We start from the raw sequence: 144,179 nt of genomic DNA, 5'->3' as shown, positions 1-144,179 counted from the left end.
AAATATCGTGATAATATCGTTTCGTGAGGTCCCTCGCAATTCCCAGCCCTAATATTAGCCTACTACTCTCTAGGACAAATGGAAAAATCCCACACCAGTGACCAGTCCACATTAGCCCAAACTAAACTGCTAGCCAGGCCAAGTGTTACTAGCCTATATGGGTATTTCTATAAATTAGGGTACCAGTGAGGACTTCCTATGCAGGACAACTTGCTACAGCTGTTGATAAATCATTGATAATAATCTGCCAAAAAAAAGCTACAGTGCCTTCGGAAAGTATTCAGACCCCTTGACTTTTTCCACATCGTTACGTTACAACCTTATTCTAAAATTGATTTTTTTTTTCATGTAAAAAATCCCAGCAATCTACACACAATACCCCATAATGAAAAGCAAAAAACAGGCTTTTAGAAATGTTTGCTAATTTAATAAACAGAAATACCTTATTTACATAAGTATTCAGACACTTCACTATGAGACTCGAAATTGAGCTCAGGTGCATCCTGTTTCCATTGATCATCCTTGAGATGTTTCTACAACTTGATTGGCGTCCACCTGTGGTAAATTCAATTGATTGGACATGATTTGGAAAGGCACACGCCTGTCTAGATAACATCCCACAGTTGACAGTGCATGTCAGAGCAAAAACCAAGCCATGAGGTCGAAGGAGCTCCGAGACAGGATTGTGTCGAAGCACAGATCTGGGGAAGGGTACCAAAACACTTCCGCAGCATTAAAGGTCCCCAAGAACACAGTGGCCTCCATCACTCTTAAATGGAAAAAGTTGGAACCACCAAGACTCTTCCTAGAGCTGGCCGCCCGGCCAAACTGAGCAATCGGGGGAGAAGGGCCTTGGTCAGGGAGGTGACCAAGAACCCGATTGTCACTCTGACAGAGCTCTAGAGTTCCTCTGAGGAGATGGGAGAACCTTCCAGAAGGACAACCATTGATGCATCACTCCTCCAATCAGGCCTTTATGGTAGAGTTGCCAGATGGAAGCCACTCCTCAGTAAAAGGAACATTACAGCCCGCTTGGAGTGTGCCAAAATGAACCTAAAGGACTCTCAGACCATGAGAAACAAGATTCTCTGGTCTAATGAAACCAAGATTGAACTATTTGGCCTGAATGTCAAGCGTCACATCTGGAGGACACCTGTCACCATCTCTACAGTGAAGCATGGTTGTGGCAGCATCATGCTGTGTTTTTTGTTGCCTGCAATCCATCTTGCCTGTAATCCATGGCTTCTGGTTGGGGTATGTACGTACAGTCACTGTGGGGACGACGTCATCGATGCACTTATTTATGAAGCCAGTGACTGATGTGGGGTTCCTCAATGGAATCGGAAGAATCCCAGAACATAGTCCAGTCTGTGCTAGTAAAACAGTCCTGTAGCTTAGCATCTGCATCATCTGACCACTTCCTTATTGAGTGAGTCACTAGTACTTCCTGCTCTAGTTTTTGCTTGTAAGCAGGAATCAGGAGGATAGAGTTATGGTCAGATTTGCCAAATGGAGGGCAAGGGAGAGCTTTGTACAGTGGTTCCTCCTTTAAAAGTTGCGAGCTTACGCCGTGGAACTTAGAGGTAATTTGTGGTTTAGTACGATACCCTGCATCACCACTTCATTGCTCCAGACCAGCGCAAGACTTCAGTATTACTTACTAAAACTGTTGTTACACTAAGGTTTTTATTATTTTATTAGGATTATATTGCTCTTACTGTAGTACTGTAGGCCACTCCCGACCGGTCACATTGTACAGCGCCTGAGTGGCGCAACGGTCTAAGAACAGTGCAAGCTGTGTAGCTACAGATGCTGGTTCAATACCGTGCCGCCCTCGACTGGGAGACCCATGAGATGATTGTAGGTTTTTGTTTTTTCTCCCTCTAAAAACAGAAATAAATCATTCTTAATAACAAACTAGCTTTATTTACAAATGTCTCACCCCATGTTCAAGAATGGCCTTTTTCCTCGCTCATTTTACTTTATTTGAAAACAAAATCTCCAAAATATTGTTATTTTTTAAACAAAGCGATTATTATTATTAATTTAGAATTATATGAAAGCCTGTTGGATATTCTCACAGATATATTATTAACCCTGTAATTAGCAGGACAATATATATTGGTCATGGCTCCCGAGTGGCGCACAATGGGACTGCCTTGCAGTTCTCCAGCTGTATCCACTGAAAGTGCGCGAGGTTCAAGGCATGAGGGCAGGGGGCACGGGATGGGCCGCAGAGCCGCGCACAGAAGACCGACCTAGCCAATGGGGAAGGGAGGAGGAGGAAGGAGGAGGGGGTGGACCCCAACCCCGCCACACTGGCAACAATTTAAGGGGCATTGCACTAATAAATGGCACTGACTAGGGAAACGTTCCCGCTGTTCTGTTCTTAGTGCCAGTCGGCAGTCAAACTAAAACAATGTAACCAAATAATGTCATCTTTATGCTTTCATTAATAAAATAATGATAAAAATACTCTTTCAAAATGCCGATGCTTATTTAGTTATGGATCCATAACAAATTACTATGGGAATAAATATCACTGAATTACAGAAATATCCTCCAATCCTCTATATTGGCAGAGAGTCACGTCATATTTTTCGATATACTGTAGGCCTACCATAGGCGACATGAGTCTCACTAGTGTTGAGTAATGTGCTGTTAAAAGTGGTGTAGGTCTTATTTATTTAAAGAGCATATTGAAGTTAGAAGCAATAAGATTTGAATCAATAGCCTACCACTATTTTAGGACTTTTTTGCGCTGCTCTGAGACAAGCATGGGGACTGGTCTTGATAAATCAATAAGATTTTATTTTCACTGAATCTCCATTTGGGTATTAGTTAGACTAGAATTAGAAAACTATGGTGTAGAAATGTTATGCTCTTAGTGTAAACTTTTATTTAACTAGGCAAGTCAGTTAAAAACAAATTATTACTTACATGGACAGCCTACTCCTTTCCTCCCCGTCAGAGAATTTAACCCCGGTCTCCCGTGTGCCGCAGGACACTGAATTCTTTAGCTAAATAGCCCAGTACTGTACTCCCGACCATCACGTTGTACAGCGCCATATTTTCCGTTCCATCCTAACGGAAACCCAGAGGGAATTTTGTTTTCCTTGGAATAGAAACACCATAATATTAATCAAATTAATTAAGCAAGTACCAGTTCATGGACACACCTACTCATTCCAGGGTTTTTCTTTATTTTTACTATTTTCTACATTGTAGAATAATAGTGAAGACATTACAACTATGAAATAACACATATGGAATCAGTTAACCTCTCTTGGGTAGGGGGCAGTATTTTCACCTCCGGATGAAAAGCGTGCCCAAAGTAAACGGCCTGTTACTCAGGCCCAGAAGCTAGGATATGCATATAATTGGTAGATGTGGATAGAAAACACTCTAAAGTTTCCAAAACTGTTAGAATAATGTCTGTGAGTATAACAGAACTGATATGGCAGGCAAAAACCAGAGAAAGATCCATCCAGGAAGTGGAATTATTTTCATGTGGCTGTTTTTCAACTCAATGCCTATAGAGAATCCAATGGGTTAGGAATCAGATTGCAGTTCCTAAGGCTTCCACTAGCTGTCAACAGTCTTTAGACATGGTTTCAGGCTTTTATTTTGAAAAAAAAACAACGAGTTAAAAGCCATTTTGGTCAGAGGAAGTATGCAGACCTGATTTGGGCGCGCTCCCGTCAGCACGCCGTTTGTTATTTTTCCTTTCTATTGAAAACGGTATTGTCCGGTTTAAATATTGATTATAAAGACAATAAACAACCTGAGGATTAATTATAAACATCATTTGACATGTTTCGACAAACTTTACCAGTACTTTTAGTATGTATTCGTCTGCCTGTTGTGACCGCCTTGGAGCCATTGGATTACTGAACAAAACACGCAGACAAAAGTGTGAGTGTGAGTTTTTGGGACATCAAGAGGGACTTTATCAAACAAAACGAACATTTACTGTGTAACTGGGAGTCTTGTGAGTGCAACCATATGAAGATCATCAAAGGTAAGTGATTCATTTTATCGTTATTTCTGACTTTAGTGACTCCTCTACTTGGCTGGTAAATGTTTGTATGCTTTTTTACATGGGGCGTTGTCCTCAGATAATCGCATGGTATGCTTTCGCCGTAAAGCCTTTTTGAAATCTGACACAGCGGCTGGATTAACAAGAAGTTCATCTTTAAGCCGATGTATAACACTTGTATATTTTATGAATGCCTATTATGTGTATTTCTGTATTTTGCTCTGCAATTTCACCGGATGTTGGCCAGGTGGGACGCGTCCGGAATTTTCCTAATGACAGTCAAGTAACGAACAACTGTTGTGATGTTGCATCGCATGTGCTAAAGAGCTTGAAAAAAGGTGTTCACGAGGAATGTCCAGAAGGTTTGTGTCTCATTCGTTACGCCAGTGAAGACAGTTGTGTATGGATCCACATTGGATCTAATATCTTTAGCGAATTGATGTTGATTATCTGTTGTCTGCTTGACTTACAGCAGGGTCTCATTAGATTTAACAGAGAAAGCATCAAGGTAATGTGTTCATATGTTTTTGTGCGTCGGATTGGACACCAAGTCTACTGTGCGCAATTGTGTAGGATAGACCCAATTGTGTAGAAAAGTCCATGTAACTATTGTAGCCAATTTATTGATAAGTTCTCCTGCTCCCTTATAATTATCTGTGATTTCATTTTTTATCAGTTTTTGTGAGAAATGTGGCTACTTTTGTTTGTTTCCCGCTGCTTCAATTGAAAGGTGTTGTGGTAAAACCACGTGCGGTTATTTTGAGGACAACATCTAATGTTGGCTTCAACTTGGATGTCCATACAAACTCTTCCATTAAAAAAGATAACTGGTTTTTGGTCACTTTCTAATTATAAAAACAGTGATCGCGAGATTCAAATGGTGAGATTAATGATACAACTATTCATGGTTTTATTGTGTGCCTGCGTCGGCCACATAGGCTACAGATAAATGGCCATGAATGCATCAAATCTAATTAGTCAGGCAATGTCCACATTATTGTCACATATTTTTTAATGTAATCATTTGAATTTCAGTGGTAATGGCCTACTTGTTTGACACTTTTTGCATGCTTTTTGCAGGGAGGGGTGGGGTTCTATATTAGACCCTATATGTACAAATATATCAATACACAATTGTACTACACATTGAGGTCCTTGAAAATTACAATTAAGTGCTTGAAAAAGACCCTGAAAGTCCTTGAATTTGACATTCCAATGTCTGTATAAATCCTGCTAAAAGGATGTATAGTCCTAGACCTACGTTGTTGTATAGGTGGAGTTATGGGTACATTTTCATATGGAACTGCATGAAAATCTTCTTTATTTTTGTTTCAAACCACATTTACTCCATTATTTATAGACAGACCCATATACAGTAACACCATTTGTACCCTTTGTGTTACTCTACTATGCGCACAGTAAGCCTGCCTTTGAGAGCTCTCATGTTATGAGATTGTGTGATACTAGTGACACTAAGGTTATTTTTGCATGTTTGATCAGATAACTTATCTTACAGGAGCATGGAGCTAAGTTGTTTCGACTAACTAAATGATAAAAGACCAGACAAATGGTAAATAACATTTTGCCCCACTTGTAAAACTGGAACTAAAACTTAATTAGTTCCCACTGTTCCTAGGCCGTCATTGAAAATTACTGACTTGCCTAGTTAAATAAAGGTACAAATTTWAAAAAWTTAAAAATGAAGAAGGGTAGTAAGGGTAAAAATGTAACTTCCAAAAATGACACCCTATCAAAAAACATGAGCAAGCTGACATAATGTTTACTCAGTACTACAGGTACAAAGTCCGCCTATGAGCCTATCAAAGTGTCAAGGCCTGTCACTGCACTACAGTTTGGTTAAAACGAAGGTAGGCCTACATTTTGGTTTTCGTTAAGGCTGTGACTTGTGAGCTACCAGTGTGTTACCATATCATACCTGTAAACCACAGGTGTATTATCAATGCAAATTAAGAAATAAAGTCCAGACAGACACTCAGAGTGCATTAACCCCATTTACCAGAGAAGACAAAAGCAGCATGGTTTAGATGTTCCAATCAAGCCATTCTCCCGGGAGCTGTTGAAGGGCCGACTAGACTGGGGCTGCATGCCTGCCCTGTGCATGTGACTCCTGACCCCAGAGTGGAAGCAGAGCAGAGCAGGGTTAGACGGGTCCTAATCGCACTGCCTGACTCAGTCACTAATATTCACTAATAGCCTAATTAGCAGCCAGCACCATAATCCTAATCCCAGATGACAAGTTTCCCAGAATAGAGGCTTCACCAGCGACGGAGGAGAGAGATGGGAAGTCAGCGGTGCTGCTGAGTGCTAGTTTGTCACCAGAATCCCTATTACACTTTAACAGACAGAGATCCATGACACCAATAAGGTCTTAAATCAGGGTTCCACAACTGGTTTTATTTGGCCCATAAGACCGTAAAAAACACCAAAAAATCCATTTTAATTTAAGAAATTTGTTCCCAAGTATTCCCACGCATAATAGAGAGACAAGACTTGATCATGTACAAATGTAAGCAAGGTTTGAAATGATTATGTTTTAGTCAAACATATCTGTTTGGGCTTCTTGCGTTGAATTTGCAGTCTACAAATTATTTGTAATTATGTTCCGGCCCCCGACCATCCGCTCAAGAAAAAGAAAAAAAAGTCCCAAAGCTGAATCTAGTTGATGATCCCTGTCATAAATTATCCCACTATCAAGTCTCTGTTCTCTACTAAATCAAAGTCCACGTTCTGCAGTCAAACTTTAATACAACATCTCATCAGGGGAGTCAATGCAGAGTCATACCAGTGCACAGCAAACTCTGACCTCAACACATACAGGCTAGAAGTGTTTAAACCACCTGCTGACTGGTGATGTCACCATGGTACAGCTATAGCAGATTAAGTTTTGGTGTAATTATTCTGGGTTGCTTGCAGAGGTGTGGTGTGGTGGGCAGTCCCAAAAACAGCATGTGAGAACACGAGAGGAGAGGCTTCCTGTTCCGTTGGGTGCCTTCATACAGACGACAGGAAGTGGTTCAGTGTCAGGCACGGCACACTCAGAGCTCTCAGGAAGATTACATTGGTTAATAAAAAATAAGTTGTGATTGGTTTTGATAAAACAATGTTAAAATAACTGTATTAAAAATTCTTTACACTAAACTTTAAAACGACTTTGTTGGCCCCATGTCAGAGACATTGTGGGGTTTAAAGTGTTAGTGTATAAGCTAACATGAACTTCATGAGTTTCAATCTCCCTTAGTCCCAGTTTGAGCTGTTAGGTTACATGATTTCAAGCAGCGTGAGTAGCTGTCAGCAGGAGAGCTAGTCTAGCTTCTCCCACACTCCATCTCAAACACTTCAACGAGCCGCAGCTTACAGCCAGCCGTCATCTGATGACAGCACACGTGCGAGCCAAAAAGCACTCACGATATCTTAATCTACAGCACCAAAATCGCTCTGCTCCTAATGCTCCCTCTTCCTACTACACCGCTCTTACCCCTCCTTCCATCCATTTCTCCTCTTACTGTATGGTCTCCTCATCACTCCACTCATATCATCCTCCTCTCTCTGTTCTCTGCTCCTCCCTCATCTTCTCTTTGAAATCAAATTGTATTAGTCACATGCGCCGAATACAACAGGTGTAGACCTTACAGTGAAATGCTTACTTACGAGCCCCTAACCAACAAGTTAAAAAAAAATACAGATAAGAATAAATAAAAGTAACAAGTAATTAAAGAGCAGCAGTAAAATAACAATAGCGAGACTGTACCAGTAACCCCCTGTATATAGAGTCAATGTGCGGGGGCACCGGTTAGTCGAGGTAATATGTACATGAAGGTAAGGTTATTAAAGTGACTATGCATAGATGACAACAACAGAGCGTACCAGCAGTGTAAAAGAGGGAGAGAAGCAATGCAAATAGTCTGGGTAGCCATTTGATTAGATGTTCAGGGGTCTTATGGCTTGGGGGTAGAATCTGTTTAGAAGCTTCTTGGACCTAGACTTGGTGCTCTGGTACTGCTTGCCGTGTGGTAGCAGAGAGAACAGTCTATGACTAGGGTGGCTGGAGTCTTTGACAATTTTAGGGCCTTCATCTGACACCACCTGGTATAGAGGTCCTGGATGGCAGGAAGCTTGGCCCCAGTGATGTACTGGGCCATACGCACTACCCTCTGTAGTGCCTTGCGTTTGGAGGCCGAGCAGTTGCCATACCAGGCAGGGATGCAACCAGTCAGGATGCTCTCGATGGTGCAGCTGTAGAACCTTTTGAGGATCTGAGGACCCATGCCAAATCTTGTCAGTCTCCTGAGGGGGAATAGGTTTTGTCGTGGTCCCGGATCCAGTTGCAGAGGGAAGTGTTTAGTCCCAGGGTCCTTGGCTTATTGATGAGCTTCGAGGGCACAATGGTGTTGAACGCTGAGCTGTAGTCAATGAATAGCATTCTCACGTAGGTGTTCCTTTTGTCCAGGTGGGAAAGGGCAGTGTGGAGTGCAATAGAGATAGCATCATCTGTGGATCTGTTGGAGCGGTATGCAAATTGGAGTGGATCTAGGGTTTCTGGGATAATGGTGCTGATGTGAGCCATGACCAGCCTTTCAAAGCACTTCATGGCTACAGACGTGAGTGCCATGGGTCGGTAGTCATTTAGGCAGGTTACCTTAGTGTTCTTGGCCACAGGTACTATGGTGGTATGCTTAAAACATGTTGGTATTCAGTGAAGACACTTACCAGTTGGTCAGCGCACGCTCGCAGTACACGTCCTGGTAATCTGMCCCTGCGACCTTGTGAATGTTGACCTGTTTAAAGTTATATAAACATCGGCTGCGGAAAGCATGATCACACAGTCTTCCGGAACAGCTGGTGCTCTKYTGCATGTTACAGTGTTATTTGCCTCGAAGTGAGCATAAAAGTAGTTTAGCTTGTCTGGTAGGCTCGTGTCATTGGGCAGCTCTCGGCTGTGCTTCCCTTTGTAGTCTATAATGGTTTGCAAGCCCTGCCATATCTGATGAGCGTCAGAGCTGGTGTAGTACGATTCGATGCTTTGCCTATTTGATGGTTCGTCGGAGGGCATAGCGGAATTTCTTATAAGCTTCCAGGTTTGAGTCCCGCTCCTTGAAAGCGGCAGGTCTAGCCTTTAGCTCAGTGTGGATGTTGCCTGTAATCCATGGCTTCTGATTGGAGTATGTACGTACGGTCACTGTGGGGACGATGTCGTCGATGCACTTATTGATAAAGCCAATGACTGATCTGGTGTACTCAACGCCATTGGAGGAATCCTGGAACATATTCCAGTCTGTGCTATAAAAACAGTCCTCTAGCTTAGCATCTGCTTCATCTGACCACTTTTTTATTGATCTAGTCACTGGTGCTTCCTGCTTTAATTTTAGCTTGTAAGCAGGAATCAGGAGGATAGAATTATGGTCAGATTTGCCAAATGGAGGGTGAGGGAGAGCTTTGTGTGCGTCTCTGTGTGTTGAGTAAAGGTGGTCCAGAGATTTTTTCCTCTGGTTTCACGTTTAACATGCTGATAGAAATTTGGTAAAAACGGATTTCAGTTTCCCTGCATTAAAGTCCCGGCTACTAGGAGCGCTGCCTCTGGGTGAGCGTTTTCTTGTTTGTTTATGGCAGAATACAGCTCATTCAATGCGGTCTTAGTGCCAGCTTCTGACTGTGGTGGTATGTAAACCGCTACGAAAAATACAGATGAAAAAACTCTAGGTAGATAGTGTGGTCTACAGCTTATCATGATATACTCTACCTCAGGCGAGCAATAGCTCGAGACTTACTTAGATATCGTGCACCAGCTGATATTTACAAAAATAAATAGTCTGCCGCCCCTTGTCTTACCAGACACCACTGTTCTATCCTGCCGGTGCAGCGTACAACCAGCCAGCTGTATGTTGAGTGTCGTTGTTCAGCCACGACTCCGTGTAGCATAAGATATTACAGTTTTGAATGTCCCGTTGTTAGTTTAATCTTCTGTGTAAGTCATCTATTTTATTGTCCAAAGATTGCACGTTTGCTAGCAGAATAGAAGGAAGTGGGGGTTTATTCGATCGCCAACGAATTCTCAGAAAGTAGCCCGCCCTCTGGCCCCTTTTTCTCTGCCTCCTCTTCCCGCAAATCACGGGGATCTGTGCCTGTTCCCAAGAAAGCAGTACATCGTTCACGTCGGGCTCGTCAGACTCATTAAAGGAAAAAAAGGATTCTGTCAGTCCGTGGTGAGTAATCACAGTCCTGATGTCCAGAATTTTTTTTAAATAAATGAACAAAAAACAATCGGTTGGGGGCACGTAAAACGTCTGCCTTCTTCTCCGCCGCCATTTTGTTGCTCCCTAAGCTCCACGACTCCTCCTCTCTTACCGTTTGGCCTCCTCCAGGTGACAGAGGTACTCGTAGGCAATGTTCTGTCGTCTCCTCTCATCCATCTCCTCCGCCGAGAGCCTCTCATCGTCCTGAATGGCTGCAGATGGAAACAAAAACACAGTTACAGCCTGATGCACAAACCCCAGTAATGAGAGGGTGGGAATCATCTGCTGTAATCATCTTGGACTGGATATAGTTCTCACTCTGTGTTCTTATGAATTAAGAGATTCATAAGAAAACAGAAAACCATTATCAACATGATAGGATCTTTTTGGCATACATTCTTAAAAATCACAACGAATCAGAAACCTGCCTAGTAGGATACTTGGGACATTATTACCTTACTTTAAAGAGAGCGTGGGGACATTGCTTACATTTGCTATGACAAGTTCATTGGGTTGGGTTGTGCCGTGGCGGAGATCTTTGTGGCTATACTCGGCCTTGTCTCAGGATGGTTGGTGGTTGGTGATATCCCTCWAGTGGTGCGAGGGCTGTGCTTTGGCAAAGTGGGTGGGGTTATATCCTTCCTGTTTGGCCCTGTCCGGGGGTATCATCGGATGGGGCCACAGTGTCTCCTGACCCCTCCTGTCTCAGCCTCCAGTATTTATGCTGCAGTAGTTTGTGTCGGGGGGCTAGGGTCAGTTTGTTATATCTGGAGTACTTCTCCTGTCTTATCCGGTGTCCTGTGTGAATTTAAGTATGCTCTCTCTAATTCTCTCTTCTTTCTCTCGGAAGACCTGAGCCCTAGGACCATGCCTCAGGACTACCTGGCATGATGACTCCTTGCTGTCCCAGTCCACCTGGCCGTGCTGCTGCTCCAGTTTCAACTGTTCTGCCTGCGGCTATGGAACCCTGACCTGTTCACCGGACGTGCTACCTGTCCCAGACCTGCTGTTTTCAACTCTCTAGTGACAAGCAAGAGAGTAGAGATACTTTTAATGATCGGCTATGAAAAGCCAACTGACATTTACTCCTGAGGTGCTGACTTGTTGCACCCTCGACAACTACTGTGATTATTATTATTTGACCATGCTGGTCATTTATGAACATTTGAACATCTTGGCCATGTTCTGTTATAATCTCCACCCGGCACAGCCAGAAGAGGACTGGCCACCCCTCATAGCCTGGTTCCTCTCTGGGTTTCTTCCTAGGTTTTGGCCTTTCTGGGGAGTTTTTCCTAGCCACCGTGCTTCTACACCTGCATTGCTTGCTGTTTGGGGTTTTAGGCTGGGTTTCTGTACAGCACTTTGAGATATCAGCTGATGTAAGAAGGGCTATATAAATACATTTGATTTGAATTTGATTTGATTGTCCACCCTCCCTTACAAAAGCCTGGAAGGAGTGAGAGAGCCAAGCTTTCTGGTAGGTGGCTTCAGACTAACATCACATCTCGCGCGCACGACTGACTAGATCAGTCAAACAATGTTTTTATTTGATACATTTTTCTCCATATTATGTCCATCTCCGATAAGCTACCCAGGGAAGGGCTAAGAATAGCTCATATTAATATTTGTAGCCTTAGCAAGTTATTGATTTCATGAACCATTTCTTACATCGGATAACATTCATATACTGGCCATCTCTGAAACTCACTTAGATAATTCCTTTGATGTCACAGCAGTAGCAATACAAGGATATAACATCTACAGAAAAGACAGGAATGCCCATGAGGGAGGTGTTGCTGTACAGTATATGTTCAGAGCCATATTCCTATAAAGCTTAAAGGATTATGTTGTTGTGTCAAATGTTGTTGAAGTGTTGTGTTTGCAAGTTCACCTGCCTCATCTAAAGTCACTAATTTTAGTGTGCTGCTATAGGCCACCAAGTGGTAACAGTCAGTATTTGGATAATGTCTGCAATGCTTAATAGTGTGTGTGATGTTAACAGAGATCTATTTTCTGGGTGACCTGGACTGGTTAGCAACTAGCTTTCCTCTCAAGAGGAATCTTCTTACTGTGACTAATGCCTGCAATATAACCCAGGTTATCACTCAACCAATTAGAGTGTATACCAATAGTGTTGGATCTGTGACATCCACTTGTATTGATGATATCTTATTTTCTCCAAAGTGATATCAGTTCCCATTGTAGTGACCATAACATTGTGGCAATAACAAGGAAAGCCAACGTGCCAAAAGGTTGTGTTATCTTTTGTTGAAGATGTAAAAAATGTATGTTGGTCTGATGTGTATGAGGAAGTGAATCCAGATGCAGCACTGGAAGTATTTGTAAAATTATTAATTTCATGCATTGACAAGCATGCACCTGTTAAGAAATTAACTGTGAGAACAGTTAGAGCCCCCTGGATTGATTATGAATTAAAACATTTTATGGTTCAAAGAAATTATGCAACAAAAAGAAAAAAGGCAAACAAGTCAGGCTGCTCAGCTGATTGGTTGACATATTGTAAATTGAGAAATTTTGTGACTAAACTTAACAAAAATAAGAAATTATATTACCAAACCAAGATAACTGATATAAAACACAATGGAACAAGACTTGAGTACTTTAAATGATATCATGGATAGAAAACTCATTCATCTCCATCGCTCATTGTAGTTGATAGGTCATTTATAACAAAACCTTTCAATAATGCCAATTATTTCAATTATTATTTCACTAGAAAAGTGGAAAAACTTAGAAGTTAAATTACATTATTGAACAGTGAATCATCATATTTTTGCATAAAATATCTAATAATGAAAAAGAAGGATTGTGGTTTGGAATTGTCAAGTTCGTGTGGGAGAATGTGAAAACACTATTGTTATCCAGCAATAATGATAAGCCACCCGATATAGACAACCTTGATGTGAAACCATTGAGAATGGTAGCAGACTGAATTGCCATCCCTATTTGCTAAAGCTTAAACCAAAGCCTAAAGGAGTGTGTCCACAGGCGTGGAAGGAAGCTAAAGTCATTCCACTGCCGAGAAATAGTACAGCACCCTTTACTGGCTCTAACAGCCGCCCAATCAGTTGGCTGCCTGGTCTTAGTAAACTGATGGAGAAAATTGTGTTTGACCAAATACAACGCTAATTTCCAGAAAACAAGTTAAGTACGAACTTGCATATAGATAAGGGCACTCAACTTGTACTGCACTGACTCAGATGCCTGATGATTGGTTAAAGGAAATGTAAAATAAGATGATAGTTGGAGCTGTATTGTTAGATTTCAGTGCAGCCTTTGATGTTATTAATTATAAATTGTTATTGAAAGAATCTCACTTGCTTTGGCATTACATCACCTACATCTCATGGTTGGAGGGTGACTTATCCAATAGAACCCAGAGAAAGTTCATCAATGGAAGCTTCTCTAACATCAGATATGTACAGTGCGGTGTCCCTTAGGGTAGTTGCCTTGGGCCATTAATCTTCTCTATTTTTACAAATGATTTGCCACTGGTCTTACACGGAGCTAGAATGACTATGTATGAGGATGATTCCACACACTACATGTCAGCAACATAAGAAGTTACAGTCAGCATCAGAATGGGTGATGAATAATAGACAGGTCTTAAATACACTAAAAGCATTGTATTTGGTTCAAAACATTCTAAGACCGAAATCTCAACTGGAGTTGTGTATAAAGGGTGTGACCATTGAGCAAGTTGAGGAAGCTAAACTCCTAGGTCAATTATCATGATCAAGTCATATTGACAAAGTTGTTGTGAAGATGAGGAGTATGATGTTCGGTATAAATTATATTATGCTTTTGACACAAAAATAAAGTGTACTAGTTGTTCAGGCTCTGGTCTTGTCCTATCTTGATTACTGTCTGGTAATATGGTCAAGTGCAGCAAAGATAACCTAGCAAAGCTGCAGCTGGCTCAAAACAGAGCAGTACACCTTGCCCTTTACTCCACATACAGAACTAACATTAACATGCACGCCAGTTCTTCTCTTGTAGTTTTTATGAGAAATATTGCTGTAATGAAAATTCCAGATTGTCTACATAATCAAATAACATACAGCTCAGACACCCATACTGTACATACTAGAGGTCGACCGATTAATCGGAATGGCCGATTCATCGGGGCCGATTTCAAGTTTTCATAACAATCGGGAATCGGTATTTTTGGGCGCCGATTTGCCGATTATTATTATTTAATTTGTACATTTTTTTACACCTTTATTTAATTTTTATTTAACTAGGCAAGTCAGTTAAGAACACATTCTTATTTTCAATGACGGCCTAGGAACGGGGCAGAACGACAGATTTTTAACCTTGTCAGCTCGGGGGATCCAATCTTGCAACTTTACAGTTAACTAGTCCAATGCTCTAACACCTGATTACATTGCACTCCACGAGGAGCCTACCTGTTAGCGAATGCAGTAAGCTAAGGTAAGTTGCTAGCTAGCATTAAACTTATCTTATAAAAAACAATCAATGACTGTCATTGCTCCAATGTATACCTAACCATAAACATCAATGCATTTCTTAAAATCAATACACAAGTATATATTTTTAAACCTGCATATTTAGCTAAAAGAAATCCAGGTTAGCAGGCAATATTAACCAGGTGAAATTGTGTCATTTCTCTTGCGTTCATTGCACGCAGAGTCAGGGTATATGCAACAGTTTGGGCCGCCTGGCTCTTTGCGAACTAATTTGCCAGATTTCTACGTAATTATGACAACATTGAAGGTTGTGCAATGTAACAGGAATATTTAGACTCATGGATGCCACCCATTAGATAAAATACGGAACGGAATAAACGTTTTGTTTTCGAGGTGATAGTTTCTGGATTAGTCAAAGGTAAATGGTTTAGAGAGAAATAGTCGACGAGTTATAATTCCTGTAATAACTTGCAGCTGAATTTGAAAGGGGTTCCTTTGTTATTTTACCGTTCATGTCTTCCATAGAGAATGTCTTGATCTACTTCAAATAAGGTCTGTGTTTCGTGGAGGCTTAAAACTTTTTAAGGCTAGGGGGCGATATTTTCGCTTTTGGCTAAAAAGGCATACCCCTTTGAAACTGCCTATTTCTCAGCCCCCGAAACTAGAATATGCATATAATAGTCAGATTAGGATAGAAAACACTCTGAAGTTTCCAAAACTGTAAATTTTTTGTCTGTGAGTTAAACAGAACTGATATTGCAGGCTAAAACCTGAGGAAAATTGATTATAAAAAAACGTTTGACATGTTTCTGTGGACATTATGGATATAATTTGGAATTTTTGTCGGCGTTGTCGCAACCGCTCTTTCCAGTGGATTCCTGGGCATAACGCATCAAACTAATGAAGGTTTTTGGATATAAAAAATATCTTTATGGAACAAAAGGAACATTTGCTGTCTAACTGGGAGTCTCGTAAGTGAAAACATCCGAAGATCATCAAAGGTAAACGATTAATTTGATTGCTTTTCTGATTTCCGTGACCAAGTTACCTGATGCTAGGTGTACTTATTGTTTTGTCGAGCGATCGATAAACTTACACAAACGCTTGTATTGCTTTCGCTGTAAAGCATAATTTCAAAATCTGAGACGACAGATGGAGTAACAAAAGGCTAAGCTGTGTTTTGCAATATTGCACTTGTGATTTCATGAAATTATATTTTATTATATACCTGTGGCGCTAGGCTATGCTAGTCAGCGTTTCTGATGACAATTATCCCGGATCCGGGATGGGTGGTTCAGAAAGGTTAAACCGCCTCGACGTTTTGATACCCGTGTAAATCTCACTAGGATAAGGTAACGTTTGTCAACATATTTTCATAAATCCACTCTACAATTTTTTTTATCGTCAGCCAATATTGATCAGAGTTACCTTGTCCTATGGATATCTACACAGTTATAAAATTGGCAGGGTGATGTAAGCCTACACGAAACACAGACCTTATTTTAAGTGAATCTAAAAATATCCTATGGAATAAATGAAGGAACCGCTTTTCAGATTTTGCTTGAAGGTGTCATGGGAGTTATGACTGCACTTTGGTTGTCAATTCTTACCATGCCCATTATTAAAATAGAATTTCCTGCATATAGAAATTAAAGTTGTTTTTTTTACATTCATCACAGGTAACTTAAACTCTATTTTTATTCAAACAGTTGAGAGTATTTGTCTCCTAAGCAGACTCTTCAGTATCATTGTCACTTCAGAGCGGTGTGCGTGTGTGTGTATTTATGTATTATATTAAGTTAAATAAAAGTGTTCATTGTTCATTCAGTATTGTTGCAATTGTCATTATTACAAAAATGTGTGTGTGTGTATGATATATATACACTGCTCAAAAAAAATAAAGGGAACACTAAAATAACACATCCTAAATCTGAATGAATGAAATATTCTTATTAAATACATTTTTCTTTACATTTACATTTAAGTCATTTAGCAGACGCTCTTATAGTTGAATGTGCTGACAACAAAATCACACAAAAATTATCAATGGAAATCAAATTTATCAACCCATGGAGGTCTGGATTTGGAGTCACACTCAAAATTAAAGTGAGACTGCACTACCTGAGCCACTTGTGTGGGTGTAGACTCCGTCTCATGCTACACTAGAGTGAAAGCACCGCCAGCATTCAAAAGTGACCAAAACATCAGCCAGGAAGCATAGGAACTGAGAAGTGGTCTGTGGTCACCACCTGCAGAACCACTCCTTATTGGGGGTCTTGCTAATTGCCTATAATTTCCACCTGTTTGTCTATTCCATTTGCACAACAGCATGTGAAATTTATTGTCAATCAGTGTTGCTTCCTAAGTGGACAGTTTGATTTCACAGAAGTGTGATTGACTTGGAGTTACATTGTGTTGTTTAAGTGTTCCCTTTATTTTTTTGAGCAGTGTATATTTAAAAAATAATAATAATAAATTAAAATAAATCGGCCGATTAATCGGTATCGGCTTTTTTTGTCCTCCAATAATCGGTATCGGCATTGAAAAATCATAATCGGTCGACCTCTAGTACATACCCCACAAGACATACCACCAGGGGTCTCTTCAGACCCCCATACTGTACATACCCCACAAGACATACCACCAGGGGTCTCTTCAGACACCCATACTGTACATACCCCACAAGTCATGCCACCAAAACGAATTCACGCCAGCGGACAGTATTATACAGAACCATGATCGCATGGAACTCCCTTCCATATCCAATTACTCAAGCAACCAGCAAAATTACCTTACATTTTCAAAAACAACATCTCATGGCACAATAGGGACTGTGAAATGACACAAAACACACACACACTAATCACACACATTTTTGTTGTTGTATTGTTTGTATATTGTTGTATTTTAAATTTGTGTATCTGTTCTTGTCTATGAGTGGTTTGTTACTTGTTGTGTTTTATGTTTTTGTGTGGACCCCAGGAAGAATAACTGCTGCTTCAGCAAAAGCGGATCCGAAAAAACCAAAATACACAGATATTCCAAAGAGAGGTCTGCACTATGCAGCACTTGACTCTCTCCTCCTACTACCTCAGTATTCAGACAGCGGTTACAGTAAATCACATGGTCGAATCTCTCAGAGGCTGCGTTTAGAAAAATAGCCCAATTCTGATTTTTTATCCCCCACTAATTGGTCTTTTGACCAATCATGTCAGATCTTTTCACATCAGATATTTTTCAGAGCTGATCTGATTGGTCAATAGACCAATTAGTGAAAAAAACATCAGAATTTTGGGCTGTCTAAACGCAGCCTCAGAACTGCATGTGAACAGATGACTTAGCAGGCAGCCTATGGCAATTATTTTATATCAACTTTCTTTCATTGTCCAGTAGCCAAAGGCACAATCCTAGTCATAATATATTATTAGTAACCCATGCTAGTTGTTGCATATTAGATCTCCCCTCTTTCTAAATTTCTAACAGATATCGTCATCTCTCACATGAAACCGTTCGCATGTGTGGTGCCCTTTTGACAACAGTGTTTTTCTGATATAAATTGCATTATTTAACGAACATTTACGTGTAGCCTACTGCGTTGTGTGCATTGCTGCGCTTATAAATGTGAAGAAATAATAGTTTAGCTAAATTTTAGGCTAAACGTTCTGATCTGTTGCATCAGACTCATTGCTTTTTAAAGTTTTTTATGTAGCCTAGGCCTACTGGTTGTATGAATTTGGGATCTTTCGTCCCACAACTGTCCCAGAGTCTGTTTGGGCTATTTCTTTCTCGACAAGCTGACCAATAGAATAGGTAAACGTTTGTACTATGGGGTATAGTAGATTGACATAGGCTAGTGATTTTTCTGTTTGTTACTCGTCTTGTTGGTTAGTAAATGTGGACAGTTATTCTAACATCTTCAAAGTGTACTCAGAATTCATTAAGAAGAACCGCACATCGTTGCATCCTGGACTTGCATGTTCTATTAATATGAATTACCATAATGTAAATGTGATTTCTGTCATTCTGAGCACTGTGAGTGGACACCCTAATCAGGTTACGTACCCAATACAGATGGGTCCGGTAAATGTATCAAATGTCTGGTAAATAAAAATGCTGCCAGTCAAATGTCCGGCYCCACATTTCCAGAAACCCTGCTACAGTATGCATGTAGTGGGCGAGTATGTAATTGATGGACCATTATTACTGGGAAGGGCTGAACTAGTTAAGTCTGCAGACTGATTAGACGCCTATGTTACTGGCATGACTTACCAAAAATACCTTTGTTGCCCTCAAGACCCAGAGTGGAGAAGTCTAGCAGGCACATGCAGGCTTGGAGGCAAGCCTAATCTGACTGATAGGCTGCATCTCTCCAAACACCATTTATTCAGAATAACTGAGTATGCTGCTGACACACTGTCATACCTGCCCCTGTGCTCTTGAAATTGCAGCACAATCCAACCCACTATGCAGTATTTACACCCTGATGAACAAGTTAGTTAGGCCTAGAAATCTCACTAACGAATCCCAGCAGATAATTCCTGCACCATTGTTGGGCCTTATCAGCCCGCTACTGTAGAACTAATCTGACATCTATCCCTGTAGCTCCTGTGACCCACTCTCACTGACATCTATCCCTGAAGCTCCTGTGACCCACTCTCACTGACATCTATCCCTGAAGCTCCTGTGACCCACTCTCACTGACATCTATCCCTGAAGCTCCTGTGACCNTCACTGACATCTATCCCTGAAGCTCCTGTGACCTACTCTCACTGACATCTATCCCTGTAGCTCCTGTGACCCACTCTCACTGACATCTATCCCTGTAGCTCCTGTGCCCCACTCTCACTGACATCTATCCCTGTAGCTCCTGTGACCCACTCTCACTGAGGCAGCAGACAAAGCCAGCTTACCCGACCAACAAGACTCGCCTCACCAGTCTTAATTTAGCCTTTAATTAACCAGGTGAACATTCTCTTTTACAATAACGATTAATGACCTTAAGTCTCACTGAGGGGCAGATTGTGATGCAAGGGTCTGCTAAAAACAAAAGTTAATTGGAGCCATGGAACTTCAACTTCTAGTTGAAGGGTCAATTTATAAGGGTCTGTTGGCCCTGYAATGAAAATATGAGAGGGGGAAGGGGGCACAGGAGAGGGTTTAGGCACAGGAAAGCACACACACACACACAGCAGGGGTCCATCTCTGAGCTGTGTGGGCCCAGGGGGAGATCTATGGTCAGAGCATCCGTCAGCCTGAATCCGCTGAGCCAGCTGTGTTATTGGAGAGGACCAGAGTGTGAGTAAACACTCACCCCAGAGGCGTGGGATCCCCAGCACAGCCATTACACACGCCACACTCAAACTTCCTGGAAGACCTGCCTGCACTCAGTATGCTGGGCTATATTTAATCTGTCACTGCCTTCATCTGTCAGAACATCACTGGACATGATTTACAGACTTGATGACTCATTCCTTTTTTCAGGTAATGTTTTTCTATCCTGTTGGAGCAACAAGTTACACAAGGGGCTCTTAAATGCATGTGGCTATCAAATCCTTGAGTTGGGGGAAAGGGATATGGCCTTAGTCCCCCCATACTATGCTGAGGGCCCATGTGCATAGTAGTACAAATATGTCAGAAGGGGTTCCAGATGTAGCATAGATATACACCACAGAGCAAAGTGGTACTGTTTAAGTCCAGTCAGAGGGCCACAGCCCTGCGATGAATCCCAATCCAGACCCTCGCCCCTACCAACTCGTGCCGAGGGCCCTCCACTGTCACGTGTTGCTGATGAAACTCAGACTTTGAGGGGAATAACGAGAGAATCAATAAACCCATCAACTTCGGGCTTGAATGATGCAATTCATGTTCCACATATAAATAAAATGAGAAATTAAATTGAACAAATTCCCCATGTCATTTTACAAGACATAAACCTTGGTAACAGTTAAACATTTAATTTGGGAGGTATTTCGTTTGTTTTATGTGTCAAGCCTCAAAATCAGACAAACAAACACACGTGTCTCATTCTTTTGTATGAAATTGAACAAACTCGAAACATATCGCAGTGCGTTGTCGGGAGGAGCTATCGGAGGTTATTAGCCACTACATCTTCAATCATTTTCTCTCCCTTAGCTTTGGAACACTCGTTCATATGGCAGAGGCACGCGTGAACAAAGGACCAAGGGGAAGGGACCGGTTTGGGATTCCGCACTGCTAGTGTTAGTTACTCTCTGCKCCTTAATTGATCAATTACAGTTATTGATTGGCTAAAGAGTCCATACACCTGCTTACCAAGGTCTTAAATCAGTCTCTGATTAAAAGACCACAACTTAAACCAGCTTACAGCGTGACCTTCCAAGCCCAGAGTTGTGCATCACTAATCAGATTGGTTTAGGCTAGTCTACATAATCAATACATTGACTCTTATGTAGGTTAGCCTAAGCCAATACATTGTATAAGTAACCTACATAAGAGTCAATGAAAATTGGTCAAACGTGTGAACTGATCAATTTAACATTATAATATAATATATATAATCATATAAAATCCCCATATAATCTCATATATATATTTAAATGAGAGTCGATATATAAAAACATGTCAAACTTCTAGGTAGGGGGAAGCCTTGAGGCAAATCGACTAAACAGAAATGCAGAGACAGTGCTTTTTATAGATGGGTTAGCTGACAACGTCATGAAAACGATGCGCACGCTTCAATGGGGCAAAAGTTCTGGTGTTGTTGTGATTGGGGTTGCAAGTAGCCTAGTGGTTAGAGTGTTGGGCCAGTAACTGAAAGGTTGCTGGATCGAATCCCTGAACTGACAAGGTAAAAAATCTGTCATTCTGCCCCTGAAAAAGGCAGCTGGTGTAAGTTGTGATCCCCGGTAGGCCGTCATTATAAATAAGAATTTGTTCTTAAGTTCTTAACTGACTTGCCTCGTTAAATAAAGGTTCAGTAAAAAAAATGAGGAAAAAAAGAGATAGATAGCAACAAACTGCCTCGTTTCATCTAGGTCTTTATACCATGTCTTGTTTTGACTGATGTCCTGTCAATGCTAATATGACAAAAATTCACTAGGTAGCTAACCAACAACTGTAACGACGTATTTGCGACAACAAGTGCTAATTGGGCAAATGTATTTCATGTTTTCAATAAACATTGTAAACTAAATATAGTTTACATGTTGTCAACAATCTAAGCCAACCCAGTCTGTTTTTCCCCATTGTTGCCCACGCATCGGTTTTGTTGCTAAACAACCAACCCATCTACTGGGCTCAAAACCCCAATTGTGTCTGATTAAACTCAGCAAAACCTGTTTTTGTGGACGGTTTCCCCCAAGAGCTCACTTGGGTGCTGAATCCAAAATAAGACTCCTAGATAAAGATCACTCCTACAGATAATTAGTGCCGGAATTATGGTAATGCATTAGTCAGCTTCGACGGACCACCTCTGCCCTTACAATACTAAACTCCTCATTTTGTGTTAATGGATGAGACAGACAGACAGACAGACAGACAAACAAACAGGGCAAACAATACCTTCAACCTTTTCTGTTTGGACCTATGCAGTTAGTCAGTTAATTTTAAACCGGTAAACAACAATGTCAGGCCAACAAACCGGTTGAGACATTTCCACTATGGTTGATAATGCAGCTAGGCTATCATTTTACTGGTTGAAATTGCAGAAGAAAAAAAAAGACTATTGACCTGATTACCTAATTGAATATCTCTCACCATTGCACTTTGCCATTTGTTCTCAGGTCTGACTAAGCATAGGCTAAATCCTGTCAACAACACACAGGCCTAAAGTGATACAGGTAAGCATGTTATTGGCGTTTCAAACCTTTTTTCCAAGATATTTATTGACTTTGTTAAATTCCTGGAATACCCATACAGAAGTCATGCGTGGATTTCTTAACAGTAACAGCAAAAAGTTAATATTCAACCACTGGGAAAATGCCTTCTGTCTGTAGAGACCCTTAACTGTTGACTCTTTTGTGCACTAGGATGAGTCTTTTTACTGTAAAGATATCTACAGTACCAGTCAAAAGTTTGGACAATTACTCATTCAAGGGTTTTTCTTTATTTTTACTATTTTCTACATTGTAGAAAATAGTGAAGACATCAACACCATGAAATGACACATATGGAATCATGTATTAACCAAAAAAGTGTTAAACAAATTTTAGATTCTTCAATGTAGCCACCCGTTGCCTTGATGACAGCTTTGCACACTCTTGGCATTCTCTCAACCAGCTTCACCTGGAATGCTTTTCCAACAGTCTTGAAGGAGTTCCCACATATGCTGAGCACTTGTTGACAAATTTTCCTTCACTCTACAATCCAACTCAGTGGGAACCACACATCCGTTCACCTACTCTGCGTCTCACAAAAACACGGAAGTTAGAAACAAAAATCTCAAATTTGGACTAATTTCCACCGTTCTAATGTCCATTGTTCGTGTTTCTTGGCCCAAGCAAATCTCTTCGTGTCCTTTAGCAGGGATTTCTTTGCAGCAATCTGACCATGAAGGCCTGATTCAGGCAGTCTCCTCTGAACAGCTGATGTTGAGATTTGTCTGTTACTTTAACTCTGTGAAGCATTTATTTGGGCTGTAATTTCTGAGGCTGGTAACGCTAATGAACGTATCCTCTGCAGCAGAGGTAACTCTGGGTCTTCCTTTCCTGTGGCGGTCCTCATGAGAGCCAGTTTCATCATAGCGCTTGATGTTTTTTGTGAGTGCACCTGAAGAAACTTTCAAAGTTCTTGAAATTTTCCAGATTGACTGACCTTCATGACTTAAAGTAATGATGGACTGTTGCTTCTCTTTCCCTATTTGAGCTATTCTTGCCATAATATGGACTTGGTCTTTTACCAAATAGGGCTACCTTCTGGATTGAGAAAACAGAGTTGTTGAAGATGGACTATGTCTGTCTGAGGTGATGTGGGGCACACACAGGCCACTTCAAATTGGTGTCATTTATTCCCTCGCTTTATGGGTGCAAATGGTTAGTAGAACTTTATCTGATGAAGGGTCAGGGTCACTGACAATAGCCTGAGTGAGTACAGACTAGTCAGGGATGGGCAACTCCAGTCCTCTGGGGCCAGAGTGGTGTCATACTTTTCCCCATCCCTAGCAAACAATGTGCCTACAATTTCATGTTTGACAACATTACATCAGAGTTTGATAGCTTTTTCAAAGTTTACACTTGTTTATGCAGAATATAATTCAAGGTGAAAATCTAACTGTTCTGCGGTGCACATGTACAGTAGTCCTATGGTGTGTCTTGCCTAGTTAAATAAAGGTTAAATAGATAAAATGGTAGCTCCAATAAACACCTGTGGCTCATCATCGAACATTCCGCTAAGGCCACATACGCGCGAGATGCGTCCTGCCAAAACAGCGCTTACAAAACCACTTGAAACATGAAAGTTACAATAAAAACGATGTCGATTGAATTTATTTACAAATGGTGGGTTAGGTCACTTTTACTTACTTCCATAACGTGGCCTGTGTGAATGAGCTTTTTCTTCATCGTACATCCTGCCTCTGTTCCCCCGGTTATGAACTTGATGAATGCTGCCCAACCAATGCTAGCTATCAGCAAACCATAAGCCGCGCTTTTGGTTTTAAGATGAGTCAAAAAAATATTCTTAGTTGTGACACTATCGAGATAAGATTAACTTCTAGTTTTCTAAACTTCCTTTTCGTCGAAATGCCTCCTGTCACTTTCTCAGCAGAACTCCAATCGCGTTGTTCACCTTTGCTGGGTCATGTCAGAAAGTGCTTGAGGTTTCCTCTGTCTCAGTGCAAGTGTTCAGTCAGTGCGCTCTGAACTGGGGTAAATTCTTTACTCGGATTCCGTTGCAAAACGTTTGGTCGGTTGCGCAACGTTTTACAACGGCAACCGTTTACCCCAAACGGAAAACGTTTCCCAAAGAAAACGCGTTTATATTGGACAAATGATGGTAGCTCCCTTTTCTTTCGTCCCGTTTGCTTCCATATGGTTCCTAGAGTAAACGGTTTCCGTTGCAAAACATTGTGCAACCGACCAAACATTAAAGTATTGATGGACTGTTGTTTCTCTTTGAGCTATTCTTGCCATAGCTCATAGCTTCAACAGACCAAACGTTGTGCAACATAATCCGACTAATGAATACACCCCTGGGGTGTACTCATTAGCCAAACAGTTGCAAAAGGGAACGTTTTGCAACTAAAACGAGAGTTACAATTGGACAAATTCAGGAAAATCCCTCCCGAATTTTGTTCCGTTTGCTTCTGTTTAAGAAACGTTTTGCAACAGAATAGGCGTAATGAATACGCCCCTGATCTGACGCTCTAATTATCTAGCTGTCCCAAGCACCACCTGGCGACCAATTTATCATGACAGCTGTCCATCTCTTGCTGTCAGAATGAGGGTAACAATATACCCCCAAGACAGCAAATGAAATGGGTGTCAGTGGAATCATTACAATAAAAGGGTATAAAAAGTGTATCTGATTGGTTTATGGAAAAATGCATTGTGAAGATAGTTAGGCTTGTAGACATCAGAAGGTTTCACTTCACACATCAAGGTTGGGTTCAGCCGAAAGCCGGATTACCGGATTACCGAACAGGCACGCTTGGCACGTTTGGGGTTTGCAGCTCCCTGGAGGTCGGAGGCCCTCAGACACCATATTATGATAGCAACATTTTTAGKATTGCAGGAAATTAGCTTTAAAAATGCAAAATGTTCTCTCAGCCTCAGGGCAAAATGTGTAAAATAGCAGGAAATTCGCTTAAAACTGCAACATTTTATCTCAGCCTCATCGCAAAATCAAAATAAAAGCATGAGAGGAGCTATGAAACAGCAACAAAAAAAATGACCTGCCCCATGGCAAAAAGTGTAGAATTGCAGGAAATTAGCTTTAAAACATTTTCTCTTTATGTCATGACGAAATGTGTAGAATTCCATTATAACACTGCAAATGTTTCTCTCTGTACCATGGAAAAATGTGTTGAAATACAGGAAGTTAGCTGCATTTCAACACCTCCGGGGGGTGGGGGTTCCAGGAGGTCGATGCTCCAGGGCCCCAAATGCTGTAGTTAGGGCCTGGGTCAGCAGGTTGAGGGGGTTCTGAGTGATGCATTACTTTTGACCAGGGCCCYTATAGCTCTGGTCAAAAGTAGTACACTATAAGGGCCCATAGGGCTCTGGTTAGAGAAGTGCACAATAAGTGCCCATGGGGCTACGGTCAAAGTAGTGCACTATAAAGGGGGAAGAGGGGGAATTTTGGACACACACATAGTGACCACAAAACACATTTCTTTTGGATTACTCAGCCATGCTTTTTAGTCCCTGATAGCTTAGCTAATGGGTTTCTGAACAGGCCTGAGAAACGCATATACAGTGAATTCGGAAAGTATTCGGAAAGTATACCCTCAACTTTTTTCAAATTTTGTTACATTACAGCCTTATTTTAAAGTCTTTTAAATAGTTTTTCCCCCTCATCAATTCCGCACACAATACCCCATAATGACAAAGCAAAAACAGGTTTTTACATTTTTTTGGCAAATGTATAAAAAAACAAAATTTGATCATATTTACATATGTATTCAGACCCTTTACTCAGTACTTTCTTGAAGCACCTTTGGCAGCGGTTACAGTCTCAAGTCTTCTTGAGTATGACGCTACAAGCTGGGCACACCTGTATTTAGGGAGTTTCTCCCATTATTCACAGCAGATCCTCTCAAGCTCTGTCAGGTTGGATGGGGAGCATCGCTGCACAGCTATTTTCAGGTCTCTCCAGAGATGTTCAATCAGGTTCAAGTTCGGGCTCTGACTGGGACACTCAAGGACATTCAAAAACTTCTTCCGAAACAACTCCTGCGTTTTCTTGGCTGTGTGCTTAGGGTCATTGTCCTGTTGGAAGGTGAACCTTCACCCCAGTCAGAGAACTTCTTCCATCTAAGATTGATGGAAGCCACTGTGTTCTTGGGGACCTTCAATACCTCAGAATTCTTTTAGTACCCTTCCCCAGATCTGTGCCTCGACACAATCCTGTCTTGGAACTCTACGGACAATTCCTTTGACCTCATGGCTTGGTTTTTGCTCTGACATGCACTGTCAACTGTGGGACCTGATATAGACAGGTGTGAGCCTTTCCAAATCATGTCCAATCAATTACATTTACCACAGATGGACCCCAATCGAGTTGTAGAAAAATCTCAAGGATGAACAATGGAAACAGGATGCACCTGAGCTCAAGTTCGAGTCTCATCGCAAAGGGTCTGAATACTTATGTAAATAAGGTATTTCTGTTTTAGTTTTTTATACATTTGTAAAAAATAAGCCAGCAAATGTCCAGCATTGTTACAGCAACTATGGTGGATGACATGTAACCAGACCAGTGTAGTACAGCTCAGCATGGCTTGGCTCAGTTGGGCAGTAGTGCGAAAAGGGTATATGTGCCTGCCTGTAGCAATTTATTTATTATTTTAAGTCAACCAGCAGGGACCAGGAGTAGTCTGTGATATGCTGTGAAACTTCTCTTGTCTCTGCTGTGCTAATGTTGCTATTGCAGGGCAATAAGCAGGCATTCCATTGTAGACATGTTCAAATACTGTGTGTGAGAAGGCATTAACTCCAAATTCCAAGTTAAATTTACATGTACATTTTATCTGTTTGTTTTGTTGGAAGGTTTGTTTTTCTAATTAAAACAGAAAAGCCAGGGGTAAATGTAATTACTATACATGCTTACCCTGCCGGGGCGGCGGGGTAGCCTAGTGGTTAGAGTGTTGGACTAGTAACCGAAAGATTGCAAGTTCAAATCACCGAGCTGACAAGGTACAAATCTGTCGTTCTGCCCCTGAACAGGCAGTTAACCCACTGTTCCTAGGCCATCATTGAAAATAAGAATTTGTTCTTAACTGACTTGCCTAGTTAAATAAAGGTAAAATAAAATAAAAATAAAAATGCCTACTAGCTATGAAAACAAGCCAGTGAATATGGAAATGTATTTATTGTTGCTGTTGTTTGTGTTGTTTAAAACTAATACCGTAAGCCCTCACTTTGGTTCAACTGTATCTTTTCCTACTTTATAGACTGGAATTATAGCAGACTATACTGTTAGGTTCTAATTCTCAGTGTAAAAAACTCAACGGACACTATGAAAGCTTAATCAAGTTAATTCTCCCAGAGGGTCAATACAGCTGCATCAGACAAAACATGTTTCCACCAACCCAAGAATATATACTCCAATTTAGATGCACTCCTCCTTCTCTCCAACCCTTACATYTTTTATGGTTCGACAGGAAGACGAAGTGATGGGGTAATAAACCCTTCCTTCTCCCTTAAGGTGACCTGACTTGACCTCAACCCTCTTGATGTCTCATCCAAAGATCTCTCCCCTTATCAATGCCTGTCACATGTGATCGCTTCCCTGCTCAACTCACATCTGTCATGGTGCCTGGTACCAGACTGTGTCTCTTCTCCTCCCAGAGGATCCCTCCCATAGGATCCCTGATGGCTAACAATAACATATCCTGACATCATGTAAACGTTATACATTACCCTCTCTCCCTCAGTGACATGAATAAGTATATTTCATATTCTCAGAACCCAACCATACTAATTGAAAATGCACCTTTTTTAAAACCAACAACAATTGATATCTGATTTGCAAACATTGAAGGCACAGTAACTCATACGATTACAATTTTTTGAGTTGTGATTGTGAGAGCGCAGAACTAAACAATGCTATTATTATTGAGGTGTAGTGTTTTTGGGCCAATGCTCTCCAGTGTGCATGCACTCTGACATAATATTGTCTCCAAAATTATCTGCAGTAGACCTATCTATATAAGCTGCAATGTAGCTTTATATCCAGAGGAACACATGATTTAATTTGCTAGAGAACATCATTCTTTATTTCATATACTTGATGCTCATAAACAGCACTCTCTGCTATTCCTGCCATTCCCCTTTAATTAAAACAATATTTGCAGGGCATCGTTTGGCAAATATTTCTCTACACAGCTTCATGTTTATAGACCTCTGTACATACAGTCATCCCACGATTGGCATTCCTTTCACAATAATATACACATCTATATTAATCTGAGCACACACCTTGTTCACTTCAACAAAATGGCTAAACAAAAACTAACTGGAGTGATACATTCACTTTTTTCTAAAAAAACAACATTTTATTTACTTCTGGTAGAAGAAGAAAAATAAGGTTTCATACACGCATGCAAGTTTATATACACAGTAGTTGAGGAGACACAGATGTACAACATGGAGTTATTGCTTGAACAAAGCTGGAGACGCATCACTCAATCAAAAAGCATACAGAATGAACTCAGAAGTCCACAAATTACAGCCTTGATTATGTACAATATATACACATACATACACACACCACACGCAAGCAAACACACACTCGCACAATAACCCCCCCCCCCAGAAAACAAAAGAAAGAGATACTTATTTATCTTTTGTAATATATCATAGTCAATGCTGTCACAATTAGGTTAAGAGGTTTAAACATATCCAGTACCATCATATAGCTGCAATCCTTGTTCATAAACAACTGGTACCTTGTTGAATGCATATCACTGCTGAGGTGGTAACAGTAGTCAGTAGCTTTGGTTTGACATCAGCCTAATCAGAATGGCTTTGCCATGTCACTGCTACTACTATAAATACTCAAGTTTTGTTGATTATGTCATCACTTAAAAATCGTGAAGTCGTCAAAAAGTCAGTTGTTGCTCATTTGTAATGCATACCAAGACACAAACAATCAGAAAACAGACTTTACTGTATCCAAGACGATGTAAAGCAAACACAAGTGCACACACCTACATGTACCCATTATTGGAAGCCTGCCCTTTTCTTTAGATATGAGGAGGGGGCAAGCAGACAGCAGTTTTGATACAGTGGACTACTAAAACTACGATATACTCACAGAAACGACACACACAGAAACAGGCGTGCTACACCGGCAGCAAGCCACAGAAAACACTACAGAGCCATGTAGAGATGTAGACCTGTGAATTGGATGTGAAAACACTACAGAGCCATGTAGAGATGTAGACCTGTGAATTGGATGTGAAAACACTATAGAGCTGCAGTATGTAGACCTGGAGATCATACTGTTTACAGTAATAACAACAGATTTCTACAGGATTGCTTGTAAACATCAGATGCATTTGCCAAATTTGGGTGACATTTTAGACAGGGGAACATTAGCACTAATGAAATTCCATTATAAAGTGTAAGATTTGTAACTTAACTTTGTATTGAATCATGTTCATTGTGTACACACAGTTTGTATATATGGCTAAAAGCCTTCCAAAAAATATAAGATTTTGTTACTGATTCTAAAATGTCATCCAAATTGTCAGTATGGTGTTTCATTTTTTTTTTTTATAACAAGCACTGAAATTGTTTACTCAAAAAGTTGTAAAACTTTTAAAAAATTGCTTAAAATATGCGAGCAGTTACACTCACTCTTATGCAAGTAGTTAATAAGTAGCTTATTGCTCTCAGTTTTTCTAAAATGGTAGTTGATCTCCCCAATTCAGTTTAAATGAGATCATCTTCCAACTCCATCTCAAAAGGGGAGGGCATCTTTTTTTAAACAGATGAAACGGATAGGATGGATGTTGTACCTTCACACATATCTGTCACGGTCACACCAATGTAATGATGTACTTGAAAATGCTGACTGTAGTGAGAAGGGACATCACACACCACACACACAGTTCACTTCCTGTTTACCTCCTGTACCCTTCTGTTGTCTATGCGGAGAACYCTCCAGCGAAGGAGAGGCACATTTAAAAAAGGCCCTTCAGTATCTTGAATAGGAAGCAGCATGACATGTCTATATAAATTCAATGCCACAAGCAACGTTAAACAGAAACGCCAAATCAAAAGGCTGAACATAAACAAAGCCCTTTCTGCGAGCCTGAATACAATACAACATATAGGAGGAGAGAACAATATTTTATACAGAAAAAAAAGGGATTCTTACATTTTCCCCAACAAAATTTTTTGAACAGCTGCAGATACATACCTGCAAATAATGTAAATATCTTAAGACATATTGATAGATGTAGTATGTACACTTCAAATAACAACAATTAAAGATATTAAATATGGCCTTTTTATTCTTGGGTAGAGAACTGGTGCAAAGGGCTTGGAGATCTGAGTGTCTATATGTGAATGTGGTAGTCTGGGGCAGAACACTGATAAAAACCTCGTTATGCATCTGTCAGTGTAAACTAATAAACTAACATGTTATTCTAGTTTCTGATGTTATCTGTGAGAAGCTTGGCTTCAAACCAGCTCCTGCGGGTTAAATCCTGTCCATCACCATGACTCTTCATGGTTGACCGTTCAGGGTATGTGCGCATATCCAGCAGACATAACAAGTGCAGGGTACATACAGTAGAAACATCATGTGAAAAGACAGGAGAACACGTCAAGCCTGACAAAGATCCATCTATACTCTTCACGGTAGCCCAGAAATACGCTTGTTCTCTCTCTGGTTCTGCCTCCCTGCCAGTCTGTCTCTCTGTCCAGGCCACCTGTGTTGCAGCTGTTTGATCTCTCCAGTCTTTCTGATAATCTATTCCCCCTTCTCTCCCACAGCAGGCTGGCTGTGCTCATTACAGCTTGTTTTTCCCTCTCTCCTCCATCTGTTTTGGCCTAATAAAAACACATTGATATTTACAGCACTCACTAACCCTGTCCCTGCAATGGCTCCAGACAAACTGTACTCATATAGTACAACGCAACAGGCACTGCTGATATCTACACAACTCTCATAGCACTAACCCAGTACTGATTCCACCAGCCAACTCATAGCCGACAGCCATTGACACTGATATTTCCTCACACATACACCACTGATCTAGACTTCACATCAACCAACTATAGAACAGACTACAGGACCCACAGAGTTTCCTTCACAGCTAATACTATGATGGTATGGATGGACATAATCCACAGGCAATAAGTCATATAGATAGCCAATGAGCCACAAGCTTAACTAAAATATCCACTAACTGTTATGATTATATCATGATAAAATAACATTAAAATATTGATTTAATCTTAGAGGGGTGTTGTGACATTCCCAAGCAATACATTCACTAAGAAATAGGAGTTCTCTCTCGACCCCAGGGATGTATCCAGAAGGTCTGGTACTTGGGTCCTGTACATAAATACATTGATAAAGTAAAAGTATACTGTTTCAAAGAGATATGGGATGGGGGGGTTATGAAATTSAACTCCCTGTGAGACCAAAAGGGGCAATAAAGAAATCAAATATCGGAATCGATAAGGAAACATTTGAACTAAACCCTTTGCACCATTCTGCTCCTTGTTTCCCATGCCGTCCCCAGGTTTGGCTCAGGTCTTCCCCAGGTGAGGTGGTCCTTCCTGGGACTACATGAGGACGTTGGCCCGAGTATCAGGCAGCCGGAGCCCCACCAGACCTCCACACACCAGCACAGATGAGGCCAGGAGGATGGGGATGGCCTTGGTGATGCCAACCAGCGAACCAAAGATCACGTTCCCCAACACGGCAGCTAACTTACACAGAGCATTACAGAACCCAAAACCTGTCCCTCTGAGAGAGAAAGATAGAGAGAGAGACAGAAACAAATTACAAATGCAATTTAGGGATTTAAAGGGTTTTGTAAGTATATTTGTGTGTTTGTGCATGCGTGTTGTATGCACATAGAAATGGAGTATTCCTATTATTCTGCTAACCATACCTCCTGTCTGTAGGGAAGGACTCTGTGGTGACCACGTCCAGTGAGTTCCAGGCTGATATGCTCAGGCCGTTGTAAAGGCACAGCATGAAGATCATCATCGACTCACTGGTGCCGAACCACAGGAAGAAACAACTGATCCCTGACAGAACCATGGAGCCACCTGTCCCACACACACACACACACACACACCACATTATTTTTTATTTGAACACCCTACAGTAATGCTCATAACAAAGGTAGCCCTAAGAACAGACTATGCAGACTGTCCCTGTATATACCTAACATCGATAGGCGTCCAATCTTATCCATGAGCAGTGCAGAAACAATGTTGCCGGGTAGAACAGCTAGAGTTCCCAGGAAGTTGATAAAGTAGACCCAGTAGGCGCTGTAGTCGTCGTCAAACGTCATCTGACAGCCCGTCTTGTTGTGGTGGAACGAGCTGTTGATCACCTCTGTGCCGTCTATCAGTTTTGATTCATCGATGTCTGCCATCAAAAATAGGGAAAGAAGCCTGGCTGACACAGTACAATAGCTGAGAAAGCACAATACCCATTCAGCAAACATTATAACTGTCTCTGTGTAACCATATACTGTGTCTATGAAACCATATACTGTGTCTATGTTGACTATGCAAAATGGAATATAACTCTTTTGATTCAGGAGTGATGGCTTAGAAGAAAAGTGTTTATGTCCGTCTGTCCGTCTGTCTTACCAGTGTTGAAGAAGAATGCCTCGATGAAGGTACAGTTCCGGAAGTAGGATCCCACTGACGTCACGTCGTCAAAGTAGCAGTTACGGAAGGTGGAGTCAATGAAGGTGACGGACTTCAACTTCATATTAAGAAATCTGGACCGATCAACAGAGGAAAGTGTATGTGTGGACATGGTTAGTTACTAATGCCTACATTTTACAGATAAATCCTTGGTGGCTATTCTGTATTCAACTTAATAAAGTTGATCCATCTTATCTAGTTGACAGGGACAGTGCAGACAAATCAACATGTCATATGAATATAAAACTGGCATAATAATGATTCACATTTTTCATCATACTCCATTTTAGTCTATAAAGTGCCCTTTTTATTGAGGATGAAGTTATAACTACTTGACCATGATTCATTAGTGTGGAAGTTTTCTCCTTCCTTCCTACCTGTCGCTGATGAAGACCCCGTTGGTGTGGATCTGGTTCTCCAGGGTGAAGTTGAAGGTGAAGTCCTCGATGCGTTCGTTGCTGTGGGTCTTCACCTTGGAGGCATAGTCGTCTGCCTGAAGATGCTTGATGACATCAGGGAACCACACAGACAGGCCGTAGTACCTGCATCCACACACACAGATACAGTGGCGTCGCAAACACACGCAAAAACACACTTATGTACGTACCACAAGGCATTGGGTGTAGGGAGTCAAATTAGTGGATATCAGTTAACAAATGGGCAGAAAGACAGGTCTTTACAGTATATTAAACCAGAGACTGTCTAAATGTATTGGTACTATAGGGGAAGAATACAAAATTGTGTTGGGTTTTTTCTTTTCCCCAGGCTGCTTGCATTCCCATCCTGTCACACTGAGAGGAGAGCCCAATGATAGTGTATTGATTCAGTAGTTCTCCTGAGAGCAGGGAGCTGCTGCATTAGACAAATGACAGAAATGCAACGTAGCTGCAAGCTCAAGTCTCTGCTATTTCCTGACGAAGGAAATTAGCATATTCTGACTTCTATGTACATCTCTAAATGGAGAAACAAAACTTTCTATCAGGAGAGAGGGTGGGAGAGGCAGTCTATTACATTACAATACAAAGCTTACCCAAATGACAGTGTAAACCACACAATAGCCAGCTTGATAGTGTTTTCTTTCAGAGGGTAGTCAAAACACTTAATAAAGTTAACCAAGATCTGCGTGGAGAAAGAAGAGACACATCAATAATGATTTGTGAGAGTGCAGTGCAGGATATCATGACCATCTAGCGAGCCAACAGGTGGAGAGGCAGAGAAAACCCACCCCACGTAGCTCTGTCTTTGACCTGAAGAGGGCCTTGGAGACTGCGTTCCCCGACTCTGACTTCATCTCCACCAGCTCATCCAGATGCTTGGGGATCTTGATTCTGTTCACCTGGGATGGGAATGATGGGAAATTGAGTTTTCAATAACATAATTCAATCAAAAGTTATGTTAATGCTGTTTCTTTCATGTAGGCTACTGCTGGTGGAGAAATATAACTGAATGTTGTCTGTGTATCATCCCTTCATTGGATATCCCTCTCTGGGTGGTACAAGGAAACACGGACCCTGGAGCCACCTCTGAGAGGAATTGGAATTGACCTGGTTCGCTTACAGTATCCACAACTATTTTGTATTGCAATTTGATTTGCCCATGGAAACATGTAGGCTATGCACATTCCTTAAAGAGATGATACCCAGGTTTTGTAATGCCAGATTGATTGAGCCCTGCAGCAAAAACCTCCATCTGCTTTATTATAGGCTACAGTTGTATCATGGTTTGCTAGAGCTTTATTTTATTTTTTTACCCCCTTTTTCTCACCAATTTCGTGGTATCCAATTGTTAGTTACTGTCTTGTCTCATCGCTACAACTCCCGTACGGGCTCGGGAGAGACGAAGGTCGAGAGACAAAAACACAACCCAACCAAGCCGCACTGCTTCTTAACACAGCACGCATCCAACCCGGGAGCCAGCCGCACCAATGTGTAGGAGGAAACACCTAGCAACCTGGTCAGCGCGCACTGCGCCTGGCCCGCCACAGGAGTCACTAGTGCACGATGAGACAAGGATATCCCTACCGGTCAAACCCTCCCTAACCAAGACGACGCTAGGCCAATTGTGCGTCGCCCCATGGACCTCCCGGTCGCGGCCGGCTGCGACAGAGCCTGGGCTCGAACCCAGAGTCTCTGGTGGCACAGCTGGCGCTGCGATGCAGTGCCTTAGACCACTGCGCCACCCGGGAGGCGCTAGAGCTTTATTTTACTTTAAAGAGGTTTGTATCAGAGGTTTGAAAGGCTTTATTTTGCTTTACAAAGACAGGAAATCTGACTCCAAATTCAAAGCTCTAAATGCGGATCGATTGGGATGCTCTTTCCATCGTGTGTTTGACACAAATCACCTTTCAAAACCTTCTCATATCACAGATATGATCCTCAGCACAGATTTTAACAGGTCACAGTGGTGTGAGGAGCAAACAGGAGCACAGGCTGGAAAAAACTCACAGTGAAGACTTTTTCCGGCTGCCCACGCGCTCGCATGTTGGTGTCATGGATCTGTTTGAGGATCATCCAAGCCTCATCATGCTTCCCCACCTGACAGGAGGGAGAAACCAGAGGGAATTAACGGGATTAATGGAGAAAGAACCGGGAGCGCTCCTCCGTGACAGTCATGCTCACACAGGAGGAGATGGGCTGAGATGACAGGAGTCACGACAATGATGACTCATTTTACTTCAAAGGGTAATTCTCCTACAGTAACAGGCCTACTGTCACTGACCTTTTGCTTTCTTATTTGCCAGCAGACAAACCATGCGAAATGGTGTGGAATGTGTAGCCAAGGCCTCTGCTGCTGAAACATTAGGCTGACTCACTGTTTGCCTCATAGGCCTTTCTGTTAAAGAACAAATTATCTCAAACTTTCACAAACACTCTTAAACATGATAGTAACCTAGGATAATGCACTCTGTTCAATGGTTTTCTGAGGAAATAGATGCTATAGGGCCTTAGGCTAAGGGCCCTGGGCTAATGATAACCAACTATCAGACTTAAATAATGGATTAACTGGGCTATATGCCTATCTGGGAATGGATTGGTCGACAGTTGCCTATTAGTTGCCTAAACTGTTCAGAATGAAACTCTTGAACTGAAAAGCTGAGACCATTCATGCCCACCAGAGGAGGCTGGTGGGAGGAGCTAAAGGATAATTTGCTCATTGTAATGGATGGAATGGAATTAATGGAACGGAGTCAAACATGTGGATTCCATATGTTTGATACTGTTCCATGGATTCCATTCCAGCCATTACGATGAGCACATCCTCCTATAGCTCCTGCCTCCAACCTCCTATGATTCCCCCACTGATGTAGCTTGTGAGGGGCAAACATTCTCCCTAAAACCCCATTTCCCATAATGCTTTACCTTACCTCCAGGTAAAACCTGGGGCTCTCGGGCATAAAGGTGAGAGCCACCACAGCACAGACGCAGGGCAGGGCGCAGACCACCACAAACACTCTCCAACTATGGAACTGGTAGGCCGAACCCATACTGAAACTCCAGCCTGTAACCAATCACACGCAAGAGAACCCATCAGAAACCAATCACACACAAGAGAACACATCAGCATATTTTACCTTCGGATCACATTCTCAAGAGAGAGTGCCTCGATTTTTTTATTCACACAGTATTTAGCTTGTCGTTGGTCTCATAGTTTATAGTAACTCAACATTGTCAGAAGAGTGGGTTTTTTAAGATACTTTTGAGCAACTGATTGTTGCTTCCCTTGGTGATGTGATGTCTGTTCTAGTTGCACAATTCCTATGGTGTTTATTCTGGAAGACCACACACCCAACACGGAAAGGAAAGAAAAGGATATTTTAAACCAGCTGGCAATTATCCTTGCCGGGCTACTCATCCACATCGCTCCAGCCAAACGGCACGCCCCACTAACGTTTCTTCACCACAATGAGTCTGGATTTGCTTCTTCTCCGACGACTTCTCGAATGCGAACCAATCAAACCGTTCTGATTGGTCCCAGAAACCGATGGGTTGGATGAGAGCTGGCCTACATGAATCATGAATCACGCAATTTTGACATAAGCACAAACAACTTCTAGGATGTTGCTGTAGGTTCAGATGGATGGATCGATAGAGCAGCTGAATTAAATTCAGTATGAGTCAGGCAACAATTATCCAGCTATTCAGAATAGCAAGATCACCAGCAATGCTATTGAACTGCATATGGGTCCCTTGGGAAAACTAGTTGAATGATATCAGATGTATTCTTATCAGGTGGAGGGCTCTAGATCTTTCACTCCAACAATGTTTTGAATGGTGTTATGGGAGTCTTGTAATGTGAACATGATTTAACGCTGTTAATAAAAAATGCCATTTAATGAAACCTGGCCCCACCACTGCAGTGTAACGTGTGAGAGGAGAGATGAATGAATCTGTGGAGGCCTGGGAGAGCTTAGAGAGACAGGTTCATTGAATGTGCTGGAAAATAATTGATTGTTAAAGGTTAAAAAGGTGCAATTATTAATTAATTAAGTTAAAAAGGTGCAATATGTAGACATCGCTCCGCCATTTTCTGGTTGCTAAAATTCTAATAGTTCGCCTAATTTCAGTTTATGTGACAAAACAAAGCAAAACAAGTGTAGACAATCAATGTACCATCTAAACCACTGTGAAACATATTTTCAATAGCCCAAAATATTGTATTTTCAGCTGGTGTACAAAAACGAAAGTAAAAGACGCAAAAACTAGAAATATAGAGATAGCGCACATAGAACAGATCTACCACTTCTTTTATACTTGTGTTAAATGAGAATGATCTATAACTCACATTTCTATGTGAATTTGATCAGGTCGCCCAAAGAGTTACATGTTACAGCTTTAAATCATGTTGAACCTGATCTCATCCGACAGGCAGACTGTGTCCCATTAATCATCATAGCAGCAACACACACACACACACACACACACACACACACACACCACACACACACACCCACACACACCACACACACACACACACACACACACACACACACACACACACAATCAATGTCCATTTCTCCCTCTCTAAATGACACTTATCTCAGCACATTGTAAAGTCATTTTCTGGAGCATTCAATTGGAGAGGAACGTGCTGGACTAGTGATGTCTTTGAGTTGAAAACGGCTGCTAAAACCTTCAATTATATCTTTCCTCAATCATTGTAATTAGTACACAGCCCTGTAAACAATCTTAGCCTCAACACTGAACTAGCCATGTTCTAGACACCTACTGATTAAAAGCATTCAAAACAAGTATGTGCACATTTTGCTAAGCTCATGTTCCATTTATGAATCTGTATTCATAAAATTGCACTACAATTTATGGTGTTCTCCCTCAGGCACAGTATAACCCTTCAAACCTTTAAATGTATGTTTTTTTTTTACATTCTGTGAAATGGATCATAAATATCTTAATTGTTGCCCACGTCAATGGGTGTAGGTGACAATTCGAGGGAACATCTAAAAAGTCAAACATCTTTCACAGTAAAAGGATGAATAGAAAACAACGGTACAGGCTATTTTTTGCTGTCCTCATCTCCTTTGTACTGAAAATGTCTGTTCTTCTGTGTGTGGGAGTGTAGCTACATTAGTGTAAGAGGGTAAATGAAGTGTGTGTGTGCTTATGTTACCTATTCGTATTTGGGCAAAAAAGGGAGGGGGGGGTTTGTCATGTTAGTCGTGACCTCCCACGTCTCTCCCTCTGGATTGTGTCTTTTTGCACAAGCTTTGAGGGAATAATACCATTATCCATCAACAGGAGAGGGAGGTGYGGGGGTGGGGGATGTTAATGTGAGGAAATTACTGCTGGGAAATAAACTAAACAGCAGATTGAAACTGGATTTGATACCATCGTTTCTCAACCACTGTGGAAGTCAAGCCAGCTATGTTCAAAGCAGAAAGGTTGTCATAGATGTTGAAAATGCATTCCTTTAAAGAGCAGTGGCTCTAATTCTAGAGTGTTATGAGAATTCTGATATATTTTCAACCACCCAGCACAGTATAGTGGTGGCACATGTAAACTCTACATCCTTTTGTGCATCAAAGTTATCCACACACTGTGTTAGTGTTAATGTATAGGACTGGGGTGTTACTGTGGTTTTGTGCTGAGTAATGATGACACAGTGGAACGATGCCAAGGATTCCCAATAATGCATTACCATGAAGACCATCTTAATTCCTTACATTCAGGGTATTGTGTGTGTGTTCATACGGGTGTTGGTGTAAATGCATGTGTTTTTGCATGGATGGATGCACATGTATGTGTGTGTGTACACATGCCTACTGGTGGTGGTAATGTGTGTGTGTGTGTGTGTGTGGTGTGTGTGTGTGTGTGTGTGTGTGTGGTGTGGTTGTGTGTGTGTGTGTGTGTGTGTGTGTGTGTGTGTGTGTGTGTGTGTGTGTGTGTGTGTGTGTGTGTGTGTGTGTGTAAGATTTGGTGTGCTGCAGTGATTGCCTTTTTTTATGGAGGTGTAGCTGTGCTGTGAAGACCAGAGGGTTAGTGTTTTGCCCATGCCATTGGAAATCTCATTACTGGGATTATGTACATAATTGACTAAGTTTATGGATGACTGAGTCTGGTAGCGCTCTGCATCTCTGAGGCCTGAGAGAGAAGGAGAAAGAGAGAAGAAAAGAGACCTGAGAGTGAAGGAGAGAGAAGAGAGAGACCTCAGAGAGAGACAGAAGGAGAGAGACCTGAGAGAGGAGAGAGAGAGAGAGGAGAGAGAGACCCGAGGTAGAGAGCGAGAGAGTAGTAGAGAAAGAGACCTGGGAGAGAAACCTGAAAGGAGAGAGAGACATAGAAGAGAGAGAAACCTTAGTGAGAGAGGAAGAGAGTGTAGGAGAGGTAGCTGTGGGGTGACCTTGTAGGAGAGAGCTGAGAGAGAGAAGGAGAGAGGCTCATAATGTTGTGGCCTGCCAATAGTCCTTTATCTGACTTTGTTTTCTCTTTGGTCACAACTTAGTGACTCAGGTAAGCTGGAGAATAGTGAAACCATTTTTTTAAAGAACCATTTTAAAGACAATTAAACACTTTTCAGTTCTCAGAGACAGCCTTTCAACATTCTGCTACTTGTCAATGGAAGCCAGACCATTCCACTCATGGCTTGTTCATAGAAAAAAGAACAGCACGAAAACAAATCAATTGACCGCAATCATGTGACAGCACTTGAAGGCACTAGGAACAAGGGAAAGTGTAACAGCTGGAAACAACAGCAGTGTGTAGCCCCCACCCTCTCCAACTTAGGGCACTAGTGAAAAGTAGTGCACTACAGTGAAGAGGGTGTCATTTGGGACACACATGATAACTTCCCACCAGAGCACTAGTAGTGTAAGAAAAGGTAGCAGTATCCTGTAGTATGATGAGATCTCTGCAGGCTGATTCAGGCTTCTGTAGTATCCAGCTGAGCCGTTATCATGGGGCTTTAGGACACATTAGGAGCTGCCGAGTGTTGAAGGCATATGAGAAGTTACCTAAAAGAGATTTAATGGAGTATTAAACACCAATGAGGTGGTAGATGTGTTTCTTTGGCCGCCTCTCCTTCCAGTTCTCTGCTGCCAATGACTGGAACGAACTACAAAAATCTCTGAAACTGGAAACACTTATCTCCCTCACTAGCTTTAAGCACCAGCTGTCAGAGCAGCTCACAGATTACTGCACCTGTACATAGCCCATCTATAATTTAGCCCAAACAACTACCTCTCCCCCTACTGTATTTATTTCTATATTTTTCTCCTTTGCACCCCATTATTTCTATCTCTACTTTGCACATTCTTCCACTGCAAATCTACCATTCCAGTGTTTTACTTGCTATATTGTTTTTACTTTGCCACCATGGCCTTTTTTTTTGCCTTTACCCCCCTTATCTCACCTCATTTGCTCACATCGTATGTAGATTTATTTTTCTACTGTATTATTGACTGTATGTTTGTTTTACTCCATGTGTAACTCTGTGTTGTTGTATGTGTCGAACTGCTTTGCTTTATCTTGGCCAGGTCGCAATTGTAAATGAGAACTTGTTCTCAACTTGCCTACCTGGTTAAATAAAGCTGAAATAAATAAATGTGTGGTAATCCATCATTATGTTTTTCTGTATTAGACAATAGACTACTCCTCAGGATCACTGTTGGCGGGCACTGCGGCAGTTCAGGAAAACATAAAAACCATCGAAAAGTGCTGGAGTATGCAAGGCACGCTCAGAGAGAAAGAGAGGGGGGAGAGAGAGGGATTGGAAAGAGAGGATAGAGAGAGAGAGGACAGAGAGGGAGAGCATTGAGAGAGAGGATAGAGAGGGAGAGCATTGAGAGAGAGGAGAGAGAGAGATAGGATAGACAAAGAGCATAGAGAGAGAGGACAGAGTGTGTCAGGAAGAATGAGAGCAGAGTGGGTCTACTGACATGCCTTCACAGGGATATCTGCAGATCTGATAGCAGAGCTTTCACAGTGAGACTTCCCAGATTGTATGTGTAGCCATCCTCTATAGCCACTGCAAAATAGAGAGAAACAGTGGCTTTTGAAACTGATCCTCCCTGTGTGTGTGTGTGTGTATGTTCATCTGGATGTGACCAGCGCCCTCAGCTTAAATGAACCCCCACAGTGTAAGGTATCATTGCCTTCAATGTCTACAGTGCAGTCAGTGTTTGTACAAGCAGGCGTTTCAGTGACTCAGTGCAGCTGGCTCATATCCTCCATGCTCCCACTTCAGAAGCCCCTCACTGACGTCACTCACGGCTCGGCTAAAGCACACCCCTGACATAAATCATGGCTAGCTGTAGCTTTGTCCCGTTACGTTAGAGCAGGAAGGAAAAGCTAATTATGTTTGATCAAGAAGAACATCCCCAGACAGAGAGAAGGAGAGGGGGGGGGGGAGTAAAAGGTGGGTGGGAGAGATATTGAGAAAATTGAGGAAAGAGAGACACACAAAAAAAGAAAGAAGCAGTGAAAGGGAAAGAAAGGATGAGCAGAGAGAGACAGGCGTAGAGAGAGAGAGACAGGCGTAGAGAGAGAGAGAGACAGGCGTAGAGAGAGAGAGAGAGACAAGCGTAGAGAGAGAGAGACAGTTTGAGGAATAAACAGAGAAAAGGCCATTTTCCTTCGTCTTTATTGATATGTGCAGCTTATTTCCAGCGTAGCAGCGTCGTAAATCACAGCCTTCTATCTCCCACCGGCACACCTTAATTCCTTAAATATCCCTATGTGTTTGTCCATGTGCCTGTGAGTGTGTGTGTGTGTTTGTCTCTGAGCGCGCACGTGTGTATCCCCATGGTTTACAGGCCTACATTAATCACGTAAAATGTCCCTCTCTCAGTCTGCAGCCGCTTAGAGAGATTACATTCCTTCATGTGCCAGCAGGGCAAACTGGCACCTTCACCCACGGTCACAGCGAAACCTTCACCTCCACTGGTTGTACTCTGCCAACCTGGATTTCTGCAGATGAGTTTTAACATTGTGTCTTATTTAAAGATTTTCTTTAACACAAACTAAACCATGTCAAAATAATATACCACATTCAGACGCATTATAACCATCTAATAATTTACTAGGTTTAGTTACAAGCATTTCGCTACACTCACAATAACATTTGCTAACCATGTGTATGTGACCAACAACATTTGATTTGATTTATTGATATAATGGCCCAGGCCATGGCTGAAGCATAAAGACTCACCGTAGTGTGGTATAATGGCCCAGGCCATGGCTGAAGCATAAAGACTCACCGTAGTGTGGTATAATGGCCCAGGCCATGGCTGAAGCATAAAGACTCACCGTAGTGTGGTATAATGGCCCAGGCCATGGCTGAAGCATAAAGACTCACCGTAGTGTGGTATAATGGCCCAGGCCATGGCTGAAGCATAGATCTCTCCAATCATCCAGAACATGCACAGCCAGCTCAGGTGCTCCCCTCTCTTCTCTCTGGACAGCACCTCCGCAAAAAAGGAGAAGACTATAGGCACAACCCCCCCTGTTCTGAAGGAGACACAAGGACAGGACACTGAGTAGGGACACAGATTCTGCAGAGGGCAACATTTAATCAACCCCTAGAAATGATTAAAGATAATTATTCTAACTTAACTATAGTACATATTGCTGCATGCTAAAGATTTTGTGGCGCCTCTATTTTCTTGGAGGAACCTTTTGTATTTTTCAGATGTGACACAGCTTTCAAACTGTGGTTCAGTTTTTACTACTGTAAAAGTAGACAATAGGAACAAACACTGGAATAATGTTCCTCAAAATAAGCCAACTTTGCCAAAAGGGCATTTCCTTGGCTTTCCAGTTAACCATTAGGCTTAGAGCCAGTCCTCCGAGACTCCAACACCTGCTAGCTCCCAGAAGGCAGTTTGGCTGGCAAACCTTTTCGATTACTCTGAGTCTCTCTGGGGAGAGGGGCGGGGAGGCAATTAGTAAATGAGCTCTTGACAGAGACCGTTACACCCCTCCCATGTTTTCTCTGGATAAATCAATGCTCTGTTCTTACATTCCCAGACATGTGAGGCTAGAAACCATGCAGCCAGTGAACAACAGTATGGACATTCAGAAATGGTGCTGTACAGTAAGTAGTAGCCTGATTGGTCATCCTGAACTCTTGCTTATTTTCACCGTGTAGCGAAACAGAATGTAAGCTTGCGACATCAGAATGCTCGTACCAGGCTAGTACAGTAGTTTCCAAATAACATTTCACTTGTCCATCATAAAGCTGCCTTAACTGCCAAGTAGTACTTTTAGACAATAATTTATCACAGAGCCTTTCACTTGAGGCCAACAAGACTGAAACAAAAAGGACAGAATGTTGTCATTTCATGATAAAATGAACAATATTCAGTCCTCCTATGATATAAGGCATGGGTTGGATTTCATAAAAATATATATAATACAAATAAAAACAGGTTTGTTGAGATATTGCTTGTATCATTCTTGTGCATTCTTTGAACTTTTTTTTCAATGAATGTGATGAATGAGGGAAATTATTTCCTGCAAATTGTTTTAAAAGAACATTGTAAAGTATTTTACCAGCAATGTTAAAAGCACTAATCCACTCCAAGTATAAGATGCACAAACCTCTCTGCAAAGACACACCTCAATGAAACAAGGTGTTAATCCCCTGTATTGAATCCATGTTATCACTGATATAGCCTAGTTGGTGTAAACTAAAGGCTTTCATTATGGATGTTAGGAGCACACTGACATACTTACAGACAGGGGGATGTTTGACACATTCATTAGTCACACAATCCTATTTCTAGACAAGAGAGATGAAAACCTCTAGCGATTACATGGATGAAATATCAGAAGGGGAGTGAGAACATGTTGACAGAGGGATTTACAACTATACTGAACAAAAATATAAATGCAACATGCAACAATTTCAAAGATTTTACTGAGTTACAGTTCATATAAGAACATCAGCCAATTGAAATAAGTTAATTAGTCCCTAATCTATGGATTTCACATGATTGGGAATACAAATATGCATCTGTTGGTCACAAACAATTCTTTTTTTTTTWAAGGTAGGGGCGTGGATCAGAAAACCAGTCAGTATCTGGTGACCACCATTTGCTTCATGCAGCGAGACACATCTGTTACATCTGCTCCTGCCACATCCTCTGCTGCTCATCCTGTGTCTCCTTGACCTGCCGCCACTCCCCCAGTGCTCTCTCCCTCTCTCTGTGTGTGTGTGTGTGTGTGTGTGTGTGTGTGTGTGTGTGTGTGTGTGTGTGTGTGTGTGTGTGTGTGTGTGTGTGTGTGTAGGCGGAGACAGGTGTACTGGAGTCAGAGCAGATCCCCACCAGCTGCAACCTGTTCCATAATCAAGACCTCTACAAATACTCAGTCCTGCCACTTCCACACTGCCAGATTGTAATCTCTGCTCAGTCAGTCTACTGTTCTAGCCGTTTGTTACTATTTAGATTCTGTTGTGCCTGTTTTCCTTGCCTGACACGGTTTTCCTCTCCACTACAGTTCTGCCCGCTCTGACTCTGGTTCCGGTCTCCAGTCCCACATCTCCTCATCCTGCTACTCTGCCCTGGATTCCCCACTCTACTGCTTTCTTGGATTCCCCTCCGGACCTGCTTACCCTGTCCCAACCCCTCTCGCTCCAGCCTCAGCCCCCTGCACTCCATCTTCCACCTGTGTTTGAATAAATACCTTAAATACCTACTTCATCCCAGTCTCCTCGTCTGAGTCTGCTCTTGGGTTTCCCTGTTCCACTCCACGTAACAACATCAGGTTGATCAGACTGCTGATTGTGGCCTGTGGAATGCTGTCCCAGTCCTCTTCAAAGGCTGTGCGATGTTGCTGGATATTGGCGGAAACTGGAACACGCTGTCATACATGTTGATCCAGAGCATCCCAAACATGCTCAACAGGTGACATGTCTGGTGAGTGTACAAACCATGGAAGAAGTGGGACATTTTACGCTTCCAGGAATTGTGTACAGATCCTTACGACATGGGGCTGTGCATCATCATGCTGAAACATGAGGTGATGGCGGTGGATGAATGGTACAACAATGTGCCTCAGGATCTCGTCACGGTATCTCTGCATTCAAATTGCCATCGATAAAATGCAATTGTTTTCGTTGTCCGTAGCGTATGCCTGGTCATACCATAACCCCTCCGCCACCATGGGGAACTCTGTTAACAACGCTGACATCAACAAGCCACTCGCCCACATGACACCATACATGTGTTTTGCAGTTGAGGCCGGTTGGACATACTGCCAAATTCTCTAAAAATCGACATTGGTCGAGAAATAAACATTTAATTATCTGACAACAGCTCTGGTGGACATTGTTGCAGTCTGCATGTCAATTGCACGCTCCCTCAAATTGAGACGTCGGTGGCATTGTGTTGTGTGACAACTGCACGTTTTAGAGTGGACTTTTATTGTCGCCGGCACAAGATGCACCTGTGTAATGATCATCCTGTTTAATCAGCTTCTTGATATGCCACACATGTCAGGTGGATGGATTTTCTTGGAAAAGGTGAAATGCTCACTAACAGGGATGTAAATKATTTTGTGCATATGGAACATTTGAGCTCTTTTATTTCAGCTCATGAAACATGGGACCAACACTTTACATGTTGCGTATATTTTTGTTCAGTGTACATCTTCATTAAAGAAACCAAAACAGATGAATTACAACATAAYATGATGAATTAATGATGATCTACTGTGAAAGGCAGTCTATGGGAATTAAGGAGTTAAGAAAGTAGCACTGCAGGACTATTTGATGAAGGAGTTGAAAGGATTCATCAAGGTTGTAGATAGTTTTGTCCCAATTAGGCTGCATAGCTAAGTCAGTTGTCTTGTTCATGTCACAACTCACAATACATGTTTGAATCTCCAGTGTCATTTGGAGTTTGCAGTGTCCTATTGTTTGTTTATTGTGCATTATTATGGGGATTCATTACTCCATTCTTTAAGACATAAGTAGCACATGCCACATTGCTTTCCATTCTTAGCCTGGTCAGTCAGACTCACCCAAAGCCTGCGATCACGCGGCAGAGCAGGAACATGCCGTAGCCCTGAACGAAGGAGGACAGGAAGGCGAAGAAGCCGTTCACACACATGCAGATGAGCAGACACTGTCTGCGGCCCACCTTGTCTGACATGCCCCCCCAGAAAAACGCTCCCAACATCATCCCCAGGTACACAATACTGCCTGCAGAGAGAGAGAGAGGGGGGGGGGGTGACTTTAGATTTTAACCATGTCTATTTGCACAGCACAAAGCAATTATCAAAGCAATTGTCTTTGGACCTTCAAACAAATCAACAAATAATACTCTGTGAATTTTGACTGTGTAGTTAAGAGAGGCTGCGGAAGCTCTTAAAAGCTAATCCTAATGAACTCATATCGTCTAATGGACCCTTATGCAGAACACAAGTTCAAATATATATATCCCCTGCTATTTTAATATGCAATGTCATAATCACTTCTAGTCCCTCTGTACCTGACATCAGATCCCTGCCAGGAGACTTTTGGTACATCTCAAATGGCACCCTATTTTACAGTGCACTACTTTTGACCAAGGTCCATAAGGCTCTAGTCAAAAGTAGTGCAATATATAGGGAATAGGGTGCCATTTGGAACGCAGCCATTGAGATTCATGGCTCGTCAGAGTGGGCTAGCTGCTAAAGTAAAGGGTGTAAAAGTGTCACAGTAAAGTATGGAGCATCATTAAGGCCCATTAGTGTTGATGATCGTTCGTCAATAAGGACGTTTAATCACTAAATCTGTTGAATGACTCAATCTGTGTTGAATAATACATTTCAATTCTCATGAGGGGAGATGTATAAGTGTTGTTTGGTAGAATAACAACTTGGTAAATCCGGCTCTTTCATGTTAACTTTTGACTGTTAAAGCTATATCTCATGCAGGAACAAGTTGATCCGAACAACAAAGTATCTCTCTCGCCTTGATTCCACTTTTCTTCCAGTTTTGTGTTTAATTACTACACATCCCAAGAGTACACTTCATAAATATTTACACTAAGAACTATAGAATTCCTGTTACATGTAAGAATGCTAAGGAATTACATTAAGATTTACTTTCCCTACCGTAAAACGCAACCCATTCCTATTCTCACTGTGATGTGATGAGTAAATACAGAATGGAATAGACCTGAACCCACTCGTGTAACATAAATCAATGGGATAAAGAGTGTGGTCAGTAATATAGGGTGACTTTAAAAAAGAAGCCTCTGCTCCKTTTTAATGTCTGTAATGTGGAGAGGAATCAATGCCCCAGACAAAACAGCATGGGTTTCCCACACTGATGATCATGATCTTGGTGTCTGACTGGAACACTATGATCCATTCTTCTCTATTATTAACACCAAAGTACTGTTACTGAACTCTGCTCTTCACAAGAGAGTACTCTTCTCAAGCCTTCAAAGTACCCACCTTTAATCATATTGTCCTGGTATGGCCACATAGTCCATTTTGTATGGATTTCTAGGATTACATTATTTAAAGGCTCAGTGCAGTCAACATTTTTATTTTTCTGCTTAATATTTCACACACTAAAATGTTGGAATAATACTGAGAAATTGTAAAAATTGCCAGAAATTTCAGCCTGTTTTGGTGGGATGGAGTTTTGGCCTGCCTGGTAAATTAGTTCATACACCAATAAGAGAGTTTCAAACCTCTGCCAATAACAGCTAGTTTTCAGTTTTCCCCTCCCCACTCAGACCACTCCGACAGTCCTAGCAAAATTCTTGCTTGAGAAATTGCTCTTTGCTAAGAAGCTATTTTTGTTTATTTTGTACAATTTTAACTGAAAACAATCACATTAAAGTACTTAATTGTTACAGAGAAATTATTTGATATTGAGGTTTAAAAAAACAGCATCATGGGACCTTTAAAGTGGAACTAACAGCATTTTTACCCAATTAAATGTTATTAAAATCTATTCATATACACCCCCAGGAAGAATTACTTTTATTTTATTTTATTTTTTTACATTTTCTGWCAAGCCAGCACTTAGATATGGCAATTTTAACATTTTCATAAATTCATACAATGTTTGGGAATTACAGTGCATTCGGAAAGTATTTAGACCCCTTTACTTTTTCCACATTTTCTTACCTTGCAGCCTTATTCGAAGGCTCGATTAAAAAAAACAAAAACATAATCAATCTACACACAATACCCCTAAATAACAAAGCAAAAACTGTTTATTAGAAATTTTTGCAAATGTAAAAAAAAACTGAACTACCACATTTACATAAGTATTCAGAACCTTTGCTCAGTACTTTGTTGAAGCACCTTTGGCCTCTGGCTGAGCCACTCAAAGACATTCAGAGACTTGTCCCGAAGACATTCCTACGTTGTCTTGGCTGTGTGCTTAGGATCGTTGTCCTGTTGGAAGGTGAACCTTCGCCCCAGTCTGATGTCCTGAATGCTCTGGAGCAGGTTTTCATCAAGGATCTTGCTGTACTTTGCGCTGTTCATCTTTCCCTCGATCTTGACTATAGTCTCCAGTCCCTGCCGCTGAAAAACATCCCTACAGCATGATGCTGCCACCAGCATGCTTCACCGTAAGGATGGTGCCAGGTTTCTTTCAGATGTGACACTTGGCATTAAGGCAGAAGAGTTCAATCTTGGTTTCATCAGAGTCTTGGTGGTTCCAAACTTCTTCCATTTAAGAATGATGGAGGCCACTGTGTTCTTGGGGACCTTCAATGCTGCAGAAATATTTTGGTACCCTTCCCCAGATCTGTGCCTTGACACAATCCTGTCTCGGCACTCTACGGACAATTTCTTTGACCTCATGGCTTGGTTTTTGCTCTGACATGCACTGTCAACTGTGGGACCTTATATAGACAGGTGTGTGCCTTTCCAAATCATGTCCAATCAATTGAATTTACCACAGTTGGACTCCAATCAAGTTGTAAAAACAGCTCAAGGATGGAAACAGCTCAATGGAAACAGGATGCACCTGAGCTCAATGTTGAGTCTCATAGCAAAGGGTCTGAATAATTATGTAAATAAGGTATTTGTTTTTTTATTTTATATATATTTCAAAACATTTTGAAAAACCTGTTTTCACTTTGTCATTATGGAGTATTGTGTGTAGAGTGATGAGGACATTTTAGTTTATTTAGTCAATTTTAGAATAAGGCTGTAACGTAACAAAATGTGGAAAAGTGAAGGGGTCTGAAAACCTTCCAAATCCACTGTACATATAGTAAGGTATTTGTGAAAACTCTATAGAAAGCGGCCATGTGTTTGGACAATTAATTGACACTGCAGTAAATAAAACCTAATAAAAACGTCAACGCAGACCGGTGTGCCATAGCCAATCAGAGCTACAGTAGGCCTATAAGCAAATAAGGCATTTACCACATGGGCCTGCCATCATTCACTTTGAACTGGACTGTGTGTTTACAGGCAGTAGAAACAGACTTTAGATAATTAGAACGCATTGGTCAAAAGCCACAAAATACACCTGAATGGATTTCTGAAAATATGTAAATATAACAGGATTCCTCTTACATTTGGGAACTTCACAGTCCTATTGATCAAACAACCTTGAAAAGGTAGGCTTTCTCTCCCTCAGTTATGCACATCAACAACATCGAAAACTAATGCTAGCCAGAGAGAGATGAGCTAAAATCTAATGAGGGAACATTAGATAAACCCACTCAAATGTTTTCAGCTAGTTGGAGATTAAAATTGCACTGATAAACGATGGGGGAAAAGTAGCCTGCTCATCCTTCTGCAGCTTGCCTGCCAATGCATGCTTGTCCCAACCCACATTTTGACAACTGAATGGGAATTTCCCTGCTTGCCCGCACATTTGATATATGCCAAAACAAATTTGATTGACAACTAAGGGTGCCTCCAGAGTTGCCTCCAGGGTGCGCTCTGTCGTTCCTAAATTCAGAGCGTTGTCAGATTGTCCGTTAGTAAATTCAGAGCTACTTCCAGACATAAAATGAGAGAACACCTCCCTCTGGCCATTTTACTTGCCCTAGCAGAGCTGGTTAGGCTGTTTACATGGTATCTAGAGCATTAGTGACTAACTGTGCTGCTGATCACAATTTAATAACTTTTTTGGCCAACATTTACTGACACCGGTCATATTCATCGGGTGTTGCACATTCGTAAATTCCTCAGGTATTTTTGGGGCCTCTGGCACGCTAAGACGAGAAATCGGAGTAGATAGCCAGAGTGAATTTATAAACACAACATGGATTAGTCTTTCAAGTTCAGCATAACTAGCTAGCTAGCAAAGCGATTCACATTTCTTGCTAGCTAACCAAATGACACCTGCATCTCTAGCTGTAGCAGCCAGCTAGCTAATGTTAGGCTCCGTGTTTTTACCTTGCTAAATAAATAGTTACATAAATAGATACACTATCCTATTAGCCACGTTATGACTAACTTGTGATCATTGCCCTTGCTAGTTTGATTGCATTGACATTCCCAGCTGTGTCACAGCCGGCCGTGACCGGGAGACCCGTGAGGCGGCGCACAATTGGCACAGTGTTGTCCGGTTTAGTGGAGGGTTTGGCCAGCCGGGATTTCCTTGTCCCATCGCGCTCAAGCGACTCCTTGTGGTGGGCCGGGCGCCTGCAAGCTGACCTCGGTCGCCAGCTAGACGGTGTTTAGCATGCATTTACTTTTACTAGCATTTAAAAGCAGTTGCAGGCCACGGAAGGAGAGTTGTATGGCATTGAAGATCGTTTGGAGGTTTGTTAACACAGTGTCCAAAGAAGGGCCAGATGTATACAGAATAGTGTTGTCTGTGTAGATGTGGATCAGAGAATCACCAGCAGCAAGAGCGACATCATTGATGTATASAGAYAAYAGWSMSGSSSKGAYWWMWYKKCRSTGMSYCKCCCKRAWAYASWSRSKSAGYMSRSSYSAKKASYSSCRCRSKMWTMWSACACTGAACTCTGTCTGAGAAGTAGTTGATGAACCAGGCGAGGCAGTCATTTGAGATACCAAGGCTATTGAGTCTGCCGATAAGAATGTGGTGATTGACAGAGTCAAAAGCCTTGGCCAGGTCGATGAAGACGGCTGCACAGTACTGTATTTTATCGATGGCGGTTCTGATATCGTTTAGGACCTTGAGCGTGGCTGAGGTGCACCCATGACCAGCTCGGAAACCAGATTGCATAGCGGAGAAGGTACGGTGGGATTGGCTTTTGAAGATGCTTATTTAAGATCGTGTGGAAAGCACTTTTAAAGAGCAACCAGGCATCCTCTACTGACAGGATGAGGTCAATATCCTACCAGGATGGTCTTGACCACCGTGCTGCAGCTCAGTTTCAGGGTCTTGGCAATCTTCTTATAGCCCAGGCCATCTTTATGTATAGCAACAATTATTTTTTTCATATCCTCAGAGAGTTCTTTGCCATGAGGTGCCATGTTGAACTTCCAGTGACCAGTCAGTATGAGGGAATGTGAGAGCGATGACACCAAATTTAACACACCTGCTCCCCATTTACACCTGAGACCTTGTAACACTAACGAGTCACATGACACCGGGGAGGGAAAATGGCTAATTGGGCCCAATTTMGACATTTTCACTTAGGGGTGTACTCACTTTTGTTGCCAGCGGTTTTGACATTAATGGCTGTGTGTTGAGTTATTTTGAGGGGACAGCACATTTACACTGTTATACAAGCTGTACATTCACTACTTGACATTGTGGCAAAGTGTAATTTCTTCAGTGTTGTCACATGAAAAGATATACTCAAATATTTACAAAAATGCGAGGGGTGTACTCACTTTTGTGATATACTGTATATACTGAGATCATGTGACACTTAAATAAAGTCCACCTGTGTGCAATCTAACTAATTATGTGATTTCTGAAGGTAATTGGGGTGAATACATATGCATGCATCACTTTTCAGTTTTTTATTTTTTAGAATTTTTTGAAACAAGTTATTCTTTTAATTTCACTTCACCAATTTGGACTATTTTGTGTACGTCCATTACATGAAATCCAATGCATTTAAAAAATGCATTTAAATTGCAGGTTGTAATGCAACATAATAGGAAAAACATGAAGGGGGATGAATACTTTTGCAAGGAACTGTATATGCTATACAGCCACACATAAAAGCTGTATGACTTCGGACAATATATTTATCATCTTTAACTGTCCAGAATCTAGTCTACGCACTATAGGTTCAATCCCCCTGACTGTCCTGAAGCTCTGTTTATGACCAGGCACTTTGCTAGACGCCAGTTTGCTCCTGGACCAACCCAAGCAATTATTACGCTGCAGCAAACTGGGAGTAGTATTTGACAGAGCATCGAAACAAGACTAGTTACACTTTCGAAAAAGTTTTTAAAAACTAGTGCATTTAAAATCATTACATAAGATAAGAATCTTCATTGCATACATACAGTTGAAGTCGGAAGTTTACATACACCTTAGCCAAATACATTTAAACTCAGTTTTTCACAATTCCTGACATTTAATCCAAGTACAAATTCCCTGTTTTAGGTAATTTAGGATCACTACTTTATTTTAAGAATGTGAAATGTCAGAATAATAGTAGAGAGAATGTTTTATTTCAGCTTTTATTTCTTTCATCACATTCCCAGTGGGTCAGAAGTTTACATATACTCAATTAGTATTTGGTAGCATTGCCTTTAAATTGTTTAACTTGGGTCAAACGTTTCGGGTAGCCTTCCACAAGTTTCCTACAATAAGTTGGGTGAATTTTGGCCCATTCCTCCTGACAGAGCTGGTGTAACCGAGTCAGGTTTGTAAGGCCTCCTTGCTCGCACACGCTTTTTCAGTTCTGCCCACAGATTTTCTATAGGATTGAGGTCAGGGCTTTGTGATGGCCACTCCAATACCTTGACTTTGTTGTCCTTAAGCCATTTTGCCACAACTTTGGAAGTACGCTTGGAGTTATTGTCCATTTGGAAGACCCATTTGCGACCAAGTTTTATCTTCCTGACTGATGTCTTGAGATGTTGCTTCAATGTATCCACATAATTTTACTCCCTCACGAAGCCATCTATTTTGTGAAGTGCACCAGTCCCTCCTGCAGCAAAGCACCCCCACAACATGATGCTGCCACCCCCGTGCTTCACGGTTGGGATGGTGTTCTTCGGCTTGCAAGCCTCCCCCTTTTTCCTACAAATATAACAATGGCCATTATGGCCAAACAGTTCTATTTTTGTTTCATCAGACCAAAAAGTACGATCTTTGTCCCCATGTGCAGTTGCAAACCGTAGTCTGGCTTTTTTATGGCGGCTTTGGGGCAGTGGCTTCTTCCTTGCTGAGCAAACTTTCAGGTTATGTCGATATAGGACTTATTTTACTTTGGATATAGATACTTTTGTACCTGTTTCCTCCAGCATCTTCACAAGGTCCTTTGCTGTTGTTCTGGGATTGATTTGTACTTTTCGCACCAAAGGACGTTCATCTCTAGGAGACAGAATGCATCTCCTTCCTGACCGGTATGACGGCTGCGTGGTCCCATGGTGTTTATACTTGCGTACTATTGTTTGTACAGATGAACGTGGTACCTTCAGGCATTTGGAAATTGCTCCCAAGGATGAACCAGACTTGTGGAGGTCAACAATTTTTTTTATTAAGGTCTTGGCTGATTTCTTTTGATTTTCCCATGATGTCAAGCAAAGAAGCACTGAGTTTGAAGGTAGGCCTTGAAATACATCCGCAGGTACACCTCCAATTGACTCAAATGATGTCAATTAGGCCATCAGAAGCTTCTAAAGCCATGACATAATTTTCTGGAATTTTCCAAGCTGTTTAAAGGCACAGTCAACTTAGTGTATGTAAACTTCTGACCCACTGGAATTGTGATACAGTGAATTATACATGAAATAATCTGTCTATAAACAATTGTTGGAAAGATTACTTGTGTCATGCACCAAGTAGATGTCCTCACCGACTTCCCAAAACTATAGTTTGTTAACAAGAAATGTGTGGAGTGGTTGAAAAACAAGTTTTAATGACTCCAACCTAAGTGTATGTAAACTTCCGACTTCAACTGTATTACACATTATTACTAAATATTATACAGTGCTGCTATACTAAATGACATACAGGAATAAATATGACAAAATAGACATTCACCTGTCATGACGTTGCCTGCGTGGGTATAGCAAACCCCATCCCCCTCTCCCTGCCTCCACTCCTTCAACCCATGCTGTGATCACAGAGAGATGTCGTAAATTCCTGAGAATCTCCCCACCACAAACAGTATTAAGACAGGGGGTAAACTTTCAGGACAAAGGAATTCTCTTCCACCTCACAGAACTTGAGGTACGAACATATTTCATATTCCTGCACAAGTAGGAATGATCGGTGTAAGTCCAGCTATGAACCGGTCCATTTGTCCCCATGTGGGAAACTCAGGAGAGACGGGTTGACCACATTACCATACCGCTGTTTATATAAAATAACCTCAGATATGAGGTTAACATCTGTTTGTTGTATAAAATGAATGAGTGAGTATGATACTGTTTGTATAATTGTGTAATATGATTTTGAACTGTTTATTGAAGGAAAATACAATTGTATTTGTATTTGAACTATTTGGTTGTATTTGAACTAAATCCAAGGACCGCCCCTGAGCCAGTTGGGTCAGAGACCATGGCCACCCCTCTCTGCTATCTGAATAAAAGCCAACTCTTAAGAAATTACCCAGACCATGTTTCTCTCAATCACGAGAGGACAAGGTTGTAGACCAGCTTACCTCGATAACGAGAGGCCAAGGTTTGAGACCAGACTGCGGAATCTTTACCATACCACGTGGTTAACTCTTAAGACGAATGAGAACAAGTCTTTGATATTGACTTCTAGTCTGCAGCTAGGAATTCTGTATCATTGAACGCGAAGAAACAACCGCCGAAACAATCATTCTTTAACGAATGTCCCTCAGAACAATCCACAACGAGACAGAACTTCACTCCAACCAAAACAAACTTTCTCCAACGACCAAGGCGACACACACACTGGACGTAACTATATATATATTGATTGCAATTGTTCCCGAATGAGTGAGCGTTCATTTGTAAGGATTGCTGTCAATTGTTATAATTATGGACTCTGTAGTGAATTCTTAGTCGAACGCAACTTTCCCTTTGTCTAACAGCCCCATGCCGGTTTAGCCCACTAGGGCATATTCCTTCCACCATTTCATGTAACTATTTTAAGTTTGTTTGTTTATGCATTTCTGTGAATTAATTAGTTTAGTAATAAATAAATGATTTAAGACAATTGATGTATGGTGACTCATAGTGAAAGTGGGTTCGTGCAGATACGATTTACGATGTGGAATGAGACTGACGTAAGGTAGAGTAAATAAATCTTTAATTAGAGGACATGTGATCAGATGGAAATACGAAAAGGTAGATTGGGAAATTATAACCTTGTAATCTAATAACTTCCCTGGTGCCCTCGAATTCATAGTTAATTAGTTACGTTATTACTCAAGTGATGCGTAATCCCTAATTATAGGAATCTATGATAAAAACTATAAGTCTTCAATTTAACGATACCAAAGACACGACAACCCCTCAATTAAGACCAGCCTAGAGACAGACAGCCCTGTTTGTCAGAGTGGCTCAGTGCTCCCCATTATCTCAGCCACTCCCTGTCCTGTCATGGCTGATTCACTGGTTAGGACGAGAGAGAGAGGCGACATTGGAGAGAGGGGGGGGGGGGGGGTGTTTGAGAAAGAGAGAGAGAAGATGGTGAGGCAGCTCAAAGACTCTTAACTAAAATTACCTGGAATTCCCTCACTATCAAACTCAGCTGATGTATTGATTTAGCTTGGCTTTATTCAAACCTGCAGGCCAACAGACAGGCAGGTCTATTCACATGTTAGCCTCTGTCACAGGCTTACCCTCACCATCCATAGAGAAGCAAAGTGAGGAAAGCTAAGGCTATTCACATGTGAACACAATTTAAATTTATAGGCTGTGGCCCAGAGGCCTGCTGGAGGGAGAGATAGATGACAGCATGTCTACACAGGTCACATCTAGAATGTCTAGGGGAAGGACAGGGTGAGAGAGAGTCTGTTTCTGGAGGGGAAGAGAGTCTGTGAGAGAGGAGAGTAGCGATGATGAGGTGATCTGTGGCCAAGCAGGAGGTGATAGAAGAGAGCAGGGTCTCTGAAACTACTGACTGTCTGGGTGATTGGGTTTCTTCAACAGGGTGCAACAAGGCTGAGTCTTTGACAGCAAAACACACCCACTACTGCAATTATTTGGGACCAGTGTGGAAGTTTGAACTAAAATGGAGCATGCAGATATTAGGAGCAAACTAAAAGAATACACAGTATTTGAATTGGGACTGGTGAACGGCATGGCAACGAAACTGTGGTACAGCGTCATCAAATAAACACCCTGAGTCAGAACTGCACCAAAGCACTAGCATAGATCCCAGATATGTCCAAACACATTTCCAAAACAGGGAATGTTCAGCAAACACTCAGACACACTCTCTAAAGGGAGAGGCGCTGGAGCTGAGCAGTGCGGCAGAACACACACACAAACACACAGTTAAGTATCATCATTCAGCAGCTCTTGAAAACTAGACAATGAAAGATGAGATGATGAAAGAAAAAGAGTAAAGGGGAGATGATAAGGGCAAATAGAAAATGAGAGGGGAATACTGTAAGTAAATAGAAAAGGGTGGAGAAAATTAGGATGGAGTGAGAGGAGAACGAGGCAGAAGATCTGAAAAAAAGGAAAGGAGTGAAGAATAAGAGAGTGAGAGATAGAGAGGAGGGGAGTTCAGAGAAATAGAGTGTGAGAGGAGTTGAAGAAAGGGAGAGGAGAGATGGATGGAGGGGGAGAGGGATGGAGAAAGAGAGGAAGACCCTAGTGACTGGTGTGGTGGTGGTGTTTGTGCTGTCAGATCCTGAGGAACCCCATGAGAGTGGTGAGAGCGCTCAGCTGCATCATGGCCTCTTTTCCGATTTCACGCTTTGATGCTCTTCGCTCTTAGAGGGGCAAACTGTTTCAGCGCCACACAAAATGCTTGCTCTGTTTTATTCATACAGCATATAGAGGACTACAGCATGCATGTCTGGAGCTAACTCTGTCGATGTGAACAACGGTGGGGTGATTCCCTGTATCTTTCACTGTTTCATTCTCTCACTTTACCTCTTCTCTCATCTCTTTTCTCCTCTATTCTGATCTTTCATTTCCTCTCTGCTTTCTTTCCGTCTGTGCTTCTCTCTCCCCGCTCTTGTTTTTCTGCTTGTGTCCTCCTCTCCTCTTTCTTATATCTTTCCTCTTTCCTTTCCTCCCCTCCCATTCTTCCCCTCTCATCTCCTCCCATCTCCTCACCTCTGCTCTCCTTTTCTTCTCCTCCTCTCCTCCCCTTTTTCCTCTCCTCTCCTTTTCCTTCTTTAGCTCATTTACACTGAGCAGCATGTAATCACATTTGTACTACATCATGTCAGGCTTGATGGGTTTCATGCCCCCTCTTTGCCGGAAGGAAACCACCACCCCCGCAGAAAGAAAGATTGGGGCTCTGACTGATTTTGGTTGGTAGCAAAGATTTCAATAAAATCTTTATGAAAGTATACTTATCTTGGTCTAGGAGTGCAAGCAAAATGGGATATCTCATTCAGCTCAGTAATGCGTCTAAGCTTCCTTGCATTAAGGGTAATGAACAGATAGGCATGAAGTATTTTGATTCAATGAGCGCTCGATAAGACAGCACTATTACACTGATATTGCTGGTGGCTGCAGGTTTCTGTGCCAGCCGCCCAACATGCTCACACTCCCATCGCCCCCTCCCCCACACATTCACACATTACACGCCTCTCTTCCCTACCACACTTCTGCGCTAGTTATTCCGTGTCATTGTAATAATTGCTCCGGCACGTGGCACTGCGATCTCACTGCAGTTTAGCCATGCTCAGCTGCCCCTGCCTGGACCATGCAGATACTCACAGCTGCCACCTACTAGCACCATAGGACAGAGAGACAGAGAGAGAGATTAAAAAATATGTTTGATTATCACATACACCAGAAAGGTGCAGTAAAATGTGTTGTTTACTGGGTCAGCCATACTACTATGGTGCCCCTGAACAAATTAGGGTTAAGTGCCTTGCTCAAGCACCATGGACAGATTTTAGGGAGGGGAGGCAGGTAGAAGAGGGGAAGAGGGAGAGAGATGCAAGAGAGAATAGGAGACTAAAAAAAGGGGAGAACGAAGAAAAAGTGGTTGAGAAAGTAAAGAGCGTACAGAAAGAGAAAAGGAGGAACAGCTAAGAGTGGAAAGTCATAAGAATGAGGTGTTAGGAAGATAAGTCTCTCCTTCCTCTTGCCTCCCTCTCTGCTCCCTTTCCTCCCACATCCCCTTCCCTCTCCCTTTCCTCCCACATCCCCCTTCCTCTCCCTTTCCTCCACATCCCCTTCCCTCTCCCTTTCCTCCCACATCCTCCCTTCCCTCTCCCTCTCCTTTCCTCCCACATCCCCCTTCCCTCTCCGCTCCCTTTCCTCCCACATTCCCCTTTCCCTCTCCGCTCCCTTTCCTCCCACATCCCCCTTCCCTCTCCGCTCTCTTTCCTCCCACATTCCCTTCCCTCTCTGCTCCCTCTCCTCCCACATCCCCCTTCCCTCTCTGCTCCCTCTCATCCCACATCCCTCTCCCTCACTCTCTGCTCCCTCACCTCCCCACATTTCCTCCCTTCTCAACCTCTGCTCCCCTCTCCCTTCCCCACATCTCCTCTCTCTCTCCCCCCATCTCCCTCCTCTCCTCAGCTCATCTCCCCCTCCCTCCCTCTCTGCTCCCTCTCCTCTCCTTCTCCTCTGTTACTTACTTTTTCCTCCCGCCATCCCATTTATCCCTCTTCCTTTCTCCTCCCCTATATCATTCTTTCTTCATTTTCTCTTCACTCGATGCCATTCCTGCCACTCCCCTTTATCCTTCTCTTTTTGCTCACTGTTCTCTCTCTCCTTTTCACCTCCCACTCTAGAACCTCTCATTCCTCCCTCATTCACATGCAGCAGTTAAGATTCCCGTGGGATCTTGTTAGGTCCAAATTGAATTCTGTAATATTTGTTGTGCATCCCGTACAGGCCTTTGTGTTTTTCATATTGCTTTATTCAGTTACACTGGGCTCAGTTTGACCACCCTGCGATGCGAAGCCTCAGTCTCTGGGATGTGATTAATGTTTCCCTGAGATCCGTCTGCATGGAAACTAAGTCTCCTCAAGTGTAACGAACTAACCACCAAACCTATGACCCATGTTGTACTGATACAGAATGTACAGATGTGTAATTAAATATGCTTTTGGTGCTTTTGGTGCTTTTGAAATAGAATGATTTGTGGCCTTTGCAAATTATTTAGTGTATTTGAATCTTAGGCACAATTTATGCTTTGCAGAAAAGAGACAAACACCTAGATAAAGTGAGCCAGTAAAAGTGTTGGCCTACCAGTAAGTTGGCAGTTTGAGACTATACTCATAGCATCATTAACAGAGACATATCACCTATGCTTGGACCACTGAGCTCTACTCAACAGCAATTGAGTTACATGTAGTCTACCTTTTTAATGTAGAATAGATACAGTATTGTCATGGCACCTGTATAGCACATACCCTCTTTACCATTTGTTTACTGTAATTAAGTATAATTATCCTGTAAAAGCCCAATTGGATTCCAACAAGGTCAAAGTAATCATGGAGTGTGTCCACACACACACACACCCACCCAAACAAACAAACCCAATCACGTTCAGCCTAAGTCACCTCATCAGGGGAGGAGCCTCGAGGCAATCAGAGAGGAGTGAGAGGAGAAAGAAAAAGCGAGAGAGATGGAAAAAGAGGGGACATGATTAAGCAAATCAAATTGTATTTGTCACATGCTTCGTAAACAACAGGTGTAGAATTACAGTGAAATGCTTCCTTACGTGCCCTTCCCAACAATGCGTGATGAATAAGGGCGTGGAGCAACATAAGTAGCAGTGCTATGGTTCACTGTGCAGGGGAGTTGAGGGCTGACTGATTCCATGTTTTTACAGTATGACACAGAAAGCCCCTGGACACACATGTAATGTCAGACTTGTTAGTGATGGATTACAGACCTGCAACCATTTGCACTATTGTGGCTCCAAGTTAACACATTGGGAAAACTAGTCCCTCAACACGGGAAAAGAAATCAACATACCATGAAGCTTACCGTATGCTTCCCAGCAGTGGTGTAAAGTACTTAAGTAAAAATACTTTAAAGTACTACTTAAGTAGTTTTGGGTAGTATCTGTACTTTACTTTACTATTTATATTTTTGCCAACTTTTACTTTTACTTCACTACATTCCTAAAGAAAAGTATGTAATTTTTACTCCATACATTTTCCCTGACACCCAAAAGTACTCGTTACATTTTGACAGGAAAATTGTCAAATTCACACACTTATCAAGAGAACATCCCTGGCCATCCCTACTGCCTCTGAACTGGCAGACTCACTAAACACAAATGCTTAATTTGTAAATGATGTCTGCTGGAGTGTGCCCCTGGCTATCCGTCAATAAAAAAAWWWAAAAAATAATGCCATCTGGTTTGCTTAATATATGGAATTCTAAATGGTTTATACTTTTACTTTTGATACTTAAGTACATTTGAGCAGTTCCAAGTACATTTAAAACCAAATACTTTTAGACTTTAACTCAAGTAGAATTTTACTGCGTGACTTTCAGTTTTACTTGAGTCATTTTCTAAAGGTATCTTTACTTTTACTCAAGTTTGACAATTGAGGACTTTTTACACCCAGTCGAAACAGTTTGCGCATATATGACAACATTTTGTGACGTTTTTGTTGATTTTGGTCTTTTTTAGGCAAGTCAAAGTTTGGTAGCCGAAGTCTACGCCCTTTCGTCGGTGACTGGTCAACAGAACTACTTCTAGTAGGAGTAGGAACATGAAGGTTTTGTTGTCATTCAACGAGAGACGACTAGTTTTCATTCACKTGTATTTACTTGAGAAATACGGTTTCCATTAGATAGCACATCCAAAAGTCCAAATTGGCTATATCCTAAAAAATGTATGAAAACTAAAATGTGTTATTTGGTCTTAATTTAAGGTTTGAGTTAGACATACGGTTAGCAGTGTGGTTAATTAGGTTAGGTTTAAAATCATATTTTAATGTGGGACATTTTAGAAATAGGCAGGGTTTATGACTCTGTGGCTGTGGTAACTAGTGACGACCAAGAAATACTGCGCCAAACATCTTAGCTCGACTTCGCTAAACCCCGCCCCAGAAATTTGGGAAACCAATCGCAGTGCTCCAATGGATAGCAACTGTCGTCGGATTTTCCAAATCCTAAATTATAGTTTTGTTACATTGTTTGCTAACTCAGCTGGTTAGCTAAATTAGCTCTCTCAGTCTCATTGACCACCAAATGTTGCTAACGCTAGCTAGCTAGCCACTTAATATAACTTGTTTTCTTAAAATGTATATTAGCTAGCTAAGTTATCAATGTCATGAATACAACTCCCATATGCTGTCGATATCAGGATACGATTGGAGAGCACTAGTTAGCTCCAAAATTGGTTAAAGCTTTGACTGCATGCTGACAATGATTTAATAATTTTACCAGGTTCCCGAAAAGCAATTGTAATGACAGTCCACCATAATATACCCAAGAGTTTCCCGATTGGCAAGGGTAGTCTGTTTAATCAAGAGGGACAAGCAACAGTAATATTGCTTATTTTTTCCTCGTTTCCAAGCAAAGGTCTTTAGGGAGTATGAGAGCACAGACGGTCGCTTTGCCTAGCTGAGGTCTGCTAGGAGCAAACCGAACCTATGTATGTGGATGCCTTTACACTGTACTCTAATCGAATCGAATCAAATGTTATTTGTCACATGCACCGAATACAACAGGTCTACCTTATCGTGAAATTCTTTCATACAAGCCCTTAACCAACAATGCAGCTCAAGAAATAGAGTTAAGAAAATATTTACTAAATAAACTAAAGTATATATATATTTTTAACACAATAAAATAACAATAATGAGGCTATATACAGGCAGTACCGGTACCGAGTCAATGTGAGGGGGTACAGGTTAGTCGGTAATTTGTACATGTAGGTAGGGGTAAAGTGACTATGCATAGATAATAAACAGCGAGTAGCAGCAGTGTAAAAACAAAGGGGGAGCTTGGCCTGTACACACTACCCTCTGTAGCGCCTTGTGTTCATATGCCGAGCAGTTGCCATACCAGGCGGTGATGCAACCGGTCAGGATGCTCTCAATGGTGCAGCTGTAGAACTTTTTGAGGATCTGGGGACCCATGCCAAGTCTTTTCAGTCTCCTGAGGGGGAAAAGGTGTTGTCGTGCCCTCTTCATGACTTGCTTGGCGTGTTTGGACAATGATAGTTTGTTGGTGATGTGGACACCAAGGATCTTGAAACTCTCGACGCGTTCCCCTACAGCCCCATCGATGTGAATGGGGGAGTGTTCGGCCCTCCTTTTCCTGTAGTCCACGATCAGCTCCTTTGTCTTGCTCACGTTGAGGGAGAGGTTATGTGACCTCCACCCTATAGGCTCTGACCTCCACCCTATAGGCTGTCTCATCGTTGTCGGTGATCAGGCCTACCACTGTTGTGCTGTCAGCAAACGATTATTTTTTATTAATCCAAAATATACAATATACTTGCAGTGAAAGCGCTCAACAACTACATCATACCAGTCATCCAACAGACTCCCATTCAGAGCGACACACAGAAGTATACAGGGTCAATGCCCTGCTCAAGGGCATGTCGACAGATCTCCCAAAAGGCCAAAAACGGGGACCCGAACCCTCCAAGATCCCCCCACAGTTCCCCAATAGCTGCCCCTTAACCATCCGAGACCCCTCCCCCATTCCCCCCTCCAAGAATAATAAATAAATAAAAATTTTAATGAATTTAATTCCCCACCCCCAAGATCCACCCACCCACCCCAATGCACCAACAACCAAGACAATTTAATAACCTCTTGAAGCTAGGGGGCAGAATTTTTATGTTTGGAAAAATAACGTTCCCAATGTAAGCTGCCTATTTCTCAGGTCCAGATGCTAGAATATGCATATAATTGACAGAGTAGGATAGAAAACACTCTAAAGTTTCCAAAACTGTCAAAATATTGTTTGTGAGTATAACAGAACTGATTTTGCAGGCGAAAACCTGAGGAAATCCAACCCGGAAGTGACTCTTATTTTGAAAAATCACTGTTCCATTGCCTGCCTTTCGTCCATTTAAAGGGATATCAACCAGATTCCTTTTCCTATGGCTTCCTCGGGGTGTGAACAGTCTTTAGACATAGTTTCAAGCTTTTATTCTGAAAAATGTGCGAGATTTATCAAATCGCGTCAGTGGATAGACGGATGTCCATTAGTGCATGCGCGCGACACTGGTCGCTCGACATTTTCTTTCTCTCCTGTATTGAATAGTTTACAGTCCGGTTGAAATATTATCGATTATTTATGTTAAAAACAACCTGATTGATTATTAAAAACGTTTGACATGTTTCTACAAACTTTACAGATACTATTTGGAATTTTCGTCTGTCGTTCATGACTGCTCGAGCCTGTTGATTTCTGAACATAACGCACCAAACAAATGGAGGTTTTTGGATATAAAAATAATATTTATCGAACAAAAGGAACATTTAATGTGTAACTGGGAGTCTCGTGAGTGCAAAAATCTGAAGATCATCAAAGGTAAGCGATTAATTTTATTGCTTTTCTGGCTTTCGTGACCAATCTACATTGCTGCTAGCTGTTCGTAATGTTTTGTCTAGTGATCGATAAACTCACAAACGCTTGGATTGCTTTCGATGTAAAGCATATTTTCAAAATCTGACACGATAGGTGGATTAACAACAAGCTAAGCTGTGTTTTGGTATATTTCACTTGTGATTTCATGAAAATAAATATTTTTAGCAATTTTTATTTTATTTGGCGCCCTGCAATTCAGCGGTTGTTTACGAAAATGATCCCGTTAAAGGGATCCGTGCACCAAGAGGAAAAAGACAAAGGAAAACAGAAACAACAATGCAAAAAAAAACTAAAGATATCAAGGACGACTACAATCATAGCAGCAAGGCCAATTGTATATGTTTGAGTGCATGTCTGGCACTATTTACATGTGTGTGTGTCCGTGTATGTGTGTATTTGAATGAGAGTGTGTGTATATGCATGTGTACTAACGCCTGCACTGCATCAGCCTCAGGCAAACCGGCATTAGCTGTAAAAACACTGCCCCTCAGTGTCATTCAAACTTACTTTTTATTATGTTTTATTTTGACTTTATTTTTTATACTTTTATCTTTGACCATCATTCTATCTCTCGCCCAGCAACTCCACTCCCACTTCTCTCCAATTCCACATTCCAACCCTCAGCTTCCCTCAGCCTATCCCACCTATCTCTGCTGGCCAACCTCTTTGGATTTCTACGCAACATATTTCTTTCAACTATGCTGTGATGTTTAACGTACAATTTCAATCTATCTAATCGAATAGAATCCACAGATTGCGAGTTGATGATAAATACTTTTACTAAGAGTATTAGTATATTAGTAATTGACTGACCCGGTCTCTCCAGATCTCCTAACAGTACTATTTCTAGGGTCAGTTTTAGATCAATGTTATGCATTTTCTGCTATTCCTGAACCTGTTTCTGGTCTCAGGTTCAGGAATGGCTGAAAATGACAAAATAGTACCAAAATAAATGGTCTATTGATTCTGTATCCTCACAACAGAATCTGCAGAGCTTAGATGATTTTATTCCCCATATATTCAACATTTTGTTGGTGGCAATAATTCTATAATAATAATTTTTGCTGAAAAGCACAAAGTCTTGAATCTTGCATTGTTTTATATATCAACTCATACACCCTGTACCATGGAATCGGTACATCAAAAATCTCTTCCCAACTATTTTGCAATCTGTATGGTACAGTCGCTTTATTTTGTCTGGTTTAGCGTCCCAGATAAAGCAAAATATTTTTTGATCATACGATTTGGAAAACTAATCATCAGGAGTAGGCAGCACCATAAGTAAGTGAGTAAACTGACATATGACTAAGGAGTTAATCAGGGCAATTTTTCCATAAATAGACAGGTATTTACCTCCATGGTTGCAGGACCTTGTTTATCTTTACAAGTTTTCTATTGAAATTCATTGTGGAGAGCTTATTTATATATTTTGTGACATGAATACCAACTATGTCTACTTCACCGTCAGCCCATTTTATAGGTAAACTGCAGGGGAATGTGAAAGTTGTATTTTTTAAAGATCCAATACGTCATATTGTACACTTAACAAAATTAGATTTTAGTCCAGAGAGTACAGAAAAGTTATCTAGATCTTCAATGAGACATTGCAGGGATCTAGCTTGCGGACTTAATATAAAACTTGAGTCATCGGCATACATGGACACCTTTGTTTTTAAGCCTTGGATTTCTAATCCTCTAATGTTGTTATTGGATCTGATTTTAATAGCTAGCATTTTGATGGCCATAACGAATAGATATGGTGTGTCACGTCCTGACCATAGAAAGCCTTTATTTTCTATGGTAGAGTAGGTCAGGGCGTGACAAGGGGGGTTAGTCTAGTTTATATTTTCTATGTGTTTTGGCATGTTGGGGTTTTGTCATGATTCCCAATTAGAGGCAGCTGGCTATCGTTGTCTCTAATTGGGGATCATACTTAAGTAGCATTTTTTACACCTGTGGGTTATGGGATATTGTTTATGTTTAGTTTCCTGTTAGCACTGCATTGTCGTCACAGTTCGTTTATTCTTATTTGTTTAGGTTTTTTCTAAGTTTCACTTTCTCTAATAAAATATGTGGAACTCTACGTACGCTGCGCCTTGGTCCGACCATTATTACAAACAACGTGACATGGTAACATCAGACACCCTTATTTAACTCCTCTTGACAATTCAAAACTCTGAGAAGTAGCCGTTATTTACTATTTTACACCTGGGGTTGCTATACATTACTTTTACCCATTTTATAAGAGAATCACCGAAATTGAAAAAAATCCAGGCATTTATAAATCAAATTCAGTATTACTTTATCAAATGCCTTTTCAAAGTCTGCTATAAATACCAGGCCTGGCTTCTTGGACGTTTCATGATATTCTATTATTTCTAGTAGTTGTCGTATATTATCTCCAATGTATCGTTCATGTAAAAAACCTGTCTGATCAGGATGAACAATACCTGGTAAAACCTTTTTAATTCTGAGTGCTATGCATTTGGCTAGTATTTTTGCATCACAACATTGAAGTGTAAGGGGCCTCCAGTTTTTTAGATAGACTGGGTCTTTATATTTGCCATCTGGGTCTTGTTTTAATAATAGAGAAATCAAACCTCCCTGTTGAGTACCTGACAGACTACTATTTCTATAGGAGTAGTTAAAACAATCTAACAATGGAGCTTTTAGTATATCAAAAAAGGCTCGACCTCTACCTGTATGCCATCAAGCCCCGGGGTTTTTCCATACTGAAAGGATTTAATAGCCTCAAAAAGTTATTCCTCTGTAATTTGGCCTTAGCACTGATCTTTCTGGACATTTTTGTATTATTTGGAAATAATTCCTTACTGTAATCTTCATTCAGTGGGAGGATGAGACGGAAAAGAGAACATCTGCTTAAAATATTTAGCTTCCACTTTTAAAATATCATTCGGCGAATCATAGATGACTCCGTCTTCAGTAACGAGTGTCTGCAAATTCTTTTTGTTAGCGTTCCTGTGTTGGAGATTCAGGAATAATTTTGTGCATTTTTCACCATATTCCATCTACTTTGCTTTATTTTGTAATAGATTACATTAGATCGTTCTTGAATAAGTCCCTCTAGTTCTTTTAGTTTTTCCTCCAACTTATTTTGTATCTCTGTAGTATTGTTTTTTTTTTGCTGTCCATCTGTACTATCAGTTCATGTATTTCCCTTGTTAGTCCTGTCTCTTTAGCCAGAAACTGCCTTTTTATTATTGATGAATTGTCACGTATACTCCCCCTCCGGCCTCTAGGTCATCAGGCTGCTGATTATCCCGCACACCTGTCACCATCGTCTCATGCACCTGTGCCTCATGACACTCCCCTGGACTCCATCACCTCCTTGATTATCTTCCCTATATCTGTCACTCCCCTCTTTCCTCAGGTGTTATTGACTCTGTTTCATGTCGGTGCGTTGTTTGTGTTTCGTGTTTATTGTTTTGTTTATTTATTAAAACACCCACTCCCTGTACTTGCTTCCCGACTCTCAGCGCACTTGTTACATGAATATTGAATGACCTCTGAATGTACATTTAAAGGTATCCCAAACAATAAGGGGATTTGCTGAACCTATATTATACTGGAACAATTCAGTTATAAATTATTTTGTCTTAGTTAAAAATAAGTTTTCCTCCAGTAAACTCTGTTTAAATTTCCAATGTCCATGTGGAAATTCTATAAGAGTTATGTGAAGGCCAATTAGATGATCCAATCGCATTCTGTCTCCTATTAAAACTTTTTTAACCTTTGATTTGAACCTTTTATTCCACCTTACCATAACTAGATTCTATTCTCAGTCTAAATTGACCATAATTAGTGCTTGTAAAGTTATTGCCATCAGAGGTATTATAACAATCAAAAGTAGAGCTTTCAAATGTCTGATATTTAGAATTCAAGAAATAGGTTCTAGCAATATTTGTTTTATTCCCTTGCCTGTGAGCAAATGCCACAGATATTAGAAAATTGATACAAGATATTATGTGTGTAGTAAATCTGAGAAAGTTGATGTGTATGATATTGGATGTGATTTAGTGATAGTGTGTTCGATGTCTGTATAAGAGTAAGACTATAATGTGGGATGTCCAAATAAATAATAACCCCGCCAATTTGCATGGTTGAGTGTCTGTGTGTAACATGTAGTGCGTATAGCCTTAATATTCATGATAATTGTAATCCATATCGTATCACCATCATAGTTGCATCATAATTGCCTTTAAAATCATTGAAAAACACATCCCAGCATTTCCATAGTAACTGACGTTTCACATGATTATGAAAGAGACATTGCATTACTATAGAGACGGCTTTACAAATGTATCCCGTACAATATGTTGTTACTCCCCAATGCCCCTATTCAGATATATTTCCCTTGCTTGTTGTAAACATATATAAATGTAACAGTATAACTTTAAACCGTCCCCTTGCTCCGACCTCGGGCGCGAACCAGGGACCCTCTGCACACATCAACAACGGTCGCCCACGAAGCATCGTTACCCATCGCTCTACAAAGGCCGCGGCCCTTGCAGAGCAAGGGGAAACACTACTCCTAGGTTTCAGAGCAAGTGACGTAACTGACTGAAACGCTATTAGCGCGTACCCGCTAACTAGCTAGCCATTTCACATCCGTTACATAAACATGTAGACAAAGACATAGAAAAGATAGACAAACAAGAAACATTAAATTATAGAACAGTTCTTGACAATGGAGAGAGGGAGAGAAGAGAAGGGAAAAGAGAAAGAAAGAGTGAGAGAAGAGAGCGAGACCAAGAGTGTATGTGTATGTATAAGTCCATATGTGTAAGCGAGCATGTAATTGAGTACAGGTGTGMTCATATCCACTTCATAGTGTTCAGATATTTTTACAGTTCCCATGCTTTATTTTTTTCCTAACCTGAAGCCCCTGTAGAATTTAGTACAGCCATGGTGTTATGGAGCTGTCTCGGAATAGCTGTCCATCTATAAAGAGTTTGTCCACAATGAGAAAGACATGCTTACTCCTCTCCCTCTGTTGCATCTGTACAGGATACAGCCTCTTGCGACGTTCGTTTATCTCCCTGTGGAAATTGGTAATTGAGACCGAATATGGTCCCTTTAAGGTCCCTCCCCGTGCTATTAATCAGCTCCTTTTGTTGGTAGTGTTCAAATTTTGCGATGATCGGTCGGGGACCCTTGGTCTTGTCGCTCCGAGTCTGTCTACTCGGGGGTGGAAAGCCACCTTGTTTACAGTCTCTAGGGGAAGTTTCAAGGCGGATTGCATGAATTCTCTGATCGCTCCCTCTGGATTATTGGATGCGTCCTCAGGAATCCCAGAAAATATTAGACTTTCACGCATGCTACGACTTTGTATGTCTAGTAGCGACTCCCTCATCACCCTGTTTTCCCTGAGTAGACAATCCATGTTGGAATCGTGGATTTTTAACTTGGCTGTGAGTGCCTTGTTCTCTCCTTGGAGCGTGAGAATTTCACTCTGGCTAAACTCCAATCTCCCCCTCAGCCCTGCTACCTCCTCACACAACTTGTCCAGTGTTGCATGGATTCCAGCCAGAGCACTAGCCTCTACTTCAACGGTAGGTAAATAGATGAATCTGTCTTTCGTTTTTTGTCTGGTTCTTTTGTGAGGTAGCCAGATCTCTCCATGATGGAGTATGTTGTTCCTCCATAGCGTAAAGCTATTGATAGTCGTCGATTTCCCTCAGGATCTCCTTAGTATCCAGGTTGGCACTTTACTGCAGCCAGTTGTTTACAAAAAGTTTTTAACAATGTGGCTTTCCCACAACGTTTTTGTACTACAGCCACCTAGCACTATTGTATGGTTAGCGGTGTTTCCTAGCTGTTAAAAGCTAACCGCATCGCAGAATCCACACAAAAACAAGTTTGGTATTCGTGTTTAATGAATAGCGGTTTTTGTTTTAATCAAAAATAACCAACCGAGTGTTTTCCAGCATACAGTGTTCAGGTGTGCACTCTGATGACGTGTGACAACGCACCTTTACTGCACAGTCTGATCCAACACTCCTAGCTCCGTCATCAAACTTAATGATGGTGTTGTATTCCTGCTTGGCAACGCAGGCGTGGGTAAACAGGGAGTACAGGAGGGGCCTAAGCATGCACCCTGAGAGGCCCCCGCATTGAGGATCAGCATGGCAGATGTGTTGTTGCCTACTCTTACCACCTGGGGTCGGCCCGTCATGAAGTCCAGGATCCAGTTGCAGAGGGAGGTGTTTAGTCCCAGGATCCTTAGCTTAGTAATGAGCTTTGAGGGCACTATGGTGTTGAATGCTGAGCTGTAGTCAATGGATAGCATTCTCACATAGGTGTTCCTTTTGTCCAGGTGGGAAAGGGCAGTGTGAGTGCGATTGAGATTATGTCATCTGGGGATCTGTTGGGGCGGTATGCGAATTGGAGTGGATCTAGGGTTTTCGGGATATTGTTGTGGATGTGAGCCATGACCAGCCTTTCAAAGCACTTCATGTGCTTTGAGTTTAGGATTTAGGCAGGTTACCTTCACTTTCTTGGGCACAGGGACTATGGTGGTCTGCTTGAAACATGTAGGTATTACAGACTCAGTCAGGGAGAGTTTGAAAATGTCAGTGAAGACATGCATGCTCTGAGTACACGTCCTGGTAATCCATCTGGCCCCGCGGCCTGGTGAATGTTGACATGTTTTACGGAGAGCGTGATCACACAGTCYTCCAGAACAGCTGTTGCTCTCATGCATGCTTCAGCGTTGCTTGCCTCGAAGAGAGAATAAAAGGCATTTAGCTCATCTGGAAAGCTTGCGTCACTGGTCAGCTCGCGGCTGGGTTTCCCTTTGTAGTCCGTAATAATTTGCAAGCCCTGCCACATCTGACGAGCGTCAGAGCCGGTGTAGTAGGATTCAATCTTAGTCCTGTATTGACGCATTGCCTGTTTGTTGGTTCATCTGAGGGCATAGTGGGATTTCTTATAAGCGTCCGGATTAGTGTTCCGCTCCTTGAAAGCGGCAGCTCTAGCCTTTAGCTCGGTGCGGATGTTGCCTGTAATCCATGGCTTCTGGTTGGGATATGTACATACGGTCACTGTGGGGACGACGTTGTCGATGCACTTATTGTCGAAGCTGGTGACTGAGGTGGTATACTCCTCAATGCCATTGGATGATTCCCGGAACATATTCCAATCTGTGCTAGCAAAACAGTCCTGTAACGTAGCATCCGCGTCATCTGACCACTTCCGTATTGGTACTTCCTGCTTTAGTTTTTGCTAGTAAGCAGGAATCAGGAGGATATAATTATGGTCAGATTTGTCAAATGGACGGCTATGAAAAATATAGATGAAAACTCTCTTGGTAGATAGTGTAGTCTACAGCTTATCATTAGGTACTCTACCTCAGGCAAGCAATACCTCAATACTTCCTTAATATTAGACATTGCGCACCAGCTGTTATTGACAAATAGACACACACCCCACCCCTCGTCTTCCCAGACATAGCTGTTCTGTCCTGCTGATGCACAAAAACCCAGCCAGCTGTATATTATCCGTGTTGTCGGTGAAACATAAGATATTACAGTTTTTTATATCCCGTTGGTAGGATAGTCTCAAACGGAGATCATCCAGTTTATTCTCCAGTGATTGCCCGTTGGCCAGTAGAATGGATGGTAGAGGCGGGTTACCCACTTGCAGACGAATTCTCACAAGGTACCCCAATCTCTACCCCCTGTATTTCCATCTGTTCGTCACGCGAATGAAAGGGATTTGAGCCTAGTCTAGGTGGACAACAGTAATTTAATCCTGTCTCCTTCTTACACAAACCTGCTATAGCATTCATGCATTTCGCTACACCCGCAATAATTTCTGCTAAATATGTGTATGTGGCCAGTAAAGTTTTATTTGATTTGATGTTTTACACACAAATGAACACACACATGCACTCCAAACCCCAAACCCCTTACCTAGCCATCCAGATCTGGAGTTGGAGCCACCCAGAGCACACATGTCCGTCTCGGCGCTGGGCAGAACGAACCCCACCACAAACACCTCCACCCCATCCGACATGAGGGCCAGGCCCAGCACCAGGAACAGCTGCCACTGGAACCTGCCATGGCCACACTCCTGGATGATCAGCTCATACTGCTGGGCCAGTTCTTCCTCGTCCGCTTGCCTCTCCTTCTCCAGCTCCTTACGTTCTCTCAGGCTGTCTGTGACGGGCTGCCCCAGAGCCACCTGCCCCTCCCTGGCCCGCCTGTCTTCAGCTGCTGGGATCCCCTGGTACTCCCCCTCGTAAATCTCATCTTCGTCATCATGGCCCTCTGTGGCATCGCTGGCATCACTGGCCTGGTCGTTGTCATTGTAGCCTCCGTCCTGCCTCAGGGGATTATGGTAAAAGTCGTCCCCCACGTCTACCTCGTCCTCGAAACGGCTGTATTTGCGCTGGGAGTACTCGTCTGTGGCGCTGTCCACGACCTTGTTGACCTTTTTCACGGCGTGCCGCTTGGCCTCCTTGGCGATGTCCTTGGCCCCCTTCACTAAGGATGTCCTGTTATCGTAGCTGTCGTCCATTATAACTCTGATGGAGGTTCAGGGGTGGAAGTACAGGGGGGTAGGAAGGGGGCAGAGGGGGATGGATGTAAGCTGGTGGAGGGGTTTGGGAGCAGAGCAGAGTGAAGCAGAGTGGTGGATCTGGAGATGCAACAGGGGAAAACCCTGGACTCTGCAGTCACCACAGGAAGATACCCTCACTGGCTGTGGTGTTCATTGGTCCGGCTGTGGGAGAAATAGACAAAGAGAAGGGGGGAAAGAAATACGGGGAGAGAGAGACAGAAAGACAGGGAGAGAGAAAGAGGGGGGACAGAAAGACGGGAGGGAGAGAAAGAGACAGGGGAGAGACAGAAAGACAGGGGGAGAGACAGAAAGAGGGGGGGAAGAAAGACAGGAGGAGGGAGAAAAAGAGACAGGGGAGAGACAGAAAGCCAGGGGGAGAGAAAGTAAGACAGGGGGAGAGAGAGAAAGACAGGGGGAGAGAGACAGAAAGGAGAGACAGAAGGGGGGGGGGGGCAGAAAGGTTCCAGTCAGATAAGGTGAATTCCACAGCTACATTCATAACCAGACAGTGATGCAGAAACAGCACAGACACCAAACTCTCTTAAACATTCACTCACTGTCCTGCCTGCCTGCTCCCTTTCCTTTTGATAATTTCTTTGAGTGATGTGAAGAAAATGGCTTTGGCATATTACTCTCAGTTTATATTCACAAAGTACATTCAATTTCCCGGAGAGCTCTCCTGTTCTATATTTCATGAGTCGACTTCAGTCTCAGGCCTTAAACAGAGATAGGAAATGTGCCAAATCATATTAATTTGTGTTGGAGAAGGAACTAATAAACAAGGTTCTGGCCCAAATAAATGTGTCTTTGATAAAGCGCTGGTATATTACAGTGGATGTGGCGACCCAAGCAGAACCTTAGTGTCATCCTTTAATCCATGCAAGGGGAGGATTCACGGGTAAACTGAAGGCAAATGACCACTGTGTCACCAACACATACACACAAACAGTGGGTGTTGGAAGGAAATTGATTTGGCATGGTCACTGATTTCATACACATTAATTAGGGCACACAGTAGGCAGGGGGAAACCCTCCCAGTCGTCAGAGGCCTGGGTTGGCTGGTGGAGACCCCAACATAACCCTGCAATGTAACATGATTTATTGTGCGTGATCAACGTGTAAACTAAGACCTACAGTATATCACAGATTTACTTAATCTCCCTGGCTGCACTCTCATATTATAGCTCTGCATAAAATATACATTACGGATTGGTGGGAAGAGAAGGTATATTGGAATCTGTCAACCTAGGATTTACTAAACCCTCCAATGGAAGAAGGCTGATTCTGTTGGAGACAGGTGTGTGTCCTTATTTTGTCAAATATAAATGATGAAATTATATAATTTGTAGTATTTTTGATTAACAGAACCCACGGACTCTGATGATTATGTGTGTGTGTTGTGGTGTGTGTGTGTGTGTGGTGTGTGGTGGTGTGTGTGGTGTGTGTGTGTGTGTGTGTGTGTGTGTGTGTGTGTGTGTGTGTGTGTGTGTGTGTGTGTGTGTGTGTGTGTGTGTGTGTGTGTGTGTGTGTGTGTGAGAGAGAATGAGGGTGTCTTTGAGGTCGTCCGTCCAGCGTGTCTCTGAGCTGCTCTCTACGGGGCCTAATGAACAATGAAGCCCTGTCAGGAGGCCACAAATCACCGCCACGGCTCCAACTCCATAATGCAATTTTACTGGCAAAATGACACCGCTGATTCAAGGTGACTCTGCTTATCCCGTTTGGCTCATTGGCTGGCTTCTGACCAATGATCCTTTTATATGTATTGTCATTTTTCAGTACCCTATTGCCTGTGTTATTATCATTGTCTCTAGTAGCAGGGTCCTGTGTTACTGCTTTGTCTTTCTTGTTATTGGACTGTTCTTTTTACAGAGAACCTTATTTAGATGAACATCGCTGAGGTGTATACAGAGGACACTCGGGTTAGTGTTGTAAATAACCATCTTCTGGATTTAATATGAAAACCTGTCTGTCTCAACCCGTCTGTTATACTGTACTACTCTCCTATTGGATCCCATTCTGCAGTTTATATTTTAGAACTCTGCTTCTGTTATGTGAACTCAGAGTCAGGCTCTCTCTCTCTCTCTTCTCTCTCTCTCTCTCTCCTCTTCCTCTCTCCTCTCTCACTCACCACACACACACACACACACACACACACACACACACACACACACAGTGTGTTGTGGGTGGGTGGGTGTGTGTCCAGTGTCTGTCTGTCAGAGAGTCTGTAGAGCATAGCCCAAGCCGCCCTGTCAGTGGTGATGAGGATCAGTGAAGACCTGTGCGCATACCAAGGCCCTCACACTCCACCTCACCTGACCACCACTGACTGACGAGACTGAGACAGCACAGGCCGCCAGATCAACAGGGGCATACACACTGCTATTTACCATACCACTCCCAGAGATTGGCCCAGTGGGGTTCCTCTGTCACGGGAAAGATTTAGATATTTAGATATTTCTTAATTCCATTCTTTTACTTTTAGATTTGTATGTATTGTTGTGAATTGTTAGATACCACTGCACTGTTGGAGCTATGAACACAAGCATGTCGCTGCTCCCGCAATAACATCTGCTTAATATGTGTATGTGACCAATAAGATTTGATTTGATTTGAGTGGACTGGCATACAGAGGGTTAACACAAGACGTGCAGCTACCATTATTGTGAACTGTCTGAGGATGGCTTGAAATAGGCCCTGGTCTGGCGTTAGCCTCTGTCTGGGTGATGGATGGTGCCTCTGCTTTCCTTCAGCCTCTTTAGACTGGGGAAAAAACTCTAGGTCAACTATTACGTGGCTGCAACTTTCCAACTAATCCGCAGACAAATGACCAGATTCAAGACATGATTTTAAGGCATTTTGCCGGGCTACTGACACTAATAAAAAGTTTTCACAAACTGAGAAAAGTGTTTATGGTGTTAGCAGGTTAGCATTTCTTGCCATGAATCTTGTTCTGGAAGTAGGTCTGCAGAGTGGTAACTAGCTGGCACAGCCACAAAGTCATCAAATTTAAAACCTAACCTTAACCACATTGCTAACACTAATGCCTAACCCTCACCTTAAACTAAGACCAAAAAGCACATCTGTATTTTCATACATTTTTTCAATATAGCCAATTATAACTTTGTATCTGGCCTATCTAAGGGGAAATCACTCAGTTTTGCCTCCAAGACAAGACTCATGACAATAAACGTCAACCTGCATTTAAAGATGACACTATAATAGAGATTTAAATGAGAGTTTAAAAAGAAGGAAACAGAGAAAAAAAATGTATGTAAGAATGCTGTTAATTGACTACAGCTCAGCATTCAACACCATAGTACCCTCCAATCTCATCATTAAGCTTGAGACCCTGGGTCTTGACCCCGCCCTGTGCAACTGGGTCCTGGACATCCTGATGGGCCGCCCCCAGGTGGTGAAGGTAGGAAACAACATCTCCACTCCACTGATCCTCCACACTGGGGCCCCACAAGGGTGCGTTCTCAGCCCCGTCCTGTATGCCCTGTTCACCCACGACTGCGTGGCCTTGCACACCTCCAATTCAATCATCAAGTTTGCAGATGACACAAAAGTGGTAGGCTTGATTACCAACAACGACGAGACAGCCTACAGGGAGGAGGTGAGGGCCCTCGGAGTGTGGTGTCAGGAAAATAACCTCTCAATCAATGTCAGCAAAACAAAAGAGATGATTGTGGACTTCAGGAAACAGCAGAGGGAGCACCCCCCCAATCCACATCGACGGGACAGCAGTGGAGAAGGTGGAAAGTTTTAAGTTCCTCGGTGTACATATCACAGACAAACTGAAATGATCCACCCACACAGACAGTGTGGTGAAGAAGGCACAACAGCGCCTATTCAACCTCAGGATGCTGAAAAAATGTGGTTTGTCWCCGAAAACCCTCACTAACTTTTACAGGTGCACAATTGAGAGCATCCTGTCGGGCTATATCACCGCCTAGTACGGCAACTGCATCGCCCACAACCGCAAGGCTCTCCAGAGGGTGGTGCAGTRTGCACAACGCATCCCCGGGGGCAAACTACCTGCCCTCCAGTACACCTACAACACCCGATGTCACAGGAAGGCAAAAAAGATCATCAAGGACAATAACCACCCGAGCCACTGCCTGTTCACCCTGCTTCCATCCAGAAGGCGAGGTCAGTACAGGTGCATCAAAGCAGGGACCGAGAGACTGAAAAACAACTTCTATCTCAAGGCCATCAGATTGTTAATCAGCCACCACTAGCACAGAGAGCACATTTCTACAGATTTGATATCATTGGCCACTTTATTAAATGGAACACTAGTCACTTTAATAATGCCACTTTAAGAATGTTTACATATCTTGCATTACTCATCTCATATGTATATAATGTATACTTGTGGGCTGTCGCTCTCCTCACTCTCGGACGAGGGAGGAGAGATAGATCATCAGACCAATGCATGCATTAGGAAATAAGCCCATCTTTGTATTAACCGACGATGGCAAACACAAAAAACAAAACACTTTCAAAAATACAAAACAAGAAAACGACGTAACGAAAACCTGAACATAAAACTTACATAACTAACGTAACACTTCACGGACAGGACACAGACTACATCGACGAAACGAACAACCCGAACAGTCGTATGGTGGCTAAACATAACCTGATACGGAAGACAAATCACCCACAAACAACGCTGGAACACCCTACCTAAATATGATCTTAATTAGAGGAAACGCAAACCCTTGCTCTTAATTTAAGGAGCATACCAGCAACCACAACAACCTAGAAACAGATAACATAGACTGCCACCCAAAACACATGCCCTGACCGTAAACACTACAAAAAAACAACATAACACGGTCAGGACGTACAGAACCCCCGCCTCCAAGGTGCGAACGCCGGGCGCACCAGCACAAAGTCAGCAGGGAGGGTCTGGGTGGGCAGTTGACCACGGTGGTGGCTCCGGCTCTGGACGCTGTCCCACACCACCATAGTTCAATCCGCTTCTGTCTTCCCCTCCAATGACCACCTAAAACTAACATCCCCTAGAATGAATGGCCAGCACCGGAAGGAGCAGCACCGACAGGGGCGCAACGGGCACCGGGACAAGGGGCAGACCGGGACAAAGGGCAGCACCGGACACCAGGGGCAGCACCGGGACAAGGGCAGCTACCGGGCAGGCAGCCGGGCAGCACGAGCAGCAGGGCAGCGACCGGGAGCAAGGCACAGGGACAAGGGGCAGACCGGGAAAGGCGGGCACCGGGACAAGGGGCAGTCACCGGTCGAAATCTGGCAGTTCCTGCTGGCTCGGGATTGGCTTGAAGCTCTGGCAGATCCTGGCTGAGGGACTCGCAGTCCTGGCGTGAGGGGGACTCTGGCAGATCCTGGCTGAGGGACTCTGGCAGATCCTGGCTGAGGGACTCTGGCAGATCCTGGCTGAGGGACTCTGGCAGAGCTTAGACCTGCAGACCTGGCGAGAAACGACTCTGGCAGATCCTGCTGAGGGACTCTGGCAGATCCTGGGCTGGAACTCTGGCAGTCTGGCGAGCGTGCATCTGAATGGACGGCTTGGCATCGAATGAGGTCGTGTGAATGGGCAGCGGTCTGGGCTGGTCATGCAGGACGGCTTGGCTGCGTCATGGCAGACGGCTTGGCTGCGTCATTGGCAGACCTCGCTGGTGCATGGCAGGACGGTCTCTGCTGGTCATGGCAGGACGGCTCTGGCTGGTCATCGGCAAGCCTGGCGTATGGAGCGGCTTGGCTGTCCAATGGCAGGACGCTCTGGCTGTCATGGCAGACGGCTCTGTAGGGAGGAGAAGAGAGACAGCCTGGTGCGTGGTCTACACTGGGCTCGCCTGAGAGGAGGAACAGCAGGAGAGAGACCGCGAGGAGACAGCCTGTACGGCGGGGCTGCCACGAAGGACTGGTACATGGAGTGGCACCGGGTCTAACGGACCGTGAAGGAGGACACATGCTCTGAGACCGGAGCCTCCCCAACGCTTACCAGTTGAATTGGTCCCCGTAGCCTGCCATGCGGCGAGGTGGAACCCGCACGGCTAGCAGGCGAACCGGGGACACCACCTGTAAGGCTGGTGCATGTACGCCGGCCGAGGAGACGCACTGGGGCCAGATGCGTGTGGGCCGCTTCATGACACCCGGCTCGATGCCCAACTAGCCCTCCCAAGTTGCGGCAAGGTGGAATAGCCCGCACTGGGCTAAGCAACGCTACTGGTAACACCGTGCGCTTTACCGCATAACACGGTGTCTTACCAGTACGACGCCTTCTACCTCACGGTAAGCACGGGGAGTTGGCTCGGGTATCCTACCCGGCTTTGCCCACACTCCTCGTGTGCCCCCCCCAAGACATTTTGGGTCTGACTCACGGGCTCCCAACCGCGTCGCCCGCGCTGCCTCCTCATACCAGCGCCTCTCAGCCTTCGCTGCTTCCAATCCTCTTGGGACGGGATTTCCGTGGCTGAGCCCAAGGTCCTCACCATCCAGGATCTCCTCCAAGTCCAGGAGTCCTTGTTTGCTCTGTTGAGCATTCCCTTGCCGCTTGGTCTTAGCGTGGTGGGTGATTCTGTAGGGCTGTCGCTCTCCTCATCCTCGGACGAGGAGAGGAGAGAAGGATCAACAAATGCGCATTAGGGAAAAAGCCATCTTTTATTTAACACGACGATGGCAACACGGAAAAACAAAACACTTTCAAAATACAAAACAAGAAACCACGTAGACGACCTGAACATAAACTTTACTACTAACGAACACTTACGGACAGGAAAACAGACTACATCGAAACGAAACGAACAACCGAAAGTCCCGTATGGTGCAAGACATACACAGATACGGAAGACAATCACCCACAAACAAACAGTGAGACACCCTAACCTAAATATGGACTCTAATTAGAGGAGAACGCAAACACCTGCCTCTAATTAAAGCCATACCAGGCACCACAACCAACATAGAAACAGATAACATAGACTGCCACCCAAAACACATGCCTGACCTAAAACACATACCAAAAAACACAATAAAACAAGGTACCAGGACCGTTACAATACTGTATCCTTCACTATCTATTCTTTACTATCTATTGCATCTTAGCCGCTCTGTCACTGCTCATCCATATATTTTATACTTATATATTCTTAGCCCTTTCCTTTACTAGATTGTGTGTATTAGGTTTTGTTGATGAATTTGTTAGATATTAGGTTGTGTTGTGGAATTGTTAGATATTACCTGTTAGATACTGCTGCACTGTCAGATCTAGAAGCATAAGCATTTCTGTCATGTTTTGTCTTTGATCATCATGTCTTGTCCCTGTGCTTCCCTCTGCTGGTCTTATTAGGTTCTTTCCCTCTTTCTATCCCTCTCTCTCCCCCTCCCTTTCTCCCTCTCTCGCTCTCTCTCTCTATCGTTCCGTTCCTGCTCCCAGCTGTTTCTCATTCTCCTAAACTACCTCATTTACTCTTTCACACCTGTCCCCTATTTTGCCCTCTGATTAGAGTCCCTATTTCTCCCTCTGTTTTCCGCTTCTGTCCTTGTCGGATTCTTGTTTGATGTTTGCTGTTCTGTGTCCTGTCGTGTTTTTGCCTTCTTCAGATGCTGCGTGTGAGCAGGTGTCTATGTCAGCTACGGCCTGTGCCTTCCTGAAGCGACCTGCAGTCTGTGGTCGCGTCTCCAGTCGTTCCTCTCTACTGACGAGAGGATTTCAGTTTCCTGTTTTGGATTTACCTAGGATAATATCCAGGAGTATCATTGTTTGTTAAAGACTGGAATAAATACTCTGTTTCTATTAAGTCGCTTTTGGGTCCTCATTCACCAGCATAACAATTTCGCTACACTCGCAATAACATCTGCTAACCGTGTGTATGTGACCAATAAATTTGATTTGATTTGATTTGAGGACAATTTGCTGGATCTGATCTCATGCATAATGAGTCTACCTTTTGGACTAAAGGGAAATACACTACCGTTAAAAAGTTTGGGGTCACTTAGAAATGTCCTTGTTTTTGAAAGAAAAGCACATTTCTTGTCCATTAAAATAACATCAAATTGATCAGAAATACAGCGTAGACATTGTTAATGTTGTAAATTACTATTGTTGCTGGAAACAGCTGATTTTGTATGGAATATCTACATAGGCGTACAGAAATGTTGCAATTATGTTAGCACAGCTGAAAACTGTTGTCCTGATTAAAGAAGCAATAAAACTGTCCTTCTTTAGACTAGTTGAGTATCTGGAGCATCAGCATTTGTGTGTTCGATTACAGGCTCAAAATGGACAGAAACAAATAACTTTCTTCTGAAACTCGTCAGTCTATTCTTGTTCTAAGAAATAATGGGCTATTCCATGCGATAAATTGCCAAGAAACTGAAGATCTTGTACAACGCTGTGTACTGCTCCCTTCACAGAACAGCGCAAACTGGCTCTAACCAGAATAGTCCGGGCGCTGGCTGGGCCACTCAAGGACATTCAGAGACTGGTCCCGAAGCCACTCCTCCAATGTCTTGGCTGTGTGCTTAGGGTTGTTGTCCTGTTGGAAGGTGAATCTTTGCCCCAGTCTGTGGTCCTGAGTGCTCTGGAGCAGGTTTTCATCAAGGATCTCTCTGTACTTTTCTTCGTTCATCTTTGCCTCGATCCTGACTAGTATCCCAGTCCCTGCCACTGAAAAACATCCCCACAGCATGATGCTGCCACCACCATCCTCCACAGTAGAGATAGTGCCAGGTTTTCTCCAGATGTGATGTTGGCATTCAGGCCAAAGACTTCAATCTTAGTTTCATCAGACCAGAGAATCTTGTTTCTCATAGTCTGAGTTTTTAGGTGCCTTTTGGCAAACTCCAAGTGGGCTGTCATATGGCCATTCTACCATAAAGGCCTGATTGGTGGAGTGCTGCAGAGATGGTTGTCGTTCTGGAAGGTTCTCCCATCTCCACAGAGGAACTCTAGAGCTCTGTCAGAGTGACAATTGGGTTCTTGGTCACCTCCCTGACTAAGGCCCTTCACCCCAGATTGCTCCCCCGATTGCTCCCCCGGCCAGCTGTAGGAAGAGTCTTGGTGGTTCCAAACCTCTGCTATTTAAGAATGATGGAGGCCACTGTGTTCTTGGGGACTTTCAATGCTGCAGAAATGTTTTGGTACCCTTCCCCAGATATGTGCCTCGACACAAACCTGTCTGGGAGCTCTACGGACAATTCCTTCAACCTCATGGCTTGGTATATATAGACAGGAGTGTCCCTTTCCAAATCATGTCCAATCAATTGAGTCTCATAGCAAAGGGTCTGAATAGTTATGTAAATAAGGTATGTCTGTTGTTGTTGTTTTTTCGCTTTGTCATTATGGGGTATTGTGTGTAGATTGATGAGGAAAATAACGAATCTAATCAATTTTACAATAAGGCTGTAACGTAACAAAATGTGGAAAAAGTCAAGGGGCCTGAATACTTTCCGAATGCACAGTACATCTGGTGGTTAGAATGAAAAACAAAAGCTACCTTGTAGCAAGAGGAGTTTACTGGTTTCCTGACCAACACCTACTGAGGGCAGTAAACGCCTCATATGTTTTCATAAGATCATAATAGATCATCAATACTGCCTGCTTTGTGCAGTCTGAATGACAGACTGGACCAAACATACTCACTCACTCACACAAAGCAAAGCAGTAATGAAAAACAAGCTAGCTGCCAGTGTCCTTGCCCTCCCTGTATGCACTCCACTTGCATTTGGAATATTTTTAATTCTGTGGTTCAATGTGAATGCAAGTGCAAACATCCTATGATGGAAATACTAGCAATTTATGCTCCTTATTAGACTCATCCACACTGTTTTTTATTCAATATCCTGTCACATACTTTCACATTCAACCAATGTCAGGGATGCAATCTATATTTTAATGTATTCAGTCTTAGTCATGTTTGACTTGTGAGTGTCCTCCCCTTTGAAAGATAAGCGTGGGTGGACGGTTTGGTAGTTGGTTTGTTCCATCAGCATCAGACAGGGCAGGTCCAATCTCTAAATGGACCGACCCGCACGTAATCCCATCAAAATGGAGACCGCATGACCTCATCTGCAAGAAAGAGCCTGGGCCTGGGAGGTATTCATTTAGGAGATCCTGATGACATTACATGGAGAGAGAGAGATGGTGGAATACAGAAAAAAAGAGAGGGATGTATAAAGAGGGATAGGAAAAGGGAGTGGAATGGAGACAGGAGGAGTGGAGAGAGATGAAGGGGAGAGGAGGAAGGAGAGATGAGATGGGTAACTGGAAAGAGGAGAGGGTTGAAGGGGGAGAAGAGAGTGATGAGTGAGAGAGATTGAAGGAGAATAGAGAACATGAGGCCCACTAGCCATGTAGGTACACAGATTACCCCTGAAAGAAACCTGCTTCAATAGTGCTCTGTAGTGCAGTCAACCTTCACAAGGATATTTTGATAATGGCGAACGGCTTAAAGTAAACTTTTCTGGTTACTTCGTACTGCTGTTGCAGGTTGGCAATCCCCTTTTAACCTATAATAACTGGAATTATTAATTTTAATGTTGACTTCAATCAATCTCCTGCCAATAATGATAGAACAGTTCCCTCACCACTGCAGTGGCCCTGGGTCTGAGCCCCTCCCTGTTCAACTGGGTCCTAGACTTCCTCACGGATCGCCCCCAGGTGGTGAGGCGGGGCAACAACACCATTTCTACACTGATCCTCAACACAGGGGTCACCCCAGCAGTGTGTGCTCAGCCCCCTCCTGTACTCTCTGTCCCTTATGACTTAGTGTATACACAACAGTGGTAGGCCTGATCACCAACAATGCTGAGACGGCCTACAGGGAGGAGGTTAGTGCCCTGGCGGAGTGGTGCCGGGGAAATAACCTCTCCCTCAACATCAACAAAACGAAGGAGCTGATCATGGACTACAGGAGACAGCAGAGAGAGCACGCCCCCAATCACATCGACAGGGCCACAGTGGAGAGGATCACCGAGGACCTGAAATGGTCCCACCACACCCACACCGTAGTGAAGAAGAGCAACAGCGCCTCTTCAACCTCAGGAAGCTGAAGGAATTCGGCGTGACTCCTAAGACCCTCCTGAACTTCTACAGATAAACCATCGAGAGCATTCTGTCGGGCTGCATCACCATCTGGTACGGCAACTGCACCGCCCACAACCACATGGCTCTCCATAGCTTGCCAGTTACTCTGCCTGGCACCTTAGACACTGTCACTTGCCGGCTACCACCCGGTACTCTGCCCTGCAGCTTAAAGACTGCTGCCCCATGTATATAGAGACATTGAACACTGGTCACTTTAACAATGTTTACACACTGTTTTACCCACTTTATATGTACTGTATATACTGTATTCTAGTCATGGCTCATCCTATATTAATACTGCTGTACACACCTGTTTTCTATTCATAGACTGTCCATGCTGTCTATACACACAATTTATATATATATATAGATATATATTCCGGGCTTGGGCATTGCTCATTCTGATATTGCTCGTTCTGATCTTTTTTATATTTTGGGATTATGTGTGTATTGTTATTGTATTGATAAATATTACTGCACTGTTAGTACTAGAAACATAAGTATTTCGCTGCACCTGCTATAACATCTGCAAACCTGTTTATGCGACCAATAAACTTTGATTTAATTTGAATGGAACTAATAGTGTTGTGATATCACGTGACAGTGCTGGTCAAAATTAATGGCACTTGTATATGCACTCAACTCCCCACACTACAGTGTGTCCTACAATAAAACAAAAGGCTGAAATACATTGCATTCACTGAACAGCACATCCAGCTGATTTCACAGATGCAGGGTATAATGGCCAATGATATATCAGATAACTGCAACTGATCTCTGGGATTTCTCTGGGATTTGTATTAGAATATCACCTCAGTTCCCGTTTACTATAACTATGTCACATAATACTTAGCAGAGTTACATTTGAGTCAGGAAGGGAGGGATGATCCAAACAGTGTATGTGCCTTGGCTCCCAGAGAACACACACTGGTTCCTGTTTGGTCCATATGGTCACCCAGCCATGCCAGCCCCTTACCACCAAGCTAGGAAACACAGAGAGCCCTAACAGAGAAGCTGGAGAGCACACCACTTGCTGCTGGATGCAGCTTTTACACTATAGTTTATGGCTGTGCTTCACCAGGTTGACAGCCGTTTGGAAAGAGGCAAACCCAAAATACAACATGAGAGAAAATTGTGAAAATGGAGGCATGCATGTGTGAAGATATGTGAGAATTTGTGCAGGAAAAACCTTGCTCTGATAAAGACCAATACTGTGGGTATCCTGAGTAAGAGAAGTATTCCGGTAATATGAAAAACAAGGATTCAATTCTGTGGTTCAAATGTTAATTGAAGATGGGCAAGCGAGTTCAGAGGACGTGGCTGAATAACATTATTTTACAATGCCAAGTAATTACCGGGTTGACTCATTCCAGATATATGCAAATGATTTATCTGTACATTTTCCATTTGCTTAGTGCTTAGACCGGTGACTTACAAGGCTGACGCACTGGGTCTATTTGGAGCCTCCACTTTTACTGAATTGTCATTGGGCCAGTGTCATTGAACTACCTCTCAAGGATGTAGCTTTGAGTCAGGTGGGGTTGCAATAGGGGTTGGTTCCTAACCTTTTTTAGTTACTGTACCACCAACTAAATTGTGCTCTACCCGGAGTACCCCTGAAGTACCCCCTCATGTGCATTTCACAAGTAGGCCTATGGTCTCATGAGTCTTTTCAAGAACCCCTTGTAGGTAGGCCAAGTACCCCTAGGGGTCCTAGTTCCCCTGGAAGTGTGTACAGTATGTACCCCTATAGTGTATGGTCCACCTGGCAGAAAATGGTTTGGGTTTAGATTTGGCCCACCTTGCACACACTGGTTGAATGAATGTTGTTTCCACATCATTTCAATGAAATTAAGTTTAACCAATGTGGAATATACTTTGAATTGAGTCTGTGCCCAGTGGGGTGTGTCAAGCATATAAGATACAGGATTGATTGGTGATCTGATGTGAAAAAGAAAGCCCTTTCCTCTTCCATTAGCTTTTTCCTGAAAAGCCATCTGAAAGCCATGGCCTACACATGACTTCATTTTGCTGTCAACACCATTAAAAGTCAAGTGAGGATAAAGAAAAATAGTCTCATATTTCCCACCAACTGTCCAGCTAGACAACACCTCACATGAAAATATGTCAAGCCGTTTTGAAGACAACTTAAATGTTACCAAGCAAGCTTATAATTCTCCTACTACAGAGCACGTTGATGCAAATTCACTGGACGTTCTCTTTGGTAGTCTATCAATCGTTGACTCAGTACCCAGCTCGCTACTGTACCCGCAGCCTTGCGCTCTTTTTGGCGGTAATGCAGAGTGCTTTAAGCGCCCGGGGTGACTGGCCGTCTGATACTCATTCACCGCAGACGAGAGCTTGTTTCAGACTTGCAGAGATTTGAGACAGTAGCAACTATCGACTTCAATTTTATTTGAATAAAGAACAAATATCATGGGCATCATGACTTTACTTGGTGGGTATGTCTAAAGGGTTAGCCTTGATGTAACAGGACTAAAACCAAACTGTTTTCTTTGAATTTAGCCTACATTTTAGCTTAGTATCCCAAATACTCCAAGTAGTGTATCTGGATGGTTTGAAGCACATTTTTTACACGGACTATAAAGCAAAGTCAAGCATAGACACTACATTCCAACAAAAACACCAAGCGCATCATTTTTGTCAGTATAGTTTCAAAGGCAATTCAACTGAAAAATCTGGTAAACTTCAGACGTAAGCTATGAATGAGACTGAGCAGCATTTTATAATTAATAAAGTGGGTTTCCCTGCCAACATCCTCCTCACAGTTGCACTGCAGTCTGTCATACAAGAATTAGGCCTACGTAACCTGAACTTTGCATATGACAATATCAAAAAGTGTATTTTGCTATTTTACTTTACACTTAGCCTATAATGAACATTCTGCTGTATTCCGCGAAAGGCTATATGAAACAATGTAAACGAAACACTGTATGCTAGCCTACTTGAATAAGAACAACCTCTGCTTTCCCACAGCGTTCCCTCGAGAAATCAAAGCGCTTACCTTTGTTTGAGAGAGGAAAAGTGGATGGCTCTGATTGTTAGCCATTGCACCAGGCGAGTTGCTTGTGTCTTACGAATCTGAATTTGCTGCTATCACACTGTAGAACTGAGGTAGTTAATGCCTTCCGGTGTGTTTTTTCGATGCAGTTCTCTCTCTGCAGTAGGCTACTTCAGGAAAAAGGAGATAGACAGAGGGGGGGGGGGGGGGGGGGAGCAGAGGGGGCAGGGGATAGCTAGGAGAGAAAGTAAAATCAAAAATTGTATTTCATTGAGTGATGCAGGCAATTCCATCTAATGGAACAATCTCGTTAGAGGGAGAATGACGTGAAACACTGCGACGTGCGGTACTGTAGCGATGTGACCGAGGCTTTTTAACGAACATATTTTCTACAGATTTAAGAGCTCATGTTATTCTTCAAATACATTGTTAAAGTTTCATATTGAGCAATGGAAATGTATCGTTTTTGCATGTTTTTGGGGCAAAGCAACAACAAAGACATTCAGATGACATGCTGAAGATGAATGGCATCCATTTGAAAGGCAAATGAATTGTGCTGTAAAACGGATTGTATTTGCTGAAAAGTTTGTGCGGTATAGCCTTATGTTAATGTGGCAGTGTATCATTGTGGCTCGTTATTGTAATGGAGTCAGCTTTGTTCTCGCCGGCATCATTTCAAATTCCATTTGATGCGACAACAGCTCGACCTTTTTCAAACCATTGTGCCAAATTATAATTCCCGCCACAGTCTCGAACAGCGTAGTGTGTAGGCTAAAGAAAACACATTTACAAATTCACCTTATAGCAATGTTTTCAAGTTCACTTGATTAAAATGATTAATTCTGTATCTTAAATATTTGAAAACATACAGGGCTGGTATAATGTTGAAAGTAGTTTATCCTGCTAAAAACGCAGTGCGTTAGTTGTAATATGCTGAACGGGGGATAATGAATTTATTTAAATTGACTGATTTCCTTCTATAAACTGTAACTCAGTAAAATCGTAGAATTTTTTGCATGCTGCGTTTATATTTTTGTTCAGTGTAGTTTGTAACCACGGAAGGCCAACTAGGCGACATCAGCTTTTTCATACTACGCTATCCACGGTCCTGAAAGACATTTTCCGCGAATGACCGCTGTCCATGGTCCTGACTCCATAAATTATTTCAGTGCTGAATTTGCGCCTTGAAAACACCACTACTACAGCGCGTTGGTGGATAGGACAGACACTGGATACATGAATAATTCATGACCTTTCCATTAAAGTTCTTCAGAAAATTCTGTGAATTAGGCCAATGTGATATGTGGGCCACACCACAATTTTCTCTCAATAAACTAAATGGCTGAGTCATGAGTCAGTCCTAATCTGAACAACCACTAAAAACATTACAAGTTCCACTGTTTGTTTTATGCTTGATTAGTTACAAGCATGAATTCATCAAGATGACCCAAGCAAATATAAATAGGCATGCTTTCCTACTTAATTCGGCCTTACCTTAGTAGGTTACATCTATTTTCTTTTGTGTCTCAGTGAAGCTTTCTGTCTGGTTCATTCTTGTTGTAACTCCATTCTTAACCACAGATCAGGCTTTTTCTCAAGTATAATCTAAGAAAAACAGTGAAAAGAACATTAACATTGGCATAAAGGAGAATTGGAATTATGTGTTGGCCTTCGGTGAAAAGCACGGGATCTGCTCTCACTAAACGTTAAAACAGAATTTCAATTGGGATATTAATATGAGTTCTTCCCTTTCTGCAAACATAGGTGTGCACCTGCACAGAGCAATACAGGGCAGTCCATGACCCAAGGCTGGTGTTAGAGTCACCAGAAGAATACTGACTGACAATCAATTAACAAGATGCCATGCGTGTCTAATGCTTCTCAATCTATAATGAATGGCACCCATCATTACTTGGCAGAACATTGGCTGTTGCAACATGAACTCCATGAATGCTATTAATTTAGTGAAAGTGTTTCAAAGTATCACCCTGATCTATCACCACGCCCAGGTCAGTGCACCTTCTTCTCTGAGCAATAACACTGAGGGCATAGTGATCACTGTTTCCCTGTTCAGCATTGAATATGAGTAATATAGCTGACGAAAGAAACTGCAATCAGTCATGAAAAGAAAAAGAGACTTCAAAAGTATCTGAGAGTTTATTATTTTAGTTATTTCTTTGCACACAATACAGTACGACACAGATTATAATTCTTACCTGTTACAGAATATCACACAAAGACTGTATGTATAATAATGCTGTATAATTACATAACCGAACACAGGCTCTCTCAAAGATAAGTAGGTTCTTCTGATGAAGTGAGAGACAGTGAGCACTGTGCTTGTTATGTCAAATCCTAGCGCTTCTCAAACCCAAGAGCTGTGGAGAGAGACGGTCAGAGAATAAAGTGAGGGACTGATGCAAGTGGCAGCACACTCAGCCCTACAGTACTCACATCATTAAAGACCAAAATCCGTCGCAGCAGTACCACAGAGGAACAAGATCCACTGCAGAGAGATGATTATTATCTGCACAAAACATCCCATTTAATGTTCCTCTGTGGGGGTTACCTCTTGCTGTATATGAGATTTAAGTCATAGTAAGATATGATTGTCAAAGGATTGCATTTAAAATGGATTCCAGCAGTTTGAGCTAAATTCAGAGATGTAGAGGGTAGCACTGGAGTAATGATACTGTCAGGAATTGGTGGTATTATGTTGATATATTTTTTGGGGGGATTCTGTTTGAATGTCAAGAAATGGAAAGAGTGCTGACACAGGCGATATACCGTACGTAGCGTGAATTAAATACCATCACAGTAAATTTCCCACATGAAGAAATGCATTTATATACATAGACACACTCACATGCATACATACTGGCATGGACACACTCACTCACACACACACTTACAAAAGAGAGGCATCTGTCTTTGTCCTCTGATTTTGATGATTCACAGGAGTGGTGATCTGAGGCTGGGGACACTCTCTGCTTTTCATTCAGAGCTGGAAGACAACATCTCCTCAGGCCTAAGACTCCATTTACTACTTCTGGAGAGCCAAGGAGCACTTAGCTTAATGTACGGGAGAGCAGAATGGCCCTCTCTCTCCCACACACACACACACTCTGACGCACATGGCCACACACACACACACACAAACTCTGACGCACATGGCCACACACACACAAACACACCATCATATCACATATTCATTCACATTTCAAAGAATCCTACTTACACCAAACATGCCTATACCCATAGATACACAGAGATGCACATTAGCAGCCATTAATAATTATAGCCTGGGTAGACTAGTGCTGCAGTCTAGCCATAAAGTGTGTTATCTTTGTCCAGACAGCGATTCAGACATTGATGATAATTGTTTTTGCCTAGTGGGAGAGGTAACTGACTTAGCTCCCACCTTCCCACTGTCTCGTTTCCTCTCTTCTTCTCTCTTATTGGTCAGCAGACCTTTAGCCCTTTCTTACACAGTTGCCAGGGAGTATACTTACATTATATAAATGGAGACAGCATGGCCATATTTACAGACACAATACCAAGTAGCCAGTGATTGTTTTGGAAAAGAGCATCATAAAAGCAAAAGGACACTGGTGTTATTGTCGTGGTGATGTGATAAATGACTGTAGCCTGAGGGGGATGTCCAATATCATCAACATGCAATCAAAAGTAATCTGAAAACAGCAGGCAGCTAAGGAAAGTGCTTCACTGACTATTATCCCCATTGTCTTGTATGAGAGGTCAGCACTGTCGGATATGGGCAGCAAATGGGTTAACATCATCATGATTGATGACAGCACATTGTTGTTGTTGTCAGGAGTTGTGGCTCTCTGCAGACAGATCTAATTGAAATCGATTGAGGGCAGCAGCAGCAGTTTTGTAGAAAGTTATATTATTTTACAGTTTATTATAGTACTATAACCAAATTAATTATAGGAGGTAAATACTGTACATTGTACAGGTAGCTACATGTATATGTACATGCATCAGGTAGTGTAATGTATTAAACAAACTTACTTACTTCCTTAGGCCCATCGCTCCTTTGGGAGCATAGGCCATCGATGACTCTTCTCTATGGCACTCAGTTCCAGCTCATTCCACCCCAGGCAGGGATTCTTGATATCTGCCTAATGTGCAGTAGCAGTCAAAAGTTTGGACACACCTACTCATTCCAAGGTTTTTCTTTATTTGTACTATTTTCTACATTGTAGAATAACAGTGACAACATCAAAAATAGGAAATAACACATATGGAATCATGTAGTAACCAAAAAAGTGTTAAACAAATCTAAAAATATGTTACATCATAAGTGATCACSCTTTGGTTTGATGACAGCTTTGCACACTCTTGGCATTCTCTCAACCAGCTTCATGAGGTAGTCACCAAGAATATATTTCAATGAATAGTTGTGCCTTGTTAAAAGTTATTTTGTAGAATTTCTTTCCTTCTTAATGCGTTTGAGCCAATCAGTTGTGTTGTGACAAGGTAGAGGTGGTATACAGAAGATAGCCCTATTTGTTAAAAGACCAAGTCCATATTATGGCAAGAACAGCTCAAATAAGCAAAGAGAAATCGACAGTCCATCATTACTTTAAGACATGAAGGTCAGTGAATCCGGAAAATTTCAAATATTTTGAAAGTTTCTTCAAGTGCAGTCGCAAAAACCATCAAGCACTATGGTGCAACTAGCTCTCATGAGGAGTGCCACAGYTAAGTAAGACCCAGAGTTACCTCTGCTGCAGGGGATAAGTTATTTAGAGTTTTCAACCTCAGAAATTGCAGCCCAAATAAATGCTTCACAGAGTTCAAGTAACAGACACATCTCAACATCAACTGTTCAGAGGAGACTGCGTGAATCAGGCCTTCATAGTCAAATTGGTGCAAAGAAACCACTACTAAAGGACACCAATAATAAGAAGAGACTTGCTTGGGCCAAGAAACAAGATCAATGGACATTAGACCGGTGGAAATCTGTCCTTTGGTCTGATGAGTCCAAATTTGAGATTTTTATTTCCAACCGCCGTGTCTTTGTGAGATGCAGAGTAGGTGAACAGATGATATCCGCATGTGTGGTTCCCACAATGAAGCATGGAGGAGGAGGTGTGATGGTGTGGGCGTGTTTTTCTGGTGACACTGTCGGAAATTTATTTAGAATTCTAGGCACACTTAACCAGCGTGGCTACCACAGCATTCTGCAGCTTAGTGAGACTGTCATTTGTTTTTCAACAGGACAATGACCCAAAACACACCTCCAGGCTGTGTAAGGGCTATTTGACCATGAAGGAGAGTGATGGAGTGCTGCATCAGATGACCTGGCCTCCACAATCCCCCGACCTCAACCAAATTGAGATTGTTTGGGATGAGTCGGACCATAGAGTGGAGGAAAAGCAGCCATCAAGTGCTCAGCATATGTGGGAACTCCTTCAAGACTGTTGGAAAAGCATTCCAGGTGAAGCTAGTTGAGAGAATGCCAAGAGTGTGTAAAGCTGTCATCAGGGCAAAGGGTGGCTACTTTGAGGAATCTAAAATATATTTTGATTTGTTTAACACTTTTTTGGTTACTACATGGTTCCATATGTATTATTTCATAGTTTTGATATCTTCACTATTATTCTACAATGTAGAAAATAGTAAAAATAAAGAAAAACTCTTGAATGAGTAGGTGTGTGTAGCGGGGTGCGTAATTGGCGGCAGAGAAGTCAGGCGCAGGAGAGCAGAACTGGGTAATAACTGAAGATTTATTAAGCAAAACCAACGGCATCCAGAACAACAAGATAAATGGGCACAAAAATAATCCGTTGTGCGCTCACGGGGAACGTGCACAAGCACTACAATAAACAATCCCACACAAAGACATGGGGGGAATTGAAGGTTAAATACACAACAAGTAAATGAGGGAATTGAAACCAGGTGTGTGAAAAAACAAGACAAAACAAATGGAAAATGAAAAGTGGATTGACGATGGCTAGAAGACCGGCGATGCCGAGCGCCGCCCGAACCAGGAGAGGACCCGATTTCGGCGGAAGTCGTGACAGTACCCCCCCCTTGACGCGCGGCTCCAGCAGCGCGCCGACGCCGGCCTCGGGGACGACCCGGAGGTCGAGGCGCAGGGCGATCCGGACGGAGACGGTGGAACTCCCGCAGCATTGAAGGGTCCAACACGTCCTCCACCGGAACCCAGCACCTCTCCTCCGGACCGTACCCCTCCCACTCCACGAGGTACTGAAGGCCCCTGGCCCGACGCCTCAAATCCAGTATYGAGCGAATGGAGTACGCCAGGGCCCCCTCGATGTCCAGAGGGGGCGGAGGAACCTCCCGCACCTCAGACTCCTGGAGCGGGCCAAACACCACCGTTCTGAGGAGAGACACGTGGAACGAGGGGTTAATACGGTAATCAGGGGGAAGCTGTAACCTATAACAAACCTCATTCACTCTCCTCAGGACTTTAAATGGCCCCACAAACCGCGGACCCAGCTTCCGGAAGGGCAGGCGGAGGGGCAGGTTCCGGGTCGAGAGCCAGACCCGGTCCCCTGGTGCGAACACCGGGGCCTCACTGCGGTGACGGTCTGTGCTGGCTTTCTGGCGCAGCACGGCCCGCTGGAGGTGAACATGGGCGGCGTCCCATGTCTCCTCCGCGCGCCTGAACCAGTCGTCCACCACAGGAGCCTCGGTCTGACTCTGATGTCAAGGCGCCAGAACCGGCTGGTACCCCAGTACGCACTGGAAGGGGGAGAGGTTAGTGGAGGAGTGGCGGAGCGAGTTCTGAGCCATCTCGGCCCAAGGCACGAACGCTGCCCATTCCCCCGGCTGAACCTGGCAATACGACCGCAGAAACCTGCCCACATCCTGGATCACTCTCTCCACCTGCCCATTACTCTTGGGGTGAAAACCCAAGGTAAGGCTGATCGAGACCCCCAGACGTTCCATGAACGCCTTCCAGACCCTCGAAGTGAGCTGGGGACCTCGATCAGACACTATATCCTCAGGCAGCCCGTAGTGCCGGAAGACGTGCGTAAACAAGGCCTCCGCAGTCTGTAGGGCCGTAGGGAGACCGGGCAGAGAGAGGAGACGGCAGGACTTAGAGAACCGATCCACAACGACCAGGATCGTGGTGTTTCCCTGTGAGGGGGGGAGATCGGTAAYAAAATCCACTGACAGGTGCGACCAAGGCCGCTGTGGAATGGGTAAGGGGTGTAGCTTCCCTCTGGGCAGGTGCCTAGGAGCCTTACACTGAYCGCACACCGAGCAGGAGGAAACATAAACCCTCATATCCTTGGCCAAGGTAGGCCACCAGTACTTCCCAGCCAAACAGCGCACCGTCCGACCGATCCCAGGATGACCAGAGGAGGGTGACGTGTGGGCCCAATAGATCAACCGGTCACGGACAGCAGACGAAACGTACTGACGCCCAGCGGGACACTGGAGGGGAGCGGGCTCTGCACGTAACGCCTTATCAATGTACGCGTCCAGCTCCCACACTACCGGCGCCACCAGGCAGGAGGCCGGGAGTATGGGAGTGGGATCCATGGGCCGCTCCTTTGTATCATACAGTCGGGACAGTGCATCTGCCTTCACGTTTTGGGAACCTGGTCTGTAGGAAAGGGAAAAAACAAAACGGGTGAAAAACATGGCCTACCTTGCCTGGCGATGGTTCAGTCTCCTCGCTGCCCGGATGTATTCCAGTTTGCGGTGGTCAGTCCAGATGAGAAAAGGGTGTTTAGCCCCCTCAAGCCAATGTCTCCACGCCTTCAGAGCCTTGACGACAGCCAACAGCTCCCGGTCCCCCACGTTATAGTTTTGCTCCGCCGGGCTGAGCTACTTCGAGAAGAAGGCACAGGGGCGGAGCTTCGGTGGCGTACCCGAGCGCTGAGAGAGCATGGCTCCTATCCCAGCCTCGGACGCGTCCACCTCCACTATGAAGGCCAAAGAGGGATCCGGATGGGCCAGCACGGGAACCGAGGTAAACAGAGCCCTCAGGTGACCAAAAGCCCTGTCCGCCTCAACCGACCACTGCAAACGTACCAGCCCCCCCCTCAGTAGTGAGGTAATTGGAGCCGCTACCTGACCAAAACCCTGGATAAACCTCCGGTAGTAATTGGCAATCCCTAGGAACCGCTGCACTTCCTTTACCGTGGTGGGAGTCGGCCAATTACGCACGGCTGAAATGCGGTCACTCTCCATCTCCACCCCTGAGGTGGAAATGCGGTACCCTAGGAAGGAGACGGACTGCTGGAAGAACAGGCATTTCTCAGCCTTGACGTATAGGTCATGCTCCAACAGTCGACCAAGCACCCTGCGCACCAGGGACACATGCTCGGCGCGTGTAGCAGTGTATATCAGAATGTCATCCATATACACCACTACACCCTGCCCGTGCAGGTCCCTGAAAATCTCGTCTACAAAGGCTTGGAAGACTGATGGAGCATTCATCAACCCGTATGGCATGACGAGGTACTCATAATGCCCTGACGTCATGCGGAACGCCGTCTTCCACTCGTCTCCCTCCCGGATACGCACCAGGTTGTAAGCACTCCTGAGATCTAGTTTTGTGAAGAAGCGCGCCCCGTGCATTGACTCAATCYCCGTGGCGATAAGAGGTAGCGGGTAACTGTACCTCACCGTGATCTCATTTAGGCCTCGGTAGTCAATACACGGGCGCAGACCTCCCTCCTTCTTCTTCACAAAAAAGAAACTCGAGGAGGCGGGTGAAGTGGAGGACCAAATGTACCCCTGACGCAGGGATTCGGAGACATATGTTTCCATAGCCTCCGTCTCCGCCTGTGAGAGGGGATACACGTGACTCCTGGGAAGTGCAGCGTCTACCAGGAGATTTATCGCACAATCTCCCCGTCGATGGGGTGGTAATTGACACGCCTTCTTTTTGGAGAAGGTGAGAGCCAAATCGGCATATTCAGGGGGAATGCGCACYGTGGAGACCTGGTCTGGACTTTCCACCGTAGTAGCACCAACAGAAACCCCTATACACCTCCCCGAGCACTCTCACAGCCATCCCGTGAGAGCCCTTTGTTGCCAAGAAACAGTGGGGTCATGACAAGCTAACCAGGGTAGGCCTAGCACCACGGGAAACGCAGGAGAGTCAATGAGGAAGAGACTGATTCTCTCCTTGTGACCCCCCTTCCGTCACCATACCCAGAGGAGCGGTGGCCTCCCTAACCAACCCTGACCCTAATGGTCGACCATTTAAGGCGTGAACGGGGAAGGGCACAGCCACTGGAACAATGGGGATCCTTAAACTAAGGGAAAACGATCTGTCTATAAAATTGCCAGCCGCGCCTGAATCCACGAGAGCCTTATGCTGGGAATGCGGGGAAAACTCAGGAAAAATAACATACAAAAACATGTGTGCAACAGAGGGCTCTGGGTGAGAAGGGTGCCGGCTCACCTGGGATGATGCCAGAGTGCCCTGCATGCTGTCTCGATCCCCAGAGGAACCAACCCGGCACCATCGGCAGTGTGACCTCCAAACTTTTGGTCCTGGGCAGATCGCTGGGACAGGATGGCCCCCACTCCAACATCAGAAGCAGCAACCTCTACCACAAATTTACGGGACGGGTCCGGATGGACGAGAATGGGTGGTTTGGTGAACCGATGTTTCAGGTCCACAAAGGCTCTGTCGACAGCTGGAAACCATGGCAACAGTATTTTGGGAGAGTTGAGTGCAGAGAGGAGGGCCACCAGGGTGCTGTAGCCCCGAATGAAATGGCGGTAGAAGTTAGCGAACCCCAGGAAACGTTGTAACTGCACCCTGGACGTAGGCCAATCTACCACTGCTTTCACGTTTTCAGGATCTGTTTGGATATTTCCATCAGTGATGACATATCCCAGAAAGGAGATTGTAGAGCGGTGAAACTCACACTTCTCGGCTTTCACGTACAATTGGTTCTCCAGGAGGCGCTGAAGGACCAGTCTGACATGAAGAACATGTTGACAAGGTAGGCGACAAAAAAACAGGATGTCGTAAATCTCCAGTCTCCCTACACACAGCACCTCCCAGCTCCATGGGCACCGGAGCGGTGGTGCTGGGGGATGGAACCGACAGAACCCGATCTGGACGCCCGCGGGTAGCCAGCAGTTTATCCAGCCGAATGGACAGGTCCACCAGCTGGTCGAAGGTGAGGGTGGTGTCCCTGCAGGCCAACGACCGACGGATGTCCTCGCGCAAACTGCAGCGATAGTGGTCGATCAGGGCCCTATCGTTCCATCCCGCGCCAGCGGCCAGGGTCCGAAAATCCACGGCGAACTCCTGGGCGCTCCTCGTTCCCTGCCTCAGATGGAAGAGACGTTTCACCCGCCGCTTCCGGGCAGTCTTCGACCATCCACCCGAGGGTAGAGCGGTGGGTGAAATCCTCGAAATGGTCCAGCGCCGCATCTCCTTCTCCCCACACGGCATTGGCCCACTCCAAGGCTTTCCCAGAGAGGCACGAGATGAGGGCGGACACCTTCTCACAACCTGAAGGAGCCTGGTAGAGGTTGAGCTGCAACAGGAAACCCTGGCAGCATGCAGCCGTTCCGTCATACTCCCGGGGAAGGGCGAGACGAATCCCACTGGGACCGGGTGAAGGGGGGCGAGTAGTGGAGACCCTGGTTGTGCTGGTGGAGGCGCTGGAGGAACTCCCTGTCTCTCCCAGCGGTCCATAGTTTGGACAACGCGGTCCATGGCGGTGCCGAGATGGTGGAGCATCGCCGCGTGCTCCCGGATGCGCTCCTCCACCCCATTCCAGGGGCACCTGCTCCTGCTGACTCCATATGTTGCGGTGTGGGATTCTGTAGCGGGGTGCGTAATTGGCGGAAGAGAAGTCAGGCGCAGGAGAGCAGAACTGGGTACTAACTGGAGATGTATTAAGCAAAACCAACAGCATCCAGAACAACAAGATAAATGGGCACAAAAATAACCCATTGTGCGCTCACGGGGAACGTGCACAAGCACTACAATAAACAATCCCACACAAAGACATGGGGGGAACAGAGGGTTAAATACACAACAAGTAAATGAGGGAATTGAAACCAGGTGTGTGGAAAAACAAGACAAAACAAATGGAAAATGAAAAGTGGATAGACGATGGCTAGAAGACCGGCGACGTCGACCGCCGCCTGAACAAGGAGAGGACCCGACTTCGGCGGAAGTCGTGACAGTGTGTCCAAACTTTTGTCTAGTACTGTATAAACAAAGGTCTGTATTTTTTGTCAAGATTAATAATTAAACAATCAAACATCAGCAATATACTGACAAAAACTTGAAGAATAATTTTTTGCTTTTTCCAACTCAATCAGCTTTAGCCCAGAACATTATTCTCTCATTTCTGTCCTGTCTACCATTTCAAGGTTCTGAATAGTCTTACATACCTGAGCTAAAATGCCAGGGAGAGGAAAGTCAAACAGATTGTGATTATTGTCCTGGAACAGATTGAACTTCTTACAGGCTAGGAGAGAAGGATCTGAGCTGCATCCCATTTCATTTACTCTTTTTAAAACTAAGGAGCTATTTACAAAGTGGATCTAGTGAGGGGGTTGGGGACTAATACACTGTTTAATCTCACCCCTATCAACAGTCGTTTATAACCTCTTTCCACTACAAGAATTAAAGAGTTTTAAGATCCAAACACAGCAATTACCATTGATTTGTTGAAGGGAAAAGATATCAATCATTCCATGTGTAAAAATATATGTGCACCACAGGAACAGTGAATAATAGTGATCAATATTTGGATATTGTTTGACCCACACACAGAACCACACACACTTGCTTACTGGTAGACCATCGTATCCAATGATGACTTGTGTGTTTTAGTGTGGCTGTAGAGTCCAATCCTGAACCACATTGTCTGTTGGAGACAGGCCATACAGTCTCGGATTGGGAAGGAGGTGGAGGGGAATTTACGGCATATCTCTTGTAATTTTGACATTGTGTTTCTTGTGACACTTTATTTTCCTTAGTTCACTCTTGCCACACACACACACACACACACACACACTGTAAGGATTATTTTATCATGTACCCATGCCTTGTTTTGTTATGATATTTTACCAAAGCATAACAAATGAGCAGTTGCTCACTAATGCTATCATAAAGGGCAGGGAAGCTGCCAAAGCAAGCTCTGGTGACAATATCATCTTCCAAGAGAAATTGTGAGAAACATATCCCTTTAAAATGTATAAATATGGTGCATATGTGGAATGGAAATAGGTAATCTGTGTGAAGCTACACAGTTCTGTCATTCATCAGAACATGATGCACTCCCCTCAGTGCAACAGGGATTATCCTCTCCGTGCATCCAGACAGGTTAAAACCCAGTTGTTGCTGTCATACTGTCAAGATGCATAATGATGAAATCATATCTATGTGGTTTCATTGCATACTTCACCATGTTTTATTGCCTTATTTTCTTGTAACAAAAGACATATCTTAAACAATATGTTATAGTGACCTGAAATCCACACTTCTTCCTCAACTGGAGTAGCCTATGCTATGCCAGGGGATCGGTTGTTAAGCTGCTTTTTGGCACTAGTGTTCGTCCTTGGCAGAATAGCCCAGTTTAAGATGTCAGTTTAATCTCAGTGGAGAGCATTACACTGACACAGACACATTTGGCATTACACAGTGTTTTCCCTCGTGTATCTAATTCAAAGAAATGCCAAGTCTCATATCAATGCTGCTAGCATCGTGACTGATAGTGCCATAGCAGCCTATTCCCTGCACATCCAGGTGGTAAGGAGGTCCTAGTCCAAGAGCAACACAGGCATTTCTGCCATGGCCAAGAGGGACCATATGTCTCTGCTGTCTGTCCCGCCTCCGTTCCAGTCTGCCAGGCCTCTGCCACATATGGGGTTTAATGCCATTAAGCACGAGGTTCATGACCTCAAAGACGTTTCTGTCTTCGCTTGTACGGGTAATGAACCTAGCTATGTGTCAGCAGTTGCCCAACTGACACGAACACTATAATGTCTAAAGGTAGGTTCTCAGGATGGTGGTATTCACCAAAGACGTATACCTACTTCAGACGGATAAGTGTTTGATTGTTTTAATTAATGCATTAACCATCACAATGGTCTGCTGTGGGCTTCAAAAAACCAGCAGTAAGTAGTGCTGCTGCCACTAACTGTCATACGCTATCAAACAAGAATGTACACACACACCCAAGGTGTTTTTCCCTGCTTAATGGCAAATGATAAAGGAGCATTGACAAATCAATTTAAACTTGCAACACTAGCTAACGTTACAGTGCAAGATGTTTACTTGCTGGAATTAAATATAACAGTAGACTAACATTACATCTGGTCAGCTAATTATACCAGTAGCAGTACTAAAGATAGCTAAAATTACAGCATGACCACTTGGATCATCTTAGATGACATGTAGTCGAAGATGGTGGATAAAGGAATATAGTTCACTCAGGCCGTTTGGGGCAGTGGTTTGGTTTGGGTAATATGGCTTCCTCCTCCGCCTCTGTTTGAGTTCAGTGTTGTTTCTGCCTACTGTTACCAGGGAAACGCACTTCTCAATCAAAAGTACTGTAGTAAGGACCTTCGACCCAGTAACCAATCTAATCGCGCCTTGTTCTAAAGTTAGCCAGTTTGAATCGCATGGCAAGCGATTTGAAACTGTCAAATTCAACAAATTACAAACAAACAAACGCAAGACGAAGCCAGTTCGAGATACTCTAAAAAGCAGTAATTGAATAACGTTATCTAGCTACTTTTGAAAATGATGACATGATACAAGACAATTGTTTCAAAGCTGCAGTGTGTGTTTTCGCGCTAGCTACGTTACTAACGTTTGTTAGCTAGCTAAATCATGTTGAACATAGTTTAGCAGTCTGCTGTCACTCATTACAAGTTGATCCAATCTATCGTTGTTTTTTTTCTCCAGTCAATCACCTGCTCTTTGAACATTTGTTTGGTGAAATAATCACTGGAAATATAGCCTAAACTTTGTGCCATCACCTGACGAATCACCAAAATAGATTTTGTAGGATGGCCTTGCGAGACTACCCTCGCCGTAGCTACCTTATAAATTCGACCTGTCCACTTCTAGGCAAAATCTTTGATTAAAGTATAATAGTTTTTTTTTTTTTTTTACATGTTAATTAACTATTTAGTATTTGTCATCATGCTATCTGACTTCATCAGCACGGGACCATTCCAAGTGCTGTTCCTAGTAAAATAACATTTTTTGTTGTTGTATTTTAATCTTTCCTCAGATGAAGGGGATTCGAGCAGTCCAGTTCTACCAGGGGACTGCGATCGGGGCAGCTCGGTCTCATCTGAGCTGCAGGTAACAAAGCACTTCCTTTTACAGATTTGTGGAGGGGTCTTCAAAAAGATAAATACAATTCTTCATGTAAAAAAAACTCATCAGTTGACTGTTTTGAGTGATCATTTGAAGTTGCAATGGAGACATGCAGTATCTATGCAGAACTTTATTCAGGATTCAATGTCTCACTSTCTTCTTTCATTATGGACAGGATGAATATGAAGAACTTCTCCACCATGCAGTGGTCAGTCCTAAGTATGAGCCGCAGCCCAGTGCCCAACTGCAGCTTCTGAACACATCACAACTGTCTGCAGATGAACAGAGTTCCCGTGGAAASGATGACGCTAGGCCCTAACACTCAGCAGGTACAGTGGGCTGCTGCTCAACCACACACACTCGTTACACTAAGCCATTCTGACAGACACACAGCTTGACGCCCTCCACATCGCTCCCTTCAAATGATCAATTGACATAAAGGATTTGGGTTTCAAGAATTTATCCTCTGTTGTAGTTTTTCTTACCCCAGGCCCACATAGACTCGAATGCACCAAGTCCAACAAGCTGTTAAATGTTCCATGTGTATTTCACAAGCACCCAAACACTTGACATGGAGAAATGAACAGCTTGATGATAGCCAATACCTGTCCCTAAACACAGACTGAGAGGCACGTTAATCATATAACTGACAATATCAGACCATAAATGACAGGTGTGTATTGTATTTAAAACATTTTATTATGGATCCCCATTGGCAGCAGCTACTCTTCCCTGGATCCAGCAAAATTAAGGCAGTTTATACTATTTTAAAAACATTACAATACATGGCCSCTACTCCACCACTACCACATATCTACAGTACTAAATCCATGTGTATGTATAGTGTGTGTGTGTATGCATGTGTCTGTGCCAATGTTTGTGTTGCTTCACAGTCCCCGCTGTTCCCTAAGGTGTTTTTTTAAATCTGTTTTTTTAAATCAAATTTTACTGCTGGCATATGTTACTTGATGTGGAATAGAGTTCCATGTAGCCATGGCTCCATGTAGTACTGTGTGCCTCCCATAGTCTGTTCTGGACTTGGGGACTGTGAAGAGACCTCTTGTGGAATGTCTTGTGGGGTATGCATGCATGGGTGTCCGAGCTGTGTGCCAGTTTAGACAGACAGCTCGGTGCATTCAACATGTCAATACCTCTCATAAATAAAAGTAGCGATGAAGTCAATCTCTCCTCCACTTTCAGCCAGAAGAGATTGACATGCATATTATTATTAGCTCTCTGTGTACATCCAAGGGCCAGCCATGCTGCCCTGTTCTGAGCCAATTGCAATTTTCCTAAGGCCTTTTTTGTGGCACCTGACCACACGACTGAACAGTAGTCAAGGTGCGACAAAACTAGGGCCTGTAGGACCTGCCTTGTTGATAGTGTTGTTAAGGCAGAGCATCGTTTTATTATAGACAGACTTCTCCCCATCTTAGCTACTAACTGCATCAATACATTTTGACCATGACAGTTTACAATCTAGGGTTACTCCAAGCAGTTTAGTCATCTSAACTTGCTCAATTTCCACATTATTTATTACAAGATTTAGTTGTCTGAGGTACTCTATTTAATATCAGAAGAACCATTCATTTTCTGTTACCTACCACAAGCAAGCTTAAACCAAGCTTACACCTGGTCTCAGTCTTTTCTCCAGACTGTGGCATTCTTAGTTGCGTTGTAGAGCTTAAACTGTCATGGAGTAGTGCACTGGGATGTAAAAAGCAGGCAGGATTTTGTGCGCCTGATTTGTAATGATATGCTGGCATCATGCCCAAACTGCTCTTTAGAGTGCTTTTTTCTTCCTTCTTCTGGATTTAATTAAGATATTGACATAAATGCATTCCTGGATCAGGAACCAGTCTTACTTAGCATTCTTACGGTCACACTTAGTCTCTCGCTCTGTTTCTTTCTCTCTCCGGCTCTCTCTGCCTCCCAGGCTGTTTCTGAAGCTGAAGATGGGAGATGCTCTAGCAGGGGGGTGGGGTCAGCAGCAAGGGCTTCCCTTGTTATAGTAGAGCCCAGGGCACACTAATGCACATCTGAGGGTAATCACACACAGCCAAAGCAGACAGCTATATGCTTTCTATTTAGTCCAATAAAAATCATTTTTATAAAGACCATGAGACTGAACAGGCTTTAGGATATATAAAACTATAATATACTATTTTGATGCTCCCAGAGTTCTAATCAAACATTATTATACTCTTTTTTTTAAAAGTACCCCCTTCTTCTCCCCAATTTCGTGGTATCCAATCGGTAGTAGTTACTGTCTTGTCTCATCGCTGCAACTCRCGTACGGACTCGGGATAGGCGAAGGTCGAGAGCCATGCGTCCTCCGAAACACAACCCACACAATGCACATCCAACCCAGAAGACAGCCGCATCAATGTGTCCGTACACCTGGCGACCTGGTCAGTGTGCACTGCGCCCGGCCCGCCACAGGAGTCGCTAGTGCGGACAAACCCTCCCTGACCCGGACGACGCTGTGCCAATTGTGCCCAGCCCCATGGGCCTCCCGGCTGCGACAGAGCCTGGGCTCGAACCCAGAATCTCAGCCTTAGACAACTGCACCACCTGGGATCAAACATTATTTTGTTTATCAGGTTTGTGTGCAGAAAATAAAGCCAATCTCTTGACATCCAGGTAATGAAAAGATGGCCGGTAGGTCGTCTGTTGTCTCAGACAGACTGCAGACGCCGTTTGAGAGGCGCAGACACAGCAGCCTAGACCACCTGGTTACCATGGTGACTGAGATATTTATCTCTGAGGAGAACATGAACAAGATGGAGAACATCCATGACACCTGGAGCGACAGCCTCTAGTTTAGCCTGCCCTGCTTCTTTATTGTCTATCTATTCAATGTCTGGAGATTTATTTTAGCTTGGAGATGAACATATATTAAAATAACATAAAATTGATCAGAAATAGTGTAGACATTGTTAATGTTGTAAATGACTATTGTAGCTGGAAACTGCAGATTTATATTWWAAAAAATGGAATAACTACATAGGCGTACAGAGGCCCATTATCAGCAAGTACATTAGAGTGTCTAGTTTGAGAAACAAACACCTCACAGGTCCTCAACTGGCAGCTTCATTAAATAGTACCCACAAAACACCAGTCTCAACGTAAACAGCGAAGAGGTGACTCCGGGATGCTGGTCTTTTAGCCAGAGCTGCAAAGAAAAAGCCATATCTCAGACTGGCCAATAAAAAGAAAAGATTAAGATGGGCAAAAGGACAGACACTGGACAGAGGAACGCTGCCTAGAAGGCCAGCATCCCGGTGTCGCCTCTTCACTGTTGACGTTGAGACTGGTGTTTTGCGGGTACTATTTAATGAAGCTGCCAGTTGAGGACTTGTGAGCCGTCTGTTTCTCAAACTGTGACAATTACAGTATTTAATACATCTTTCACTAAATATCTGAAAAGTAGAAAATCAAAGTTGTTTTTTGTTCATTTGTGGGTTTGAACCCTGCGTAGTTGAGTCTTTCTAAACATTTCTCCTCCTGTCCCTGGTCTATCCTGCTTTCCCCCGTGTCCCCTCCCTTCTCTCCAGGCCCACAGTGCRCGGCTGGCAGAGCAGCACTACAGTCTGCAGCTGAAGAGGAAGGTGTGGGCAGGCTGGCATGCCCTGGTCCAGGGGAGGTGGAAGATGTGCCGCGCCCGGGCAGAGGTCTATGTGCACCTGTCGGCTGACTACGAGGACAAGATGGCAGAGGTAAGGAGGGAAGAGCTGCACACACTACACACGTACAGGTTGCTGCATACAGTAGGCCGATACAGTTCCAACCATGGAAACAGAGATCATATGTAATTCTAACACTCTGAAATGTGAATTTATTGTTTTTGTTGGGTGTTCTGTACTAAAATAATACAATTTACCCAGAGTTTCACATGAGCACAGGACAGTAGCTAGCTACACTAACTGGACAAACATTGTCTTATATAAATAGTTGTCACTCACCATACTGCACAGTTCCGCAGACCTGACAGCTTTTTAAATGGCAAATACACATTTTTGAAGGTTTGTCTGTAAACCAGGTTTTGTGGAGGTTAATAACATTGCTTTACTTCAGCAGTTATTCATCAATCACAGTGAGTGAGCTTGATTGACTAAACATGTAATTGATGGAGGCTGAAAGCCCAGTGAAAGAGAGGAGCTAGAGCAGTGATTGAGCCATAGACATGTAGTAGAGCAGTCCTAGCAGAAAGGGAGGGAGGGGGGTATTGGAATGGAAGAGAGGAATTGAATCGGCTAGAGTTATTGGCAGTACCATAGACGTGAAGAGAAAGAATGGAGCTAGAACAGAACACAGGCCTAGCACAGAGTGAGGGAGAGCTGGTTATTACTGTGAGTGAGAGAAGAGAGGAAATGGAGCATAGACATTGCAGAGAGACTGGTCAGTTCAGAGTTAGTGATTTGAAACATGCTTCCCTTTAACCTTTATTCCTCAGTAACAATCTAGCCTCTCATGTTTTCCACAATGTTACCTTTGAATTTTAATTACAGTACGGTTAACAACGATGATACATTAATTAGTCCCTCTCTCTCCTCCTTCCCCACACACTCTTTCTCATCCCTCTTCTCTCCTTCTTTTCCCTCTCCCGGTTAGTAGCACGTGGCAGCGGTGGATGCGGCCCAGGCTGAGATCCAGAGCCTGCAGGCAGAGAGGGAGCATTATGAGAAGTCCATGAAGAAGGCTTTTATGAGGGGTGCGTGTCCTCAACATGGAGGGCCTCAGCATGTTCCACACTGGAAAGGGACGCACGGTGCACAACCTGCACGGTTAGTGACACACACACGGCTCTGTCAAGAAACTTCTGTTCCTGACATTTTCATTCATAGAACAGATTCTTTAAAAAATAAGTGTATAATACTACCTTTCCCAGTCCATATGATCAACCCACACATGGTTTATTAGCCTATGCTACAGTAAAACAGACACTAGTTGTCCAATAGAGTGCAGTCTGCTACTATTGACACTTTGATAGTATAGATTTATGTGGAGGGGGACGTTTTTCTTTCCTCTGGCTCATTCATTGGATGGCGTGATGATGCTAAATCTTTGAATGTGCTGACTGAGTGGTGCTCTTTGTGGAGGTTGTAACCTTGGTCTGGCATTGACTGATGGGCAAGGACTTTTTCTGATTGTGTTTGTGTGTGGTCATCATGCTTATGCATGTATAAGACATTGTAGGGTTCAGCTTAAAGTAAGAGTATTAGTGTTTCTTGTTGCTGTTTCATTTATCTGTGTAATAATTGAGCTTTGTAGGTTGTTTTAGGGGGGGACCTGGAATGTCATACAGTCATTTGTCTCATTTTACAACTGACAATGTGATTTCTGTTGGTCAGATTTGATCATATTGGGCTTATTTGTTTGTCATCTTTGACCTGTCCAGTCATGAAGCTGACTTCAGGACATAAACCTGTGTACTAGAGGTCGACCGATTAATTAGGGCCCGCCTGTTACGCGAATGCTAGCTAGCATTAAACTTATCTTATAAAAAACAATCAATCAATCACTAGTTATAACTACACATGGTTGATGATATTACTTGTTGATCTAGCGTGTCCTGCGTTGCATATAATCGATGCAGTGCGCATTTGCGAAAAAGGACTGTCGTTGCTCCAACGTGTACCTAACCATAAACATCAATGCCTTTCTTAAAATCAATACACAGAAGTATATATTTTTAAACCTGCATATTTATCTAAAAGAAATCCAGGTTAGCAGGTGAAATTGTGTCACTTCTCTTGCGTTCATTGCACGCAGTCAGGGTATATGCAACAGTTTGGGCCGCCTGGCTCATTGCAAACTAATTTGCCAGAATTTTACGTAATTATGACAACATTGAAGGTTGTGCAATGTAACAGGAATATTTAGACTTATGTATGCCACCCGTTAGATAAAATACGGAACGGTTCCGTATTTCACTGAAGAATAAACGTTTTGTTTTCGAGATGAGTTTCCGGATTCGACCATATTAATGACCTAAGGCTCGTATTTCTGTGTTATGTTATAATTAAGTCTTTTATTTGATAGAGCAGTCTGACTGAGCGATGGTAGGCACCAGCAGGCTCGTAAGCATTCATTCAAACAGCACTTTCGTGCGTTTTGCCAGCAGCTCTTCGCAATGCTTCAAGCATTAGGCTGGTGTAACCGATGTGAAATGGCTAGCTAGTTAGCGGGGTGCGCGCTAATAGCGTTTCAAACGTCACTCGCTCTGAGACTTGGAGTAGTTGTTCCCCTTCCTCTGCATGGGTAACGCTGCTTCGAGGGTGGCTGTTGTCGATGTGTTCCTGGTTCGAGCCCAGGTAGCGGCGAGGAGAGGGATGGAAGCTATACTGTTACACTGGCAATACTAAAGTGCCTATAAGAACATCCATTAGTCAAAGGTATATGAAATACAAATTGTATAGAGAGAAATAGTCCTATAATTCCTATAATAACTACAACCTAAACTTCTTACCTGGGAATATTGAAGACTCATGCTAAGAAGACCAGCTTTCATATGTTCTCATGTTCTGAGCAAGGAACTTAAACGTTAGCTTTCTTACATGGCACATATTGCACTTTTACTTTCTTCTCCAACACTATATATTTTTTGTATCGGTGTTAAAATCATAATCGGTCAACCTCTACTGTGTACACATTATATGACTGATCTTATTGGTCTTCCCTTCACAGATGCTCCACCCCTCCAGCACGATCCTGGCTCAGGCTCATTGGCCCGCCGCCTCTGTTCAGCCCACTCCACTTTGACCCCCCCGTACCATCGTCCCAGAGTGACAGAGACAGTGAGACTCACACACCCTGGTTACAGTGCATGCAACAGTTTTCACTATTACGGATCAGGTTCCGCCATCATTAAACATAGTCACATTTCCTGCCGTTGTATCTATTCTTTCTCAAGGCTTAACATTTTCTCATTAACAGTATTTCATATGGGTGTAATTGTCACTACACAATACTGACTCCTCAAACACCCACTATGTGATACATTGGATAGGCCTGTTATATTTACAGTGGATCAGTTTGTCTAATTTCTTCATCTCCTCTATGTATGGGCTTCTACAATCACTCTTAAAATCTGCCCACTCACTCTTAAAATCTGCCCACTCACTCGCTCTCAGGTGGGTTCCAGGGCAGAGGTGTTCCACAGCACCCTACCACCAGGGGGTACTGCAAGCTCCCAGACAGGTTTAGTGGCTTTGCAAGCTCCCACAGAGCACAGACCGGTTCGTACTGACATTGATCTATGGCACTGGGAGCTTATCGTGGCTATGTCCCAATTCGCTACTCCTCTCCCACTTTGTCATGGATCTACAATCATTGGATTGGTGTTATCATTGTTAAATCCATGATGAGAAGTGTTTGGGAAAAGGGTGTCAGCCACTGTCTCTGGTTACTGTTTTCCTCACCATTTGTCAAACAAAGTGAAAGGTCCCGTATTTATTGACTGTTCCTTAATGATCATAATCTGTATCAGGTCAGTACACGGGTGATCACAGCGAGTCAACAGAAAGCCTCCAAAACCTTGACCGCATGCATCACGGCACGCTCCGACCTCTGCGCACACAGCTTTGTCCGCACTCCCAGCAACCTATAAGTCATGGGTGTGGCTCCTCCCATGACCGCTATCGTGGAGCGCCAACACCCCGTCACACCATCAGCACCAAACATGTCTATTTTACAATGAATCAAAATCACCAAAACAAGTAGATTAATGATCTGTAGAAACACACCTTTGCTGGATGGACCTCACCCTGTCTCCCTTTCTCTCTCCCAGCGGGTCAGGCCACAGCAGCTTCTCCTCCTCCAATCAGCAGGGCCAGAGTTCCTCCAGAACACACTCAGCCTACCACATACACTCTATCAAAGTGGTTGAGTAAACACACACAAACAAAACCATATCGCATAGGAACATTCCACCCACCTTCTATGCAAATAGTCTTCCCATACATGACTTAGTCAAGCTGATACACCTGCACGTTTGAATATTCCCAAATAGTTTAGACATATGCTACACCTACACCTGATATTTCTAACACTCCGGAATGGAAAATAGAATGGCGACTGATGGAACCATCTTGTTATTTAAATGATGACCATTTCACTAGTAGTTTTACCCAGGGACGCAAACCGGTGAGGGCCCAAAAAGGTGACACTTTTTCTTTCTCCACCAAAACATGCAAAAAATCCATGCTGGGGTGAAATGCAGGTTAACTAATTAAACAACAACAAATATGATCGACATGATCAGTCTGTGTAAAATAAAAAGTGGTTAATGTGAACCTAACTCGCAACTAAAAAAAGTAAAGAAAGCAATCCAATGTTATTTGTTGCCAAGACTTTACTGCAAATGACACTCAAGTCTTGACAGAATAATACACTAATATTGCAGTTAGCCATGACAGCCTTTATAATAGAATGGTTGTGACCACACACATCTAAATAAAACAAAGTAGAAATAGAATTACTTGTTACTTTTATCATCTCTTATGCGTATTTTTTGAAACTGCATTGTTGGTTCGGGGCTCGTAAGTAAGCATTTTAGTGCTACACCTGTTGTCTTCGGCGCATGTGACTAATCAAATTTGATTGAAAAACAGGCATTCTATTTTTGCTCTATTATAGTGGCCACTATAGTAGACATCGAGCAAGTGCACATGGCTGTGTGCAAAAATGTTCACCGAGTAAAACATGTAATAATCCCCCCTCACTCACACGTTACTGTCACATTCAACACAACAATAGCTATCTTTGGGCTACACATTATTACATTGTACACATGTTCTACAATGTGCCAGCAGAGCATGATACCCTTTGTTTGCATAATTGATCTTTCAGGCAGAGAYTACACCTGGCATACCCCACAAGTGTGTGGTGTTCCTTTCACCTCTATGGCGGCATCCAGTTTAAGCCAGGCCAAGCTACACTTCATCCCTGCCTCATGTTCATCTAATTCTTTAAATTAACCACACAACGTTACTTTAGATAGTTAACATTTCACACAGATTGCCAGGGTCCAGTAAGCAACTAACGCGTTATAACTTGAGGAAAGGCAAGGAGTAGTATACCAGTTAATACTATAGCGAATTGGTTAGGTTACTAACGTTAGCGCATCTGATGTTGTAACGTTAGCTGTCTAATTTTCGCACCATAACTGATCAAATAATTGAGTTTAAATTGGCTAATGTTGCTCAACATTTCTCTGGCTTGCTAAATGATAATTCGATTCAGCTAGCAAGATACGTAACAATACTTGTTCCACACTTTCCAAATGGCAGCTGTTTTTCGGTTACAGCTCATGAAGTAAGCTTCATCTCCTCGACCCCGTCTCGGTGGTCAGGCCTCTCAGCTACCTCTTTCCCGCTGTATTTCCAGAGCACGCGCTGATGCTGTAACTAGCAAGTTGGTTGTCTCTTATCTCTTCAGTCGCGTGCTGCATTCTGTCGTTATGTGAACGATTGCCTTGGATACAGCCAGTATTGCTCCTAACGCGCATCACTCGTTCACTTAAAGCTAGTAGTGATCCAAAGCCCCTCCCMTCCAAACTTTTCTCATCGGATCTACACGAATCACATTTTGGATTCAAAACGGCGAATTCTGCCTAAGGTGACTAGTTTGCATCCCAGGTTTAACCTAAAATTGTTGATGTGTGGAGAACAACACCTGTGTTCAAATTTTCAGGATTATATCAAAGCCATATGTTTATGTTTTAGCCACATTCTGCACCGTAAACCCTTAATGTAAATTGCTGGAATGATGGAACATGAATAAAACATGAATTGGAAGAAAATGGGCTCATAGAATAATAAACCATTCACTAAATATATACATAAATATCCATTGAAAAAATAATCTTGTTGACTCAACGTATGCCCATGTCATTTTTTTCCACCTTTATGAAAGGATGCATTTCTTCATGTCTCCTTCCTCTCTGTCCATTCGTATTTTATCTGTAAAACAACAAAACACCCATCTGTAATTTGCTGTTATGACTTAAACATAAATGTTATATTTTCCTATGAGGTAAGGGTCATGGACACCCCATACCTGCTATGGTCTTGTTGCCTATGGCAAGCAGGCCCTGGTACAGCTCTTTAGCAGGACTCCTTTGGGCCAGCTCTACCCCATGAAGCCAGATCAACAGCATCCTGTTCCCATGTTCCTGGTAGCTCTGCTGCCCTATATATACACACACACAGAAAGCAAACACATTAAATTAGAATATGTTCTGAGTCCACTTCCCTGGTAAAATAAGAGTTAAATTACTTAGTGTAGTTAAGGCTTTCCTTGGTAATGTCACCCAAGTGGCTTGTTTTTGGAACAATGTCAAATGAGTACAGAATCCCTCTTACCGATTTATATATTTTATCTTTACACTTGGTATTGATAAATGAATGAGTTTCAATTGATATTCCTGTGAATGATTATCCCCTGCGCTACACTGTGAGCCAAAGGTGTTGTGTGTGTCACCTGTCCACTGCTCCTCAATGGCAGCCACCTGCTGCTCAGTGAAATTCCAGTGCAGCGCCAGCCTCTTCCAGTCGCCTGGCTTCAGCAGGCGGTAGGCCAGGTGCCAGGCGCTGCCGCGGGTCTGTTTGCTCTCCGTGCGGTGGTCTAATTTAAACGTCAGCGGAGTCTGGCTGTGAAGGTTCTCATTAAGCTCAGTGTTGGCCTGGAAGGGTAATCACATCTAGTCACCTGAGAAAGGACAAGCTTCACAAACTGACAGCAGTGAGTGTCCAGAGATAAGCACACATAGTCCCATGCTTATTGAATGCCAGAGCCACTTGCTTTGACTGTCAGGTTGGGTATGGAAGATATGCTGAATCAAATTGACACTGAAATTGATTGTCAAGCATTTCAGGTCCATAAATAATGTTCCCACTGCCAGCGTTAATGGTATTACAGGGATTCATCTGGAGTTGTGACTTTAGGAAATTAATAATCTGTGATGACTGTAAATTGATTAGCAGATGACTTCTGCTACATATTAGTCTCTGATTGAATTTACCGCATTTGATCATACAGTACAGCTATATCACTTATAGGGAGGTCTCACACAACAGTAGGCTACACGTTCTACATTCATTTACAATTATAGAGGATAAACAAACACACACTGAAGTTAGTTATTTCCATTGTGGTCCTCTGTTAACATTACCATCCTCCATGTCAAATATCTCTCTGCCTTGATGATCATGTCCACGATGATGACCTCGTCTGCTCGGGCTGCCACACCCAGTGCTGTCTTACCCTGCTGCTCAAAACAGAAACAGTTGTGTGTTGAGTGGGAAGTTGCCGTGAAGAGGAGAGGGGTCAAATGAGCCTATTCATGGTTAGATCATCATTCTCGGTGTCCATGTTTCACCTTGTCTTGGAGGACTAGGTCCATCCCAGCTTTCAGAAGCATCTCAACAGTGTCCACTCTGGCCAGCTCTGCAGCTACATGCAGGACAGTCTGGGACCTCTTAGGAGGACAGACAGGAGCTCAAGGTATAAGTTTCCCTTAACCACAGATCTAGGGTCAGATTACCAAACCCATAACTTCAACCATTACAATGTCTCTGTCCTACATAGTGCACTAATTTTGACAGGACCCGGGACTAGTAATGCACTATGCAGAGAATAGGGTGCCATTTGGGACGCAACTAATTCATTATAACATTAATGTGGACTGAGTATACTCTTTTACAAGTGGACTGAGTGCACGTGTTGTACGTACGTGATCAGTGACGTTGATGTTGCAGCCAGCCTCGAGCAGTGTGTGGATGACAGGGATGTGACAGTTCTTCACTGCCAGGTAGAGAGGAGCCTGGAGGTGCTGCCAATGGAGACAACCAAAATGGACCATTATATAGAAACTCTCTCTGATGTCAGGTCATACTACAGACTACTGAGTAATTACACAGATAACGGGTTGGCTTTATTCATGGTTGACCAAGACGTAGGACCAGTTCACTATGCTCACTCTCACCTGGTTTTGTAAGTCCACCTGGGCCGAGTTCTCTATGAGGAGTCTCACCAACGATGTGTGGCCTTTCTCAGAGACAGGGTGTAGAGCACTGCTTTGGTCCTAAGAGAGGAGAGGTTCCCATTGAATAGAGAGGTCTAGGAGACTATTAGTAGGTAAAGTACTGAAGTAGAATAAACTGGGTGTGATTTAGTAACTATGCCTGGTGGCGACCATTTTAGTGAATAGTTGAAGGGTGTGGTTTATGTTTACAGGCCTACCATGGTGACAATGTTTGGGTCACAGCCTGCCTCCAACAGAGCCTGGACGCAGTCCTCATTGGCAGCGGCAGCAGCAAGGTATAGAGCCGTCTCCCCAGCCTGCCACGAATACATCAGTCATTTATCAGCCATTGACCTAAAGCAGCTACTGCAAGGTGTAGCCATTGAGCACACACCATCATACATGCTGGCAATCAAACAGCTCCATTGAAAAGGAAAATGCGCAGCACTCGCTCACCATTAAAGATTATTTTTTACATTTAAGCAAAGTTCAAATATGAACATTTTGGCCTTCAATGGCCATTATCAGAATCAAACCGCTCCAGACAGCGTTTACAGTGGGACTTTACCGTATTGACTTCATTGCGAGTTTCAAAGCTCTTCAGCAGTAGCTGGACGACATCCAAGTGGCCATTGCTGGCAGCCAAATGCAGAGGTGTGTTCCCATTCTAGCATTTAGAGAAAGAGGAAAAGCAGGAGGAAATGAGGAAGGGAGAGAAAGACAGTGAACAGGAAGGGGAGATAGAGGAATAAACAGTCCTACAGCCCCCTGATAGGTGTGACACACACACACACCTGGTCTTCCTCCATGGTGGCCATATTGTACGTCTCTTCCATCAACATCTGCAGCATCTCCACAGAGCCATGCTCTGCTGCCAAAGCAAACGCTCTGTGTCCAGACTGAGCGAGATTGGTGCAGGGGGGGGGGTTAGGAGATGAAGAAAAAGGGTCAGCTTATTGAACTAATTCAGCCCAATCAATATTTGAAATGGATGCAATGGTTACTGATACTGTATGTCTATGTAGTTACCAGGTCCTCTTTGTCCAGCTCTTTCATCATCAGGTCGTAGATGATGAATGTCATTATGTCAGTGTGGTTGTTGATGGCAGCACAGTGCATGATGTTCATTCCCAGCTGAGAAGTGAGAATACAACTCATCATCTCCATACAGTGCCTTCGGAAAGTATTCAGACCCCTTGACTTTTTCCACATTTTGTTACGCTACAGCCTTATTTATTAAAATATAATACATTTAAATAAATCCTATGCAATCTACACAATACCCCACAATGACAAATCGAAACAGGTTCTTAAACATTTTTGAAATGTATAAACATGTATAAAAAATAAAAACTGAAATACCTTATTTACATAGAGTTGAAGTCGGAGGTTTACATACACCTTAGCCAAATACATTTAAACTSAGTTTTTCACAATTCCTGACATTTAATTCTAGTAAAAAATTCCCTGTCTTAGGTCAGTTAGGATCACTACTTTATTTTAAGAATGTGAAATGTCAGAATAATAGTAGAGATAATGATATATTTCAGCTTTTATTTCTTTCATCACATTCCCAGTGGGTCAGAAGTTTACATACACTCAATTAGTATTTGGTAACAGTGCCTTTAAATTGTTTAACTTGGGTCAAACGTTTCAGGTAGCCTTCCACAAGCTTCCCACAATAATTTGGGTGAATTTTGGCCCATTCCTCCTGACAGAGCTGGTGTAACTGAGTCAGGTGTGTAGGCCTCCTTGCTCGCACACGCTTTTTCAATTCTGCCCACACATTTTCTATAGGATGAGGTGATGGCCACTCCAATACCTTGACTTTGTTGTCCTTAAGCCATTTTGCCACAACTTTGGAAGTATGCTTGGGGTCATTGTCCATTTGGAAGACCCAGTTGCGACCAAACTTTAACTTCCTGACTGATGTCTTGAGATGTTGCTTCAATATATCCACATAATGTTCCTCCTGCAGCAAAGCACCCCCACAACATGATGCTGCCACCCCCGTGCTTCACGGATGGGATGGTGTTCTTCGGCTTGAAAGCCTCCCCCTTTTCCCTCCAAACATAACGATGGTCATTATGGTCAAACAGTTCTATTTTTCTTTCATCAGACCAGAGGACATTTCTCCAAAAGTACGATCTTTGTACCCATGTGCAGTTGCAAACCGTAGTCTGGGTTTTTTATGGCAGTTTGGAGCAGTGGCTTCTTCCTTGCTGAGCGGCCTTTCAGGTTATGTCGATATAGGACTCGTTTTACTGTGGATATAGATACTTTTGGGCCTCCCGGGTGGCGCAGTGGTCTAGGGCACTGCATCGCAGTGCTAGCTGCGCCACCAGAGTCTCTGGGTTCGCGCCCAGGCTCTGTCGCAGCCGGCCGCGACCGGGAGGTCCGTGGGGCGACGCACAATTGGCATAGCGTCGTCCGGGTTAGGCCGGTAGGGATATCCTTGTCTCATCGCGCTCCAGCGACTCCTGTGCGGGGCCGGGCGCAGTGCGCGCTAACCAAGGGGGCCAGGTACACGGTGTTTCCTCCGACACATTGGTGCGGCTGGCTTCCGGGTTGGAGGCGCGCTGTGTTAAGAAGCAGTGCGGCTTGGTTGGGTTGTGCTTCGGAGGACGCATGGCTTTCGACCTTCGTCTCTCCCGAGCCCGTACGGGAGTTGTAGCGATGAGACAAGATAGTAATTACTAGCGATTGGATACCACGAAAATTGGAGAAAATGGGATACAAATAAAAAAAAAAAAAAGATATAGATACTTTTGTATTGCACTTTTTGGGGGATTTGCACTTTTCACAGCAAAGTACGTTCATCTCTAGGAGACAAAACGCATCTCTTTCCTGAGCGGTATGACGACTGCGTGGTCCAATGGTGTTTATACTTGAATACTATTGTTTGTACAGATGAATGTGGTACCTTCAGGCATTTGGAAATTGCTCCCAAGGATGAACCAGACTTGTGGCGGTTTACAATTATTTTTCTGAGGTCTTGGCTGATTTCCCCATGGTGTCAAGCAAAGAGGCACTGAGTTTGAAGGTAGGCCTTGAAATACATCCACAGGTACACCTCCAATTGACTCAAATGATCAGAAGCTTCTAAAGCCATGACATCATTTTCTGGAATTTTCCAAGCTGTTTAAAGGCACAGTCAACTTAGTGTATGTAAACGTCTGACCCACTAGAATTGTGATACAGTGAATTATTTGTGAAATAATCTGTCTGTAAACAATTTTTGGAAWAATTACTTGTGGCATGCACAAAGTAGATATCCTCACCGACTTGCCAAAACTATAGTTTGTTAACAAGAAATTTGTGGAGTGGTTGAAAAACTAGTTTTAATGACTCCAACCTAAGTGTATGTAAACTTCCGACTTCAACTGTAAGTATTCAGACTCTTTGCTATGAGATTCGAAATTGAGCTCAGGCACATCCTGTTTCCATTGATCATCCTTGATGTTTCTACAACTTGATTGGAGTCCACCTGTGGTAAATTCAATTGATTGGACATGATTAGGAAAGGCACACACCTGTCTGTATAAGGTCCCACAGTTAACAGTGCATGTCAGAGCAAAAACCATGCCATATAGTCAAAGGAATTGTCCGTAGAGCTCCGTGAAAGGATTGTGTCGAGGCACAGATCTGGGGAAGGGTACAACAAAAGTGTCTGCAGCATTGAAGGTCCCCAAGAACACAGTGGCCTCCATCATTCTTAAATTGAAGATGTTTGGAACCACCAAGACTCTTCCGAGAGCTGGCCGCCCGGCCAAACTGAGCAATCGGAGGAGAAGGGCCTTGGTCTGGGGGGTGTTTTTCAGCGGCAGGGACTAGGAGACTAGTCAGGGTCGAGGCAAAGATGAACAGAGAAAAGTACAGAGAGATCCTTGATGAAAACCTGCTCCAGAGAGATCAGGACCTCAGACTGGGGTGAAGATTCACCTTCCATCAGGACAATGACCCTGAGCACACAGCCAAGACAACGCAGGAGTGGCTTCGGGACAAGTCTCTGCATGTCCTTGAGTGGCCCAGCCAGAGCCCGGACTTGAACCTGATCGAACATCTCTGGAGAGACCTGAAAATAGCTGTGCAGCAACACTCCCCATCCAACCTGACAAAGCTTGACAGGATCTGCAAAGTAAAATGGGAGAAACTCCCCAAATATAGGTGTGTCAAGCTTGTAGCGTCATACGCAAGAAGGTCTGAATACTTATGGAAATGTGATATTATTTATATATTTTTTTTTATAAATTAGCAAATTTAAATTAACAAAAGTTTTCGCTTTGTCATTGTGGGGTATTGTATGTACATTGAGGGGGAAAAAACAAATACATTTTAGAATAAGGCTATAACCTAACAAAATGTGGAAAAAGTCAAAGGGTCTGAATACTTTCCAAAGGCACTGTACATGACAAGAGAACTTGACATTTTGTATTCTCAAATGGTTATGGAGAAATTGTGTTGATGGTTGATTATTGTAATTGATATCCTAGATGGCTGAGATGTCAGAGAACAGCTTAGGTCTGACCAGCAGATCGAGGAAAGGGATTTCTGAGAAATATTCAAGACCTTCCCTGAATAGGAACAGAGGTTCCCTACCGCATTCTCAACCTTCTGATCAGCACCACCCTGCACAAGCAACTTCAGGATGGGCAGACTCCCAAACCAGGCAGCCAGGTGGATGGCTGTCACTCCATGCTGTGTGAGTATGTATGAAAGAGAGAGTTTAATTTTGACAAACCATGGCCATTCTCTCCTGAGTTTGTTGAAGAGGAGAAGCTTTAAGTCACCATCAGTAACACCGGAAAAGTGATGTCTTCCTACCTTGTCCTCTTGATTGATATTTGCTCTGCGCTGGAGAAGGACTTGGACGGCCTCTATGTTTTTTCCAGCAACTGCATAGTGCAGGGCAGTGCGATCATGCTAGGGTCAATGCATGGGACAAGTTATTCTAACAAGTGACACAGAACAGAATACATGGTTCTAATAAAGAAGTAACAGCAATAGTACATGAAAGTCTCATGTAGTCCCACTAACTGCAGTACGGAGATGATGTTCCTATGGATATGAGGACTGACTCACCAAGTTCTTTGCGTCAACCTTGACTGCCCTTCCCAGAATCTTCATGGTCTGTACATCATTTATCTTTGCTGCTTCAATGTACTCCTTCTCTAGCTCCAGCACTGCAAACACATAAGACTCACCAGGTGCTTCACAATAAGTAATACATCAATATGCATGTTTTTCTTTTGAGAACATGGGGGTGTGAAATTTCAATTATTATGACTAGTATGAGGGTGGAATTGGTAAGGTGGGTGTGTGTGGCTAATACAAACACAGCTCTTTGCACACTGGATGTTCACATCCAGTCAAACCATTACCCATGACAGATACATGGTAACACACCTAAGGTTTTCCAACATGGATTCAACCATAAGAATGATCAGGGATTTGGTCAAGAGCATTATCATTTCTACAGTATATTATCATAACATAATCTTTGCACAGTGATTATAATTAAGAGGTTAAGGATATTCATTGCTTGCTTTGGTCTACAAAATAATTTGTTTGCATTGAATGAATATTCACCAATGTTTCTCAACATTTAATACCATATTTACAAGAACACAATTTCCGATCCTGTTAAACAGGGCAGAAGTAAGGATCTGTTGCCTCAGGCTATTATTCTTACTGTTAAATTTGACTTTGGGACAATTCCACTGTGACAGATGATGCGGAGACACTTTAAAATGTATGTCAAACAAAAACCAGTGATTGCAAAGTTAAACAAACCCTACAACTATATGCACAAAGACTACTTTGAACAATTTCCACCTAAAAAWTTTCAAAAACACATTCACTTGAATAACAGTGCAGATGGCACAAACAGCACAAACCCTCATTCTGTTACCAAACTTTGCATCTCCACTGCATTTCAAGTAAATGTTTTTTTGTTAACGTTCAGTGTTTACTCAAGTTATGTTGAATAAAACGTTGAATGATGTTTTTGATCAAATAAAACAAATCTAAACAGGGCTTAGGTGTTACCCATTTACATGCTCACGGACACACGTTCACACCGGCACACACACATACCTGGTACTCACACATTTCTTCGTTATTGTAACTGTTGGTCTCCTCTGTCTCCATGTTCTGTATAAAGTCAGTGAACCCCTTGACTGCTTTTTTTGTGTTTTTTGTTTTTTTAGGGTTCAGGTTCAGCTCCTTCATCAGCTGCGCCCCCATCCTCTCCTTCAAGGACATTCTCTCCATGGTGAATATCTGGTGACTTCTCCCTGTATCCTGGGCTGGATCCCAGTCGGTCTCTGTTTAATACTTGTCTTGCCAAACAACCATATAGCATTACTGAATGAATGCAGAAAGTCTGGTCAGGAACTGGACCTTTTCACTGAAGCAGATACAGAGGTTCTTACTGCATAAGGAATACAAAGTGGTGTGGAAATGGAGCAGTGTATGTACATTACCAGGGCTGGAAGGCTGACCCCTGTTTACTCTAGAAGCCCACACCCTTCACAGACTCGCTTCTGGTCAAAGTGAGTGCATAATAATACCTGCACCGCCTTATCTACACTCTAAGCCTGGAGTAGTGAGCTGTATGAGTGCAGATTTATGACAGACTCTAGTCATTCATGTGTATTTGACTATTGAGCTACTATATGTACAGTATACTATTATTATGAATCTAAGCTCCAATCAAAACTCAGAAAGTAGTTGAGGCCTTAGGTGTGTTTAAATGGATTTATACTGCACACATTAAATACTCATATACATTGACACAGAGACTTTACAAAGTTTAACAAGGAGAATAATTGATTGCCAACTCAGTTCATTCAGTAAATGTCAACATGGTGGTAACTTTGAGCAATATTCTTGTGGAAACAATGTTAAATACCAAATGCACATTTACATATAATCTTAAACAATTTAGATATTTAAGTTTCCTTTGCAAAACTATAATACACTGAACAAAAATATAAACTTAACATGCAACAATTTCACAGATTTTACTGAGTTACCGTTCATATAAGGAAATCAGTCAATTTAAATCAATAAATTAGGCCCTAGTCTATGGATTTCACATGACTGGGAATACAGATATGCATCTGTTGGTGACAGAACRTTTTTTTTTWAAGGTAGGGGCATGGATCAGAAAATCAGTCAGTATATGGTGTAACCACCATTTGCCTCATGCAGCGCATAGAGTTGATCAGGCTGTTGTCCCACTCTTCAATGTTGCTTGAAGTTGCTCGATATTGGCGGGAACTGGAACACGCTGTCGTATACGTTGATCTAGAGCATCCCAAACATGCTCAATGGGTGACATATCTGAAGAGTATGCAGGCCATGAAGAACTGGGACATTTTCAGCTTCCAGGAATTGTGTACAGATCCATGCGACATGGGGCCGTGCATTATCATGCTGAAACATGAGGTGATGTAGGTGGATAAATGGCACAACAATGGGCCTCAGGATCTCGTCACGGTATCTCTGTGTATTCAAATTGCCATCGATAAAATGCAAGTGTGTTCATTATCCGTAGCTAATGCCTGCCCATACCATAACCACACCGCCACCATGGGGCACTCCGTTCACAATGTTGACATCAGCAAACCGCTCGCCCACACGATGCCATACATGCTGTCTGCCATCTGCCCGGTACAGTTGAAACCATGATTAATCTGGGAAGAGCACACTTCTCCAGAATGCCAGTGGCCATCGAAGATGAGCATTTTTCCCAAATGAAGTCGGTTACGATGCCGAACTACAGTCAGATCAAAACCCTAATGAAGACAATGAGCACGCAGATGAGCTACCCTGAGACAGTTTGTGCAGAAATATTTTGGTTGTGCAAACCCACAGTTTAATCAGCTATCCAGATGGCTGATCTCAAATGATCCCGCAGGTGAAGAAGCCAGATGTGGAGGTCCTGGGCTGGCGTGGTTGCCCCTYGTCTGCGGTTGTGAGYCACTGCCAAATTCTCTAAAACGACGGAGGCAGCTTATGGTAGAAAAAATTACATTTAATTATCTGGCAACAGCTCTGGTGGACATTCCTGCGGTCAGCATGCCAATTGCACGCTCCCTCTCAACTTGAGATGTCAGTGGCATTGTGTTGTGACAAAACTGCACATTTTAGAGTGGCCTTTGTTGTCCCCAGCACATGCGCACCTGTGWAATGATCATGCTGTTTAATCAGCTTCTTGATATGCCACACTTATCAGGTGGATGGATTATTTTGGCAAAGGATAAAGGCTCAGTAACAGGGATGTAAACAAATTTGTGCACAAAAGTTGAGAGAAATAAACTTTTTGTGCAGACCAACACTTTATATGCTGTATTTATATTTTTGTTCAGTGTATTTAAAAAATGTAATCTTATACTGTTTAGTTATTTTAACCCCTATTCTTCACATCCATCGTGCACCTTCTTCTTTACATCTAAAATGGTGCGAAACACAAGATGCAAAAACACAGAGTCCCCTCATTTAGCAGCAGCTAGTACATGATCAAGTAGAGCAGTACAATAAATAAATCAAGCAATTTATGACCATTATGACATTAGAGAATGAACAAAATAAATAAAAACTAACATTATAGAAATAAGAAAGTGCATCTTCAATTCTTGAGTAAGCAATCCAAATGCCCAGCAATCTAAGAAGTACTAGGTAGGTCGGTATGTTTTCTATTGAGGTCACCAGCACTCCATTCACCTGAGATCCAGGTAACAGTCAGTCTTCATCACCGTCTGAGAATAAGATGCCATCCTCTTGGTCTTCGTGTGTGTTGTCACCTAAGGTGCGTCACCTAAAGAACTTGTCGATGGTGTTCCGAACTGGGCCCAGGGCTTTGGCCTTCTTAGATGGGGGCGGGGGAGACGAGCCTCTCCTGGAAAAGTAGCCAGAACGAAACACAGCACATTATTTAATGGCGTCAGACCGAGGCTCTGCATCTGTCCTCGTGCTCCTAGACCTTAGTGCTGCTTTTGATACCATCGATCACCACATTCTTTTGGAGATTGGAAACCCAAATTGGTCTACACAGACAAGTTCTGGCCTGGTTTAGATATTATCTGTCGGAAAGATATCAGTTTGTCTCTGTGGATGGTTTGTCCTCTGACAAATCAACTGTAAATTTCGGTGTTCCTCAAGGTTCCGTTTTAGGACCACTATTGTTTTCACTATATATTTTACCTCTTGGGGATGTCATTCGAAAACATAATGTTAACTTTCACTGCTATGTGGATGACACACAGCTGTACATTTCGATGAAACATGGTGAAGCCCCAAAATTGCACTCGCTGGAAGCCTGTGTTTCAGACATAAGGAAGTGGATGGCTGCAAACGTTCTACTTTTAAACTCAGACAAAACAGAGATGCTTGTTCTAGGTCCCAAGAAACAAAGAGATCTTCTGTTGAATCTGACAATTAATCTTGATGGTTGTACAGTCGTCTCAAATAAAACTGTGAAAGACCTTGGCGTTACTTTGGACCCTGATTTCTCTTTTGACGAACATATCAAGACTGTTTCAAGGACAGCTTTTTTCCATCTACGTAACATTGCAAAAATCTGAAATTTTCTGTCCAGAAATTATGCTAAAAAAATTTATCCATGCTTTTGTTACTTCTAGGTTAGACTACTGCAATGCTCTACTTTCCGACTACCTGGATAAAGCACTAAATAAACTTCAGTTAGTGCTAAATACGGCTGCTAGAATCCTGACTAGAACCCCAAAATTTGATCATATTACTCCAGTGCTAGCCTCCCTACACTGGCTTCCTGTTAAGGCAAGGGTTGATTTCAAGGTTTTACTGCTAACCTACAAAGCATTACATGGGCTTGCTCCTACCTATCTTTTACGATTTGGTCCTGCCGTACATACCTACACGTACACTACGGTCACAAGACGCAGGCCTCCTAATTGTCCCTAGAATGTCTAAGCAAACAGCTGGAGGCAGTGCTTTCTCCTATAGAGCTACATTTTTATGGAATGGTCTGCCTACCCATGTGAGAGACGCAGACTCGGTCTCAACCTTTAAGTCTTTATTGAAGACTCATCTCTTCAGTAGGTCCTATGATTGAGTGTAGTCTGGCCCAGGAGTGTGAAGGTGAACGGAAAGGCACTGGAGCAACGAACCGCCCTTGCTGTCTCTGCCTGGCCGGGTCCCCTCTCCACTGGGATTCTCTGCCTCTAACCCTATTACAGGGGCTGAGTCACTGGCTTACTGGTGCTCTTCCATGCCGTCCCTAGGAGGGGTGCGTCACTTGAGTGGTTGAGTCACTGACGTGGTCTTCCTGTCTGGGGTGCGCCCTGGCATGATGACTCCTTGCTGTCCCCAGTCCACCTGGCCGTGCTGCTGCTCCAGTTTCAACCTGTTCACCGGACGGGCTACCTGTCCCAGACCTGCTGTTTTCAACTCTCTAGAGACAGCAGGAGCGGTAGAGATACTCTCAATGATCGGCTATGAAAAGCCAACTGACATTTACTCCTGAGGTGCTGACCTGTTGCACCCTCGACAACTACTGTGATTATTATTATTTGACCATGCTGGTCATTTATGAACATTTGAACATCTTGGCCATGTTCTTTTATAATCTCCACCTGGCACAGCCAGAAGAGGACTGGCCACCCTCATAGTCTGGTTCTTCTCTAGGTTTCTTCCTAGGTTTTGGCCTTTCTAGGAGTTTTTCCTAGCCACCGTGCTTCTACACGAACCAAAACCCAAAAGACAACGGACTAGAACGGCACACGCACTGCATTGCTTGCTGTTTGGGGTTTTAGGCTGGGTTTCTGTACAGCACTTTGAGATATCAGCTGATGTAAGAAGGGCTATATAAATACATTTGATTTGATTTTACTGCACAATTCTCACTGTCTTCACCAGTATCTGAAACCTTCTTGTCAACTTCTGGTCAATGTTTTAATCTACCACACAACATTTGTGTTTAATTAAGTCCATTGTGAATGTGCTGACTTTCAAGTCAATTGACAACGTTAATTGATCAATTCAAAGCTAGGGTGTCCTTAACACGATGAGTCAGTAACCATGGGTACATTTAATCAATTCTCTCTCTCCTCTCTGAGTGACACTCCAATCTCTGATATATACATCCTGAGTCAGAGATATGTCTAAGAAGATGTAGCTAGTCTCACCTTTTGCTCTTGCCTTTCTGTGGCGCTCTCCGCAGGGGCTGCTCTCGCTCTGTGGAGGGAAACAGGAAAAGCCATTAGGAAAAAATGAATGACAACTGTCTAGGTTCGACAAGCAATTTAGTCATTTGTGTTCTTTTCAAAGCTATACAGACTGCAACCTCATATGGAAGATTAGTTAAGAGGAAACTGGAAGAGACTTTCTTTCCATTGTCAGGATTGAATGGGTGAAGAAGTGATTTACCAGAGGCAGTGAGAAGGGCAGGGGAGGCCCCACAGTGTGAAATGAGATGTCTTCTCTCTCTCAAAGGAAATCAATACACAGCCCCCACAATACCATGTCACTGAGACAGACAGACAGACTGGCCTCACAGTGGCCAAACAAATTCTTCTAGTTTCACCCTTAGACCAGGTCAGTTTCACTCTTTCTTGGAAGAAAATATACTCAACCTCAATTTACAATCTCCTGGATTACATATGGAGTAAAAACAGGCAGAAACAGGACCCATGTAAACACTGGGGATGTGACTGACATTGGAAGCGCATTGAAAACAGGGTGGGAAAGTTCTTGGTCTATTTTAATGACAATTTGGTATTTTATTAGGATCCCCATTAGCTGTTGCAAAAGCAGCAGCTACTCTTCCTGGGGTCCACACAAAACATGACATCATACAGCACATTAATAGACAAGAACAGTTCAAGGACAGAACTACATGTTTCTGGGATGTGTTTTTCCTATTCATATTAATACACTTTAAATTTGGCCTTGTATAAGAACTACAAGACACACATTCATGAACAATGTGCAACAACAGATCAGAACAGCCGTAGTTATAGTCCATACTGTCATTTGCAAAACAATATGTATTGAAAAGCTTAATATAAAGAAAGTTTGAAGATCAGCACTAAATCAGGTAGAGTAGTGTATACCTTTTATGTTAATGTATTTAATCCAGATATCAGTTTTTGTTCTGTACCATTTACATTTTGTAAATCATGTTGGTGCTTTGTTGGACACATTTGAGTTGTCTTTCGGTTTCAAGCGTGTGAGTTATTTACAGAACTGAACAAATGGAGCTCCATTACGTGCGGTGCGTTCGGAGTGTGTTCGGACCCCTTGGCTTTTTCGCATTTTGTTGTGTTGCAGCCTTGTTCTAACATGGATTGAATTGTTTTTTCCCTCATCGATCTGCACACGGTGCCCCATGGTGACATGTAATGTGTGATCAATTATTAAATAAAACATCTCTGAAACACTGACCTTTGTGGGCAGCAGGTGTTGCATTGTGGGTGGTGCGGTCCACAGACGCCAGTCCTTCAAGCTCATGCAAGACCTCCTGGTTTAGACAGAGGTTAAAGAGGGTGAGGTTATCGGTGTCCTGTGTCACCTGACACACTGGGCAGGTGAGGGCGGGTTCTCTGGGGTCATGTGACTCAACCTTGGGCGTAGTCATTGGCCGAGGGCCACCTGGGGACAACGGACGAACACGAGGGTCACTTTGAGATGAACCCTTCAGGATGTTAGGGTCTGTAACTCTAGGTATAGACACACCTCCATTTGGACAAGTGTTAAGGCAGACAGGGTTCAGGCCCACAGCGTTTAGTGAAATATTAGTTGTACTAGTCTCATACAGAAGTAGTCCTTTATGATCACCTGCACTAGAGTCCAATCGAAGGCCCAATGAGTCCAACATGCACCTACTGAGTGGGTCCCTACCTTTCTCCATCAACCCCTCCTCCCTCCTCCTTTCCCCTTCAGCTATCTCTTTCTCCTCTTCCCTCTCTTTCGCCACCTCCTCCTCACAGACACTGGAGCCTCTCTCTAGTTCTGTGTCTGTGTGAATGTTGTGCTCCATAGGAACCCCACTGAGACACTGGTCAACATGTCTGTTGAAGACTGTCAGGTCTGTGGTGTTCACCTCCCTGAAGCACACAGGGCAGGTCAGACTGTCTGTCCCTGGCTCTGTGGACCAGCACAATGAAGTAGACACATGGGCCTCTGTGCTGTTGGCTGTAGGTGCATGTGTCATGTTGTCAGAAGCTGTCAATGCACTCATAGAGAAGTGTGTCTCTGCTGATGTATTTGGATTATTCTGAATGGGTGTCTGTGTCTGTTTGGGCTTGGTGGCTGATGAGGCTGGGCCCAGTCTGGTCTCTAAGACGTTCCACTTTCCATCCTCTGGTGGGTTCTCTCTCTCAGCTTGCAGCCGCAGCCTCTGGGCGCGAGTTTTTTGGAAGATGGACTGCTGCTGCTCCCCAGTCCTCCCCACCTCCACAGCTGGGTACCCAGGGGTGATCCTCCTGCCCCTGGCTCTGCTGTACCAGGGAAGGGCAGGGAAAGGGCTGGGTCTGGCCTGGAGGCTTAGGTTGATGCTCTTTCACAGGCTTGTGGGAGGAGATCTGTGAGGAGCTACTGGAGTCAGCCCTGCCTTGCTGGAGGAATCCCACAATGCTGTTCTGCAGGGGTTTCTTGTCGTCAGCGCTGACAAAGCTGGAAACTCGAATGCCTGCAGACACGCAAGGGTTGATTTTAATTAAAGATAAGAATTAATAACAGAATCAGTAGAAAGTACTTCATATATTATTGATATATACAACATACATGAATGGTGATATTAACTTCTTATGGCTGCAGGGGCAGTATTGAGTAGCTTGGATGAAAGGTGCACAGAGGTGCCCATAGTAAACTGCCTGCTCCTCAGTCCCAGTTGCTAATATATGCATATTATTATTTGTATTGAATAGAAAACACTGAAGTTTCTAAAACTGTTTGAATTATGTCTGTGAGTATAACAGAACTTATATGGCAGGCAAAAACCTGAGAAGTTCCACTTCCTGTTTGGATTTTTTCTGAGGTGGCAGATTTTCAACTAAGCTCTCATTGAAATTACAGCGAGATATTGATGAGTTTTCACTTCCTACGGCTTCCACTAGATGTCAACAGTCAATAGAACTTTGTCTGATGACTCTAATGTGAAGGGGGGCCGAAGGAGACAGGAATTAGTCACCACTGCCTCAAGCTGACCATGCTTTCACCTTGCGCGTTCAAATGAGGAGGACCTCCGTTCCACCGCTCATCTAATTCTCCGGTTGGAACGTTATTCAAGATGTATGTTAACAACATTCTAAAGATTGATTCAGTACATCGTTTGACATGTTTCTACTGACTGTTACGGAACTTTTGGACATTTCGTCACGTTATAGTGGACGCGCTTTGTGACTTTGGAATTGTTTACCAAACGCTCTAACCAAAGTAGCAAATTGGACATAAATAACGTACATTATCGAACAAATCAAGCATTTATTGTGGACCTGGGATTCCTAGGACTGCATTCTGATGAATTTCATCAAAGGTAAGGAAACATTTATCATGTATTTTCTGGTTTCTGTTGACTCCAAAATGGCGGCTAATTTTATTATATTTCTGAGCGCCGTCTCAGATTATTGCATGGGTTGCTTTTTCCGTAAAGTTWAAAAAAAATCTGACACAGCGGTTGTATTAAGGAGAGGTATATCTATAATTCCATGTGTATAACTTGTATTATCATCTACATTTATGATGAGTATTTCTGTTGAAACGATGTGGCTATGCAAAATCACTTGATGTTTTTGSAACTAGTGAATSTAACGCGCCAATGTAAACTCAGATTTTTWTATATAAATATGAACTTTATCAAACAAAACATGCATGTATTGTGTAACATGAAGTCCTATGAGTGTCATCTGATGAAAATAATCAAAGGTTAGTGATTCATTTTATCTCTATTTCTGGTTTTTGTGACTGCTATATTTCGCTGGAAAAATGGCTGTGCTTATTGTGGTTTGGTGGTGACCTAACATAATCGTTTGTAGTGCTTTCGCTGAAAAGCATATTTGAAATAGGACACTTTGGTGGGATTAACAACAAGATTACCTTTAAAATTATATAAGACACATGTATGTTTGAGGAATTTTAATTATGAGATTTCTGTTGTTTGAATTTGGCGCCCTGCACTTTCACTGGCTGTTGTCATATCGATCCCGGTAGCGGGATGCAGCCATATTAAGTATTTTTTTCCAATGGTATACATTTAAACCAGTGAGAGAAGGTAAGTTAAGATTACCCATGAGCCTCAGTCTCAGTGGCTGGGGGCTGACGTTGTCAATCTCAGTCTTCAGCAAGTCCTTAGCGACAGCAAAGAGCTCGTCACTCGTAGCAACGGCACACGGCAATGTCCACGCTCTGGTTTTCATCTCAAAGTTGACATTTTTAAGCTTCAACGTCACCGTCTTGCCCTGGAAGAAAACAGAGCAATGACATGGTGAATTACAGGATACATCTGGTTGAACCTGGCGATGGATTCAAAGGACAAAACAGACATTGATTTGACTGATAAATGACACTAAGTGAAAAAGGGTCAAAGACATTTTCCTAAGACCGTGACGATCATCCCCAAGCAGCCTATTCCCCAGGCTGAGGATCACACMGGTCCCTGGTATTCTCCATAATGGCTCTCTATTTCCTCCAGGTATCAAAAGAACATTAGGGCTCAGCCAGGGGGTGATGGCCGTGCCAAGGCAGCTCTCTCTATCGATTGGGAGGGGAACAGACGCTCTAGTAATTGTGTGAGATGCTTCTTAGAGACAGATTGATTCTGGGATCCAACACTGGTACTGTGATGTTCTACGACCCCAAAATACCCTCTCAATACCCTCTCTGAGGAAATATCCTTTCTGTTCAAGAACACAGAGAAAAAATAGGCAGCCAGACAATGGCTGTTCACAATGGTGCTGAATACTAACACCGGCCATTACACAGTTCCATGTACTGGCGAACGGTTTTGTATCACATAATAGCCACAAAAAGACAAATACTAGGGAATCGTTTTTTGATTTCAAACATTTTTACTATGAATCCAAGTGAATTTGTGTTTAAGTAAATATACTCTAAGCGAGGAGAAATGTGCTACACAACTGCACTCTATTCTAGTAATAACCTATACTATTACTAAAAGTGTACTGTAATGAACCGAGCTGTACTTTTCAAACCTCTCCTCGGGGACCCCCAGTCGTTCCATGTATTTTAACTATTCCACATCTAGCACAACTGATTCAACTTGTCAACTAATCATCAAGCCTCTGAAAAGGTGAAACAGGTGAGCTAGTTCAGGGCTACAACAACATTGTGAAACGTCTGGGGGGTCCCCGAGGAGAGGGTTGAAAACTACTGCTGTGGAGTACCTTGAGAGCCTCCTTCTGCAGGTCCTGAGCCAGGTCTTGACACAGCTGCCTGCACAGAGAGAACTGCTCCTCTAATGCACTCATCTCTCCAAATGTCCTGACAGAAAATGAAGGAGATAGAGAAACATGTTGGATGTGTGGAGAGTATTAGAGTATGTCCATTATTTATCTATTTATTTCACATATACAGTAAGGTCCAAAAGTATTTGGACAGTGACATTTTTTGTAATTCTGTCTCTGAACTGGATATGTGACATAAATAAATGCATTTTAACTGAAACAATGACTATGAGGTTAAAGCGCAGACTGTCAACTTTAATTTGAGGGTATTTTCATCCATATCGGTAGCCTAGCAAGCCACCTGATCTCGCAAGCTTACATGAATGTTCACTGCACAGCGGCAATCAGTCTGGTTATTATGAGGCGATCACATTGGGTGAACCGTATCGAAATTACAGAACTTTTTGTACATAGTCCCCCCTGTTTTATAGCCTGACAACTCACACCACATTCTTCCGCTGGTCTGTCGTTCGCTACATACTTTAGTCTGAGAATGCCATCATTGAAGTCGATTGTTTTATACAACACCCCTCGTCACCACAAAGTCAGCAATTAGATTGTTTCTAACTAATCAGAGTATCTAAGCCAATGACGAATTTTAAAACCACCACTTTACACACATGTGTTCTGGCTCAACCCATCGGTTTCTGGACTATTCAGACGGCCCCCGAATGTGTTTGCATTRGGTGAAAGGTCGGGGAGGTACTCAGATCCAGACTCATTGCGGAGAAGAAACTAACGTCCGTAGGCGTGGCGTTGCGTTGCGTTTGGCTGGAGCAAGGAGTCAGGGTAGCCAGGCAACCCAAATTAACTTGCGGATGTAAGTAGTCAAAAATGTAGCATTTGGTCACATATTCCTAGCACGCAATAACTACATCAAGCTTGTGACTCTACAGTTTGTTTTGGTTGCATTTCAGATTATTTTGTGCCAAATAGAAATGAATGGTAGATAAGGTACTGATGAGTGAGAAAGTTACCCACCCAAAATGGCTWACCTCCCATTATTGGTAATGGTGAGAGGCCTCAAACTTTCTCACTCATAGTTATTCACGATTCATCCATTATTATCCATAATCATGGTAGCATCAATATTAATGTAGAAGTGTTCAGAAATAAGTATTCTATTCTTATTTAGAATAAAAGTGACTCCAAAATGACAAATTATTTACCTATTATTTAATTATTTCTATTCGGCACAAAATAATCTGAAACACAACAAAAACAAACTGCAACAGCATTCAACACGTTTTTAGTCATAAGCTTGATGTAATCATTACGTGCTAAGAATATGGAACAAAATACTAAACCCTTGACTACTTTAATACACATAAGTGAATTTGTCAAAATACTTTTAGTTCCCTAAAATGGGGAGACTATGTACAAAAAGTTCTGTCAGTTCTAAACGGTTCACCCAATATGGATATAATAACCTCAAATTAAAGCTGACAGTCTGCACTTTAACCTCATAGTCACTGTCATTTCAAATCCTATGTGCTTGAGTACAGAGCCAAAACAACAACAAACATGTCACTGTGCAAATACTTTTGGAGCTCACTGTATGTTGCCAGAAAAGAAAAACAACTACCTCTCTGTGCTCATGCTTTTTCTCTCCCCGTCCCTGTAAGTAAATAAAAAACAGACAGACTCAAGTCAGATGACTTGAACTCATTTGAAGGATTCATCTACTGTATAGTTGCCCCTCTCTGCCCTGCCCACCCCTTCTGCCTGCCCGGCCAGCACCTCTCAATGTGTGTGGAGCCCAAGCCCAGGGAGATGTCGAGGAAGTGGTGCCAGGATGTCTCAGAGAACAGCAAGGCCAGCAACGCCATCTCCTGGCCAAGATGGATACAGCTGGTGATACCTAGAGCTCCCAGCATCTTCTCTGTCACTTTCCCAATGCCTGATACCTGTCACACCAAAATACCATATTTTACGCATCTTTATTTGTAGGCCATCAGCTTGCAACACGGTCCATAAKAAATATCCTTAAGTAAGCATCCCTTAATAGGCTGTCTAGGTTTGGGGCTGAGGTTAGGTGTATAGCAGCCTACCTTCCGGACTGGCAGGTCCTGTATGAATACCATGACAGCCTGTCGGTTAGAGGGGAGTCTGTACTGGCCGTTGGGTTTGTTCTTATCACTACACACCTTGGCCAGCATCATGTTTGGGGCAATGCCTAGAAGAATGACCAATAAAAGACACATGGCAAATGTGTTACAAGCTTGATGTGACTACATACAGAATAGGATGATGAAGTTAGACTAGGATAGTAACATATCAAATGTTCCCTGAGGTATTTTCACACAACTATGTAACCCTCAGCTCTGTTGCAATAGACACTTCATAGGGAATTTGGGCTCCCGAGTGGCGCAGCGGTCTAAGGCACTGCATCGAAGTGCTGGAGGCGTCATTACAGACCCTGGTTCGATACTGGCCTGTATCACAACCGGCTGTGATTGGGAGTCCCATAGGGAGGCGCACAATTGGCCCAGTGTCGTCCGGGTTAGGGGAGGGTTTGGCCAGTGTAGGCCGTCATTGTAAATAAGAATTTGTTCTTAACTGACTTGCCTAGTTAAATAAAGGTTCAATTAAAATCTAAATAGGGTGCTATCTGGGACTCAGACAATGTGTCCTCTGAGGAAAATGAACACACAGCGTCTCTCTCACCTGCGCTGGCAGTAAGGGCGGTTTTCTGCTCGATACGGAAGCGCATCTCTCTCACCGCCTCCTCGGCACAGGTCCCAAACACCATCACATCTCCCCCAGCCCCGCCCCCAGGAGCATCCTGCAGAAAGGGGAAGGAGGAGCTGGGGCTGTCCTCAAACAGGACAGGAGACAGACCCTCTACTGTCTCCTGTAGGCCATCACCCTGCTCTTCAACTAGAGAGAGAGAGAGGTGTGAGATGAGAGATGATTCACAGCTGTGTGTCCATGTCTCTTATCTTCTGACCCCCTTGTCATTTGTTATACTTGACAGGTGACAAAAGTGAACTAGATAAGAGAAAGCGAYAGGGACTACACATACATAGTTCCAATCCCTTCTAATTTAATTTCTGTCAGGCAGAAAATGAAGGAAGAATTAGATGAGGCTTATGCTATTAAGCTCTTAATAACCCTCTTTCCTTTTGTTATATCTACCATAGAACATTTATCTGCCTTTGTATCGCATTCGAACTACTTACAATTGACTCTCAAAGTTGTCTTACAAATGACAACTTTATCACAGTATGTAACATATAACTGCAAAATGGGTTTAAAAAAGGAATCCAACAGTGTAACAAATGAACATGACACATTTATTACACCGTAATCCACTGTATTTAGACACCGACTCCTGACCTGGCACTGACACGGATGTAGCTGTCCCAGTGTCGTTGGCCCGGAGACGGTGGGTACGCAGGGCGTCTGGCCAGACCCTCCTCTGCTCCAGGTGCCCTCTGATGTTCAGGTAGGCCTCGTCCAGACTCATGGGAAGGAAGTGAGGGTCATAGTCTGCAAAGATCTCCCGGACCTAGCAGAGGAATAGGATGATTAGTGACCCATATGTCTGTTTGGGGAGGATTTATACATATAGTAAAAGCCTCACTGGCCACTGAAACACTGTGTGTGTGTGTCAGATCCTTACTTCAGCACTCACTGCTCTGTATTTGTCAAAGTRGGTTGGAACAATAACCAGGTTTGGGCAGAGCTTCTTCGCGATGAAGCCAGGCATGGCGGCACGGACCCCAAACTTCCTTGCATGGTAGTTGGAAGTTGTCTGAGGAGAGTGGATAAAACAGATACAAGTTGTAGACACAACCTGGGGCTCAATGAGGTAATTGTTGTAGTGCAATAATGGGCCATCTTTTAGATCCAGTTAGAACACCATAAACTAGTTCATACATGAAAGAGAACCAGTGAGAAAGATCGCCAGATATGAACCTCCCTCTGGGTAGCGAGGATGACTAAGTCAACAGGCTTGGCTTTCTTATTTTAACATCACATAACAAACTATATAATAATAATAATATATAATTATACATTATTTTGCTTGTCTCCATAGTCTTACGTGGCCAACCTTCCAAATCCTGTCTCGCTCACGAGAAGCCTGGGTTTATACACTACATGAGTGTATGTATGGCCAAAAGTATGTGGACACCTGCTCGTCAAACATCTCCTTCCAAAATCATGGGCATTAATATGGAGTTGGTCCCCCTTTTGCTGCTACAACAGCCTCCACTCTTCTGGGAAGGCTTTCCACTAGATGTTGGAACATTGCTGCGGGGACTTGCTTACATTCAGCTACAAGAGAATTTGTGAAGTCGGCACTGATGTCAGCGTTCCAATTCATCTCAAAGGTGTTTGATGGGGTAGAGGTCAGAGCTCTGTGCAGGCCAGTCAAGTTCTTCCACACCGATCTCAACAAACCATTTCTGTATGGACCTTTTAGAGTTAACATTTTCCTTCACTGGAACTAAGGGGCCTAGCCCAAACCATGAAAAACAGCCCAGCCAAACCCAGATTCGTCTGTCGGACAGCCAGATGGTGAAGCGTGATTCATCACTCCAGAGAGTTCAATGGCGGTGAGCTTTACACCACTCCAGCCGATACTTGCCATTGCGCATGGTGATATTAGGCTTGTGTGCGGCTGCTCAGCCAGGGAAACCCATTTCAGTAAGTTCCCGACGTACAGTTATTGTGCTGATGTTGCTTCCAGAGGCAGTTTGGAACTCGGTAGTGAGAGTTACAATCAAGGACAAACGATTTTCACGCGCTATGCGCTTCAGCACTCGCCGCTCCCGTTCTGTGAGCTTGTGTGGCCTACCACTTTTCGGCTGAGCCGTTGTTGCTCCTAGACGTTTCCACTTCACAATAACAGCACTTACAGTTGACCGGGGCAGCTCTAGCAGAGCAGAAATTTTACGAACTGACTTGTTGGAAAGGTAGCATCCTATGATGGTGCCATGTTGAAAGTTGAAAGTCACTGAGCTCTTCAGTACGGGCCATTCTACTCCCAATGTTTGTCTATGGAGAATGCATGGCTGTGTGCTCGATTTTGTACACTTGTCAGCAACGGGTGTGGCTGAAATAGCCAAATTCCCTAATAGGAAGAGGTGTCCACATACTTTAGGCCATGTAGTGTACGTTGCTAGCAAATTAACAGTCCTGTATAGAATCTCACCAGCATGCTCATAGAGCCCACGGCCATGGGTTTGTCCTTCAGGTCAAGATAGTCTCTCGTCTCCACCGCAGCGTAGAAGGCATCCATGTCCACGTGCACAGTGACACGGCTCAAGTCACAAACCCTCTCCAGGTCAAAGGTAATCTTTTCCACCTACAACAAGATGTTCAGAGGCGACAGAGCTTCAATCAAATTATAACAACTAAATATATGGGGGCGGCAGGTAGCCTAGTGGTTAGAGCGTTGGACTAGTAACCGAAAGGTTACAAGATCGAATCCCCGAGCTGACAAGGTAAAAATCTGTCGTTCTGCCCCTGAACAAGGCAGTTAACCCACTTTTCCTAGGCCGTCATTGAAAATAAGAATTTGTTCTTAATTAACTGTCTTGCCTAGATAAATAAATATAAAAATATACTGTAGAAGCTATAAACTTACTGTATCTGTGTGTCAGAGGTCGCATAATACCTATGTGTGTGTTTTTTAAATTTTATTTAACTCGGTAAGTCAGTTTACAATGATGGCCTACCCCGGCCAAACCCTAATGACGCTGGGCCAATTGTGCGTCGCCCTATGGGACTCACAATCACAGCCGGTTGTGATACAGCCTGGAATCAAACCAGGGTCTGCAGTGACGCATCTAGCACTGAGATGCAGTGCCTTAGACCGCTGCGCCACTCGGGAGCCCGCGTGTGTATAGAGCCCGCCTGCACTGTACCTGTGTTTGTGCTTTGCTCAACTGTTGCTCAGTGATGTGTGCTTTCTGCAGCATCATCCTCTCAATGCGCTGGTTCACCTGCTGTTCCTTTTTCATCTCGTTCTCATAGAACCTGGAGCCCTGTAGGAGAGGAAGGTAAACACAGAGGCTGATGACCTCCAGTAACTGGCCATGTTACACTGTGAGAAGAGAACACACTGGGCCTCAACACAAGTGGGTTTGTCAGTTCCTGTGCCATTACATTACAGTAAGGTAGCTAACTAGGGTATTAACTCAGAGTCTAGGCGAGTGTTAGTTTGGGTGTTTGGATACAGACAAAAGTTCTCAAAATGGTACCTTGGTGATGATATTGTTTATCTTGTCCCTGTCAAGGCCCTCCATTCCAGCCTTGTTGTTGTTGAGGGCCATTCTGGAGAGGAAGCCCTCCCCACTGGGGGAGGTCCCCCAGTCTCCATCCTTTACCTCAAGTGAGACCCTGCATTTAATACATAAAGTTAAAGTTAAACCAAGCAAGAATAATTATGGTAACTAAGTTAACAAGCTAGCTACCACAATATGTACCAAAAGTTGGTTAAAAATATTCTAAACAGCTAGTAACGTTTGAAGCAAGTTTCCAACTATCAATGACAAAAACAAAATTATATTTTGTTTGTGTACTGGCCGAATTTGGCGCCGTTATAAGTATCTTCTTTGCCGATGCATCCTGTCTTCGGTCTTCACTCCTGAGTTTTGAATTTGCTTCCGCATGCTAGCAACGTCATTAATGGGCAGGACCGGAGGTGCAGTCAGAGAGGAAGAGGTAAAGAGAGAGGCCCAACTCGACGGAAAATCTGTCTCCCTCCAGCAGGTGGCGTTTTAATCTCTTTGCACACCAAGCAAGGAGTTTTTGTATGTAGATCAATGAGTTTAGAATTTGGTAAAACGTTAAATGAAAGACCTATTTGCAACGTGAGGTTTATTTGATTGAATAGAATTTTCGTAATGCTTAATTTGTTACGAGTGTACTGATATAAAGGTACAATATAAGTAGGACACATGACATCCCCGCAAAACACTTTATATCAGAGTTGTCTCGAGATGGCTATGCATATTCATGACATGAGGCTAGTAGCATAGCATCTCTCTATTGAGTTCAGCACAGGTGGCAGCTGAGGGAGAAAGGCTCAATTGGAACGGTCGGAACCGAGCAAATGTAATGGCATCAAACACCTGGAAACCATGTGTTTGATGTATTTGTTACCATTCCATCTACTCCGCTCGTCATTACAACGAGATCGTTCTCCCCAATTAAGGTGACACCAACCTCCTGTAGAATACAGGTGGTTGAAGTCAACAACCCTCATCAAATATTCAAAAATTTTGGAAAATAATTAGATCCACAAATCCAAAGAAAGGATATACGGGAGCTAGACAGCCTGCTGTGCTGCTTTGTGGACAACTACTCCAATTGTTAGGGCGGAGAGACAAGTATCTTGTCTCTATAGAAGTAGAAAGAGTTGTTCCTGCAGGAATGCCCGGCGGGTAGAGAGGCCAATTGATGAAGAAGAAGCTGGGAGCATGGATTTTGTGGGGACGGTTGAGTGGGAAAAGGCTACAGAGACAAGCGGGAACCACAAGAACTTTTGTTATGAGTGTGGGGACCTACTGCCTCTACCTAAGCTGGAGGAGACAGTCTTCTGTTTCAGCTGTGATGAAGGAAAGAGGAAAAGGAGGAAGAAGGCYTCGAAGAGAATGAGGAAAGCAGAGGTTGAGGTTGAATTTGATGAAGATGGCAATAGAAAGGGAGATGGGGAGGCGAAGAAGACTGGTGGCAAGTARAAGCAGAGCAAGGAGTATGCCAGGTCAAGTGCTGGAGGTGAAATAGAAATGAGTGAGAGCGAGTTAAATGGAGTGGAAGCTGTGGTGAAGAGCTCGGAGCCCGAGCCTTTCATCAATGGACATGATAAAGAACAATCTCATCCAGTAGGAGTGACATTTTTTGAGAAAGTGAATCCTTGCCTTTTGGCTGATCCATTTGTGGTTTCAGGGTGGGTGGGAAAGGAGTTGGGTGCAGCTGAGTCATTGAAGGTAACACGTAGTGGGCTTGTGATATTTGTGTATGTTTCTTCTGCCCAGAGGGAGCGAGATCGGTTTATTGCTTTGCTCTTAGGAATAGGGCGCCATTGAAAGGAGTGATTACTGGGGTAGCGGTAAATGTGAAGGTGGACCAGCTGAAGGGGAAGATTCCCGGTGTTTGTGATGCTTGTCGTTTGGTGCGATGCAGACTGGGTGGCATGACTGGTGAGAGTCATTGCCTGTTCTTTTGAGTTTTGATGTTGTCTTTGCCCGATAAAGGGATGTTAGAATATTGTTGTGTGTTTTAATGAGTATAAGGTTAATGTAGGGTAATTGTTGATATCATTTTTTCTCCATTTTGTTTTGTGGATCAAAGTATAATGGATTTATACCCCGGTCAAGTTGTTGGTGGTAATGCATCATAATTTGTATGCCAACCGCTGTTAAACCTAACTCAAGAAGAAGATGCAGGAATGCCCAACATCCAGGAACGCCCCGAATTGCGACCGCAATTGCAACCTTCTCTACAGCGCTGATAAACAAAACCTTGACAATACATGTCCATCTACCTAAACTTTAACAGGTGAGCCAGTGTTATTGATTTATTAATATGATCTCTCTACGTAACGTGATTAATTTACTCAAACAATGGAATATCACATCGTAGCAAGTGATTTTGATATAGAGCTCATATATTTTGCGCAGTTTCTGCATAGCGGCGATGATACCGAACAACCACAGGCGGAGGCAAACAGATTTGGGTCGTCCGGTTCATGACAGCGTACCACAGATTCGCGGGGAGGCTAGCTATCGTACTGTAGGTTCTCGGAGTCTGAGGGCATCTCTGAAAGGATTTGCCCTGTGTAATTGATCGTAGAGGATATGGCGCATTTAAACAGAAGGACTATTTTGACTGCTGCGTTTTGACTGGATTGCTAGCCAGCTAACTAGCTTTAGCTAAATGCATTGCATTTGCTTCTAGCTAACTTGAGATAGCAAACGTTACGTCGTGTTGCTATCGAAACATATAGCCTGCAAGAAGTTGTGGATTTAACGCTACGTTAGTTAGCTAACCATGCAATTATTGCATGCCAGAGACAATCAGGAGTGGCTTGCTTAGATATACTGTCTCATGTTTTGCTACAACGTTTGCCCTCTAACCGATTTGGCAACACTCGCTAGGCCAAGTGTTATCAATTTGTGTATTTTAATTTGCTCGTGGTAAACGCTAGCCTCTAGGTAACTACCAACAACTTGGTTGTTCAATGTCGGAGAAGAGTTCGAACTCGTCGGGCTCAGATGAAGATGTGGATCCCGAATCTGGGCAGCCTGTTGAACTCGGTGGCGTTCTAAGCAAGGTAAGTCAAACAACAAACAATGTATCTTTATTCAAATAGATAATTAGGACTTGATCCTCTAAAAAAAAAACACTATGATACAACTACAATAACTAAATACCTGCTAGCTTTTATTCAAAGTTTGATGTGCCCATTGTACACTTCCCTATGGTGTACAATGGTTGGGTCAGATTACTATCAGCCAATAGGTACAACAAACAAACGGCCGCTGTTACTAATAACAAGCTGCCTGGGCCAAATTGCAATCAGGGATTGACATTCAAGTCTGAAAGGCACTTGCCCAGTATTTTTTGGGGTTGCTCGAGGATTATGATCAGTTGACCAAAAATGTAAATGAGCTATTTATACACAGAAGTGCCATATATCGCCTGCCTTTCATCTACACATGGGGAGGAATCAGAAAGATTCGTTTTAGGCTACTGGAATTCTTTGCAGATTGGTTATTTTATTTGATCACATGCCCAATGGGACAACATCAAAGCAGGCTCCACTGCTCAGTTCACTTGCCTCAAGCAATAGGGTGACCTTTAATGTCAATCCCTGGCCATTAATGGCATCCTTTTGTGGGACATGCAACACCCACTTCTCTTTCAATTAATCAGGAAATTAATTTAACCAATCATTGTTATCTATAGTGATTGTGTGAAACTAAATACATGACCCCTGTKCTACTGTAAGTACACCGCTAGTAGAGTTGTAGGCTTGAATATCTGCTCTTATGTTTTGTTGACAGTGGACCAACTACATTCACGGATGGCAGGACCGGTGGGTAGTGTTGAAGAACAACACTCTGAGCTACTATAAGTCAGAGGATGAGCGGGAGTACGGCTGCAGGGGCTCTCTGTGTCTCAGCAAAGCTATCATCACTGTAAGTAAGAGGAAATGTTCATTTCCTCTCAGAAAGCAGCATTATGGCACATTTTGGCAAAAAGGTTTGTTCAGACACTGAAATGGTTTAAGTGAAATTACCCAGTTATGAGGCTGTTAGTTCACAGTAGGGGATAGAGAGCAGTATTTTATTAGACAAGGGCATACTGACACTACAAGGAGCACCAGTTGTAAACACATATACATTGTTCTTTATTAGGCATCTGAAATCCTGATTCTGTATTGTAATCTCTGTTATCCTTTGTGTGCCATGCTTCTGTTTCTAGCCAGTTGACACTTTATTCTCCTCAGGCAGGCCTCCTGTTGGTTAGATAAACTGAAATCCAACTCCCTGGTTAAACATTCTATTTTCTTTCTGAAATACCATGGTTCAYTACAGAGGCCCAACAAATGGTGTTACTGCTATTTGTGCAATAGGATTAAATGACTGAAATCAGATTAAAACCATAATATGGGTTTTAACTTCCAATGCAGCTGTTTTTATCTCAATATTAAATATAATTTCTGGATAACAACTAAGTAACAATTAAATACCTTACTGTGATTGTTTTCAATTAAATGGTCAAAAAGAAACAAAAATAGCTTCTTAGCAAAGAGCAATTTCTCATGCAAGAATTTTGCTAGGGCTCTCTGGGAGTGGTCTGAGTTGGGAGGGGAAAATGACAAATTAGCTGTTATTGGCAGAGAGGTTTGGAACTCTTTCTCATTGGTCTATTAACTCATTTACCATCTGGTAATGTCACCAGGCAGGCCAAKAATCCATCTCACCAAAACAGGCTGAAATTTCAAGCAGTTGTTTCTAACAGCTCTTACACTAAGGGAAGGGAAAGGTACAACTGACTAGTTATTACCAACTGAATGCATTCAACTGAAAAGTGTCTATCGCATTTAACCCAACCCCTCTGAATCAGAGAGGTGCGGGTGGCTGCCTTAATCAACATCCACGTCATCGGCTCCCAGGGAACAGTGGGTTAACTGCCTTGCACAGGGGCAGAATGACAGATCTTTACCTTGTCAGCTCGGGGATTAGATCCAGCAACCTTTCGGTTACTGGCCCAACGCTCCTACCCGCYAGGCTACCTAAAGGACATTATCATAATTTACACAGTATTATTCCAACCTCATAGTGTGGATATATACAGTACCAGTCAAAAGTTTGGACACACCTACTCATTCAAGGGTTTTTCTTTATTTTGACTATTTTATACATTGTAGAATAATAATGAAGACATCAACTATGAATGATCAACATGGAATCATGTAGTAACCAGAAAAGTGTTAAACAAATCTAAATATATTTTATATTCTTCAAATTGCCACCCTGTGCCTTGATGACAYCTTTGCACACTCTTGGCATTCTCTCAACCAGCTTCATGAGGTAGTCACCAGGAATGCATTTCAATGCAAGAACAGCTCAAATAAGCAAAGAGAAATGACAGTCCATCATTACTTTAAGACATGAAGTCAGTCAATGCGGAAAATTTCAAGAACTTTGAACGTTTCTTCAAATGCAGTCGCAAAAACCATCAAGCACTATGGTGAAACTAGCTCCCATGAGTGCCACAGGAAAGGAAGACCCAGAGTTACCTCTGCTGCAGAGGATAAGTTATATAGAGTTGTCAGCCTCAGAAATTGCAACCCAAAATGCTTCACAGAGTTCAAGTAACAGACACATCTCAACATCAACTGTTCAGAGGAGACTGCGTGAATCAGGCCTTCATGGTCAAATTGGTGCAAAGAAACCACTACTAAAGGACACCAATAATAAGAAGAGACTTGCTTGCGCCAAGAAACAAGATCAATGGACATTAGACCAGTGGAAATCTGTCCTTTGGTCTGATGAGTCCAGATTTTTGGTTCCAACTGCCGTGTCTTTGTGAGACGCAGAGAAGGCTAACTGAGGATCTCTGCATGTGAGGTTCCCACCGTGAAGAATGGAGGAGGTGGTGTTATGGTGTGGGGATGCTTTGCTGGTGACGCTCTCTGTCATTTATTTAGAATTGAAGGCACACTTAATCAGCATGGCTACCACAGCGTTCTGCAGCGCTACTCCATCCCATCTGCGCTTAGTGTGACTGTCATTTGTTTTTCAACAGGACCTCAACCTAATTGAGATGTTTGGGATGAGTTGGACCGCAGAGTGAAGCAAAAGCAGCCAAGAAGTGCTCAGCATATGTGGGAACTCCTTCAAGACTTTTGGAAAAGCATTCCTCATGAAGCTGGTTGAGAGAATGCCACGATTGTGCAAAGCTGTCATCAAGGCAAAGGGTGGCTACTTTGAAGAATCTAACATATATTTTGATTTGTGTAACACTTTTTTGGTTACTACATGATTCCATATTTCATAGTTTTGATGTCTTCACTATTATTCTACAATGTAGAAAATAGTACAAATAAAATAAAAACCCTTGTAGGTGTGTCCAAATGTTTAACTGGTACTGTATAACACAGGATTTTATTTTTATTGTATTGGGCATTTAGGTGAATGGTGTCTTTGTGCTTCTAAGAGAGCATTAGTTCCTTTTTTCTATGTAAATGCAACAGACTACYAGGTTTTAACTACTAGCACCACACCTACACTGTCAGTGGCACTCAGTCTGTTTATAATGAATGCAGAAACTAGCCATTGGCAGTGTTTGGAAAGCTACTCTGAAAATAGTTTACCAAGCTACCAGTCACTTAACACTGGAAGAAGTTAAGCTACACTTAAGCTACCCTTACGAGTAATATAAACTCAGCAAAAAAAGAAATGTCRCTTTTTCAGGACCCTGTCTTTCAAAGATAATTCGTAAAAATCCAAATAACTTCTTCATTGTAAAGGGTTTAAACGCTGTTTCCCATGCTTGTTCAATGAACCATAAACAATTAATGAACATGCACCTGTGGAACGGTCGTTAAGACGCTAACAGCTTACAGACGGTAGGCAATTAAGGTCACAGCTACGAAAACTTAGGACACTAAAGAGGCCTTTCTACTGACTCTGAAAAACACCAAAAGAAAGATGCTCAGGGTCCCTGCGCATCTGCGTGAACGTGCCTTAGGCATGCTGCAAGGAGGCATGAGGACTGCAGATGTGGCAAGGGCAATAAATTGCAAGGTCTGTACTGTGAGACGCGTAAGACAGCGCTACAGGGAGACAGGACGGACAGATGATCATCCACGCAGTGGCAGACCACGTGTAACAACACCTGCACAGGATCGGTACATCTGAACATCACACCTGCGGCACAGGTACAGGATGGCAACAACAACTGCCCGAGTTACACCAGGAACGCACAAGGTCCTCACCAGACATCACCGGCAACAACGTCGCCTATTGTTGTCGTCCACCGTTGCTGGACCAGACAGGACTGGCAAAAAGTGCTCTTCACTGACGAGTTGCGGTTTTGTCTCACCAGGGGTGATTGTCGGATTTGCATTTATCGTCGAAGGAATGAGCGTTATACCGAGGCCTGTACTCTGGAGCGGGATCGATTTGGAGGTGGAGGGTCCATCATGGTCTGGAGGGGTGTGTCACAGCATCATCAGACTGAGCTTGTTGTCATTGCAGGCAATCTCAACTCTGTGCGTTACAGGGAAGACATCCTCCTCCCTCATGTGGTACCCTTCCTACAGGCTCATCCTGACATGACCCTCCAGCATGACAATGCCACCAGCCATACTGCTCGTTCTGTGCGTGATTTCATGCAGGACAGGAATGTCAGTGTTCTGCCATGGAAGAGCCCGGATCTCAATCCGATTGATCACGTTTGGGACCTGTTGGATCGCAGGGCTAGGGCCATTTCCCCCCCCCCCCCCCCCCCCCCCAGAAATGTCTGGGAACTTGCAGGTGCCTTGGTGGAAGAGTGGGGTAACATCTCACAGCAAGAACTGGCAAATCTGGTGCACTGCAGTACTTAATGCAGCTGGTGCCCAGACCAGATACTGACTGTTACTTTCGATTTTGACCCCCCCCCCCCCCCTCCCCTTTGCTCAGGGACACATTATTCCATTTCTGTTAGTCACATGTCTGTGGAACTTGTTCAGT

At 43.1% G+C, this 144,179-nt stretch overlaps 5 protein-coding genes and 1 pseudogene across 10 annotated transcripts in view; 2 read left to right on the top strand and 4 right to left on the bottom strand.

Moving 5' to 3' along the window:
• LOC111957857 (ras GTPase-activating-like protein IQGAP2) overlaps nt 1-24,749 on the bottom strand; it is a 90,277-nt gene extending 65,528 nt beyond the window's left edge. For both annotated transcript variants that reach the window (XM_023978900.2, XM_023978901.2), the window contains exons 1-2: nt 24,239-24,749; nt 10,403-10,502 (exon numbers count right to left, since the gene is read on the bottom strand). In XM_023978900.2, coding sequence (XP_023834668.1) covers nt 10,403-10,502; nt 24,239-24,284 — 146 coding nt within the window. In that variant the 5' untranslated portion in view covers nt 24,285-24,749. The remainder of the gene's footprint in view (nt 1-10,402; nt 10,503-24,238) is intronic.
• Nucleotides 24,750-30,103: 5,354 nt separating this feature from the next.
• LOC111957858 (synaptic vesicle glycoprotein 2C-like) lies at nt 30,104-87,338 on the bottom strand. 3 transcript variants are annotated; one of them, XM_023978903.2, is made up of 13 exons: nt 87,177-87,338; nt 72,429-73,239; nt 46,756-46,936; nt 43,088-43,239; nt 36,645-36,778; nt 35,725-35,814; nt 34,506-34,616; nt 34,311-34,399; nt 33,658-33,822; nt 33,221-33,354; nt 32,787-32,993; nt 32,509-32,668; nt 30,104-32,360 (listed from the first exon to the last, which is right to left on the bottom strand). In XM_023978903.2, the coding sequence occupies exons 2-13, from the start codon at nt 73,033-73,035 to the stop codon at nt 32,177-32,179; spliced, it is 2,214 nt and encodes a 737-aa protein (XP_023834671.1). In that variant the 5' UTR covers nt 73,036-73,239; nt 87,177-87,338; the 3' UTR covers nt 30,104-32,176. The 3 variants fall into 3 exon arrangements, with proteins under 3 accessions (XP_023834671.1, XP_070293027.1, XP_023834672.1); XM_070436926.1 differs by lacking the exons at nt 72,429-73,239; nt 87,177-87,338 and adding an exon at nt 54,851-54,952; XM_023978904.2 differs by lacking the exons at nt 43,088-43,239; nt 46,756-46,936; nt 72,429-73,239; nt 87,177-87,338 and adding an exon at nt 42,941-42,974.
• Nucleotides 87,339-101,410: 14,072 nt separating this feature from the next.
• LOC111957528 (centrosomal protein POC5-like) lies at nt 101,411-108,751 on the top strand (annotated as a pseudogene).
• LOC111957507 (ankyrin repeat and death domain-containing protein 1B-like) lies at nt 104,985-120,042 on the bottom strand. Of its 2 annotated transcripts, XR_011474685.1 has the most exons (16): nt 119,635-120,042; nt 118,610-118,710; nt 118,352-118,450; nt 118,127-118,225; nt 114,557-114,661; nt 114,322-114,426; nt 114,096-114,194; nt 113,746-113,844; nt 113,489-113,587; nt 113,237-113,335; nt 112,883-112,981; nt 112,676-112,771; nt 111,985-112,186; nt 111,562-111,693; nt 109,248-111,464; nt 104,985-106,158 (listed from the first exon to the last, which is right to left on the bottom strand). XR_011474685.1 is itself a non-coding variant. In XM_023978351.3 (15 exons), the coding sequence occupies exons 1-15, from the start codon at nt 119,798-119,800 to the stop codon at nt 111,409-111,411; spliced, it is 1,656 nt and encodes a 551-aa protein (XP_023834119.1). In that variant the 5' UTR covers nt 119,801-120,042; the 3' UTR covers nt 108,292-111,408. The 2 variants fall into 2 exon arrangements, 1 of the variants encoding a protein (XP_023834119.1); XM_023978351.3 differs by lacking the exon at nt 104,985-106,158 and having other exon boundaries at nt 108,292-111,464.
• A 230-nt stretch (nt 120,043-120,272) lies between these two features.
• Nucleotides 120,273-136,595, bottom strand: LOC111958249 (DNA polymerase kappa). Its single transcript, XM_070436883.1, is given in 16 exon segments — nt 120,273-122,432; nt 124,699-124,747; nt 125,957-126,980; nt 126,982-127,202; nt 128,799-128,970; nt 129,916-130,012; nt 131,561-131,593; nt 131,716-131,882; nt 132,027-132,151; nt 132,643-132,855; nt 133,315-133,486; nt 133,601-133,732; nt 135,137-135,289; nt 135,852-135,971; nt 136,188-136,326; nt 136,513-136,595. Coding segments are annotated over 15 exon segments (2,835 nt in total). The 5' UTR covers nt 136,260-136,326; nt 136,513-136,595; the 3' UTR covers nt 120,273-122,347.
• A 1,792-nt stretch (nt 136,596-138,387) lies between these two features.
• LOC111957523 (ceramide transfer protein) overlaps nt 138,388-144,179 on the top strand; it is a 41,264-nt gene continuing 35,472 nt past the window's right edge. The window contains exons 1-3 of one of the 2 annotated variants that reach the window (XM_023978367.2): nt 138,388-138,489; nt 139,139-139,264; nt 139,998-140,132. In XM_023978367.2, coding sequence (XP_023834135.1) covers nt 139,172-139,264; nt 139,998-140,132 — 228 coding nt within the window. In that variant the 5' untranslated portion in view covers nt 138,388-138,489; nt 139,139-139,171. Of the gene's footprint in view, nt 138,490-138,532; nt 139,265-139,997; nt 140,133-144,179 lie in introns of those variants that run through there. The other variant, XM_023978368.2, reaches the window with a different exon arrangement.

This window comes from Salvelinus sp. IW2-2015, linkage group LG33 (assembly GCF_002910315.2).
Source record: "Salvelinus sp. IW2-2015 linkage group LG33, ASM291031v2, whole genome shotgun sequence".
In the NCBI taxonomy this organism is placed as follows: Eukaryota; Metazoa; Chordata; class Actinopteri; order Salmoniformes; family Salmonidae; genus Salvelinus; species Salvelinus sp. IW2-2015.
This window is presented reverse-complemented; position numbering and strand designations above follow the sequence as displayed.

Coding starts and splice junctions, on each gene's coding strand:
- LOC111957858 (XM_023978903.2), bottom strand. CDS start 73,035: ATGGACGACAGCTACGATAACAGGACATCCTTAGTGAAGGGGGCCAAG. Junction 33,823..34,310: donor TGGTTTACACTGTCATTTGG/GTAAGCTTTGTA, acceptor GTGTGGATGCAG/GTACTACGGCCTGTCTGTGT. Junction 32,361..32,508: donor TCCTTCCCTACAGACAGGAG/GTATGGTTAGCA, acceptor TTTCTCTCTCAG/AGGGACAGGTTTTGGGTTCT.
- LOC111957507 (XM_023978351.3), bottom strand. CDS start 119,800: ATGGAGAGAATGTCCTTGAAGGAGAGGATGGGGGCGCAGCTGATGAAG. Junction 118,226..118,351: donor ATATCAATCAAGAGGACAAG/GTAGGAAGACAT, acceptor ATACTCACACAG/CATGGAGTGACAGCCATCCA. Junction 112,187..112,675: donor GATATTTGACATGGAGGATG/GTAATGTTAACA, acceptor TTACCCTTCCAG/GCCAACACTGAGCTTAATGA.